General features: G+C 35.1%; 15 protein-coding genes across 21 annotated transcripts; 5 read left to right on the top strand and 10 right to left on the bottom strand.

The window, feature by feature from the left end:
- Positions 1–7,470: 7,470 nt before the first annotated feature.
- LOC133857395 (uncharacterized) lies at positions 7,471–8,494 on the bottom strand. Its single transcript, XM_062292654.1, has one exon. The coding sequence runs from the start codon at positions 8,197–8,199 to the stop codon at positions 7,762–7,764; it is 438 nt and encodes a 145-aa protein (XP_062148638.1). The 5' UTR covers positions 8,200–8,494; the 3' UTR covers positions 7,471–7,761.
- An 11,971-nt stretch (positions 8,495–20,465) lies between these two features.
- Positions 20,466–25,658, top strand: LOC133856566 (thioredoxin-like fold domain-containing protein MRL7, chloroplastic). 2 transcript variants are annotated; one of them, XM_062291620.1, is made up of 6 exons: positions 20,466–20,616; positions 22,027–22,864; positions 23,345–23,429; positions 23,942–24,053; positions 24,188–24,302; positions 25,482–25,658. In XM_062291620.1, exons 2-5 carry the CDS (start codon positions 22,032–22,034, stop codon positions 24,286–24,288), a joined length of 1,131 nt encoding a protein of 376 aa, XP_062147604.1. In that variant the 5' UTR covers positions 20,466–20,616; positions 22,027–22,031; the 3' UTR covers positions 24,289–24,302; positions 25,482–25,658. The 2 variants fall into 2 exon arrangements, with proteins under 2 accessions (XP_062147604.1, XP_062147603.1); XM_062291619.1 differs by lacking the exon at positions 25,482–25,658 and having other exon boundaries at positions 20,467–20,616; positions 24,188–24,461.
- Positions 25,659–26,948: 1,290 nt separating this feature from the next.
- LOC133857684 (succinate--CoA ligase [ADP-forming] subunit beta, mitochondrial) lies at positions 26,949–33,058 on the top strand. Its single transcript, XM_062292983.1, has 12 exons — positions 26,949–27,211; positions 27,702–27,812; positions 28,108–28,219; positions 29,372–29,436; positions 29,809–29,886; positions 30,039–30,113; positions 30,217–30,369; positions 30,480–30,614; positions 31,370–31,534; positions 31,950–32,072; positions 32,465–32,536; positions 32,664–33,058. The coding sequence occupies exons 1-12, from the start codon at positions 27,110–27,112 to the stop codon at positions 32,736–32,738; spliced, it is 1,266 nt and encodes a 421-aa protein (XP_062148967.1). The 5' UTR covers positions 26,949–27,109; the 3' UTR covers positions 32,739–33,058.
- Positions 33,059–35,694: 2,636 nt separating this feature from the next.
- On the bottom strand, positions 35,695–39,686 carry LOC133857717 (long-chain-alcohol oxidase FAO2-like). The gene is made up of 3 exons (XM_062293043.1): positions 39,355–39,686; positions 38,654–38,926; positions 35,695–37,534 (listed from the first exon to the last, which is right to left on the bottom strand). Exons 1-3 carry the CDS (start codon positions 39,574–39,576, stop codon positions 35,798–35,800), a joined length of 2,232 nt encoding a protein of 743 aa, XP_062149027.1. The 5' UTR covers positions 39,577–39,686; the 3' UTR covers positions 35,695–35,797.
- A 7,000-nt stretch (positions 39,687–46,686) lies between these two features.
- On the bottom strand, positions 46,687–50,986 carry LOC133856594 (long-chain-alcohol oxidase FAO2-like). The gene is made up of 3 exons (XM_062291654.1): positions 50,620–50,986; positions 50,194–50,466; positions 46,687–48,554 (listed from the first exon to the last, which is right to left on the bottom strand). The coding sequence occupies exons 1-3, from the start codon at positions 50,845–50,847 to the stop codon at positions 46,812–46,814; spliced, it is 2,244 nt and encodes a 747-aa protein (XP_062147638.1). The 5' UTR covers positions 50,848–50,986; the 3' UTR covers positions 46,687–46,811.
- Positions 50,987–54,612: 3,626 nt separating this feature from the next.
- On the bottom strand, positions 54,613–60,747 carry LOC133857974 (glutathione gamma-glutamylcysteinyltransferase 3-like). Of its 3 annotated transcripts, none has more exons than XM_062293371.1 (8): positions 60,468–60,747; positions 60,163–60,316; positions 59,415–59,653; positions 58,445–58,608; positions 57,177–57,228; positions 56,173–56,400; positions 55,496–55,999; positions 54,613–54,925 (listed from the first exon to the last, which is right to left on the bottom strand). In XM_062293371.1, exons 1-8 carry the CDS (start codon positions 60,549–60,551, stop codon positions 54,860–54,862), a joined length of 1,491 nt encoding a protein of 496 aa, XP_062149355.1. In that variant the 5' UTR covers positions 60,552–60,747; the 3' UTR covers positions 54,613–54,859. The 3 variants fall into 3 exon arrangements, with proteins under 3 accessions (XP_062149355.1, XP_062149356.1, XP_062149354.1); XM_062293372.1 differs by having other exon boundaries at positions 60,163–60,297; positions 60,468–60,746; XM_062293370.1 differs by having other exon boundaries at positions 60,163–60,319; positions 60,468–60,746.
- Positions 60,748–62,120: 1,373 nt separating this feature from the next.
- On the bottom strand, positions 62,121–68,767 carry LOC133856510 (glutathione gamma-glutamylcysteinyltransferase 1-like). Of its 4 annotated transcripts, none has more exons than XM_062291558.1 (8): positions 68,668–68,767; positions 65,764–65,920; positions 65,351–65,589; positions 64,884–65,047; positions 63,740–63,791; positions 63,397–63,624; positions 62,765–63,274; positions 62,121–62,461 (listed from the first exon to the last, which is right to left on the bottom strand). In XM_062291558.1, the coding sequence occupies exons 1-8, from the start codon at positions 68,758–68,760 to the stop codon at positions 62,375–62,377; spliced, it is 1,530 nt and encodes a 509-aa protein (XP_062147542.1). In that variant the 5' UTR covers positions 68,761–68,767; the 3' UTR covers positions 62,121–62,374. The 4 variants fall into 4 exon arrangements, with proteins under 4 accessions (XP_062147542.1, XP_062147543.1, XP_062147545.1 ...); XM_062291559.1 differs by lacking the exon at positions 68,668–68,767 and adding an exon at positions 66,592–66,747; XM_062291561.1 differs by lacking the exon at positions 68,668–68,767 and adding an exon at positions 66,103–66,126.
- Positions 68,768–76,667: 7,900 nt separating this feature from the next.
- LOC133857937 (piriformospora indica-insensitive protein 2) lies at positions 76,668–78,470 on the top strand. Its single transcript, XM_062293329.1, has one exon. It carries the CDS (start codon positions 76,897–76,899, stop codon positions 78,292–78,294), a length of 1,398 nt encoding a protein of 465 aa, XP_062149313.1. The 5' UTR covers positions 76,668–76,896; the 3' UTR covers positions 78,295–78,470.
- Positions 78,471–80,170: 1,700 nt separating this feature from the next.
- On the bottom strand, positions 80,171–82,088 carry LOC133856849 (CRIB domain-containing protein RIC7). Its single transcript, XM_062291888.1, has 4 exons — positions 82,028–82,088; positions 81,546–81,646; positions 81,281–81,383; positions 80,171–80,682 (listed from the first exon to the last, which is right to left on the bottom strand). Exons 1-4 carry the CDS (start codon positions 82,086–82,088, stop codon positions 80,171–80,173), a joined length of 777 nt encoding a protein of 258 aa, XP_062147872.1.
- Positions 82,089–90,290: 8,202 nt separating this feature from the next.
- LOC133858024 (rab GTPase-activating protein 22-like) lies at positions 90,291–101,114 on the bottom strand. Its single transcript, XM_062293436.1, has 12 exons — positions 100,967–101,114; positions 100,487–100,657; positions 99,964–100,059; positions 97,641–97,744; positions 97,050–97,303; positions 96,041–96,163; positions 95,865–95,953; positions 94,557–94,662; positions 93,518–93,615; positions 91,095–91,349; positions 90,917–91,000; positions 90,291–90,690 (listed from the first exon to the last, which is right to left on the bottom strand). The coding sequence occupies exons 2-12, from the start codon at positions 100,610–100,612 to the stop codon at positions 90,676–90,678; spliced, it is 1,350 nt and encodes a 449-aa protein (XP_062149420.1). The 5' UTR covers positions 100,613–100,657; positions 100,967–101,114; the 3' UTR covers positions 90,291–90,675.
- Positions 101,115–101,302: 188 nt separating this feature from the next.
- LOC133856898 (large ribosomal subunit protein eL14z) lies at positions 101,303–104,015 on the top strand. The gene is made up of 5 exons (XM_062291946.1): positions 101,303–101,448; positions 101,789–101,890; positions 102,749–102,878; positions 102,958–103,070; positions 103,786–104,015. Exons 1-5 carry the CDS (start codon positions 101,446–101,448, stop codon positions 103,840–103,842), a joined length of 405 nt encoding a protein of 134 aa, XP_062147930.1. The 5' UTR covers positions 101,303–101,445; the 3' UTR covers positions 103,843–104,015.
- A 462-nt stretch (positions 104,016–104,477) lies between these two features.
- On the bottom strand, positions 104,478–116,208 carry LOC133856897 (probable serine/threonine protein phosphatase 2A regulatory subunit B''epsilon). Its single transcript, XM_062291945.1, has 13 exons — positions 115,540–116,208; positions 112,545–112,787; positions 112,305–112,410; positions 111,988–112,087; positions 109,842–109,947; positions 109,644–109,734; positions 107,875–108,016; positions 107,291–107,438; positions 107,056–107,165; positions 106,694–106,850; positions 106,476–106,601; positions 106,218–106,368; positions 104,478–105,317 (listed from the first exon to the last, which is right to left on the bottom strand). The coding sequence occupies exons 1-12, from the start codon at positions 115,690–115,692 to the stop codon at positions 106,228–106,230; spliced, it is 1,623 nt and encodes a 540-aa protein (XP_062147929.1). The 5' UTR covers positions 115,693–116,208; the 3' UTR covers positions 104,478–105,317; positions 106,218–106,227.
- Positions 116,209–119,201: 2,993 nt separating this feature from the next.
- Positions 119,202–123,021, top strand: LOC133858162 (vacuolar protein sorting-associated protein 2 homolog 3). The gene is made up of 11 exons (XM_062293626.1): positions 119,202–119,385; positions 119,568–119,612; positions 120,464–120,498; positions 120,582–120,632; positions 120,783–120,887; positions 120,991–121,062; positions 121,299–121,370; positions 121,477–121,557; positions 121,948–121,983; positions 122,089–122,144; positions 122,615–123,021. The coding sequence occupies exons 1-11, from the start codon at positions 119,352–119,354 to the stop codon at positions 122,664–122,666; spliced, it is 639 nt and encodes a 212-aa protein (XP_062149610.1). The 5' UTR covers positions 119,202–119,351; the 3' UTR covers positions 122,667–123,021.
- Positions 123,022–123,648: 627 nt separating this feature from the next.
- LOC133857115 (casein kinase 1-like protein 6) lies at positions 123,649–133,729 on the bottom strand. Its single transcript, XM_062292246.1, has 14 exons — positions 133,021–133,729; positions 132,896–132,936; positions 131,834–131,903; positions 131,316–131,464; positions 131,128–131,223; positions 129,130–129,200; positions 127,000–127,061; positions 126,820–126,883; positions 126,604–126,688; positions 126,049–126,175; positions 125,788–125,861; positions 125,646–125,709; positions 125,116–125,243; positions 123,649–124,301 (listed from the first exon to the last, which is right to left on the bottom strand). Exons 1-14 carry the CDS (start codon positions 133,094–133,096, stop codon positions 124,059–124,061), a joined length of 1,350 nt encoding a protein of 449 aa, XP_062148230.1. The 5' UTR covers positions 133,097–133,729; the 3' UTR covers positions 123,649–124,058.
- A 4,492-nt stretch (positions 133,730–138,221) lies between these two features.
- Positions 138,222–140,553, bottom strand: LOC133857683 (protein SCARECROW-like). The gene is made up of 3 exons (XM_062292982.1): positions 139,941–140,553; positions 139,358–139,851; positions 138,222–138,964 (listed from the first exon to the last, which is right to left on the bottom strand). Exons 1-3 carry the CDS (start codon positions 140,476–140,478, stop codon positions 138,548–138,550), a joined length of 1,449 nt encoding a protein of 482 aa, XP_062148966.1. The 5' UTR covers positions 140,479–140,553; the 3' UTR covers positions 138,222–138,547.
- Between the last annotated feature and the right edge of the window lie 678 nt (positions 140,554–141,231).

The raw sequence follows: 141,231 nt of genomic DNA on the forward strand, positions 1-141,231 counted from the left end.
TCAAGCTAACGAGGTGCGGCCGACCCTAGGTGTGGTCGGGCACCCCCTAGGTGCGGCCGACCACCCCTTTCAAAATATATATATACACAATCAAACTAGCCCCTTTAGAGTTAAATTTCTAATTCCGTCTTTAAGTACCCTTATCAATGCTCGTTTTGTGTACCTATCACAAATGGACTACCATATATATGTGGAGGCTTGCTACACCGGGAACACTCATCTATCCCCTGTGAGACTTTTTTAATAAAAAATTATTTTTTTATTATAAATAGGTGATGGGAGACGGATGAGTATTCCCCATCAAGCATTTTCCATATATGTGTGTGTTACACTCTTACCCACTACATATGGGACCAACAACATAGCCGAGAATCTAGGAAAAGTACATTAATTAGAGTGTAGCTAGGGTAGTGCTCTTATAACAAGAAGAAAATATGGTGTCTATCTCTCACGTGCAAAGGCTACATTTAGGTCTACACATATGTGGCTGTGAATTTAGGGCCAAAGCGTTACACCGACGTCATATGGGGTTGACTTCTACTATGTCATATTTCGTGATTTTATTCAAAGGAAAAAAGATTGTTTTGTTTGAAGATAATGCTGAAAACGTAATTATATATTATGCTCCGTTTGTTTCGATGTAAAATGATTTTCATCTGGTTTCAGGGAAGTCATTTTTCTGAAAAATATTTTTCGGTGTTTGGCGCATACAAAAAATCACAAATATTTTTTATATTTTCATTCAATCATTTTAACCTATAAAAATTAATTTTTATTCAAAACATATAAATATTAATATAAAATAATATAAAAATCATCGATGACGAGATTCGGTCACTGACCGACAAGATTCTGATTATTTTTACCTGATTCCGGCTAATATAGCCAGAATTCGAGATAAAGGCCGGAATCCGGATAGATTCGTCAGAATCTGGGATAGCCGGATTCCGGCGAAAGTGGCCAGATTACGGCAGTTTCGCCGGATTCCGGCACAAACGGCCGGATTTGGCCAGAGAGGCCGGATCCCAGCAGGCTGGTTGGATCTGGCTAGATCCGTCCGGCCGGAACTGGCCTCTCTGGCCAAGGCCGTCGGGATCCGGCCAGATTGGTCGTCGGAATCTGGACTGACCGGATTCTGGCAAAGGTGGCCGGATTCTGTCGCCAGATTCCGGCGACATTAACTGGATGTTGTCGGATTCTGATACCGGCAATATTTCGATGGTGGTCGGCTGCTTGAACGCGAAGGTCGACTGTGTCGTTTAAAATAGATCGATCGCGTCTGACGTCTTTAGAAAATGATTTACGCTTTTACGCCGAAATCATTTTCCAGAAAATCATTTTACGCCGAAACAAACGAAGCATTATTTGCACTTATTTTACATGGCATGACGTAACATGTTTTAAGTAACTTTTTTTAAAAAATTAAGTGATTGATATAAAAAATTAGTTAAAACATGTTATGTTGTAAAATGTGTGTGATAAATGAATGTGAATAGTAGTATTACTCTCGCCGAAAACATTATCTTTGACAGCTCTGGTCTATCCATTTTCAATGTTATATTTTTTTGTTGTCGCTTCAAATCCTCTTGTAATTACAATAGACATCTTTCTTGATAGTTCATTCATTGAATTGCCTAAAAAATCGTCGTTCTGTTTCATATTTCTTTGAGATATGATCTTTTGCCACACCTAACTAGTTTAAGGCTTTCTTTTTTTTAAAAAAAAAAAAAAAAAAGTAAAAGCTATCACGTGAACAAATGTGGTTAGGATTTGTATATATATATATATATCATATTTCTATTTCTTCTGGATTGTATATTAAGAAAATATTGGGTTAATTGGGCAATTTATATGGCCCATTCCCAATTTTTAAGCTTTTTTGTGAACGGTAATATTTGTACTATAAGGGCATGTTCGGTACCTGAAATACTCCCTTGTAATGGAGTGATTATTCTTATATAATAACTATTCTTTTGTTTGGTTGCAAATCATTCATAAAAATAACTTTATATGAAGAACTATTTTTTTATGAAGAGGAATACATATTCCTCTAAAAAATTAGAAGATTAACAATTCCTAAAGGAATAATGTTTTCCAAACAAAAAAAAATATTTTTATTTTTATTTTTTTCAACCCAATTGTTATTTTTTAAATTAAAAAAAAAAAAAAAAAACCCTAGCTAAATGAATTATGTTGGAGTGGTCAGCCACCCATAACAAAAACTGAGGGTGGTGCGACAACCATCGATATCATTGGGGTGGCTATGACTACCCTTGGAGCGTCATCAAAGTGGACAAGATGGCACCAACCCACCGGGGGTGGTTGCACCACCCTCGGAGCACCTAAAGGGTCCACCACGAGGGGCTATAAGGGTGGCAATTTATTGTAATTTTAATAATTTTGATTCTTTTATAATGAGAATATATGTATTGTCACCAAACAAAAGAATAAGAATAATCATTAATTTCATTCTTATATTCCCAATAATGCTTATTCATAGGCCTATAAGAATGGTCATTTCATATACTAAACATGCTTTTAGATTTATTAAGGAGCGTCGCATCCTTCATTTTTCTTTTCTTTTTTTTTTCTTTTATTAATACATTTTTCAATTTTTTTTTAGGAAAATAAAAAATTGTAAATAATTTGCCAATTCAAAGGTAAAAAGGCAGGTGTTGGGGTCTTTTCAGAAGTTATTATTACCCTGAAAAGACAAATGGGGAATCATTGCACAAGAGCGACGTGGGGTTAGAATCTCAGGGTTTAATTTGTACCATTGATTTTAAAGGTGGTAAAAAAAAAAAGTACTGGGTTTTGTTTCAGCTGCAAAGTGCAAAACATTGAGGGAACAAAACCAAAGGTGGGGATTGGAGATTCTCTGCCATGTTTAAAAAAGAGGCGCAGGGGAAATTATAGGATCCTTGTTAGAGGGTTCCTACTTGAATTGGGACCTTTTCTATCATAGGTGTTTTGATTTCATCATGGAAATCTTTTGTTTTTTTCTTTTGGTTTTTTTTTTTTTTTAATATAGTTTTTATATTGAACTATTACGGTCCATATTCGGTTTCAGTCTCTTTACAGTAGTTGTGACTAGTTTCAAGTGAGGGTTCAGATAGGTTCGTCTTTATCTGTGTCACTTTTATTTCTGTAACCGTCTCGTGCGGTCCTTTGAGAGGACCGAATCATTTGTTTGACCTATTTTGTACTTGTTTTAATTAGTTTCGCAGTGTTTTAGTTTGTGTTGCATCTATTGTTGGAGAGCCCACTCCATTTTCCTTTTTATGATCACCTACTCATATTCGGATCAGGAGTGAGAAGGATCATCCCATGTAACAATTTCTTTATTCAATAATGATAAAAATAAAAAATTTGCTAAGTTATAGAGAAAATTTATGAGATTTTCAATTGTAAGGGATTCTAATCCCAATGGGTGTTAGAGATTAGGTTATTTTTGTTTAGATAGATATTATTAACAATTTTGCCGCTCAAATTATTATCAGCAAAATATGAGAGAGTTTTTATAGGGTTCAAATGTTCAAGCAAATATTGGACAACCCGCCCTTGAACAGGTAGGCTTTATAAGAGCTCATCATATTTGCTGTTTAAATTGCTAACAAACCGGTCAATAAATTGCTGAAAATTTGAATACTGTCTTTTTGTGTTTTTGTTTTGGAACTTTCGTTTTCTGTTTTTTCATTAATAAATAATTTAAAACACCAAAATAGTTTACCTTATGACACATTAAAACACTCTTCTTCCTCTTCTTTTTCAAAAAAAAAGAAAGAAAGAAAAAATTCACCTAACCCCCTAAACTTTCATAACTTTTGTAATCTCTTCAAAAGTTCAAAAAAACTCTCAATTTATTGTATTCAACTTTCAATTTTTACAATCTCACCCATCCGTTAAAATTTTATGTTAAATCATATCCGATGACATGAAAATTACCCAAATACCCTAAAAAAAATGAAATGGTCTTGTATTTTTTTTTTTTTTTTACAAAGTTTATGGTGGGTATAAAAGTTATTTTACTCTTTGACCGTTTGATTCAACTTTAAACTCTAACGAGAGGGGTAAGATTGCAAATTGAGAGTTTTTGAACTTGGAGTGAGAGATTGCAAATGTGATAAAAGTTTAAGAGGTAAAAAACCAAAAAAATAAAAAATAAAAAATCTAAAAAACATTAAAGGTCTGTTCCAAATCAATAAATCATGATAGTTAGGTGGAGGGCTTGATGGTTTGGTGGTAATGTGGCATTGTGGTCTTCAAAATCAATGCACAAGTTGATAGACAATTCAACGAGTGGCCCTCAAATGAACCTTTTTCTCTGCCAAAACTCCCATCTACATTGCATGAAAATCACATGCCCAAATCTGATGAATCTTCAATTCCGCAGAAGCTGCTGCCAGGACCAATTTCTTTAATTCCCAATCTATAGCTGTCATTCAAATAAACAAACACATAATAAAATTAGGATTTTAGGGTTAAAGTTAGAATCAAATATTTTTTAAGACTCAAGGTTGGAATACTGTTTCATTATCATATTTTAAGACTCAACTTATTTTATTTTATTTAGTAGATTATTATATGACTATATAATTTAGTGATGTGTCAGTGAAAATTATCAATTATTTTAGTACCTTGTAAAAAAATAAAATTGATGTCTAATTTTTACTGTAATGTCATCTTAATTGTATTACAGATTTACAGTCACATAACAGTCTACTAAATAGATTAAGGATGTATTTGGGATTGCGATTTTGCAGATAATAAGTGTGATTTTAAACTAAATTGCAGAACATAAATCGTTTGGGAACTGCGTATTTAAAAATTGCGATTTGAAAATGCAGAAAATCTATTTTTTTTTAAATCACAGATAAGATGATTTTTTTTTTTTTTAAATGCATAATTTTAAAGGTGAATTCGTGATTTTAAAGGCTAAACTGTGATTTTGTCAAACACTTAACTGCGTTTTTAAAAATTATTTTTTTCAAATCGCACATTTTAAAATCGTTATTTTGAATCACACTTTTTGAAATCGTAAATCTAAACGGACGTTAAATTTTTTTTTTCAATTCAATTGGTTAAACTAATGTCTATTCTTAAAGCATGTGATTCTCTTATGATTTGTTTCCATCAAATCCGGTGCACGTGAATCACATTAGCAAATTGTCCATGTCATTTTGGTACCACTAGGCTATTAGCCCCCAAAAAAAAAAAAATAAAAAAAAAAATAAAAAAATTCCAAAATGAAACGTCACCTTTAACCAAAGTCGGCCACATCGAAAAATCTGCAACTAAATTCATAAAATAAATTTATTATTCTTATCAGCACATGTGGCTTACTCGTGCTGAGATTTGCTGCTAAAAATGTTGAGACATGTTTTCACCTCATCCATGTTTTGGTGCATGTATATAAAATTCGGGATTTGATTCTTGTACAACACCAATACAACAATTGTACAATAATCCCTCACATGAGGGTGGGCCCCAGTATGTGAGACTCACCCTCATGTGAGGGATTATTGTACAGTTATTGTATTAGTGTTGTAAATCTAACATTTTTCATACAATTCAGCCTATTAAATTAATATCTGTTTTTTTAAAATTACATGCTCTTTAAAAATAAATTTTATGTTAATTTTATTAAAAAATCATTTGCGAATAATATATTAGAAGGGCAAAGTCAGTTTAATAGACTTAATTAAGTGGAGAGTGGGAGAATACACTGGTTGGATTTTTTTTAGGCGAGCCAAAAACTCCCTATTCTGCAGTAAATTACATTGCCCACAAAATTTGGACCTAGATTCTCTCCGGTTGATTTTTAACTGGAGAGGGTCCTGATGCACAAAATTTGGGTAAGGAAGGTTTGACCCTATTTGTTTGTTTGTTTTGTTTTTTTTTTTTTTTTTTAATGAGCGGGTAAAGAAGGTTTGATTGAAGTGGTATCAGGATAATAGGTTATTTTTCTCCGCGTTAAATATTTTTGGCCTTTTTCGGTGTTTAATGCGACCGAAAATGATAATCAAACCAAAAATACTTTTGATTTGACAAAAAAAAAAAATTATTTAGTTTCAAAAAGTGGTTTCTATTTTTAAATTTCATAAACCAATTTTTGAGTTTTAACTTTTCATTCTCAAACTGCCAAACCACAGTCAGACCTCATTGAAGGTTTTTGGAAGTCGTCAGCTGTTTTCATCGTCGTTCATTTTCCGTACAAGCCAAACGCAAAAGAAAATTGTTAGAAAAATCATTTTTTTTTTTTTCTGAAAGAAATATATATATATATATATATATATATATATATATATATATATATATATATATATATATATATATATGATTTCGTTGAAACAAACGGGGTATAAATTTTGGGTTACTTGTTCTAATGCTGTTTTAAAGCTCAATTAAAAGGAAACTATGTCCTATGTACACACAAGTATGAATGCATGTGTATTACATAGAGACAACATTCTTTTAGAGCTACTAAAAAAAAAAAAAAAAATCAGAGAGATATAGACTAAAAAGGACTGTCTATTCATATCTGAAAGACAAATGATATTTGTACACACACTTATATTAAGTGTGGGACCCATCCTACATGTATGAGTTCACACCCAATATGAATATGTGTATAATGTATATACACATAAGGAAAAAATCATACAACCCACATATAAGATAAAAATCACATGTTTTAAGGCATGTGCTTTAATATAAAAACATGTACTTCTCACATGTTTAAAAGACACAAGACACTTTTATGAAAATTTTTGTCCAAACACATTGTCTAGTTTTTTCTAGATTCGTGTCGACGTGTTCGACAATTTTCATGTACATGTGATATTCCTCATTTTACACACCAACTCCACGCTTCTCTCGCACGGACACTTCTCTCACTCTCTTTCGTTACGCAACGGGCAAATTGTCATTATTTTAGCAAACCACAATAATTGCTGTAGAAAAGGAATTAAATCTTCATGATAAGGAACTAATATTATTATTATTGTCTTTTTAATACTAAATCTGGACCATAAAAATAACTTTTACAATTCTTGCAATTTTCTAATAAAGTTTATGTATAATTGACAAATCAAACACTAACTAATTAAATTAATAAATCAAAAATTATTTAATTATTTATGAAATATTATCTCAATTTATAAAAAATTTATAGTAAAAATTGTAATATCTCGAATTAATGAAATTTTGAACCTCGACCAAGAATAGAGAGGGCAAAAACATATTTTGTGAATAAAATTGGGTATTAATTACTAATTAGTCTCGTATTAGTTCCGAGTTTTATAGATGTGATTGAACATATATATTAGATTAATAAACTCTATTAATGCATGCATGTCAAAATTATATTTATTTATTTTGAATAAACATCAGTTTAATAGATCGACTTATACAGAAATCGAGTAATTTTATCTAATAAACCGATTATATAGCAGATAACATGCATGGAAATTACACAAAATTTGTTCATGGAATCCGATATGCATGTCTTTCTAAGCATGCTTCTTAGTCTTAATATTCACACAGAAGGATCAGATTCGCATGAATGCATGCATGCCTCATGCATATTAAATACATGAATACAAACTATTTAAGTTAACAAAAAGTTAATGAAAAGAGGAAAAAAAAAAGGGGGGGGGGGGGGGGGGTGGTGAATTAAATTAAAAAAAAAAATAGAAGATTTTTCTCTCTTCTTTTTTTTGTTGTTGTAATTTGGAGGAACCAATAGAGTCGCTCCACGCATCACAACTGCAAGAAGCCAGCGAGCTGTGTGGGGTTCACAATGCCAGGTAGGTGGGCCCCATCCATTTTCAGCAAACTTGCTACTTCCACGTACCTTTGGTAATCCTCCAGCTGTCCAACGCTCGGCTCCGCTTCGCCGTTCCGGCTCGGCTTCGCTCTCTTCTTCGGCGGCGACACCGGAGGGACCTCGTTTTTGGCTGGATCCCACGGTTGACCGAACAACGTACCTCTGGTGAGGAACTCGTGGGCCAGGTACCCAGCCAGGAGCTGATTAGACGGGCTGATCGGCTCGGCTTGCGGCGCATCCGGCTTGGGCAGTTTCGTCGGCGGCGGCGGCGGCTTGAGGGCATCGAATTCCTCTCTGTCCTTGCGCTTGTTGTTTATGGCATTGGGCGTCAACACGCGACGGGGAGGAAGGCGCATCGTTTTGGTGTTCATGGTGCCGTTTTGGGTGCATCCCACGTCAGCAGCTAAGCACCAAACGCTACCACACAAACAAACTGGGCAAAATTTAATAGGTTGGAAAATAAGGGGTAAAAGTATAAAATTGCCCTAAATAAATCGGTAAAAAAATTTAAAATTTAAAATTCCCAAAAAAAAAAAAAAAAATTGAAAGGGAAAAGGAAGGTAAGGGATCGAATATGCTGCGCTCAGAATCTCGCAAGAGATTGAGAAGAAGGAGAGAGAGAGAGAGAGAAGTAGAGTAAGAGAGAGATGGGAGGAAATCGGAGGATGAACAAGAATGAGGGAATGGTTGGGTTGAGTGTATTTATAAGGGTTGGGTTAGTTAATTACCCCTGGAACATCTCTTTATTACAGGTATACCAAGGAGATCCGAAATGACAATTTTATCCTCCATTCTTATCTAGAAATTGGTCATGTCACTACTTTACCCTTTTTAGGATTGGCATGTCAAACAAGTTGTAAAAAAGGGGGACTGAGATTCCTGTTTTGCCACCGTCGATATGGTTGAGTAATTTTTTTTTTTTTTTTTTTTTTGTCTATGATTTTTAAAAAATGCACTTGATAAATATATGTTTTATTCAAAATATATGTGAAAATTATATATTTTTTAGACATAGATTGAATTTTTTTTTTAAAATAAAAAATAAAAATTTAACCCGGTTCGAATTAAAACTTTTTTATTCCGAATAAACTATAGTTGGATTGGCTGAAAAACTTTACTTTATTATTATTTATAGTGGAACTGAAATGCTTTACTTGTTAACACTTGGCTTGTCTCACAAACATTCATTCAAATTCAACCAACAACGACTTTGTAAAAGAAAAGAGGAGACCAAAGCAAGGCTAGAGTACGGTACGAAAGTATTTAATTAACTAGCTGAATTTATTATTTTTAAAAAAATTAAGTTTTTTTTTTTTTACTAACAGTCAATTTAAACTTAGTATAAGAGCAGAAATTTTCAATTAAATATTTCATGTGTTTATGACAATTTTTTACACAGCTTTTGAATCTGACACGAATCCAATACAAAATTAGCGGGTTATAATTAAAGGATCTGACACGTTTAATTAAATAAGTCGAGTTATAGTTGACCTATATAATCTTAACTAGTGCTTCGACACGATTTAGACCCACCTAGATTACCATAATTTTAATTAAATATCTCACGTTTTTATGATTAAATTCATATTTTTCTATAAATTTAAGCAGGATTGTTACACGAACCACTTGTGTTCATCAACTAGCCAGGGAAATGCCCAGCTCCTGCCCGTCCCTTTTCATTAAAATGAGACTTTTATAATAAAATCAACTTTTAATGTCACATCAGAAGTTACTTTTGATTATAAAAATTATTTTTTTATTAAAAAAGTCGGGCAGGAGCCGGGCAAAATGCTCTACCTATCATTTTCCCTTGCATTGTTAATAAACTTAATTCAAATGGATAATCAATGTGTAATCTAAGAATGAGGCAAAACTTGCTATGGTGATTCTAGAAATTTTGAAAATTCCCTTTTTAGCCTTGGCAAACAATGTCAGAGTTTAGACAATTTTATGTTGCCTCTTTTCCTCGCGTTTTATCTATAATGATTATGGCCCATCATTTTCTTTTGTTGATATAATTTAATTAAGATATTATTGAAAAATTATACCATTTCATTTGTTATTGGTAGGTCTGTTTATAATTTAATCTATGACATAATTTAATATATCGTATGTCAAAGAAAATGGTATAAGTTTTAAATAATATCTTCCTTAATTTATCCTCAAGCAAGATAAATGAAAAATATATATTAATTTTTTTAAAATAAAATAGATGATAAATAGTGCTAGACAAGAAATGGGGCAAATACAATGGAAGAATCCCCTCACTAGTAGAATCAAGATTAATTGAAATGCGGCTGTGGATAAGGTAAATGGGCATATCCGCATATAGACTATGATACTATATCAAGGGATTAAAAAAGTTGTACACTAGCCACACCGAGCACAACTAATTATATATTAGAGGAACCCGTTGAAGCAGAAACCTTATTTACCCATTATATATCCACTGAGGTAGCTCGACCACCCCTAATAACCTCTTTTTTTTTTTCTTTTTTTTTTTTTTGTTCATTTTCATTTATTTTTCATGATTTAATATTTTTGTTTTTTCAAATGTGGCATTATTAAATAATGTGGCGAAGTTTATTATTGCTAATTCAAAAACATTATGTATATGTGTTATAATTTTATTATTATTATTTTTTTTAAATGTGCTGCTTTTAGGGTTGTAAATGAACATCCGCTCGCGAATATGCTCAGCCAACTTGGGATCGGTTCATTTATTAAACGAACAAAGATCGAATAAATTTATAAGGTCATTTATTAAACGAATTAAACTCGTATAAGCTCGTATAACTTCATTTTTATTATTTTTATAGTATTATTTTAAACATTGTAATGAGAATATCTCAAGCATTTAAAAAAGACACAATTGATTTTTCTTTGTGATATAATAGATATAGTTTTAATTATTGTAATTGTGATTGTTAATATAAATATGTGTATGTGTGCGTATATAGGGTTTGCGTATGTATGTATATATGCGTATATACATTTTATAAGACAAATATATAAACTCGAGATTAGTTTTTTCAAGTTTCGGGTTAATTTATTTAATTAACTTAAATAACAACATTTTACCAATAATTAATTATTGGTATGAATTTGTGGAAAAAAAAAATTACAACATTTACTTTATATATGCAATGAATAAGTTAATTGAATAATTTGTGTACAAGCTCAAATTCGTTTGAAAAAGTAAATTAACAGAATTTCAACAAATTATCAATTAAATGCTTTTGGCCTACCATTTTTTTTTTTTGTTGTTTTTTTTTTTTTTTTTCCAAAGCAATACAAGGGAAAAGGATTGGTGAAATTTTGGTCTATTATTTGTCCCGTCTTGTGGCCGTTTATGAGTACTGTGTTACCGTTACACATCGATCTCTAAAGGTGTACGGAGTGTGGGGGATATAGGACCGAAACCTTGAGCTTTTAATATTTTGGCTATAATCATATTTAGTCACCAAGTTATTATCTCGTTTAAATTTAATATTTGAGTTTTTAATTTTAAAAATAAGATTTTTTAAGTTTGGTTCAGATTTTAAATAGGTCCCGTTGTCACTTTACCGTCAAAATTAACGATTTACCATTTGTCACACATGTCTCATTTGACAGAACATGATCCTCTCCATGTGAAATAGAGAGGATTCTTTCCATTTAGTTATAAATTAGGGGTATAGTTGTCTTTTCACATTTCCATAAAATGTGAAAAGACAACTATACCCTTAATTTATAATTAAATGGATCCTTTCCATTTCAAATGAAATTGAGAGGATCAAAATTCCTCATTTGACATGTCAGCGTCTATGTTAGAACTCAATGTTAATGCTATGTTATCAAATGCCAAGTCATCCATAAAAATAAAAACAAAAACAAAAACAAAAAAATAAAAACCCAATTCAAATAAATAAAAATCATATTCTTCGTCATTCCAATTTTCTGACTTTGTAGCGTCAGGCTCATCATGAGATCCTCGTGTCATAACCATGTGAGCGTTTGCAATATATATATATATATATATATATATGCGTGTGTGTGTGCGCGCGCGTGTGTGCTAGATCTAAATCTGTTCCAATTTGATTTGTAAAATTTTTGGTTGAAACGTTGTTCTTCATTTGAATGTTTTATGGATTTTTTTTTTTAAAATAAAATCAAATTTAGATGATATTAGGGAAATTATCATCCCCTAGGCAAATGGGCCTATACTCGAACCAGGGCCCAGTTGATATTGCTGGCCCAACTTGACCCGTTCAGTCACTAAGGCTTAACATAGTCTTATAACACATTGAAGGCTATATTTGAAACACATGGAATAAATAAATTATCCCATGAGGAATAGGCCTCGTTTGGTTTGCGGATTAGACCCATGGAAAGGAATAACTATTCCTACGGAATAGCTATTCTTTTGTTTGGTTGTATATTATTTAAGGGAATAGTTATTCCCACGGAATAGCTATTCCCTTACGAAGAGGAATAGGTATTCCACTAAAAAAGGAGTGGAATGCCTATTCCTTTCCTATAGGAATAAATTAAATTCGTCTTTTGCCCAAAAACTCCAACCTTCTCAACACCCAAGTCTCTTATCCCCCTCTCTCTCTCTGTTTCTCAACTCATGGTGTGTTTTGATACGAAATTTTGACAATAAAATATAATTCTGATTCTACTTTTTTCAGAAATAAATCATATTTTATTCAACTTTTTAAAAAACAAATTATATTTTATTCAACTTTTTATAAATAAATTATATTTTATTCAATTTTTTCTAAAAAGTCAAATTTCAAAATTCGCAAACAAAATAAGAATTTAATTATGATTTCAAAAATTCATCACTCAAGTGCACCATCAATATCTTTCTCCATCTCTGCAATTATATTCTCATCCCCCTCTCTCTGTTTCTCAATCCAACTTAATTTGTTGTGGGGTAGTCTTTTTTTTTTCTTTTTTTCTTTTTTTTTTCCCTCCTCCTATGATTTAGCCTACAAAATGCACTTAGACGTAGCAAAACGAGTACCTCTTAATATCGGGGGGACTCCAATTGCCTTGCGGAGGTTTGAGAAAAACTTTGTAAGCAAAGAACGAATGTTTGTTACTGAAAAACAAATAAAAAATAATAAAATAAAAAGGGCTTTGTTTTTTTTTTTTTTTTTATTATGTTTTTGATTTTTTTTTTTTTTTTTTTTTTTTTTTTTCTCTTATAAATCATTTTACTTTGTAAGCAAAGAATGAATGTTTGTTGCTGGAAAACAAATAAAAAAGAATAAAATAAAAGGGCTTTGCAGATGATCTATTTTTTTTATTTTTTTATGATGGTGATATGATGATTATGTGTGTGTGTGTGTGTGTTTTTTTTTTCTTTATAAATCATTTTGTAGCGTAATTGTATATGAAAAAAAAAAAAAAACAAAAAAGGTCATAGTATGATTGTTTATGTTTCTTAAATAAAGAAAAAAAAATGTCCTCAAGAATATAAATTATATTTGTATTATAAGGGTATTTTAGAAAATTTGATTATAATATGATTCCATTCACCAATGTATTGCACTGTACCAAACAAAAGAATACATATGCAATGTTCTATTCCACCGTTACAACCAAACAAAAGAATAGGAATAGTTATTCTATTCCACCTTCATCTATTCCCATGAATAGTTATTCCTTTTCCTAATGGAATAGACATTCCGCAAACCAAACGAGGCCAAGTGTTACATTCTCCCACTCAACCTCTATCTCATTCCATTAAGGGTCCCACTCAGCCATGACATGAAGATGGAACAATGCGGTTGAAAATTATGTGCTTATAAATAGGCTGCTACCCCAGGTACAAAATACACTTTGAATATATACTAAACTCTCGATTCTCAATACTCTCCAAAATGGCCCACTGACTTAAGCATCGGAGAGGGGACGTCGAGAGACCCCCCCTTCTGATGCATTGTTTGTTATTCCTTGTAGATTACGAAGAACACGGCGAATCAGAGATCTACACATTACCAGACTGAAAACTGTTCTAACAGATGACATTTTTTTTTTTTAAGTGAACGATCTTAATATTGACAGACTTGATGTGCTTTACGGAAACCCATTTGGATTTGTGCTTTGTCCGCCATGTTTTTTTGTTTTGGTTGTGAAGTTCACATATCTATTTTGTAGTGTGTGTTTTTGAGTTGGGTCTTCTTCTTCATTTATTTTTTTTTATAACGATTATTGGGCACTCGATGATGTGGCATTGACATTAACGATAGCCGATAGGTATCAAATTAGACACACATGACAGATGATAAATAATTAATTTTGACGGTAAAGAGATAGAAAAACCTATTTAAAATTTGGACAAAAAAAACATAAAGGACTTTATTCTTGAAATTATAAATCTAATGACTAAATATAAATCAGATAAAAACTTAAGGATTAAATATGATTTTTTTTCCTAATATTTTATCGTCAAAACTATGGAGATGGCGTTCTCTTTTCTTTTAATAATAGGATAATAAAATCTATTAATTGGAATCAAGCCCCATGTGTGGTAAATGTTTATTTTTTAATTTAGAGACATTGACGCAATTTTTAATTCGAAAGAATATTGCAAATTAAGTCTTACATTAAGAGAATATGTATAATTTTTTCAAAGAAAAAACTCGAGTCAAGGCAAGTCCCATATCGACTAAATGCAGTTGATAAAATGTGATGGTAAGCTCCATGCATCATCTTCTATTTAATAATTAATGCCATAACACTCTCATTTTACTCTTACCTCCGATACTTCCTCACTACCATGTCAGCGGTCTAAAAAATTTACTGATGTGGCAATATAAAAAAATTGCCCAACCTCTCTTATGAGTGGCCAACCATCCTCAACATGAGATTTGGTGATCGTGAGTTGTGACCACCAGATCGGGTGGTCGGGTGGTCTCGACCACTCTCACATGGTGGATGAAGGTGACACCAACCAAGAGATGGGAGACAAACTTTTGTGTAACGTAATTGTCACGTCAAGAAGTAAAGTAGAGTGTGGGTAACACTACAGTCTCTTATGAGATATTAACACATCATTTAAACACACATTAAACATTAGACATGAAAACACCATATTACTTTTTTAGTTTTCAGAAACTCTAGTTCTTATTGCAATTACATTGTTTTCTCCTCTTTGGATATTTTTTTATTTTATTAATTTATTCAATTCTCGTTTTTGGAATTATGTGCGAAAGATGAGGCCGATTTTGATGAAAGGCCATGAAAGGCCGTTGACATTCTTGAAATACAACTTGGACAGGGACCTCCTGTTCTCGTGTGGGAAGGACCACGACCCCACCGTCTAGTCTAGGGTCCTTTGAACAGGACCATCATAAGCGTTGGAGAAGATGCTATGGTTTGTATATGGGATTCTAAAACAGGAAAACTGCTTAAAGAGTCAGTCTAGCAGAGGTTTCTGGCGATTTGTCATCATTCTTTAATTTGTTTCAAATGATTGGGTGTTTTCATGTTCATTATACTTTTTTGGTTTTTGATAATTTGTTCTCTTATAATTGGTTTCTATAAAATGAATGATTTACAACCCATCATTACTGAAGGTATTCCCATATATAAAATGTTTGAATATTGACATTGTAGACTTGTAAGTCTTTGTTGTATTTGCATTATCTTTGTATGTTTGGTTCAAATGTAATTAAAATTTTTGCTTAAAATATATACAATACCTAGAAAAATTGAAAAACTTCCACTTCCTCGATCCATGAATTAAATAACGGAGGAAGTATAATATATATTTGGCTATTTAACCAGGATTAAGATTTTCTACAATTATTTGCTTGAATTTGAAAAAATTTGGATAGGTAATTATGAGAGACCACTTCTAAGACCTACTTGACCAATTAAAAGTTGGACTGTCCAACCATTTATTCGGTTAGATGAGTCTCGTAAATGATCTATTACAATCACCACGTGATTTATTTAAACAGCTGCAATTATGTTACATATGTATTATTATTATTATTATTATTATTATTTTATTTTATTTGTTGGTGGGACAAGCGTCCTTTAATATTATTACTTTCTCAACGGCTAAAGCACCATTGTTGGCTGAGCATGGTCTACGGCTTTGCAATGATTTAAATATTGAAAAAGTTAAAAATTACATTTTTATTTTGTTGTTATTGTATTTTGTTTAATTTTTTTTTTTTTTTTTTTTAACCACGATTGATTGATTAATACTGTCACATTAATATAATAAAAAAATATATATATAATTTTTAATATTATTCGTTTCCATTTGGTGCCTCCTCTAATAATAAAATTAGTGGACCAAATATCATTTTCAAGTCTAATAAGGCCCTACTTTTAGCTGCCTATATATCTCATCAATGGTTGCTGCATCATTATTGGTCAAATGATTTACTTGGAAGATTGTATGATTAAGCATGCCTACTTTTCTACGCATGTGTAGCGTGGCCACTAATATATATATATATATATATATAGAATGGACGTAGTTGACATGCCAATAACAATAATAAACAAATGTGGCTGAATTTTGAGTGCGTTTCGGATGCAATTTCGTAGGTTAAACACGCGTTTTTTTTAAATTCTTTTAAAAATAACTTGCGTGTTTGGGAAACCATTTTTTTATTATTATTTTTAAAAAGCTTGTTTGGTTTTGTTTTTAAATTTAAATTCTACTCAGGTTTTATCTAACTTGTTTTTAATCAAACTAAAAAAAAAGAAAAAGAAAAAGAAAACCCATACCAGTGGCCGAGCCACCCCTAGGTGTCTTATGGGGGTGATGGCCAGACCACCCTCAACCTCGGGTGTCTGGGGGTGGATTGGCCACCTTCGAACCACCCAAATTTTTGTTTTTGTTTTTTATAATTTAAATATAATTTTTTTACTTATTTTTTTCAAATATATTCAATTTAATTAATCTCCCCAAACATCTTTTTTTTTTTTTTTCCAATTTTTATTTTTATTTTTTATATATATTCTCAACATCATCCAAACATAATTTCAAAAATAATTTTTCTTGGTATTTATAATTTTGAATATGATAAAGAATAATATAATATAGATGTCTCTCAATGTGTTTAGGAAAAAAACATTAAGGATTTGAAGTAGTGTAAAAATTTAGCTTTTTGTATAGCAAACAAGGAAGTGTGTTTTAAGAAATACTAAATTTTAAAGATTAAACCGTGCTTTCGCGTAATAGTTATCATACTAAAGCTTGTGTATAGCAAAGTGCGTTTTAAAAAATGTACAATTTTAAAGACTGAATTATGTTTTATCGCAACAACTATCATACCAAATGTAATTGGAAAATGATGGATTTACAACACCACCATAATAATTACACAACATTCCCTCACATGGGGTGGGGCCCAGTGTGTAGGGCACACCCCATATGAGGGGGTATTGTGCAATTGTTGTACCGGTGAAGTGTAGAAATCAAACCTTTTTTTTTTTAACCATATATTTAACGGAAAATGATAAATTTACAACAACACCACAACAATTGCACAACACCCCCTTATATGGAGTGGACCCCACACATACTGGGCCCCACGCCTATGTGAGGGAGTGCTGTGGAATTGTTGTGGTGTTGTTGTGTAGGTATCAAGCCCATATTTAACACTAACTTATTATGGGAAATAATAAAAGTAAAGTCAATGGCTATCAACTTCTGAGCATGACTCATGACTGTATGAGAATAAAAAAACATTTCAGAGTTTCACTCTTCTAAGAATGATGTGGAATTCTATGAAAGTTCCTTCATGAAAATTCATGGCAATTGATGTGGAATTCAACTACCAAATCACATGTAATGTGCAATCGTTTTTCTTGTGTATTGGCATGTTCTACATGTCCTTCCATAATTTTGTAAGAATTTTTAAATGATTTTTATTTTTGGTTTTAAATAACATTGCTCAAATAATTTTTTTTTTTTTACATAGTATTAAAAAAATCATTATCTACGCAATTAAAAATTAAAAAAAATACATATGAGATCACATAAAATTAAAAAAATCATTATCTACACAATTATAAAATTTGTCAAATGACTTTTCTTTAATAGACCACATATAATATATACTTTTTTCCAAATGTGTACCCCCATCAAAACTTTTCTCAATTTTGACTATTTTCGAAACTGACCCAAACCCTAAAACTTTTTCTCAAAATTTTATCAAACTAAATAACTACATTATAAGATTTATGGACTAAACTCGACGTTTTTGGCAAATTAAACGTATCCGAAGAGTAGCAAATTATGCGGCCCATAACCTTGTTAAGGCAGTAATAAAATAAATCATAGATAGAATATGCCAATATGGATCGAAAATATTCTTGAAAATATTCGTGATATTATAATTTTAGAATATTCTATTCTGACTTTATAGAGATTTGGTCTATTGTTTTATTTTCTAGAGTTTATGCTCTAGGCTTTTCCCCATTGGGTGGAATATATATAAAATTTTGACCAAAAAAGTATAGGTTTCACTTATGGCCAATCCTGTGGGTCCTAAATGCCACTAACTGATAAGTTAATTACTGAGCATTAGAAAGTTGGTTACAGATAAATTAATTTAGAAGTAATTTTGCAGTATTATTCCCTCTTTATTTTTCAATTTCTTACTCGATATTCAATCAAAATTCCTTCAAATACTATATATATATATATTTATATTTTTTTTTTAAAAGACATTTTATCATTACCTTCATTAATGAGGAAGAGCAAGCCCTAATTGATCGGGGAATTCAAATGGGAGCTTCTTCCATCAAAACTTGTTTTTCTATGTGACACGAAGCTTTTTTGGCCGCTCTGCCATGCTTGCAAACTACCCATGATAACTTAGCATTAGTGATCAATTGACCATATCTACTCCAATTAATGCCATTCATTCTTAGCGACTACAATTTGGAGAGCACCACCTAAAAAACAACCTTATGCAGTCACATATTTCAGCTAAAAATCCCGGTTGCCAATGTTACCACTTACCACCGCCTCAACAACCACCAGATCGTAGGTTTCGAAGGCATTGTAGAACTCAATTCCTTTCTCTCATGGTCTTTATCAATTATGCTTATGCCTATTTTGTTATTCGGCTTATCCACGACAACATCCTAATTGACCTTCGCCATGATTCCAAGATCCTAATTGGGTATCCATTTATCCTTTTATTATAATTTTATCACCATCCCTAAATGCATTCACAGGTTTCCAAGTTCCAGAGAATTTTCTAAATATTTGTCTTGATTAAAAAAATTGATAAAATCTGCCATTAGTTGGCCATTACCCAAAATAAATCTTGTTTTGCCTAGTAAAATGAATACTTTCTCTAGCAAACGTTCCAAAGAAAATAGCATAATTTTTTATTTTTTTATTTTTTGTAGATGATATTAACAAGGAAGGGGATCTTTGCACATGAACAAGGGATATTTAATTAGAAAAAAAAAAAAGAAAAAAAAGAAAAGAAAAAGGGGAACAAAGTTATTGTGAACCACGCAAGAATATTCTAGCTGGCTTGCATAGAAAAAACCATGCCACCACATAGGAAAATTCAGCATGGCTTGGATCCTTTTTTGGCAAACATTATTGAAAATTGAAGATTTTTATTTTATTTTATTTTTTATTTTTTTTAAGTTTCATTACTACCGGTTATTATGAATTTGTGATATTTTTTTAGCAAAACATTATTATGCAGGGCTGTTTTTTAGAGGGTGTCATTTTATTTTTTATTTAAAAAAGAATTATAATGTGAGATACAAATGAAAATAGTTTTGAGTTTTTTTTTTTTTTTAATATTTATTTTGTAAAAAAATAAAACAAAAAGAAGAATGAAAAAGTGTTATTAAACAAAGTCAAATTTTAGAATAAGTAACACAAATTAAATTGTATTATTTTAGTTATTTATTATATTTAACATATTTAATTAACTATATCTCATTTAATGATAAATATTCAAATAAAAAAAATCTAAAATATTTAATTTAAAATAATAGTAACTCTACAAAATCATTAATTAATCAGGATCTCCTTAAATTTGTTGGGGTACCCTTGTAAAACAGGTTGGTGCGGGGATCATCTATTATGAGATATAAGGCTTCTTGCCCTGCACATGTCTTATTCAAGTTGCATTAAATTAGAACAACAAAATTCATGAAATGTCAATTCATTGTTAGATTGGATTTTTTTTTTTTTTTTTTTTTTTCTTTTTGTTATTAGGCTGTTCGAATTTCAAAATAATTCAGGCAATTTATTTTTATTTATTTTTTTATTTTTTTAAAAAAGAGTTAACGGACTCACATACACAAATAAGCCCCAATTCATAAACTTAGGAGGACAAACGGCCCTACAACCCATGTTTGAGGATCCTCATCCTCTGTCGTTAACATTGATAAGGATCCACGTCAATTATTTTTCAAAATTATTAGTAATTTAGATAAATAATATAAAAAATTTATATAACACTCATCTATTTAAATAAATTTTTGATTGTTTAGTCACGGCAGATGAATCGTTAATGAGATCTCTCAGAGTATCTGCCCAAGCAAATTGGGCAGATAATTGTTATAGATGTCAATTCCGTTAATATGACTGTTACTAAAATATCTGAAGAGGTATAAACGATGTCGTATTACCTGGTTACTTTATTATCCATTCCGAGCTGAGCCTGAACTCTGCAGCGAGCTAATCTCGTCTCCCTCGTAATCCCATTTCACTACGCCAAGTTTCCGTTGCGATTTTAAATAATTTAATGCATTTCCTGTAAAACCTAACCAGCCTTTGCAAACCACAGGTATTTAGTAAATTTGGGGTTCTTTTACTTTTCTCCTTCTTCTTCTTCTTTCTCAGCTGCCAGGCGAAATTGCATTTCATTTTGCACTTTTCGATTTTTTATTTATTTATTGTGAAAAATGCTTCTGGGTAGTATAAAAGAGAAAACTTGGCAAATCATTCTCACTCACAGTCTGTGTGAATGAGTGAGTGAGTGGCTGGCTTTGGGTAGTTCTAGTTGAGATTAAAGTTGTAATTTTTGATATTTTGATTATCTTCTCGTATATAAATTTGATAAAGGTCACCAAGACATAGGCAATATGGGTGAATTTTTGTTTTGTTTTTCTTCTTTGGTTACAATTGGTATGTTCTTCTTATTATTGCTTCTTGGTATGTATGAACTTCCATCTGGGTGCTTGGTGGCTGGCTTTGCCTAGTTCTAGTTGAGATTAAAGTTGCAAATTTTTGATATTTTGGTTATGTTTTGTGTATAAATTTGATAAAGGTTACCAAGATATTATTCAATATAGGTGACTTTTCTTTTTTTTCTTTGGTTAAAATTGGTATGTTCTTCTTATTATTGCTTCTTGTTCTTGATACGTATGAACGTTTTTTTTTTTGGATGAAATATGTATGAACTTCCATCTGGGTGCTTACTATCATACCATTGTGTTTTTTTTTTTTTTTTTTTTTTTGGGTCTTTGAGCATTTTGGAGGTTAGGACTCCTATGTGCACCCCACATTTTCTTGACCCTTCTGCTTTCCCTTCCATTAGAATTGAAGCGTTGGTAGTGCCATGATTTTCATAATGTTTGCAGATTGGCTCTATACTCCTCCAATAACCTTTTGTGGATACTAAATTCTCCAATTTAGAAATGGCCGAGGAAATAATTGTTACATCGAGTTATATACATCTGTTGGAAGTTGCCAGAGGTGCGGCTTTTGCTTTTAGTTGATGAATTTGGGTATTAGAAAACAGGAATATGCTCAGAAAATAAGTCAATAACTAAATAAATGGATCCGGAAAACTCTGAACTAAATAATATTTAGGAGTTTTAAGAATTCCAATCTGCAATTGCCTTAGAGAATTTTCATCAAAAAAAAAATAATTGCCTTAGAGAATCTAGAAGATCAGCTTGAAGATTATTTCTAAGTATTTGTCCGATTATTTAAACTTTTGATAAGAATCCAAAGAAGTGGGTAATTAGCAGGCGAAGGTGGAGACTTGAATGTATGTTTACTTTAGACTGATATTTGAACGTCCAGACCATTAAAAATGTAAGAAAGGTGGTCTCGTCCTTTACTTTCCAACTAATAACTAGCATTTTAAACATGGATACTTGAATCTTTTTCCATTCATAGCTTCTGGGTCTGTAATTCTCTTTCCTAACTTCAATTTGCCATTGCTGAATTCTGTCCAATTTTTCCTCAGTGGGGATGGAGAAAATGTTGTTCCTTCAAGTGTCTACCATGCCAAAATCCTTCTCTCCTTTGTGTGCAGCAAACATTGACCTTACTTTGCACCCTTCTACATCGTTTTGTTTTCGAAATCCTACTTCGAGGCCTTCTTCTTGTTCATGCTTCATCTTGTCCTCTCCTGTACAGAGCAGTCGCATCCTAAAACCGGTTCTGTGTGTTCCAAGGAAGTCTGATTCAATATCTGACCCTGAGCCCAACTCCAACCCTAAAGCAAAACCTAAGAAAAGAAGTCACCGCCTGAAATCTGAAGCTCCCCAAAACGATGATGATGAAAATTCTGGTAAGACTAGGATCTTCCCAACAACAATCCCAAGGAAGCCAAGGCGTGGTCGTAGGAGTGAAGCAGCTGCAGTTGAGGATTTTGTGCGCGACTCACTTGAACAGACATTTGCATCAATCAGAGAGCAGAATTCAGAAGTATTCGAGAATAAGGAAAATATACTGAAGGAAAGAGTTGATGACAACAAGATTGATGCTGACAGCAGTGAAGATGATGATGATGAAAACAAGAGTGAGGATGGTGTTGGTGGTAATGGAAGAGGAAAGAAGATGGTGGTTGAGGAGGAAAGCCCAAGTTGGCCACTTGATGCTGATGTGGGGTGGGGAATTAGAGCATCAGAGTATTTTGAGCAGCACCCGATCAAGAATGCTGCAGGGGAAGATGGTGTTGAGATTGACTGGGAAGGAGAGATCGATGATAACTGGGTGAAGGAGATCAATTGTCTGGAGTGGGAGAGCTTTGCTTTTCATCCAAGCCCACTTATTGTTTTTGTTTTTGAAAGATACAACAGGTAATTTTTGGTGAAGGTTTTTGCTAAATGCTTGAACTAGCAGTGTTATTAATCTTAATTTAGTAAAATTTTCATATTGCATACCTGTATTGTGCTATATGACTGTTTGCTCGTTTTGAATGCAGCATTAGTTATAGTTTAATGAGGGAGGGATTTGGATAAGGAAAAGGTTTTCTGGGTTTAGTGCATTATGTATATGCTTATAACATCTGTTCATCTATGTGGCAATTTTCTGTGGTTTTATCAAAAGACAGCTGGTGGAAAATGTTGATTTTATTTGATAAGCAACATGTTGATCAAGGAAGTAACACTTAAATAATGTAGAAGTGGGAAGGTCTGTATCACTGTTTATTTGGTAGAAAAGTACTGCATTTGTGTGTATGAGAATAATGAACGTCTAAGATTTAAACAAATGTAATACAAATTCCCTGTTTCAATCTAATTATTGTCATAGGTCACAATTTGTCTTTCTGTTCACAGGGCAACTGATAACTGGAAGGCTTTGAAAGAGCTAGAAAAGGCACTTAAGGTGTATTGGAGTGCTAAAGATCGGTTGCCTCCGCGGGTATATCAAACTTCTCATTTGCCCTTCTGAATTTTCTTAAAGTTCTACCTGTTTCATTTTCTATGATCTGCGGATAAGTGTTGCCATATATCTTGCTGACCCTTCATTTGGTTGCTGAGAAATGAAGGAATTCGGGAGACAAATGACTTTTTTGATCTGTGGATACCGTTGCATATCTCGCTGACCCTTCATTTGGTTGCTGAGAGATGAAGGAATTTGGGAGACAAATGACTTTTTGAGCACTAAATTTTCTAATGCTTCTCTTATAATATTGAGTCCACTGTCCACATATTTTTGAGCACTAAAGAGCAGAAGCATCTGAACTAATTTCAACTGAATAATTAATCCACATAGCGCTTCTTTAGGCCCTGAGTGCTGAAATTTCTAAATTCAGAATTTTTACTTGTATCCTTTCCTACATTTTCTGGTGACCAATCTGATTGAAATTTCTCAAAATGTTTTTTTCCATGTGTATTCGATGATCGGAATGCTCTGGAATTGCCTGATAACAGTCAGTAAAGATAGACACCAATATTGAGAGAGATTTGGCATATGCCCTTAAAGCTAGGGAGTGCCCGCAAATTTTGTTTTTACGGGGAAACAGGATCTTATACAGGGAGAAAGGTGAGCTTATGACTTCTGCTCTTTATAATGTTAAGAAGCACGATTTTGTTCAGATTCTTCTTCTGAATGGGTGTGTTGAAGCTCTGTTCAGGGCCTTCAGGCCATAATTCTATATATTATATGTGCCTTTGCAGAGTTTCGGACAGCAGATGAGTTGGTCCAAATGATTGCACATTTCTACTATAATGCAAAGATGCCTTCATGGATCGATGTTGCAGCTTTATCTCCACCTTAGTAATGTCATCATAGGTACTTACTACAAATATAAGGCTCCTTTGTTAATGGATTTTAGATGATTTTTATTTTTTTTATAAGTGTTCTGATGTGACATAAAATTTTGAGTTTGTTAATGTTTTTGTATTGAAAAGAGAAAACTAAAGGGAGAATGAAGAAATGTTATCAAGCAAAGCCTATGTTTCTCTTGCATTTTCATTGTTGTTCAACTTGTTCTTAACATCTGCCTTTACAACTTTATTCTTCCTTCTAATACTATCAAGCTATAGTTTAGATTTATGCCAAGCAGGGTTAAAATAGTTTTGAAAGCAGTTTTCTGTTTTCAAACTAGAAACACTTTTTTTCAACATCATTAACAAACAATTCAAAACACAATACTTTTCAAATATGAATCCTACCAAAAAAATATTTCTCACGACAAAACATTTTTTCAAATCAAAAAAAAAAAAAAAAAAAAAAAAAAAAACTTATTAAAATCATTATCAAACCTACTTAAATGTGAATGATGTTTTTGTGTCTTTATTCCAATCCATTAATTTTTATTTTTAGCAAAACAACTTACTTCTGTAAGGAATGTATCTTCCTGGTAATCAGTGGTATATGATGGACCTGTAAAGGATTTATAAAGATAAAGAGTATAATGAGATAATTCAAACCAGACAATTATAAACATAATATCCCACCAACCTTAATCAAATATTAATGATTCTCTTCCTTTTCATTTAAATTAAATGTACTGGTTACCATATGATACATACTTTACCCACTGTAACCAAAAATTCATGGACACACTTTCCCCTATGACACATACCCGATCCTATCTCAATGGGAAGTTGATGAGTTGATCTGCTTACACGTCTTCCTTTTACTGCTATGTTAAGAGTTACTCTATGTATTGCTTGACGTAAATCAGATGGTTGATTCGTTTCTATTTTTAAAATTCCTGTAATCACACAATCACCCTTTTTTTTAATATTAATTTTATTATTATTATTTTTTAAAAAGAGTGTTCTATTTAGGTTTTTTCAAAGTAAATAGATGTATTCTATAAAACATGTTTTTGGTCAAATCAAAACATCTCTAAAAACACTTTCTTTTTCTTTTAAGTCGCATCAAAAGGCTTTCCCATATCAAAAACAAAAAACACTAATACAAATGCAACATAGCCCCAAATTTTTCCTTTTCTATGAACAGGCTTGGGAACATTGGGGGTGTAAATCGCACTATATGGGCGGATAACATCATTATTCCGCATCTGCATCCGCATTATGTGGAGAGTGAATTGAAGGGTGAGTGGAATCATAACCACACAGGAGTGGACGATTTTTTTGTACTAACCTCCTGTCATATCCGCTTTGTATTTTTGGCTTCTATTTTTTTTTTTTTTTTGACTATGGACTTAATTTATAAGAGCCTTTTTTCTTTTTTAAGCTTTTTTAGATTGGTTTAATCCAATTTTTGAACTAAATATACTTGTTAATTGTAATATAAAAATCCAAATTGAATTGTAAACATTGGGCAATCAAGTATTTATCATCTGAGTTCTAATCTGAAAAAAATTCATTTATTTATAATCTTTGGACAATACAAATAAATAGAAAAAAACTACAAAATACAATTGAATTGAATTGAATTATATTACTGGGAAAAAAAAAATTAAAATGAATCGACTCCGATTGCTTTGAAATAGTGTCCATAGCTCAATAGTTGACATACAATGTCAATTTAATGTTTTAGTAATATTTCAAACTACCAAACATCATCATTTTGGGATTAAAATTCGAAACAATGTTATTTTATATGGCAAGAGTTATATATATATATATAGGTAGGCGGAGACGAATAATATCCCCCTCCCCCTATCCATATTTTCTGCCGCTTTCGCTATCTACTTGCATATGTGTAGATAGTGGATATAATGTAGGCTCGTCCGAGGTTAGGGATTGAAAATTCGCCATAACCCTTACAATTGGGTGGATGGCAGATGCATGGCGGTTTATAACCGCTCACCTGAACACCCTTATAATTTCCTCTAATATTTTTTTGAGCTAAAATTCTTAAGAAAGAGGAAAACGATTAATGATCCGTTTGTTTTGGCGTAAAATGTTTTCGGCATTTTTTGGTGTTTGGTTTTGGCGAAAATAATGGTCAATGAAAATTATTTTCTGTTTGACTGTAAAATCTTCTTTAATTTTTGAAAAACGATTTAGTAAATCTTTTTTTGGATTTAAATTCTTTATTCTTGCACACATGTTTTTGGAAATTCGACACCGCCGGGCACTGGAGTTTGTTGGTAACCCGACTCTACAGCAGAAACTTCACGAATTTTAGTATTGGATTGCTGGAATCCGGTGGACTAGATTATGGCAAACAAGATTCCGGCTAGTTTGGTTGGAATTCGACGACGATGGCCGGACGTCGCCGGTTGCCGAATTTCGTTTTACGCCATTAGTAATTTTTTCGTACAAGCCAAACTCTAAAAAATATTTTCAGGAAAATTATCGTCGAAAATATTTTACGTCGAAACAAACAGAAAACAAGATAAAAAAGAAAAAAGAAAAAAGAAAAAAGAAAAAAATAAAAGAAATAAAGGGGGCAAAGTTGACAAATAAGAAAAATTGTGGGTAAAAAATGAAACAAAATAGATTTTAATATCTAGGGTCCCGTTTCGCTCCCACTTTGACCGGATCACACTCCGCCTCCGGCAAGCACCTCTCTTTCCCTCTCTCTCGCTCTCTACTGGGTTTGAGAGCTTGCGGTCTAGGTTTTCGCGCCGACCTCTCTGAATCTCTCTGTGGCCGTTTTGCATAAGTCTTGGAAGAATGGTGAGAGGATTGCTCAGCAAGCTCGTCTCTAGTTCTCTCTCCGTCGCCGGAAAATGGCAGCAACAGCAGCTCCGCCGCCTCAACATTCACGAGTATCAGGTCCCCCTCTCTCTCTCTCTCACACACACACACACGCACGCACGCACATGTATATGTAATATGTGTATATATATATGTACTCATTGGAATAAGATTGATTTTTTATTTTCTTTTGCTGTTTGGTTCTTGATAAAATCATGGAAAATAAAATAAAAAAGAACTTGTGTTTTTATGGCTTATGTTGTTATGGTTTCATAAACAATTTTGAGAATTCATTTTACCGATCTAGGGCGTTTATTGGGGCCAAGTTGCCAACTGAGGGAAGGATTTTTCTCTCTCTATTTTTTTTTGTTTATGCGTTCCGGCGTTTTCTCGGCAACCAAACAGTGTGTATTTCTGTTTATATTTTCACGAAATATTTGTGCTTTTGGTGAAAAACATGTGGGTATTGTGCTGGTTCAGTCACGTGATTTTGCGGGATTGCGAATTGGTTCGGAAACGTTGATTGGACGTGGCGATTAACCCTTTTTTTTTCTCCGGTTGAAATCAGGGGGCCGAGTTGATGGGCAAGTACGGGATCAATGTTCCAAAAGGTGTGGCCGCTTCTTCTGTTGATGAAGTCAGGAAGGCGATTCATGATGTATTTCCCAATGAAAGCGAGGTAATTGTTTGTATTCAAGGCATTACCGTGTTCTTTTATTTCAAGAAGAGAATGACTTATTTTTGGTCGATGTGAAAACTGAGGAGATGAATGGAAAGTATCACTTTGCCTCCTACGTTTATATTATTTGTTTTAGAAGAGAAAAAATGAAGTTGTGCAATCTAGTTGTATTTGGCCCAAATCTTTGTGTTATTGGGATCTGAATGATAAACAGATGGAAGTTTAAAATTTTCTTTCCTGTCATTTTTGTACATCTTAGCAAGAGAGGAACGCTAACTTTGATTTTATGATACAGTTGGTGGTCAAAAGCCAAATTTTGGCAGGTGGGAGAGGCTTGGGAACCTTTAAAAGTGGTCTTAAGGGTGGAGTTCATATTGTTAAGGCTGATCAGGTTGAAGATATAGCTGGTACTGAAGATTGTTTCTTTTTTTCCTCAAGAGTGTGGTTTAATTTGTTTTTCTTTGTTTAGCTTGCATGTAATCTCTTTTATTGTCGATTTGTCCCTCTAGTAGGGATCTAGTACTGCATGCCTACATGGTAATATTCTAGTTCTGCTGCATGTCTATTCTTGGCCCTTGTCTATAACAAGATGGGGTTTATCTCTGTTATACATACCCAATACCATACCCCGCCTAATAAAATGTATCATTGACAAATTCAGTCTGAAATTATTGGGATTGGTTTGGTTTGGTTTCATTTTTCAAATATTGACAGATTCTTTATTATAAACATATATTTTTCCATGTCTGTGACAGTTGAGCAAACTCAAATGATCAAATCCCTACTAGCAAACCAGTCTGGCTTAATGTTATATGAAGTACATGTAAAATTTAATGAGCTATTTTAAGGATAAACTTTTTGCATAGAATGAACTCTAAAGGGCCAACATGGTTAGCCTATTCACTGTATTAAAGCCAATTGCTGGCTTATTTCATTTTCCGTGTAAAAAGAGAAGCAAGTTTGTATCTTTATGTAGGTATGCTTCCCTGTCTAAGACGATGTGGGATTGCATCCCCTCTTCTATGGGAACAATAACCCTCCGTTCATGCTGGAATGGTCGAATGTATTATTGGTTTGTTTCCTTGTGCTGGGTCAGTGAACTTTAATCTACCTGGAACAGTTAATATTTGTTTTCATACTACTTCAATTCTGGTCCCGTTCTAGGCCCCAACATATTAAGCCAAACCAACGTAGGATGCTTAAATTGGTTCTACTTTTGGATTGATCCATCTCAAGCTACTTTGGAGGACTATAAGTTTGCAATTGCTGCTTGTGGGTAAAGTTTATTTCAATATATGGGTATCTTATCTTCAAATGTGCACAACTGGGAACTTCAATACATCTTAAGTTTGTTCTATAAGAATGCCAATGGTCTTTTGCCAAATGGCAACTCCTCCTCCCCTAAGTAAGGGAATAGGGTAAGGTCACAAGTTCAATCTTGTTGGGTGTGCTGGCTGTATTTATGTGTTTTGTATGATTTGTAAGTTTTCATTTTGTTAAACTTAAGCCTTTTTATAGCATTCTCCCCTATTTTGATTTCACAATTTTATTGTATTCAGGGAAGATGCTTGGGCAGATACTTGTTACCAAACAAACTGGTCCCCAAGGCAAAGTTGTCAGCAAGGTCAGGCATTTTTAATTCAGTCTATTTGGGATTATAAATTCTTATAGCGCTGCCAGCTTCATTTTATGACTAGTTTTGTTTCTGTTCTTTTGTTGCCAATATTTTTGTGTTCAAGTTGAACTTGGGCATCAATATGTAACTTGATTTAGGCCAATGAGCTTTAGCTCAAATGGCACCTCCCCCTGCTATAGGAAGAGGGTGGAGGGTGAGATAGATTCAAGGCCTACTGGGGTGTGTGTATAACTTACCAATCGGAATATATGTTTGTCTTTGTATATTTCTTTTGTCTTGGTTCCCTTCATGGAAACTCTCAGTATGCTTTGCTATCTAGTGCTTATTTGAGGTACAGTTTCTTTATTTTTCCTTATACAGGTGTACTTGTGTGAAAAATTATCACTTGTCAATGAGATGTACTTTGCTATCACTCTGGATCGTAAAACTGCTGGGCCGGTATGCTCTCAAATTTAGCGTCTAATCTTTTTATTTGATGTGAACGATTAGTTTTATTTTCTTTGTCAACACGTTCAGACATTCTATCCTTATTTCTGGTTAGGCATAATAGTCCTAAATCCAATATGCTTTTGCATATCTTTTTTCCCCAGCTTATAATTGCCTGTAGAAAGGGAGGAACCAGCATTGAAGACCTTGCAGAGAAATTTCCTGATATGATTATAAAGGTTATTATCCTCTTATTTTATTTTTGATGGTTTATCATTGTTATTGAGGCAGTCTCTTCCTCCTCTGCTACATTGAACTGTAATAGACACGTTGTTTTGATAGGTGCCTATTGATGTTTTCAAAGGAATAACTGATGAAGATGCCACAAAGGTTGTTGATGGTTTGGCTCCCACAGTGGCTGATAGGAAAGATTCAATTGAGCAAGTGAAGAAATTGTATGAGCTTTTTTGCAAGTGTGACTGCACAATGTTGGAAGTGAGCATTTGCTTTTAAATTGCAAATTTTGCATGGTGGCATAATTATTCATTTTATTTTTTCCATCGGATATTGTAGTCTGAATGATGAACTTTGGTCCTTCTGGGCAGATCAATCCCATTGCAGAGACTTCTGATAAGCAGTTGGTAGCTGCTGATGCTAAGTTGAACTTTGATGACAATGCTGCCTATCGTCAGAAAGAGATATTTGCTCTCCGTGATCCTTCGCAGGAGGATCCTCGGGAGGTGTTTGTTTTTTCTTATAATACTTATTTATTTGAAATGATTTTTCTTAGGTTCCGTTTGTTTCGATGTAAAATATTTTCTGAAAAAAATGTTATCTGTATTTTCCGGTGTTTGGTGCGATCGAAAATGATAGTCAAACTGAAAATATCTTCGGTTTGACCAAAAAAGATGCTTTAGTTTCAGAATATGGTTTTCGTTTTTAAATTTTGTAAAGCATTTTATGAGTTTGAGTTTCTCCTTCTCATATTGCCGGACCTCTGCTGGAGGTTGCCGGAAGTCACCGGCCGTTTGCTGCCGTTGCTAATTTTCCGTTGAAGCCAAACGCTGAAAAATATTTTTCGACAGAAAACAATTTTTGTCAAAACAAACGGAAAATTAATTTTTTTGCTTGGTCATGTGAAAGCCAACCATTTGGGTTGATTGTGAGACAATAAAACACTGCAATTGAGGGCTTTTCTGAAAAATGATTTTGTTGAAAATATTTTTCGATGGAAAACATTTTTTGTCAAAACAAACGGAAAATTAATTTTTTTTGGTTGGTCATGTGAAAGCCAACCATTTGGGTTGATTGTGAGACGATAGAACACTGCAATTGTGGACTTTTGAGCACAGAGGACTGAATTTTATTTCTCATGGCATGTACAAATAGACATCCTGCTTGAAATACAGACATGCAAAACACCATGTCCATAAAATTAGACTAACCAGCAGCAATAAAATTTTTTACTTATGCATCTTTTGTTATCTTCTTATAGGTGGCTGCTGCTAAAGCAGATTTAAATTATATTGGCTTAGATGGAGAGATTGGTTGCATGGTGAATGGTGCAGGATTGGCAATGGCCACAATGGACATAATTAAATTGCACGGGGGAACTCCTGCCAATTTTCTAGATGTAGGTGGGAATGCTTCTGAAGGCCAGGTAATGACTTAACTTCTAGGATTGTTGTTTTTAAGAATTGGTTATTACTGCTTATATGTCATTAGCCGTTTTGTGCCCCTTGTTGTAATCAAGTATTTTATTTATTTATCAATTATATACTTTTGGCTTTTCAATAACATAAATACTTATAATGCTGAATTTTCTCTCAGTGTGCTCTCGCCTGCCATGTGTATTTGTGATGTTTTGTTCATTGGGATTTTCTTTTGACAAAACTGATATTTTATAAATGCTTTTATTTTTATTTTTTATTTTTATTTTTTTTTATTGTTTATTAGCCATTTTCTGAGTCTGATCTTGGACAATCTCTTAATTGTCATGAATTTGACTTGTTACTTGCCTTGAGAAAACAACTTTTTAGTTACCATTTTTTTAATTGTCAAATTATATGAAGCAGGTGGTTGAGGCATTCAAAATATTGACCTCTGATGACAAGGTGAAAGCAATTCTAGTGAACATATTTGGAGGAATAATGAAATGCGACATAATTGCTAGTGGAATTGTCAATGCTGCCAAGCAGGTTAGATCTGTGTCTGATTATCTCATGTTCATTTGAATCATTTGGAACATTTGCTAGTTTTTGGAACTGGTTATCTTCTCATATCCACTGTCCTGCAGCCCATCAAACTCTTTTTTTTTTGGTCTTTCACACATATTCCTCTTATATTTTTATGATGCCGTTATGAAATAAAATTTATAAAACTTTCAATGAAGAAATGGTATTACGTGGTAATTAAGAAGTATTTGATATTTCTAAACGCAAAAGTAAACAGAAAAAGTAAATGCCAAAAGGAACGAAGGCAGAATCTTCTTTTATTATAATTTGTTGATTTTCTTTTGCCTTTAGCTGAATTTGAATGAATTTATTGCCTTCAAGCTATTGCGCTGAATTTGAATGAATTTGTGTTGAAGGTATCACTGAAAGTACCAGTGGTTGTTCGGCTTGAAGGCACCAATGTTGACCAAGGAAAGAGAATTCTAAAGGTAAACATGAAACTTGATCTGATGTCAAATCTTTGGACAGAAATTCATAATGTCATTAGAATCATCTTTGATAAATTGGAATAAAAGTGTATGGTTATTTTCATCTTGATTACTGATCGGTCTGCAGGAAAGCGGTATGGCATTGATAACGGCCGAAGACCTTGATGATGCTGCCGAGAAAGCAGTTAAAGCATACAAGTGAGGGAATCCCTTGGTTCCTACATAATTTTATCTGTTTCAGCATGATTCTTTTTGCGGTGAATCTGATTTGCTGCTTGCGTTTTTCTGCGGGAATACATATAGACGTAGTTTCGGTAAAAAGGGAATCGATGCAAGATTCTGATTGAATCTAGAACAATTGTCAAAGCTTTCCCAATAAGGTTGGGTTTCCTCAAATTATTTTTATTATCCAGTTTAGTTTTATTTCCTGATCTCCTTCAACTTAAGCTGAGCAATGGTGCTCTGAAGTTATTTACACCTAGAAAAACACTCATGCCCATAAATGAATTGAGTTCTATAGTATGCGTGTGTGCCTTTGTTTTATGAAGAAAATGTCTGTTACAAAGGGGAGAGAAAAACCTCATTATTAGATGATTGCTAAGTAAGAATTATGATCTTTGATGCGAATTACAGTTCTATAATTGTATACAATATATATATATATATTAAACAATAGAAAAATGATTGTCTTTTTAGATAACCCATGGAGACCTTTAATAGCGAGATGTAAATATAAAATAAAATAAAGGGAACAATAGAAATTAATAATGGCATCGAGTCTCTTCCTCTTTCGAGTTTCGACGACCAAGGGCTTTGTTTGGTAAATTTTTATTTTTTATTTTATTTTTTAAATAGCACAAAAATCTGCATAGCTTGCGACATGGAGAAAGGTGGTAGCAAAGATCCATTCAATTAAGGCTTTAAGAAAACAAGTTCGTAGATCCGAGCTCCTCTTTTGATCATCGAAGTTTTGAGTGTTCCTTTCTTTTGAAATGTACCACAATAAAAATGAAAGAATTGCATTCCAAACAATAATGATATCATTTCGACTGACCCTCCTATTTCAACACACCCAAAGATCCACCACCCCATTTAGGCATAAACCACTCTATTCCAAACATTTGAAAAACCATAATCCACATTCCGGCCGACCCTCCTATTCTAACACACCAAAAGATCTACCTCCCCCATTTAGACATAACCCACTCTATCCCCAACCATTTGAAAAACCATAATCCATATCTCTCTAGTGATCACAACGAAAAAGAACATAATCCAATGTTTCCCACTCTTTTTATACATAAAACACTAATCTATCACTATGTTGTAACGTTTGTAAAGATTATCCAAAGTGAGAATTTTCCCGAGGGAAGCTGTCAAAGTAAAGAAAGCCAACCTCAAAGGCGCTTTAGTCTTCCAAATGTTTTTTCAAGGAAATGGGAGTCCATGTTAAAAAGAAGAACCTTGTAAAAAGATTTGACCTAAAAATATCTTTTTGAAGGCGCCCAATATAGTCATTCAATGCCCTCCCGGCCCACCTAGTGGAAATTGTGGAATACAAAACATTGAAGAAAGAGGAAATGAGATCCCGAGGTCCACCTCCTAATCATGCACCAACATGGTGAAGTTCATGTCAAAATGAATCGAATCATTGCTAAGACTCCTAAGGCCAGCCGCCATTGCATAATTTGCATCCTTATTCCTTGCTAGACGAAATAACTTCGGAAAAGAATCATTCCCAACTTCACACTGATAGAACTATAGAAAACATCCCACCCTCTCCTAATGTGTTTCCAAAGATACACTCCATAAGCTTAATTGACCCCCTTATTAAACCATCCTCACACCAAACTCCCATACTTTTTATTCATAATCTGACGCCAAAAAGCCTCTCTTTCCACAGCAAACCTTAATAACCACTTACCCAAAGGGCCTTGATAACTAACTTCTATATAGTGTTGTAACTACTATTAGAATTAGCAAATCCAGTGAAAGAACTTTGTATTTTTATCCCACTCTCTTAGCCATAGCACCCTCAATTTTTGCCTCTAACACACATCCTCCAAAAGAGTAGTCTTTTCCAACTCTGTTGTGCCCTGTATGGTAACCCCTTCCCCTTAAGTATGAGGGGATTTTTTTTTTTTTTTGAAGTGGTTATAAAAAGTGATTGATGTGATATAAAGTAGAAAGAATTTATATAAAAAAGTGGAAAAAAAATTTGTATTAGAGTGGGTTTTTTTTTTTTATTTAAATAATAATAAAAAATTGTTGATGTGATATAAAAAGTGAAAAAAATTAAAAATGTTTTGAAGTTGATGTTTTTTGAGAGAAGTGAAAAGAAGGAAAGGGGAAGGGGAAGGGGCTGCCAAACAGGGCCATTCCTCAATTTCTCTTCCCCAAATAGAGGCCTTTGCTCCTCAGCCATATCTAGGTCTTGTAGGTCATCAAAAAGAGCCATTTTCTCTATTCAACATTACCAAACTCTATTTCATTCCACTTCTTTAAGTCGGCTTTCAGAGCTTTTAACTTCTAAGCTAAAGACAAAGCTGGGGCACCCTTGAAAGCAGGGAACATGATCCTCTTCATTTGAAATGGAGAGGATTCTCTCCGTTTACTTATAAAGGAGGAATATAGTTGTCTTTTTACATTTTCATAGAATGTAAAAAGACAACTATACCCCTACTTTATAACAAAATGGAGAGAAATGGAGAGGATCCGAATAGAGAGGATCCAAATTCTGAAAGTAAGAGTTCAACCAGTGTCTCGCCTTTTAAACAAATCTATCACTTTTCAACCACATGTTTCCAACTTTAAAGTAACTTCTACCCCTCTGAAAATCACCGCAATCAAGAGGTATAGGAAAATGATTTAAAAGAAATCTGAGTAACTTGTTTTGGACAACGTCCAGAAGGTGAGCCTCCCAATACATAGAAAGGAGAAACCTGTCAATTCTAGACCATGAGGGGGAGTCCCGTTTGTTAGAACATAACACTAAAAACTGTTTTTACTTTTATGTTATATCAGAACACTTAAAAAAATAAAATAAAAAAAAATTAACAAATATTTGTCTCGTTGCTCTCTCCATCGTATTGGTTTTACTCCATGATAAAAAAGAAATTGAGGATGAAGGAATAAGATAATTTATGTAGGTTCTCTCATTAAACTGTCAATTATTGGTTTTCTCATTACACAAAATCTTTATTGCAGATCATACTGCTAGACTACATTCAAAATATAGAATGGAAGACATAAGTTATCCTCCTAAAACTTTTGCTTTTTCAAGGACTCTACAATCCTTTTGGAAATGCAATAGGCAGTGGACTGGATGGTAATCATGGGATTGACCCCAATTGCAGTAGGTAGAAGGCTTCCATCACATACAATTAACCCTTTTGCTTCCCAACTTTCACCATTCTCATCGACTGCACCTTCTTCCTCTGTGGCACCCATTCTACAAGTTCCCATCTGATGTGCAGAACAATATACGGTCCAATGTTCTCCCCCTGAACCTGCCCCTCCAACTGCTGTGACTGTGTCCAAGAACTCCTCCAAATCCTTCTCCTTGATTCCTTCACATTTAATTCTCTGGCCATCACTCCTATACGTACCCACTTCAACGGCTCCAGCGGCAACCAAAATCCTCAAAGCCTGCCTCATCCCAGCTTGAAGATTTTCTTTGTCAGTACGACTTAATCGATACTTAATCTTACCCTCTGCCTTCACCTCTCCTGAACCCTGATCTCTGACCAATGCAAAAAGGTTAACAGTTCTAGCATACTTCACCATCCTTTCCTTCATGTCGAGCCCTGAAACCCATGGCTGTAATCCGCTAAATGAGGCAGGTCCTAGGGCAGAAGCTTCTATAATAGCCCGGGCATCAGAATCTTCTGAAACCACCTTATGGAGCGAGGTAATGATGCCTCCCTCAAAATTTTTGCCTCTGAGATTCGATATATTTTCTGGAATGTATCCCCAAACCAGTTGAACAGGGTGGAGGTGGAGGTTCCTGCCAATGTTTGGATTCTTCAAGCCACTAGAGATCATTAGAGGAGGAGTCAAGAGAGACCCGCATGCACAAACTGTTATTCTAGCCTGAATTTGCAGCTTCTTCGTGATGGTCTTACTCAAAGTAGTAGCAATCACTCCCAGACATCTCTTTCTCATCCTTCCATTCTTTTCATTCTCTAGTATGAGTTTCTCAGCTTTGGTTCCTGTTAGGATCACTGCACCGCAGTTCACAGCATCGACCAGCCAAGTTGAATCAGTGCCTTTCTTATCTCCTGTTCTACAACCATAACTGCAAGAACCACAGTAATGATTTTCTGAGGAATTTGTTGCGACTGTCTCAACTTTAAAACCAAGATTCTCACACCCTTTTCGGAGTGCTTGATTCTGAAAGCTTTCTTCCATACACTTATCTGTGACACCAATCCTCTTACAAACGGCATCCATGGCAGATTGATAGCTAGAGCTCGCATAAAGTGGGATCTTATGATCAACAGACCACTCTCGGAGAACTGAATCTGGTGTTTTGATAGATGCAGACCAGTTTACAGAAGAGCCTCCACCCACTGTTGAGGCGGCGAAGATCATAGTTTTCGCATCAAGAGTTGACAAAAGTCCACCTGATTCATATAGCTCATTCAAGGAAGGCCCTTCCAAAGAAGAATAGTCTGCGGGCACAAAATAGTTTCCTTTCTCAAGGACGATTACTTTTTGGCCAGAGCTTGCAAGCACTGCAGCTGCAACCCCTCCACCACAACCAGAACCAACAACAACAACGTCACATTTGATCTTGTATACACTTTGCTCTGAATCTTCAGTGACTTCAAGGCCTTTTTGGGTGAGAGATTGGACAATTGTGGAGTCACTTTCATACATAGTTTCAATCACTCCCTTCTGGAGTGGCCTCTCCTCATGTGGTTTTGTCAATTTTTCCTTGGTGTCAACGTGGTACCCGATTGCTTCCCATCCTGGATTTTCTGAATTTTCATCAGTCTGCAATAAGCAGAAAAATGAAAAATAATAACTCAAAACTCTTAATGGGAAAAGTAAAAAGGAGAAACTTTTTATAGGCAGATGCAAGTTTATAGATTTCCTTTGCAGGATCCAAGATATACCAATATTCTTTAACACCTAAAGATGGCAAATTTAATCATACATAGATAAAAGAATGGATGATAAATCTCCTCTATGCCTCTAGATGATAAAGGGGAAAAGATGCAATAGCATTCCTACTTTCTGTAATATTCCAAATGTAACTAGGACTCAAATGTAATGTTCCTACTTTCTTGAGAAATTGGAGTTCAAATTGAACTTTCTCCTCAAACTCCTTAACCTGAATGTTTGAAAATAAAAAGGGAAAAGGAAAATAGAAAGAGATCAAAGTTGACACTGAGTCTTCCAATCTCTCAAAGTTAAAAATAGTAATTATTAAGATGTTCTAGATTTCTTAGAAAATTCTAAATCAAAGATCTTAAAATCCTAACCATTATATTTTAATAAAATAGTTTAGATTTTGCTACCTCAACAATTACTTTCTGGAGAGGATTTTTTTTTTTTTTTTGGTATCTTACTAAATTATATACTGAGGTGATAAAATCTAAATTATTTCATTAAAAATAAAAATTAGTTTTAAGAACAAATTTGGAGTTATCATCCAGATAATCGTAATCCTAATTTGGATTTCCATGTTAAGCAAACCTGACATGAAAAAGTAAACCGGCCATCGTAGTTGGATGCCGGCCGATCAGATTCCGGCCGAAATTGGCCAGAATCCAACCATGGTCAGAAGCCAACCGGATCTGGCCAAAATGGCCGGAATTCGGCCAAATATGACCGGATATGGAGGAGTCCGGCCGGAATCCGGCAAAAAATGCTCGCCGGAATCCGGCAACGGCGACCGGACGTTGTCAGATTCCGGATTTTTACCTTTCGTAATTTTTTTGTACGAACCAAATGCCGGAAAATATTTTCGAAAAAATTATTTTTTCTGAAAATAATTTCGTCGAAAATATTTTACGACGAAAATTATTTTACGTCGAAACAAACGGAGCATTAGTACCTAATTTAGAAATATAAGAAGGGTGAGATACCATAGTGGATTAAAAGCATTACCCTTGAGAAGAAGTTATAGAAGCAGAAGATTTTAGTAACCACAAACACCATCCTTAAGTGTACCAGACGCCTTGCTCTAGACCATTTCTTGAGAATTTCTTCCCTCTTTTCCAAAGAAATATCGGAGAACTTGAGAATAAATGGCCATTTCCTATCAAAGCACAGGGACCCACAAAGCAATAGTGTTCCCAGTCTGAATGAGAGCAACTTCAGAACTAAGCTCACTAGGAACACAGCCTGTGGCAGACACCTCTTCACAATGAGCTCTGCTACCTGTTTTCCATTCAAAGTGAAAAAAACATGTTATACATATTAATTACATGATGACAACTACCAAAATTAATTATAGAACAGTTTTTTTTTCCCTTTCCATTTCCTGAATTGCATAGAGAAAAAAAGAGAAGAAAAAGTGATAAACAGCTGCACCCCAACTGAGTTTACATAAACTCTGTTTCATGCTTCTATATACCATCCTCCCATTTAAGGAAAGGATATCCAATCAGATTTTTACACATTAGCTCTCTCCAAATCCTCCTGCTAAAGCTACAATAAAAGAAGAGATGATCTCTGCTTTCAACACAACCCCAGCAGCAAAAATGGCATAAGACATCTCCCCTGTGTTCTAGCCACCAGCCATAATATACTTAGAAGAATTTTAAATACCGAAAAAGAATTAGAAAGATAGGATATAGACAATTCACCTCATCGGGGATTGGAGGCTGAGACCCAGAAGCTTTGTAGAAGGAATGGAGGGACTGGTCAGCTGGGTTTTCCTTGCTGATGCTGTCCCATGGCAGGGGAGGGATAAGAGCCTCACATATGGCAGCCAATGATCGGATCTGAGCTAAAGAGAAACCATGGCTGTAACTGCTCTCTCTCCTCCTTCCTCTCAATAATGTGTGACTGCTCTTCCTTCCCTTCATCTCTTTCTCTCTCTCTCTCTCTCTCTGTAATGATATCTTTCTTCTTCTTCTTCTTATTTTTTTCTCTCGTGTTGATCTTCAGTGATATCGTTCTGTGCTTTATAGAGTTCTTGTAAATGGTGGGCTCGACTCTTTGGTCGTGGCTTTTGTGGTGTAGGGTAGTTGGAACAGTCAGGATAGAACAGATACGCTATGGCCTACGGGTCCAGAAAAGATTCAGAGAGAGGGAGAAAGAGACGTGAAAGCCTTGCTGCAGAATCTTAATTAGTCAACCCCTCTAAATTCTATGGGATATGGCTGTTAAATGAGTTATTTATTGAAACTCTAATTGTAACAAAAGGAATAAACCTATTATCTAGTTTTAGTTGAAGACTATTATCTAGTTTGTTAAAATCTATTTGTATTATATTTACATTTACCCTAATTCTCCTATAAATACGAGTCTATTATAGTTTAAACAAAACCAAAGAACATAGACCCAAACAAGTAATTATTTGTATCCTTATTTATATTCCGCTTTATATTTAGGGATAATTGCACTACTGGTCCCTGAGATTAGCCAGCAACTGGAACAAAGAATTACCGTAAATCCTTATCCCATGCGGAAACCCCATCCAATGTGAGATTGACTTATCACTTGGAAGTTGGAACACCAAATTAATATCATGTACACGAAAATACTGGTTAATTACTAAAATACCCTTATATATAACTAACCGGCTCTTCTCCGGTTGAGCTCAACCAGAGTGTTTCAGCCTACGGACTTCCCGCTTCTCCCGCTTGTCAATCCTGTAATTTCTTCATATCTTTCTTCTCCATTCTTTTTCCTCAACCAGTGTCTCTGCTCTCAGATCTGCAAGATTTTTTATTTTTTATTTTTTTTTTTAATTTTTCTCATTGTCTTCCCATTATATGACTTATACATTTTCTTTTCAATTTCTTTCTGAACCCAGAAAACAATTAACCACCCGCACCATTGCATTGTGTAGGCAGAGCAAAGCTAAATTTTCTTTTTCATTCTCAGTAACCAAACAGATGTAGAATGCTATCCACATACACAATGAAACGCAGACACGAAGAGTAAAAATTACAGAACAATAATGAAAAAAGAAAAAGAAAAAAATTGTTTTAATCTCACGAACCACGTACATGAAACTATGCGGATTTTCCAAACCAATTAAAAAGTAAACGTATAGAAAAGAAAATGAGAAAGAAATCTTACATTTCTGAGATGACAGAGGCGCTGATTGAGGAAAAATAATGGAGAAGAAGATCTAATGGAATTACACGATTGACAAGTGCAAGAAGCGGGCAGTCCGTCAGCTGATGAACGAGTAATGCTAGAAGTTACTCTTCTATTACTCCAAAAAATAATGTGACTTTTAAAATCATCACTTGATTTATGATAAATTACTATTGAATTTTAATTTTATAATAATTTTAAAAGTCACATCATTTTCAGAGGAAGATAACTCCGAATTGAATGGATTGGCTTTGTTTCAAGGATCCAGTCTTCCAAGCCAATGTGTGTTAATCTCTTGTTAGAGGCTATAAATTAGTGAATTTACACCTAAGCTTATGTTCCGTTTGTTTGTGTTTGTGTTTGTGTTTGCTTGTTTTTTTTTTTTTGTTTTGTTTTTGTATTTGTATTTTTCGGTGTTTAGTGTAACAAAAAATATTTGATTTGACCATAAAACTTATTTAACATTTCATTAATTCATTCTTTTATTTATATTTTGTTTAGATTTTATTTTCCGAATTCTTTATTCAACTATAAATTACGACAGAAAATAAATGAAATGAAATTTTTTTGAGTAGTCTACGTTCCGTTGCTACCACGGGCTTTACGCAATCGATTGGATCATATAAACATCCCTTCAACACAACATAGGTTATCGAAAGGATCTCGGAGACCCACCAAAGTACGAAAGTCAAGATCTTTCAGAAAATGAATTCATATTCGAAGAGTGCATAACCATACAGATAAGCTCACACAACCTTAATTTCGAAAAATGGTTTTCGTTTTTATTCGTAGACAATTTTTTGAGATTAAGCTTTTTACTCTCGGACAGTATAACTTTCATGGGACAACCGCCACCATTTTTTGTTACGTCGAAATGAATATCATTGACAGAAGGTATTCTCAATAAACGAATATATATCCAACAACAATTCTTTGATGAATAATATATAAAAACGTTTTTTATTTACGATATAATTATTACTACTTAATAATTTAAAAGCCTTGTATCCGTTATTTATTTATTTTTTTTTTCTCTAGAAATAAAAGTATTTCATATTGATATATCTAAAAATCATTTGTAAATACCACAAGTAACTGTCTCTAAGGGGTAGCTCAATTGGTTGTAGACCACGCCTCATGAAGCAGAGGTCACTTGTTTGAATCCCCCCCTCCCTCTCTCTTGTGTGGACATGTCAAAAATAAAAATCAAAATACCGCGAGCAACTTAAGATATCTTAGGAAAAATTGCGATTTGAAAACGTGGAAACACGAAATTTTTTTAAAGGCTAACATGCGATTTTAAAGGTCAAACTGCGATTTTGTCAAAAGCTTAATTGCGTTTTTAAAAATCACTTTGTCAGATTGCATATTTTAAAATCGCTATTTTTAAATCTCACTTTTTGAAATTGCAAACCGAAACGGATCCTAAGAAGGAGAAACCGAAGCATCAAATACTCGTATTCCCAAAAATAAAAAAAAGTTTCTTGCAAATATTCTTTACAAAATTTGTATAAACAACGAAAGTAATTCTCATTTGTAGAAAATTCGGCCACTTTTCTTAAAATTTTTTGTTTTCTGTCTTCAAAACAAAAACATAAACAAACAAGTTATTAAAATAATAAGTCTATGCAGATTTAGACTTACCCCAAATTCAACAATTTAGAAAAATTTAGTCCGCCAACAAAGTTGGACTACTTTTATTCAAGCAATAATTGTATACGGATCACGGGGAAACAGAGTGGCCAGCCATATCGGCGAAAGTAATGGGCGGGGCATTGCTTTTAGAAAGAGCTGCCGCGCGTGGAGCATGAATGATGCTCTCCTTCCCTAGTTGGGGCAAGTTGTTGCAGAGAGACGCCAGAAATATAGTGTGAATAGAAGAAGAAGGAGGAGGAAGAGTGCAGTCAACGCCTAGCCCCATTGGACTAACGCGTCTCCGATAGCCCAATGTTTGTAATCATGTGTTTAGTTCAAACTTCAAAGTAAGAAATCCATCAAAGTCATTGGCTGTGGACCTGTGGTGGGCGTGATAGTAGTCTTCCACTCCACTCGGTCACCTGTTATTGGAGCTAGGTCTAGAGCCGTCAATTTTTTATACGTAATTAAATGGTTAGGATTGAAGAATTTGACCGATTTAATTAATAGATTGAGTTAGAGTTGACCTATATAGTCTTCTACATATGTTTTAACATGACCCGAACTCGATACGTGACATAATGTCAGACAATTTTTGACATGGCCTGCGAACCCAATACTAAATTAAATGGTTAGGATTGAGGGATTTGTCATGTTGATTTGTTGGCTTTTCGTCTTTATCATTTTTTTCTGTAACTATGGATTGGGTGTGGGAAATATTTTATAGTAATTAAGACAAAATAATCAAAATCAAATACCATCAAAACCAAAGACTAAAGGTTTAATAGTATGAGAGGAATTTGTTTCCTCTTGTAGTCTAGTTGAACATTTTGGTGGAAAGTTTTTTTCATTGTCTAGAAGATAGACTATGCTCATCCCTCATTCATACGTTTGCTATAGTTGTGGCCTTCTGAGTGTGTTGACTATGAAATGAGTGCGTGACTTTGAAATATGGGGGATCAAGATAATTCCTCGCAATTTATATGATTCTATCAAATCGTGGGTGCGTTATATTGAATGATCACTTGGAACATGCAATTTGACTGAATTTAAAATTTTAAAAATATGGACCGACCTTTCCTTTAAATTGGGTTGGGGAATAACTTCCTCACATCCGATCTGTAAAAATGTATGTGCCCATTTGCATGTGAGATGTATATGTATTTTTAATAAATTTTCTTTCAACTTTGTCATTGCTGTTAAAATAACTGGAGAATTCTGAATAGAATACTATATTTTTGTGTGTCTTAAACTGTGTACAAGAGTGACCTATTTATAATTGAATAAATTGACCTATACAAGTAAACTTAAATCGAGTTATACAAGAAAACATAAATTGACCTAGACTAGGAAATATAAAACAGAGAATTAATGTACAAAATAAATCAAATACGATAAATCAAACATATATGGTAAATGCTAGAATATTTTCTAACATCTCCCTTCAAACTATTAAAAATGTATGTACATCTTACATGTAAGAGTAATGATACAAAAACACCAATTATACACTCTTTACACACCAGTTACTCACATGAGTGGGACCCATGTAGTGGTGGGCGCCACTCCATGTGAGTATTAATTGGTGTGTAAAGAGTGTAATTTGTGTTTTTTCTAACATATCCCGAAATAATATGCCGTCATTATGATCATAAGAATATATATTGTTGAAAATATCATGGAAATATTATGGGAATACTATGAGAATTCTATCACCGAAATTCTTTGAAGAAGATTGTTTGACAAAGATTTTCCCCAAGGGTTGGAGGAAACTTCCTCTAACCCAATAATTAAAAATGTTATGTGTTCATTTACATGTGGGGATATGTTAGAAAAACACCAATTACACACTTTTTCAATATGTATTCTTACCATCATAATGATGGCATATTATTTCAATCTCTTTATTTTTAAGTATTATTCTCTTTATTTTTTGTTTTTTTGAGAACATTTTTAGGTATTATTCTGATAATTGCATGATAGCAATCTTGTGATTTTGTAATAATTATTTTCTTAGAATAAGCAGCAGATGCCGTATGGAAATTTCAGTCAGTGAAAAACATAATACAACACCTGTTTTTATAAGTTGATGTAGAGATGTTGAGAGATGATGTGAAGTTGTAAACCCTATAAATGTTCCAAAATAAATCCATGAAGATGGGGGATTGTACTATTTACAAGGCCAGTAAATCTGATATTGTCACGGAGTACAAAGTTAAATATAGGCAGAGAACTCATGAACATCTCGTTAAATTTGAGGCCTCAACAGCTACTCTCCAATGTAGTTGCATGAAATTTAGCTTTGTAGGAATTCTATGTATTCATGCTTTGAAAGTTCTTGACAAAAAAAAACATGACGAGGCTTTCAAACCATTATGCATTTAAAAGATGGACAAAAGACGCAAATGTTGGTGTTATCAACGACTATCGTGACATTGATATTAATAATGCTACTTCCCAAGAGTTAATAGGAAAGCGTTACTCCCACTTAAGTCATAGTTTTCGTGAAATTTCCACATTTGCAGCAGAGAATGAGACGATGTATGAATGTGTCGATAAATGTGAAAAAAAATTATTCAAGTATTTGCAAGAAATGAGAAAAAGATGTTATTCTAGTGGCTTGGAGGGTCAACTAAAGGTCCAAGGTGAAGTTGATAATAGTTTTGAGTCCAATGAGAATGTAGCTTCCCAAGCCATACATGGGATTAAAAGAAAACTTACAGTTGGGTGTCCAAAAAGAAGGTTGAAAGGTGCACTAGAATGACAAAAGAGTTTTATATCTCAAACCAAAACAATACTTGCTTCTAGTTGTGTTAGTGACTTACAACAGCATGCTTGTTGTGCAAGACAAGTTCAATTGCTGGATAACTTGACACAGGTATAATTCTAGCAATTAACTATTTTTTTTCTTTCTAATTTCCTCTTGGTCAATTACTACTATTATATCAAATTAAAATGTAAATTTGCTTAAATATCATATTGGGAATCTTTCATTACTAGAAATGTGGTTGGAGAAGAATCAGAAGACTACCAAGTTGGGCTTAACTTCCAGGGGAACAGCCTCCAATAGGGTGAGCGGGGAGTACAGTTGGAATCTTTATCGGCACAATCTAATGGTCATCTTTGATGCATAATCAAGAGAGTGCACTTAGGATGATATTGATCTAAAAACGTATTAATTGAGCAATTACTTGCATGATACAAATAATGACTTTTATTATTATCATTATTGATTTAACTTAATATTATTAATATTGTTTACATCATTGACACATCATTTTCAGTTTGTAATAAATTTATGTCATTTTTATATGGAATTGCAATCATGTCATTTTAGGTGACTTGTCTTATTTGATGGAATGGCATGTATATTTTTCTAAATATTCTTTTCAATTTAGAAATGACAAATACTTTGTTGGCAATATTATGATATGATGGTGATGTGATCAATTCAGCCCATGTACGTGTTATTAGCTAACCACTTCCAGCAACAAAATGATAGAATCCATGCACCAAAAAGCAGCCACAAATTGTCAAAGGCAAGCAAAGGGAAAGGACACAAATGGTGATGTGATCAATTCAGCCAATATTCTTAAGCGTCGTCTCTTTTCAAAACCAAAAGTAGCAGCTCGGCAAAGGCATTCTTTAGCAGCACCACCAGACCACTAAACCAAGCAAACAGCAGAAACAATTCACTTTACTTAATTCACAAAGTCAAGAAAAACCTCGGAAAAAACAAACACAAGGCCAAACCTGTGTTAAATCTGAGCAAACGCAAAGGTTATGTAATCTGCATAGGATCATGGTCTGATTTTATTTATTCTTGACACTTAGTTTTAGACTTTCGTATGTATTCAGCTCATTGAGCTTAACAGTGTAACTCTCGATTAATAAATAAGAACAAAATCTCTGCCTTTGGTAAGAAACCAAGCAGAGTTCCTTTCATCTTTTCAGAAAACTCCTACCATGCAAGAGGAGTCAATTGTAGCAAAGTTAAAAGTTTTGGAGTTGGAGTAAATTCCTTCCACCAGAACTTTTAGATTTCTCTAACATTGATAATTGTTCTGATACAAAGAGACCATGAATTCCATGTTGGACAAGGATGAGTGTGTGGTGGGCTACACAATGGATAAAAATTTTCTTTTTTTGCAAAACCAAGAAAAAAAAAAAGAAAAAAAAGACTTGGACCGGAAGGGAAGCTAGGAAGAAGATAATTTATTGAGGTTCTCTCATTACACAATCAATTATTTGGTTTTCTCATTACAAGAATTTATTTTAGATTATTCTCTTACACTGTAGAAAAAACTACCAAATATATGCTGTAGTTTTTTTTTTGTTACAGTACCTAAGCCAAATTCTACTCGTAGAATTTTTGCTTTTTCAAGGACTCTGCAATCCTCTTGGAAATGCAGTAAGCAGTGGATTGGATGGTAATCATGGGATTGACCCCAATTGCAGTAGGTAGAAGGCTTCCATCACATACAAATAACCCTTTTGCTTCCCAACTTTCACCATTCTCATCGACTGCACCTTCTTCCTCTGTGGCACCCATTCTACAACTTCCCATCTGATGTGCAGAACAATATACGGTCCAATGTTCTCCCCTTGAAATTGCCCCTCCAACTGCTGTGACTGTGTCCAAGAACTCCTCCAAATCCTCCTCCTTGATTCCTTTACATTTAATTCTCTGGCCATCACCCCTATACGTACCCACTTCAACGGCTCCAGCGGCAACCAAAATCCTCAAACCCTGCCTCATCCCAGCTTGAAGATTTTCTTCGTCAGTACGACTTAATCGATACTTAATCTTACCCTCTGCCTTCACCTCTCCTGAACCCTGATCTCTTACCAATGCCAAAAGGGTAACAGTTCTGGCATACTTCACCATCCTTTCCTTCATGTCGAGCCCCGAAACCCATGGATGTAATCCGCTAAAAGAGGCAGGTCCAAGTGCAGAAGCTTCTATAATAGCCCGGACATCGGATTCTTCTGAAACCACCTTATGGAGCGAGGTAATGATGCCTCCCTCATACGTTTTGCCTTTGAGATTCGATGTATTTTCTGGAATGTATCCCCAAACCAGTTGAACAGGGTGGAGGTGGAGGTTTCTGCCAATGTTTGGATTCTCCAAGCCACTAGAGATCATTAGAGGGGGAGTCAAAATAGACCCGCATGCACAAATTGTTACTTTGGCCTCAATTTGCAAATTTTTTTTCAGAGTCTCACTCAATGTTGTTGCAATCACTCCCAGGCATCTCTTTCTCGTCCTTCCATTCTTTTCATTCACTAGTATGAGTTTCTCAGCTTTGCTTCCCGTTAGGATCACTGCACCACAGTTCACAGCATCGACCAGCCAAGTTGAATCAGTGCCTTTCTTGTCTCCTGCTCTACAACCATAACCGCAAGAACCACAATAATGATTTTCTGAGGAATTTGTTGCCACCTTCTCAACTTTCAAACCAAGCGTCTCGCACCCTTTTCGGAGTGCTTGATTCTGAAAGCTTTCTTCTGTACACTTATCTATGACACCAATCCTCTTACAAACGGCATCCATGGCAGATTGATAGCTAGAGCTTGCGTAAAGTGGGATCTTGTGATCCCCAGACCATTCTCGGATAACTGAATCTGGTGTTTTGATAGATGCAGACCAGTTTATGGCAGAGCCTCCACCCACTGTTGAGCCGGCCATGATCATAGTTTTCCCATCAAGAGTTGACATTAGTCCACCTGATTCATATAGCTCATTCAGGGAAGGCCCTTCTAAAGAAGAATAGTCTGCAGGCACAAAATAGTTTCCCTTCTCAAGGACGATTACTTTTTGGCCAGAGCTTGCAAGCACTGCAGCTGCAACCCCTCCACCACAACCAGAACCAACAACAACAACGTCACATTTGATCTTGTATACACTTTGCTCTGAATCTTCAGTGACTTCAAGGCCTTTTTGGGTGAGAGATTGGACAATTGTGGAGTCACTTTCATACATAGTTTCTATCACTCCCTTCTGGAGTGGCCTCTCCTCATGTGGTTTTGTCAATTTTTCCTTGGTGTCAACATGGTACCCGATTGCTTCCCAGGCTGGATTTTCTGAATTTTCATCAGTCTGCAATAAGCAGAAAAATTGAAGAAAAAAAAAAACCTCAAAAATCTTAATGGGAACAATAAAAATGAGAAGTTTTGTATTCATCTGTCTGCAACAAGTAGAAAGATGAAAAATAATAACTCAAAACTCTTAATGGAAAAAGTAAAAAGGAGAAACTTTTTATAGACAGATGCAAGTTTATAGATTTCCTTTGCAGGATCCAAGATATACCAATATTCTTTAACACCTAAAGATGGCAAATTTAATCAAACATGGATAAAAGATTAATGGATGATAAATCTCCTCTATGCCTCTAGATGATAAAGGGGAAAAGATGCAAGATCATTCTTGGGGTGCGTTTGGAATTGGGATTTCGTAAACAAAAAGTGCAATGTTAAACCAAATTGTAGAAAATGAATCGTTTAAGAATTGCGTTTTTAAAAAATTGTGATTTGAAAATGCAGAAAATTGCATTTTCAAATCGCAGGTAATGAGGTGTTTTTTTGAAAACGCAGAATTTTAAAAGGCTATACTTGCGATTTTAAAGACTAAACTGTGATTTTACCAGACGCTTAACTGTGTTTTTAAAAATCATTTTTTCAAGTCGCACATTTTAAAATCGCAGACCCAAACGGACCTTTCTCCTTAAACTCCTTAACCTAAATGCTTGAAAATAAAAAGGACAAGGAAAATAGAAAGAGACCAAGTCTTCCAATCTCTCGAAGTTAAAATAGTAGTTAAAAGATGTTTTTGATTTCTTAGAAAATTCTAAATCAAAGATCTTAAAATCCTAACCACTATATTTTAATAAAATAGTTACGATTTTGCTACCTCAACATTTACCTTTTGTAGAGGATTTTTTTTCTTCTTAGTATCTTAATAAATTATATACTAATTAAGGTGATAAAATCAAAATTATTTAATTAAAAATAATGTTTAGTTTTAAGTACTAATCTTGGAGTTATCATACAGTTTTAAGAACTAAGCAAACCCAATTGGTTTTGTTTGATCATAACACTTTTTCTTTATACCTTTTGTCTTCTGTTTACAAGACAAAAATATTAATCTAAATCACAAAATACTCATAAAACACTTTATGTTACATCATAACATTTTTTTCAAGTAAAAAACAAAAAAGTAGCTTCTTAAAGCATTTACAAAAAAAACTAATTTATGTTTTTTTTTTTTTTTTTTTTATCAAAAGCTTAATAAACATTTCACCAATTATAGATTGTCGGGTCAAATTTGTAAAAAAATTGTAGTAAAAGCTGCGGTACTCAAAGCATTTCCTTTTATGAAACTAATTTTGAAACCATAATGCAGAAGAAAAAGGAAATTGTACATATAGCAACTACTAAAAGCATGCATCAATAATGTCCTGCTAAAAAAAAGGTTTTTCCAAAAACAGTTTTCAGAAATTAGTCTTCCAAACGTTATATATACACAAAACATCCAAGATAAGATGTCAGCAGTTGTTTTCTATTTCTCTCTGCAAAAGGAAAAGACCAAAACCACTAAAACATCATGTAGCTAAGATAGCTAAACTTTCTTCTCACTCACCAGAAAATTCTTTGTGAGAACTGTTTCTTAGTACCCAACAAAAATAGACAATAATTTAGAAGTAGAAGGGTGAGATACCATAGTGGATTAAAAGCATTACCCTTGAGAAGAAGTTAAAGAAGCAGAACATTTTAATAGCCACAAACACTATCCTTAAGGGTACCAGATGCCTTTCTCTTGACCATTTCTTGAGAATTTCTTCTCTCTTTTCCAAAGAAATATTGGAGAAGTTAAGAATAAATGGCCATTTCCCATTAAAGCACAGATACCCACAAAGCAATAGTGTTCCCAGTCTGAATGAGAGCATCTGCAGAACTACTCTCACTAGGAACACAGCCTGTGGTATACACCTCTTCACAATGAGCTCTGCTACCTGTTTTCCATTCAAAGAGAAATTAAACATGTTATACATATTGCTTACATGATGACAACTACCAAAATTGTTTTTTTTTTTTTTGTTATGTTTTTTTCTTGTACATATTGATAGGATATATATATATATATATATATATAGACAAGAATTGACCTCATCAGGGATTGGAGGCTGAGACCCAGAAGCTTTGTAGAAGGAATGGAGGGACTGGTGATCAGCTGGGTTCTTCTCCCTGCCGATGCTGTCCCATGGCAGGGGAGGGATAAGAGCCTCACAGATGGCAGCCAGTGATTGGATCTGAGCTAAAGAGAAACCATGGCTGTAACTGCACTCTCTCCTCCCTCCTCTCAACAATGTGTGACTGCTCTTCCTTCCCTTCATCTCTCTCTCTCTCTCTCTCTCTCTCTGACTCTGTGTAATGATATCTTTCTTTGTTTTATAGAGTTATTGTAGATGGTGGGGAATCGACTCTTGGGGCATGGCTTTTGTGTGTAGGGAATAGTCAGAGTATAGAGCAGATAGTGGGGAAGAGAAAGATTTAGAGAGGGAGAAACAGACGGGACAGTTTTGCAGCATGATTTGAATAAGACTGCCTACATCATCTAATTGTATAACGGTTATCACTTATACAATAGTTTAATGACACTAATTACATGAGATATTTATTGAAACGTGAGTAAATCTAATTGTAATAATGAATAAATTAAAATTAGGTGAAACATGATTGAAACATTATGTGGTTTGGATTAGGTGAGATGCAATAAATTTTTGTAAGAAAAAGGAGAAACCTTTTTAATGTTGCAATAATGAGATAGTAACAACTCAACAGTCAACTGTCTACTTAAAAATAAGAGTAATGGTTCACATATATACAACTATTTGATAACTTCTTTATAACTTTTAACATGGGTTAGCAATTGGTTTAAGACAGATCAACCAGTAAAACAATAATTTTAACATCATCTAATTAATCATATGCTCACCCGTGTCAAAAAAGTTGTAAAATAGTTGTAAATCTAATAATAGTTATGAGAATTGAGAATAATGATTTCCTGCGATTGTTTGTCCGAATTGTATGCAATTCGGGCAACTCCTCAAAGATAGGGGTTAATCCCAATTATGAAATTATCTAGAAAATATAGAGAACCTTAATCCTATTATAAGTTTCCAAATATGTTATTGTATTCATACTCATTTATTTGTGTGTTTTCATGAAAATATGATATTTTTTTTTAGAGTAATGCTACTCTTCATGGTCATTTCACATCATTTGATGTAACATGTTTTAAGTGGTTTCTTATGTTATATACTTAAAACACATCACATTAATTGATGTGAAATGACTATGATAAATGGGTGTGAAGAGTACTATCATTACTTCTTTTCTTTTTTCTTATAATAGAGTTGCTTTACTCGAATTATTTGATGGAGTAATGTTACTCTTCACACCGATTTTATATTGATTGACATGATGCATGTGTTTAATTTAAGTTACTTTTTCTTTTGTATTCTTAAAGAAAAATGTTATTTTTTCAACTCTCACAACTTTTTTAAAATCAACCATCGAAGATTTTTTAACCCACATGTAGGATTGGAAAATAGATCTAATGATTGGTTTAAAAAAGGGTTGGATGAGAGTTGGACAGGAGTTGGAAAAATAGTAGGTCTCATTTTTAAATAACTGACATTAAAAAAATTAAAAAAAAAAAAAAATTACTATAAGGAGGAAAAAAAGGATTTTAGATATTATACATTATTAAGTAAAGAATTGTTGTTGGATTTTATGTTTTAGTATATACCAAAAACAATGCATAGGGGAATACTTGGGGAGAAATTATGAATATGATGATAAGAATTTGTGAGATATCTAGAAAAAGAGAAGAGAGGGATGGAGGGAGGGAGGGAGGGTTGGGTCATCATAATCATAAATGCTTGAGTTTTCTCAACCGTTTCAGAGGCCAAGTTTACATGGAACTCATCTGCTCGAACAGATGGTCAGACAGTCAAATATTTATTTGAGCATGTGAGTTTTATATAAACTCTTACACAATCAATCCGGAGATGAATTGGGTCATCATAAATGCTTGAATGATTCTTCTTCATCTCACTTAAACGTATCCCCATGAAGATTAATGAGATGGAGAATATCCAGATATAATAGGTCGGTTTTTCATAAATAATAGCTCTATATTTTCTAGGTAATTCATAACTATTATTTTTAATTATATCGCAGGTTTTATAATATCTCATTATCACAACTTTTAAAGATCCTTACTTTCTTTCAATTCACTATACCTCACCTAATTATATATTGAATTTGCAAAATTCAAACTATTTAATATTTCAATAATGAATATTTTAGTGCAGACTTCAAAAATAATTAGGCATATAATTTTTCTTCATTGTACTCTTGAGCTTCCATATAAGAAGACTCGGCTAATCTAGATTTATCCTCTCATTCCACAAGACCGGATTTTAGCAAATTTATCCTATTAGTTCTTTTGTTACAATAATACTCCTTTTTTATTCTAGTAATTATTTGAATATTGAATAGTCGTCAACGATATTAGTGGCGAAATTAATGGGATTCCTTTAGACTTTACGGAGACCTGTTATAAAATAAAGACACGATACACATACATCTTTTATATATCTCATGTACATCTCATTTTTTTTTTTTTTTTTTTTTTTTAAATTAATCATTTGATTTATAGGGCCCACATATAAGTCTTATAGATTCAATTGTTAATTTAAAAAAGAGATGTACAAAAATGTCAGATTCCTTGATTTTTCCATAAAAAAGTTCATTGAACCTTTTTATCAATCTTGCTGCGGATGCTAGAGGGCAGCATGAAGGTGCTCTTATAAGTTATAGCAGAGGCACCTTAGTAATGGTATCTTCAAAGGAAGACTTCTTAAATTTGTCAAACAGGATTGGGAGCCCCAGACATCTTCAATGGAGTGCTCTTGAAGGGAAGAACCAGAATAGTTAAGGGCTTTTGAGTAATTTACAAAACTTTAAAAACAATAAAAAAACAAAACGCAGTCCATTCTTAACGCTTCCACAATATTCGTGATTCTTCTTTTGCCAGGGAGTCAAACAAAATAATTAAAAAAATAAGTACAAAAAAAAAAAAAAAAAAAAAAAAATACAAAAGCCAGAGACAGAGAAATTGGAGGAAGAGGAATCATTAAGGGACCAAACTTCAGATATAACATTAGAGCAAGAGGAATCTCAGGTCCAAAATTCTTCGAAACAGAAAGGGACATGGAGAATGGAGGCAAAGGGAAACAATAAAAGCATTGTTGAGAGGCTATTCCTTTGTCTAAGCATTCTTTGATGTTAGAGAGCCTAATCTATTGTTCATCCAAGCGAATGGATTCTCGGAGAATCCCAAATCAATTAGTCCAAACTAGTTCAAAAAGAAACTAAAAAACTGATGTCGTGTTATGACTTGCATTTCTCAATCGTGAGCCTCATTGCTTTTTTAGCCACACATTTTGTCTCACCTTGTTTTACTTATTGGTGAAGTTTGCTTCTTGGTTAAGTTTTGAGATTTTACTTCACTCTGAAGTACTTTGACCGGCTCACTTATTTAAAAGACTTGACATTTTCGGTTATTTATGAAAGAAGAGCAAGAGATGTAGTATCTACGATAAAAGAAAAAAAAGCGAGATACCTGTGAGAGCGTCAAACATCAAACAGAATTACGCACGATGTGCGTTTGTGAGATTTCTTAATCCCAATCTTTCTCACGCTTGTGGTGTGGCGCAACATTTAGAGAATTTAGAGAAGACTCTTTTGTCATTATTTTGTATAATTCTCTTTTGAGTGAAAGTGAGATTTGGGTATATTAGGACTTTTCGGTTTGAGTAGTTTTTCTCTGTACTACTCTTTGTATTCTACCTTTTGTTAATGAATATTCTCCAGGTCGTCTTCGCAAGTGGATGTAGGCTTATTAAGCTGAACCATTTAAATCTTAGTGTTTTGTGTGATTGTGTTATTTTCTATTATGCTATTCTCTGCTTCTTTGGTGATCCCTAAAATTAGTTTTGTCATGCCACTAAAGACATCATCATCAGAGCATGAGAAAGGTTTAGGGGGGAGCAGAAGGGACACAAGGTCTAGAGGAAAGCCGAAGAGTCTTTGGGGCAGCAAGCCAATAATATTGATCTATTTTAGTTAATATTTCAAGAGTTGCAAACTCATAAAAATGTTTATCCACAAGCATACCAATTAATCTTGATATTGTGAAGCCTAGAAACTATAAAGGTTTTTAGTTCAACTGATATTTGTGCAGCCTTCAGCAACAATTTATCTTGAAAAAAAATTAAAGACAAAGGATCTATGTGAAGAAATGGCTGCCGTCTCATGATAAAGAAAACAAGAATATCATGAAGGGGTAGGAGCACCAAGATCTGTTATGAGGAAATGGAGCTGCCGTCTCAAATACAAAACCTGTAATGGTCATTAAGTTAGAAATAAGAATCAGTTTCTTCATGGTTGTGTATGCTATATTTTGGATTCAAGCACCAAAAATTATGGTCACCATGAAATTATATGACAGTCTAACTTCTGCAGTGACAGCTTTATCGACAATTCTACACATCTTGAAATCCGTGAATATCAAAAAAGTTCTACAAGATTTTTGGATTTGATTTAAGATGGTGCCTTAAACCAGTAACTTAACTAAACTAAAGAAATAGAGGAGGTCAATATTAGAATATTAATTAAATGACTTAAGTTTTTAGGACAATTGATGATTTAACATGATATTAAAACAAAAATCCTAAGTTCAAGTTGTCTACGTAATTCACTTCTTAGTTCAATTAAATATTCCACATGTTAAGCCTCACTTATTAAGGAGTTTAAGCTCACACTTGAGAGTATTGAAAAAGTGATAGAATATTAATTAAAATGATTAAATTCACAATTTCCTTTCAACTTAAACTTTTGGGATAAATTGTACTTTAACAGTCAAATTAAGTATAACTAGAAACAAAAAAGCATCAATGATGTAGATAGTACCTCATCTTTAAGTAGAGGGGAAAGATTGTCAGTTGACACAAGACTGTTAATTTCCGCCACTAGTTTCGCTTCTTTAATGCCAGCCCATGTAAGTTGCGGCAAGGCAAACAAAAGTACTGTTAAAACATCAGCTGTAGATGGAAGCATTCCAATACAACCACCTTGATCAAAAGCACACAAAGTACTGGGATCAGCTTGACATGAAGGGACGAACATATCAACTGCTTGTTCGGTGCCATCAGCAATTACAGTCCCAGATGCCATTATCACAGGCTTTTCATCACTGGCCTTCAAAAGCTTTATATTTGTTTTCCTACAGCATATTCCACTGGGTTTCCCGGTCAAAAGTTCTGCACCTTGGCAACAAAAACGTGCAGCAATTTCAGGTAACCCATTTTTATCACCCAAAGATGTGATGTCTTTACAAAATGAATTCTCCGAAGCCAACCATCTTGTGACGTGTCTGAATAGTTCAGTCTGTTGTATTTGTTTCAATATCTCTTCCTGAAATCCCAAAGCTTAAAAACTCAAAATCAGAAATTTATTTGTTGTTCATCTTTTTGAGTACAAGAAGTCTAAGAAACTGTAAAATTATTGTACATCCTCTAAAAGCTCAAAATTCACAGAAAATACTGAATTAGAAAGGAAAAAAGGAATTCAAAGAAGCTATAGAAGACCTTGATTGCGACCCTTCCTCTTTCCTCTTCACTTACGATTACACTCCCATTCTCTTGTCTTCGAACTTCTGCAACCCACCTAATAAATTCTCTCAAATCAGCAGGGGGTGATTTGAATATCATAGAGAGTACTTTTTGAACATCTTTGAGATCTTCTAACTTCAAGCGGAGGGGGACATCTTCTACTAAGTACTTTGCCAAACTTTTCCAACTATCATGTCTACAACTCTGCACAGAATCCAGAGTCACATGCAATGCTAGTTCAGATTTCAAGAGAATAAACAATGCATGTAAAACCATGAAAGATATAACGTCTGTATTTGAGAGACAAAGAATGCCCATATTTCTTTACCGAATAAAAATAATCAAGTCTTTTCTTTATTTTCCCACGTCTAATTAAAAATATTACATTTCTATTCCAGCTCAACTTTTGGCCCAAACTAAAATCAATAAGAAGAAAAAGGTATAATATTTTTTAAGAAAAAGGAAAAATAGATTAAAATTAATTTTCTAATGCATAGCTTATAATAAACAGTCAAAATAGTTTACAGTTAATTTTTCCTATCATTAGATCATCTTTTCCAAAATTCTGCAATGAGTATTGCATTTCACATAATCTGATTTTCCTTGTCATTGCATGATAACTCTTGTAAAAGGGTATGACCATAGCCGAGAGGTACATCTCTAGCCAAAGTCAAATGCTAAAAAAAAATAATAATAAAAAAAGAAAAAGAAAAAAAAGAAGCACTAACTTCAACACCAATTATAGGTAGTTGGGGCTACTTATCATGGGACTTCAACTTCTAGGGTTGATTGTCAAATTTGTAGTTTAGGGGGCACATTGCAAATGTTATGAAAGTTGCCACAACTTACGAAGTTTATCCAATTTTCGGTGCTAATCAAAGGTAATGCATAGGGGAGAGAAAAATATAGCACCAAAATTTCACATAAGCCAACATAATAACAAGGTTATAAGAAATAGAAAAGGCCAACAAAAACAGTACCATAGTATAAAGGATTGACGGTGCTCTGTGATGCTTTGAAACAATCATGTACCTGAAAAAGTATATTTTAGAATTACTTATCAAAAAAAAAAAAAGTATATTTTAGAATGTAAATAGAATACAAATAAAACAGCCAAAACCAACATCATAGAATCAAAATTACACGGAGGCAGAATTTAGGCAGAACAAACATAGAAGAAATACCATTCTACTTGAGCTTGCAAATAGTTATTAAACAAGATTGTAATTGTTTATTAAAGAAACACTGTGCAAACACAAACTTTCAACCAAATTTACAGCCAATGGTCTTAAAAGGGTTGAAAGAAAATGAAATAACCGATGTCTAAACATAAATTAGCAGATTAAATATGGCAGCAGTCCTTGATACTTCTATCCATACAAATATGAGACTACTTATCCATATACAAAGGCCAAACAAAGAGAACTTCATTTGCTAGACCTGCATTGCGTTTAAATATACTAAGCAAAAATCAGCACTAACGGCCATTGTACGTAACTGTAGAAAGTGAAGATAATCACATAATAGGAATATTTCACCAATGATTTTCTATTTTAACTAAACAATGCATACGATCAGCACAAGTAACTTATGATCTTCACCCAAAAAGAAAAAACACAAGTTTCACAAATAATAGATTTGAAAAGGTATACATTTGTATGAATCAAAGAAAGAAATATATAGAATGTCAATGTTATGACCCAGGAAAGCATTAGTCACATTTGTACTATATCCCAAAAGGACTAGTCGAGGTTACAATTGAAGCACTCTAGAGTTACTTATATAGCCCCAACCTCATCCAGTACACAACCAACATGGGACTTAACACATACATGCTTATAATATACTCATTCTATATGGGACTTAACTTTACATTTCAATGTATCATAATCTCCTACACCCAAATCTCCGACGTCCTTGTCAAGGCCTACGTTGCGCTGCAATGCCCCAATGCTACATGTCAATACTAGGTTGGCTTTGACACCATTTGTCATGACCTAGAAAAGAGCTAGTTCCATCTCATTATACTCCAAAAGACTAAAGTCACTTATATAGCTTAGTCTCACCTAGTACATAACTAATGAAGGATTTAGGATATACGCACCTTACATCCAACGTGAGGACTTAACTTTCACAATCCAAGATATCACAATCAATGCAACTGAGCAATATTTAAACAATCACAAATATAAACAGCTTAACTAATGGCTTATACTTTGACATGGAGGTTCATAATAGGAGAGCATACCCCCTACGATGTCCTGTTGCTTCATCAATAGTATCCATGGCCTCCCAAAGAAGTGTGATAGGAACCCAATGAGGAGGATATTTAAATCGAGCAACATCCAATATGAGAACCACATCTCTTTCAGCATGATAGCCCCCAATTGGTGAAAAGTGACCAGTTCCAGTCTGTTCCAGACAATAAAATGAAAATCAATCCCATCTCAAATTCTAAAAGGTAAGCATACAACAAGGATAAGAAATTTTGTATTTTCAAAGCACAAAAGACTATAAGCAATTCTATCATGAACCAGAATATAGTCACTATTATATGTCACACAGGAAAATTTAATACTCCACTAACAATTCCTAGACTAGCCCATTCTGTTCATAATGAGACTATTTCCTTCTTCTTTTTTTCCATGAACCAAAAATGCTTCAACAATTAAAAGAGTACAGGCAACAAAGCTAACTGCTACAATTGCTTTGGAAAGTTGTCACATACTTCTAAAATGCAAATGGTCAGTCTTGCCTATTAACAGTAAAGATGAAAACAGCATAAATATACACTAAAAAGATTTATCAAAGGCACAGTTCAGACGAATACATCAGACCCAATAGTGCAGGTGCAAGGGTCTTCGAGCCGAATTTGATGAAAATTAAAGTAAAAATTATATTGCCTTTTTTATGTATCTATAAGTGCATAATGGTTATGTACCTCAGAAATCATGTGTCTAACAAGGTTATCAGTATTGACAAATTTTGTAACATGTTCTATATCCATCAGCAAACAGTAAGGATACATCATATTTTAAGTACCATTAACACTTTACCTTTTGGCAAACACAGATAACAATGATTCATGGGCATAAATCATTTTTTGCCTTGGACATAGGATTTTTTTTCTTTTTCAAAAGTATCCCCAAGAATAAAGAACATAACATAAAAGAAGAAAAGTTAGTGATTAGACAGTAATATGGATAAGCTCACAAGACCTGCTTAAAGACTCCTCTATGGTACGACGTGATCACATGACAATCCTCTGAAGAAGAACATGAGATTATGTGCTTGCGGAAGTCATCAATGGTTCTTTCACTAGTTCGAAAAGCTTCAACTTTAGCTCCATTGCAGTGTGCCAAACATGCAACTTTGCCAAATGTGATGCCTTCAGCTTTTATCTTTGCCAAAGGCTCGCAACAGTCTAGCATCGAGTCATCAAACCATCTCCAAGGGCCTACATACAAAACTATAAGTTGTATGCAAAGGAGGCAAAATGGTTAAGATTTTAAAAACTCCATCATGGAGTTGCCTAGAAAATCTAGAGAATTCTAATCCCCAATTTTCATTCACTCCGCAGATCCAAATGATGGCTTAATGTAATAAAAGAGCGATAAAAGTACGACATATATCATACACATTACATCAATGGAAAATTTCAAGCTCCACAATCTGTTCCCTCAATTGCAATGACCCTCCCAAAAATCCACTCTTCAAGTAGTAATATCAGACAAATTGCTCAGCATACTTAATTTTGTACACTCTTAATGTAAATTCTTGACAATTTACTAACCGATTACCATCACCTATGACACATAATACATACAAACCACACATACCACTCATTTCTGTTTATACTACTGGATTCCATCAAACGTGAAACTAAACTTAAAAAAATAATTTATTATTTTTTTTTTAAAAAAAAAAAAACTAATTTTGCACTATTGCTTAAAAAAACTGACATACCTTTCCATTTTCTGCCGGGATCGATGGCGAGCGCGTTGAGGACCACAGCGAGGGTGGCGAGCCCGCAATACGCAGGCTCCGACTGCGTTTGGTAGTACGATATCAGCTTGAAAAAACCCTCCATTGTTCCACCTCCTAACGCCTCCGCAAACAGCTTCTACAGCAACATAACATTCACACACACTCAAACAAAATACATTCAACTTCAGAGACACACAGAGAGAGAGAGAGAGAGAGAGAGAGAGAGAGAGAGAGAGAGAGAGAGAGAGAGAGAGAGAGAGAGAGAGAGAGAGAGAATTACGTACCTTGCCTTCGGGGGAAGCGAATTCTATTGCCGGCGGAGAAGGGAGGGATCTGCGGTACAGACCCGGCAACGGCGTCGTCGACATTCTTCGTTTGAGGATGGAATTTGTTTGGCTGAGAATTGAATTCCTGGGAATCGGATTTTCTATTTACTTAACTTTTACATTGAGAATTTTTTATGCTGGGAAAGCTTGACCGTACTTTGATGCTGGACTGGTAGTGGAACGGTGGTCCGCTTGTGAGGGCGGGCATGGCTTGGACCTTTGACCTTTCTGCTTTCTATTTCCCTTTACCTTTCTTTTATTTCTTCTTTATTGTTGGGCTGAGTCAAAAGTGGATGGAATGCTTTAAATAAATGGAAAATTGCATCATTGTGATTTGTGAATGGCCGAAATGATAAATTGCTACATGTAAACATCAAGACGAATTTACGCTTTTTTTTGTTTGCCTAATTTATAAATTATTTTTTGAAGTTAAATTTTATTATAAAAATTTAAAATATTTCGTTAGGTGTTCCGTCACTGTCAATAAAATAGCGACATGTGTCTCGTAATAATAAAATATAAATATATAAAACTTTAAAAATTATTTTTAAAAAAAAAAAATTGAAAAAAAGGAAAGGAGTGACCTACGAGCCACTCCTAACCAATGGTACTGACGTGGCACCTAACGAAGTCTGTCAAACATTTTAACGAAATATGACTCTAGAGAATTATTTGTAAATTAAGCCAACCACATGAATTTATGAATTCATTTTGATATCACAGGAAGCGATTTGTCATTTAGGTCAACGACATTGACCAATTGTGCAATTTTCCCTTTAATAAAGATATGGTTAATTTTTATTTTTTTTAAAAAAAAAGGGATGGTCCATATGTTTATCAAAATACTTAAGTATTAGAATTGATAAAATTGCTTCTTCTACTTTCTGAGTTTATAGGAAGAAAAATGTTATACACCACAAACCACACTTTTATTTTCCTTTGTTAATGTGACATTGACCGAATCATATCAACAAAATGAATATAAGGATGTGGTATATAACATTAAACAAGAGTAGTCCTTTTGTTTATTTGCCATCAGGCTTACTTGCTATTTGTATAAATATTCAAAAAAAAAAAAAAAAAAAAAAGCCACATAAAACCTATCAAACATTGTCACATGTACATCTTTATCATATCAGAATATCCATTAAAAAACACGAAGGATAACAATGAGGAAAATCCTCTACTAAGGTAGTGGTGAAGTTCCCCATCAACCCACCCGCGGAGATGGCCAAAAAACTAATTGTAATGCGTTAATTTTTTTTTTTTTTTTAATTTTTTTTTTTTTCTATTGATAAGTTGAATAGTTCTTCAGTGGTGATGTGGAAAATTTGTATGCCATTGGATAAATCAAAACAATCTTAGCTCTTGCCACAATTGCAGGGATCCAGAGGTCCAAACAGTCGCCATTAGCATCCTTTTTTTTTTGGGGGGGGGGGGGGGGGGGGGGGAATCTCCAACAATTGCGACAAGCAATTGAGAGAGGTAGATAGACCCCATCAAGGGCCTCTTACAATTGCAGTCGGGTAGGCTACAATCCGATCAAGAGATCGTAGTCAATCCCAATCCACCTTGTATATAGTTGTAATAGCCAACGGATCAAAAATCCGATGATCTAAGAATCATTATCCTAATTTTGCATATAACATTCCTCAAAACAAATACAATTTCCTATCAATTCAGTTGGTATGAAGAACTATTGCCTCTTAACCGCCACATTTCAATGCCGGGAGATTCATGTTGCTTCTCAACAAATATCCTAGAAATGGGTTGTAAATAGCTAACACTCTACGTTCTTATAGTGGGTAAGACAGTGCTCGTTGGTTAGACCTATAATTACAGAGAAAAATGAGGAAAACCGGATGCTAAGAGAGGGGTGCACCAAGATCCACATCAACCTTGTTCTCTTGGCATCTCTTGAGAAGGTAGAGCTGGCGTCTTAAGTGCAAAACCTGCCGTACCAAAAGATGAGAAACCTTTGAAATTAGAGTACAATACAGGGTAAAATAAGCAGCAGAAAACTAATTAGGGCACTGCAACATGTTGAAAAATCAAGTAATCGTCTGTCTCTCAACAAAACGTTTGCAGTATTTCTAGGTGTTGATCTCATGCATAATTTCTTGACTTGTATATGGCAAGAAATCCAGATCAGCTCCAAGATGCAACAAGCATGAATAACACTTTGAAGTTTGAACAACCACAAATTCCACATAAAAGTGCCAAACCATCACAACAGAAGCGAGACTTTTAATTACCTCTTCTTGAAGCAAGGTGGGAAGATTTTCGGTCAAAACAAGGATGGAAATTTCCTGCAGAAGCTTCTCATTCTTTATACCAGACCATGTTTCTGGAGGCAATGCCAGTAAAAGTGCCGTCAGAACATCATTACTAGCTGGATGTATCCCACTGTAATTGCTTGAGGCAGAGCAACAGCAACCGAGTTTCGTACGGGATGAAGGAACCAGCACATCAACCCCATGCTCTCTCTTTCCATTTACTACTGTCCCAGAAACTACTGTAACAGGCTTGTCACCATTAGCTTTCAAGCATTTTATGCATGTTTCCTGACAGCAATACTTGTCTGAGGAGCCAGATCTCCCAGCCAAAATTTCTGCCCCTAGGCAACAAACTCTTGCAGCGATGTCAGGAAAATCATCCTGATGACTTAAAGGCAGCAAGTTCCGGCAGCATGAATTTGTTGAAGATAAAAATGCAGCTACATGTTTAAAGAGGCCAGTCTCCTGCACCTGTTTTAATACCTCTTCCTGCAATAACAAATCTTGTGTTTAACACCTCTTCAGAGGAAAGTAAATAAACTGCATAATTGATATCTGATCATCAAAGGAAAAAGAGAAATGTGTAAATGGACTTGGAACTTCTATAACACCTTGACAGCAACCCTGGCTTTCTCCTCTGGGCTCAAACTTTGATCACCATCCTCTCGTCTCCGAACCTCTGCAACCCACTTGATGAACTCCCCAAAATTTGATGGGAGTGATGTGAAAATAACAGAGAGAACTTTTTGAATATCTGTCGCATCCACTGACTTTAAGAGAAGAGAAACATCATGCATGAGGTATTTTGCAATACCGACCCAACTCTCATTTTTACAGCTCTGCAAAGAAGTTCCCGGATGATATATATGTTCATATATATAACAACTGACAATCAGGTGGATGAGTGAGACAAACTCATAAACAATTAAAACTCTATCCTGAAGTTTGTCATACCAGGGTATAAAGCAGTCCTGGCTCCCTGTGAGGCCTAGATATCAGCATGAACCTGATAAAAGTATAAAACTTCAGACCCCAATACATGATTGACATGGAATGCACCTTGAGAGTTAACAAAGTCAATGGAAAAGCAACAATGAAAGAAGATTACAGCATGCAAAAGCAACGATTAATTTGAGTACTAGTCAAGGCTTTTTTTATTGGATTCCTGGATCAATGAAATCAAAAGCAGATTTACAAACAAAGCAGCACTTGTGTTTGTTGAAGATGCATGGAAGAATTAGCTGAATCTCTATATGTAGGCTTTTAAGCTGGGGTTTCTGCTATCTGTGTCTGGATATTCTTGGTTTCTTCCCCTTGCCTTAAGATGAATTCCTTTCTCCTACTATAATCTCCTTTCATTCATTTTGATACAAAACTAAGGTAGAGCTCACCTTTGAAAATCGGCTTTCATGGGGAGGGTGTCTAACAACTTATATACACATAGCTAAGATTGCACTTAAGCCATATGGGACACTTAGGATCGTAACACATTTGTTATCCAAAAGAAATTGATAAAAGCTAAAAAAGAAAAGAAAAGAATAATCCAGGGAAAATAATGTCTAGTGACCGAGGGAGGCGGAAAGAGACAACACATCTAGTTGTATTGTGTTGCCTGAGAACTTCATATACTGAATCAATCAAACTCTTGACACTATTATTTTAACATCAAGAAGAAATAAGGAAATTACCAACTATCATAGAGAGCCCAGATATATATATATATATATATATATTCCTTCAAATTAAAGATAATATTAACATTTCAGTGCTTTAACAAAAATGGATTCATTTTTTATCCAGAATAAGGGCTCCCCAAGTCAGTGGCATATATCTATTGACAATGGTTTCACAAAACTTTTAATTGAGTAGTCAGCTGCTCCGCTATAAAACCGAAATGTCATCAGCTAATTGCAACCCTGACTAACCACTTTGATGATTATTGATCATGTATTGAACAGAGGTAAGAAAGTCCATCAATGCAGTTTCTCCAGGAAAAGAAATACTCAAGAAATTAATTTCTTGTAACATATATATCTGATATCATTGTGTTTAGGTGATATAATAAATTTGACTAAAGAAAACATACATGAAAGCCTACCCTCTCTGTTGTCCAGTTGTTTCATCAACATAACCCATTGCTTCCCAAAGGAGTGTGAGAGGAACCCAATGAGGAGGATATTTAAATCGTGCAACGTCCAATATAAGCGCCATGTCCCTTCCAGCATGATAACCGCCAATAGGTGAAAAATGACCAGTTCCTGTCTGCCAACAATTTTTATGGATATTTTCATCAATTGTTTTACATGTAAAATAGTGTCTCAAAATTGGTACTATTATTCAGCTACTTCAGATACTGAATCGTCAACAAAAAATCTCATAATTCTTGTTTATGATACCACAAATTTCAAAATGGTAAACAATATATCACAATGCTCATGCAAAATACAGGTCAACAATGCATGATCAAACTCACAATTTAAGAATTTGTTATTAACAAAAAAACAGGCACTCAGATATAGAGAGAATAAGATGATGAATAGAATCAAAAGAGGTTGCATTGCTCACCTGCTGGAGAGCTGATCTATCATATGATGAGATCACATGACAGTCATCAGAAATGGAACATTTCATGACATATTTACGGAATTCATCGATGGTGCTTTGATTTGCACGAAACGCTTCAACTTTTGCTCCAGCACAGTGCGCCAAACATACGAGCTTCCCAAATGAGATGCCTGTAGCTTTGACCTTTTCTAAAGGTTCACAGCAGTCTAGCATAGATTCATCGAACCATCTCCAAGGCCCTGTTAGATACAGTAACAAAAACGTACTAAACGGTGGTTATTAGCATCATATTAACTAAATATTAAGCATAAACATTCAGGCCCCTTAGAAACAAACTCCGTATAATAACTAACTGCTGGCCCAAACAATTGGAACGTTAAAATTCTATTAGATGTGAATAACTTGGATCTTACCCTTCCACTTTCTTCCAGGATCAATCGCAAGGGCATTCAATGCCATGGACAGGCTGGCCAGTCCACAATATGCAGGCTCTGATTGCGTCTGAAAATAAGAAATCAACCTATAAAAACCTTCCATTGTCCCACTCTGGATGGCCTCAATGAAAAGTTTCTGCAATCACAAAAAAAAAAAAAAAAAACAAAACACACACACGGGGTTAGTTGGCTGGTACAAACCAAAAAATGACTACTCTAAATATCTCAGAATACATACAGTTATATACTGACATTGTCACCAATAACAAAAATTGTTCATCTTCTGGCAAAACCCAAAATCTAAAACAAGAAAATTACCCATTAAAAAACACCCAGAAACTCAAACAGCCATAGATAGGATAAACCCACAATACAATCACTTCATACACTTACTTTACTTCTAAATACACATTGAGGGTCATCCAATAATCTCAAACTAGCACAATTCAAAAAATTAAAACTTCACCCAGAAAGCTATTAGAATATAAACTACAACAAAAGCAAATTGATACGATTATTATATTTATCCACACAACACCCACATCTATATTATTAAACTCAGAGAGAAAGTGGACCATCGTCCCCACATTGCTTTGTATATAAAAAAGAACGTTAATCTCTTTTCTTTTCTTTTCATTTTTAGCAATTAATTTAAGGCAGAAATCCGAAACGCACCACCACAACATCACACGCAAATAAACAGCGTAAACCCAGAAAACCCATTAGCTTGTTATCATCGAAATCATCAACATTTTGTTTAAAAAAAAGTGAATTTCAGGAACTGCAGAGGAGCGAATCGTAACTGACCTTGCCTTCATGGGAAGCGAAATCGAATGCTGGAGGAGAAGGGAGTACTCGTCGGTACAACCCCGCCATAGCCATTTAGTTGTTTCTTTTCTTCGATTACGCTATTTTCCTCTATATGTGATAGGGATTTGGAAAATCGAGCTTTTTACTGTAGAGCTAGAACGCCGTGAGAGCGTAAAGTAACGGTTTCTAAAGCGCGAAAGCTCCAGAGTCAACCGTCAACGTCGAGGAGGGGATGAAATTGTCATTTGGGAGAAAGGGAGGGTGCAACTTGGTAACATCATGGTCCGACGGAAATTCCTTTTATTCATTTTACGGTTAAAATTTAAAATTGATGTATTTAACGGCATAAATTATTTTATATTTTTTAAATTTTTTAAAAAACGTATAATTGTGCTAACATTAATTTCATATATACACGATTAGACGTGCAAATTTTAAATCTTGACTATAAAATTGATACTCTAAATAAATTCCCTTTTTGTGTCGGTTGAAAGAGAAAACAATTGACAATTACGGTAGCCGAGGCTAAGGCACCGACATCATTGAGCACGTTGTTAGAGAAACGGGACCTAAATTAATTTTATGGGACCCACTTATCCCAACAAATGGTAAGCTGTCAAATATCTATTCGGGCATATTAAATTTCATATGGACTCTCTCTCACAATCCGAGTAACAAAATTGTTCAGAAAAAATGCTTGCCGCTACTAAAACAAAATGAAATCTAAGCCGTAAATCCTATTCCAAGCCGAAGCATCAAGGATAAATATGGAAAAGGCAATCTCAATAATATTAATATGGTATCGTTATTACTACGAGAATCTTAATTTAGATATACTAATTTTAAGGAATTCTTTATATTTTTGGTTTGTCTAATATGTCAAATATATATTTTGTTAAACCGGATATATAAGTAGAAAAATCTAATATTTAACCTAGCGGGTACAAGATTTCTTAAGGAAGCAAAAATATAATTTAATTTCTTGAATTTAAATAAAATTAAAGAAAAGCAAACTAGAGTGTCTATAAGTAATATTAATGAATGTTAAGGCGTAGTTGGCCAATAAGTAAAACAATGTCATATGGACATGGAAAAAGTATTAGTTGCATATGGGGTTACATGCAGACGGATATTAATTGTTCGTGTTCGCTATTTGTTCATGCGAATACAGTTAGCAAAAATCACTATCCATGTATATATGTGGATAGCGGTTTTAGGGTATGCAAATGTGGTTAATATATAATATATTTTATAACTATATTTAAAAAATCCACCAAAACATATATGTTGTTTTGGTAGTTAATACCAAACTAACATAATTTTTTATTTGGTATATGTTATGTTTATATTAGTTTTGTTAGTTTGTGTTGCATTTTCGTGTAACACTTGAAAAACAAAAACAAAAATAATGCGAAATCAATATATTTTCAAAAGATAATGGCTTTAAAAAAGAAGAAGAAGAAGAATTAAAACAAGTATAAAATACTAAAAATCATCTTAAATTATTTTTAAAATCATTTAAAATAGGTCCTCAGATAGGCCCAAAAATTAAGCTTATTACTTAATATTCGGATAGTGAATAATAATCGTACTTATTAAACACGCGGATGCAGTTACTAAAAATATAATGCGGATATGTAAAAGTGATATATGCATATGCATGCACTATCACTTAAGAAAGATCGGTCACAGTTGAAATTTTTTAAAATTGCTTATAAAGTATAGTCTCACATTAAAAATAATAATAATTAAAAAAAAAAATTGTGAAACTTAATCTCCATGAGTCGATGAATATAAACTACATTGTTTCCGTGGCTTTGAGTGCTTTGTTAAGCCATATAGATATATGGTATACATGTTAGAAGCAGCAGGCAGATAAGTATAGCACAATTTGAAGAACACATGCAATTAAACACAAACGAATTGAAGAATGTATGCATATATGCACCTTCTTTTGTTGAACATAAATGTAAAACTAACCAAATTAACTAGCTCCTCGATGATTTTAGTGTTGGGCGAAATTGATATGAAAGATTAAGAAGGAAAAAAAGTGGAGTTTTAGCAACTAATTACCTTGCTTTCGGGGGAAGTAAAATCTATAGCAGGAGGAGAAGGAAGGGAACGTCTGTAAAACCCAGCCTCCTCATCATCATCAACTGCCATCATCTTTTCTCTTGTTTCATCCTTTTCCATTGATCATATATAAAAGCAGAGAGAAAGATCAGGGAAAAGAAAACAAGATTTTGTTAAAGATTTTGAGTTCAATTGCAAGCAACATATGTGTTTGGTTCATCACTAACAAGAAGAAGAAGAAGAAGAAAATTCTGTGTCTGTCACTCTCTAATCCGAATAATCAAAGCAAAGATGAGAGGAGGACCAAATTAAGTTGACGAGAGAGTGCACACCGAAAGAGACAGAAAAAACTACGTCGTCGTAGTTACTTTGACTAGGGTTTTTAAGGTTTGCTGATTAATTCGCGTGACCTAATGATCACAGTAATTAACGATCTCCTTTGAATTGAATAGAGCATGGCCGCTAAGCCCCCACGCAAATCAGCTGTTTCAAATAGGAAATATATATATATATATATATATATATATATATATATATATATATATATATATATATATATATATGGAATATCTTGCTAGATTACAGTCAACATATATATATATGGTGGGAATCCAATAGTCAATTTTGAAAATATAAGTGCAATACAGTAATCTGCAACGTCGACGGAATCATACAAAATAAATAATGTTCCGTTTGTTTTGGTGTAAAATAGTTTCTGTTGTAAAATAGTTTTGGGGAAGTCATTTTTCAGAAAAATATTTTCCGTCGAAATCATTTTTCGGTGTTTGGCGCGTACGGAAAATTACAAATATTTTTTATATTTAAATTTAATCATATTAATTAAAAAAATAAATTTTATTCACAAAATAAAAAATGTTAATATAAAAATATTTTTTTAATATTTGGCAAATACAAATTCTGGCAAAGTTGCTGGATTCCGGCAGAAAACTGCCGGATCTTGGCCAATTGACTGGAAACCGGCCGTCTTGGCCGGGATCTCGCCGTTCTGGGAGGATCCCGACCGGAGATTCGGCCGGATCTGGCCAGATGCCGGGAGTCCGGCCGTTCTGGCTAGATCCGGGTTGGGATCCGACCAGATTACCAGAGACCCGGCCGCTCCGGCTAGTCTGGCCGAAATCTGGCATGGTATCTCCGGAATTCGGCGATGTCTGCCGGATTTCACCTGATTCCGGCCTAATTTGTCAGATTCCAGCACCGACTGGAGTCGGAATCTGGCTTGTCGAAATCCGACAATATTCAACTGCTTGAATGTAAAGGTCGACTGCGTTGTTTAAAAAAGAGTTGACTGTATCTACCATCTACAGAAAATGATTTACGCTTTAAAAGCGTAAATCATTTTCTGAAATTTATTAAGCATTTTTGGTCAAACAGAAATCATTTTCCGATTAACCATTATTTTCGTCCCCTACCAAACACCGAAAAATACCGAAATCATTTGACGCCGAAACAAACAGAGTATAAATGTAAATAAATTACTTTTAAGAATGGGAATTAAGGATATATAATGGTGGGGGCCGGGGGGAGGCATGCAACCCAAGTCCCTATCTGCTTTCAAAGGGCCGAAAGAAAAGTCTTAATTAAGCCCAATAGCAACCCTACTTAGAAGGTCCACTAAGGTGATTTGGCTGATCTAACTTTATTTGCCTCTCTTTGAAGTTTGAAGGTCCATTAAATGTCATTGATACATTTAATAAATTGGTCTATAACCTACCCCATCAAGTCATTTGACAAAATTGAGGGGATGCAGTAGAGGTAACAATTCGGGTTCATGGCCGGGTTTGTATCATATCGGTTTTTGGGTATGGGTATACAATAATATGGATTTTTAATTATTCAAGTTGTAGGGGTTAATTACAGTATAAGCAGATTAACACAAATTTGACCCATTTATTAAAATGTCGAATCAGTTCAACTTAGTTTGATCCAAATCCAAATCTTTTAATTTTATAAATAATTACTATATAGGTTTAAAAGATTCGGGAAGGATGGCTATGCAAGTTGCAATAAAGGAGTATGCTATAATCACTTTTGGGCCTTGTTTTTTTTGTATGCAAGGCCTGAGGTGGGGTCCGATGCCCATGTGGGCCATGTCACCATTGATTGGCCAATTTGGCCCAAAAGCAACTTTTGGTGGGAAAGAAAGAATTTTGTGTGCGTCGGTGCATGAAAACATCCCCATCGCATTTTACGGCGGTTTGGTGGGGAGCACGATTAATGCGGGGGACGCCTACTTGTCTACTTCCATACTTCCATCTCTCACCCTTTACCACTTTTATTGGTGGCCCAGGTTCTTGACATCCATGTCAAGGCTCAGTAAGCCCGTATCTTTGGAAACATTGCCTCCGCGTACTTTTATTCATAAGTTTTAATGCTTTTTTATATTATGGGTTGCCCAGCCCTAATTAATGTAATTTTTTCTTAACGTATCTATATTAAAAAAAAAAAAAAATTTGATACAATATCATACGATTTTCTTGTTAAATCATATCAAAAATTTTAAAATACTCTTCATTTTTTTTAGAAAAAAAAAAAAATTGCTAGAATTTATGTACGTGTTGGTTAGAATTTAACGGAATTTGTAAAAATACCTATGCCTGAATCTTTGAAAAGTTTTATAATTTTTTTTTTCAAAAAAAAAAAATTAACACGGGTATTTTGAAAATTTTGATAAAATTTAATAAAAAATCTTAACGGATAACCTTTAATCGAGACTTTTTAAAAAATTGATACTCTAAATTAATAAGGCTCATGGCTGGTCAAAATAAAAAATAAGGCTCCTGGCCCGAAAACATTGCTGAAAATTTAATGATTTACACAGAGATTGTTAAAAATTTAATGATATATTATTTGTTTGAACCTTCGGTTGGACATTAATTTTATTCTTAATTATATATTTAGTGTTAAGTTTTACCTATTAAAAGATAGTTTTACCTGTTAACGGCTTCCTTCTTCTTCCACATGAACACCAAGTGGATGAAAGAAAAACAGCATAACTTTCAAACCCGCCACAGCCAAAGACTAGGACGTGAAAACATAGGGGAAACACGGAGCCAAGAAGCCAAAATGCAGTTTTGAATATTCTCCCTGGCGGATGTTCCGATGCCCAAACAACCCACAACACCATGACGAAAACGATTTCACTCAAGACCGTGAAAACATTCATCTTAGAACAAAAACGAACTACGAAAACAGAACACTATATCCCAATTCCAAAGCAGGACAAGACAAAATAGGTCCCTAAGAGAAGAAAAACCCTACTAATTTCTAAAAACACAAACAAGAAACACCATGGGAGAAGGGAAGCAAGGTGTGCTTCCCTCCTCAACAAACCAAAAACTTTTTCTCTTCGCCCACTCTCGGAAAAAAAAAATTGCTACGGAGTAACTCTCAAAATTTATATACATATAAAAAGGAGTAAATGCCCCAAAAAGAAATAAATTAATGGACTGAAATAACACAAGGCAAACCAGAGCATGCCACGTGGAATTATTAGGCTGCATTATTAAAAAAAAATATACTAACAAATTACGAATGGCATAGTATATTCATATAGAAACATGATATGTTAAGTTAGAGTTCGTTTGGGTTTGCAATTTTATAAAGAGCGATTTAAAATTACGATTTTAAAATGTGCGATTTGAAAAAATTGATTTTTAAAAACGCAGTTAAGCGTTTGGTAAAATCACAGTTTAGCATTTAAAATCGCAAATTAACCTTTAAAATTTTGCGTTTTCAACAAAGCACAATTTTACATGCGATTTGAAAAAGCAAATTTTCTGCGTTTTTAAATCGCAATTTTAAAAACGCAGTTCCCAAACGATTTATATTCTGCGATTTAGTTTAAAATCGCATTTATTGTCTATGAAATCGTAATCTCAAATGCCAAGAATACAAAACAAGGTATTTCTTAATTCTTTTTTTATAAGCAACGCCCATATTAATTGAGAAAAAAAATTTCTCATCTTATCGGTGTTGGAATTTCATTAATGCGAAGCCAAAAATAAATGAGTTTAGTCCAACAATGTGAATAATAATGAAATTGCTAAAGTGGTTCTTATAGTCGGAGATTGTGACAAATAATTCATTTAGGTCTCGTTTGGTTCGCGAAATGGGTATTTCATTAGAAAAAATAATTATTATTATTGAGAACGAGGAAGAATAGAATGGAATAATTATTTCAATTTCTTAATTTGGTGACAACGCATATACCACAATTGGAATTGACCCAAAATTACTAAAAAACCTACATAATTTCTTATTTTTCAAAAAAACTCAAATCTTAAAATAATAATAATAATAATAATAATAATAAATGTTGGACCTTAGATCTGTGGGTGACTGGTTGACTACAGATCTAATCGAAATTCTTGTTCTTGTTCTTTTATTATTATTATTATTATTTTTTAAAAAAAGTTTAGTTTGAAAAACTTAAAGAAAAATATGATTTTTTTTTTTTTTTTTTTTTTTTTTGAAAAGGTTGTCTATTCCCTCAGGAATTGCTATTCCTCTAAAAATGAGAAGAATAATTATTCAAAGGAATATGTCGCTACCAAATAAAAGAATGACTATTCCATTTGGAATAGTCATTCTATTCAAAAGTCTTATTTCGTGAACCTAACGAGACTTTAGGTTTAGAAGTGACAAATAACTCCACGTGACATGTACATGTTACAAAATAAACTCATTTTGTACAAATACTCTGTCATTATAAAATTACAAATTTGCCCTAAAAATATGTGTAAACAAATGAAAAAAAAAAAAAAACTTTGGGCTTGCATTGGATGGTTGACCACCTCGTGGTTATAAGTAGGGATGTAAAACCGGTTGGAGTTGCGATTATTTGGTTATAACCGCAATTGTAATTGAATTACCTGATTATTCCCATTTCAACGACCTCAATTAGTTTACCGATTGCTGTTGTCAAGGTGATTAATTTCTAAGCTCATAGGAAATAAAAAAATAAAATAAAAATCAACAACAAATTCTTTATGGACCCCCTATCGTACGTGACGGCCAGTAGTATGCACGAACGTACTCCTTCTTTCATAACTCACTGTAGGTCGCCTCTGCAAATTGTTTCTTCGACATCAGTGAATCAATGGAAAAGAAAAGTCCAAAGACAGAAACACGGGTCATAGGCCCATGGCATGAAACAGTCTTGGGCAGCCATGACCCGAAACAGTCTCCTGGGCCAGGCTGTATCCATGTATAATTTATTTATTTTAACGTGCAGCATGTGCTACATCAATTGTTAAACAAAGCTATAAGAAATTACGGTCTTTATAGAGATAGACAAGAGAGTAGAATGACATATGAAGAGTAGCATTACACGATAATTTAGGTGCCATATAAATTTCTTAAAATCTCAATTATTATTTTTAAATTAAATAAATAAAATTTAACTAATAACTCTTTCTGTTTGTTTTTATTATTAAATATTTATAATTTTAAATATTTTTTTTTATTATGAATAACTCGTGGCATTATATAATTGGATCTAACTTGATACACTAAAAGAATTCCTAAAGATTTTGGACGAACACGTATGAAGTAAATTTCCCTTCACCCACTTGGAGTAACATTTTCCCTCTCCCAAGTTACTTCCTCCCATTATTGAAACAAAATTTTCACTCTTCATAAATAGTTATTTCTTTTATATTTTAGACATTATTATTGTTTTTATTCATTTCAGAGACAATCAGACACTGACAGAAACTAAATTATGCAATTTTTTAGTTTTGTTTGTCTTGTCTTTTTTTTTTTTTATGTTAAATCCTCCAACGGGGTGGGGCCCGGCACGCTGAAAACAAAAGCAAGCGCTCGAGCCTCTGATTCGCCACGAATGGCCCGCCTGCCAACGGAATTCGCGTGCTGTGTCTTTTCCGGAAATGATCTTCCGTACCACAACCACGTGTCCCCACCACTCCACTATGATACCGACGCGTGTCGGTGTCCAGCATCTTATCGAACAGTTAGACGTTGCTTTCATAGGACACTGCCACGGGCAGTAAGTCGGCGGCTGCGGCGCGTCACTGTCGGCTCGCGGCTGCCTCTGTCCGCAGGTTTTTGTCGGCTGAGTCGGCTGCTTTCTTTTTCTGTTACCGAAGCCAGTCCCAAGCCTTTTGGGAGAGAATACTGAATATAGGGGGGAGGGATTAATGTTCGAACTGTTTGTAGGTGATGCTCGGATCGTGGCCGTTGGTGTTCGCATCCCGTGTGGTGGATGTGTTCGAGGTTTATTGGACTTCTGGTAATTGGTCCCGACACCGACACAAAATGTTTTACATGCGAAATGTGAGGCTGTACGGTCTTCTGTGATAAGTCCATAATACCCCCTTTTCTTTTCTTTTCTAAATTAAATTTTCTTTCCCTTTCCATTTGTAGGTTTTTTTTTTTTTCCATTGAGAGAGAGATTTTGAAAACGAATTTTGCAAAAGAAATTGGGTAAGATATATTCCGGGTTTAAAAAAATATTTTAATGTAATATAAAAGTGTATTCCGACAGAGTCTATAATTTTTTTTTTTTGATATGTCTACACAAGAGGGGGAGAAAAATTCGAACTAGTGACCTCCGTGTGGTTCTCAACCGATTGACAGGGTCTATATTTGAGAAAGCGTTTTCTATAGAGTATACCTAATATTTGGAAAAAAAGTAATGCTAGAACTATATTTTTATCATATATATATATATATATATATATATATATATATATATATATATATATATATATATATAATGCTGACATTACATCTTAATATTTTTTTTTGTTCTTTAACAACAATTGATTTCTCAAAAAAAAAAAAAATTGATTTAATGGTTGATTTGGACTGACACTTTAGTATTGTAAAATAATTGTGAAATAAAAATATAATTTATAACATTATTCTTCAAGAAATAGTAAAATCCAAATAGATTCCGAGTTTTTACTTAGCTTCTTTTTTGTTTTTATAAAAATAATTATTTAGCTTTTAAACACTTATTTTATCCAAATATGTTTACAACAAAATAATAATATAGTATGATAAGTATTTTGTACCTTGAATTTTTTATTTGTATATTTATTTTGAGAGAGAATTCAAAGTGAACACAGAAAAATACTAAATTAGAAACCATTCAAACGGTTTGCTTAAATTAGAAAAAATACGGAAGCTATTTTATCAGCCAAAAAATATATATATTATATATATATATATATAAAGAAGGAGAAGAAGAAGAAAGAAACTGGACAGACCACACTTCTGTACCCCATAAAAGGAAGAGGATATTATGATGGAAAGTAAGCTGCCTCCTGCCTAGGGCTAGGAGGCTACCATCAATTGGGACTCTACTCTCTAGCTTTTCCAACATCTATCTGACTATCTCTATACTTGGCCTCTAAGCCACATTAAAAGAAAATAAAAATATATTTATACACTTTTTACTTGATTTATTAATTTACTATATTTATTAAATTTAAGGATAAATTTTCTCTCTAAAAATTGGGTTGGAAGAATTATTAAATGCCATCTATCCAAAATATACACCATTCTCACATTGTATTTTTTAAAATGCATATAAAAAACACATATATCAATTAAAAAATACCTATGCAAATACTAGACTGATATTTTGTCCTAACTTTCGTTCAAAACCAATTATGCAATTCCTTTAGGACAGATTTTTTTTTTTTTTTTTTTTTTTCAAATTAGGGTAAAGTAATTTCTTCTAATACTGTCTATAAATTTGTCATTGGTACATGATTTTTTTATAAAACTATTTAAAAACATGCGGTTTCTCACATATTTTAAAAAATGCAAAACAATTTTATTGACTAAGTTTAAAAAAAAAAAAAAAAATTACTCGGATCCAATTTCTTTTATCCAGCGAGTCTTTTAGTGTCCTGCACACTGCACAGACCAGCACCGTCCAAAACACCGTCCAAAACAAGGCCACATTGGTAAATTCAACATAATCTGCAGCAGCAGCAGAGCATCAGAATCCCCGAAGCCAGCAAAAGCAAACCCGACACCAAAAATCCCTCTCCCCCTCAAAATCTCCATGACCCAACCACTCTCTCTCATGCTCAGATCCCCTCCTATTTCACTCTAATCAATTCTCTCTCTCTCTCTCTCTCTCTCTCTCTTTCTCTCTCTGTGAATCCCTTTATAGGCTTTATTATACCAACAGCGCGGCTCATTGCTCAAACCCCTCACCAACTCAAAATTGCAATGGCCCTGTTCCATTCATTTTCCGGTTTGGCCATCGTCTTCCTCCATACCCTCCTGTCCCTTCTTGTCATTTCACACCAGCAACCCCAGCTCGACCCGGCCGAGCGCGACGCCGTCTACAGGGTCCTCAACTCCGTCAACCCCACCGTCCCCTGGCGCTCACTCTTTCCCGACGACGACCTCTGCTCCTCAGCCCCACACGGCGTCGTTTGCGAATACTTCTCCGACGGTGACGGCGACGTTTTGTCGTCCGTCCATATCACCGAGCTCAGCTTCGGGTACGTCTCGGACTACGCTCCGAACCCGCCTTGCAGTTCGGACTCCACACTCGACCCCTTACTCTTCACCGCCTTCAAGTTCCTCCGCAAGCTCTTCTTTTACAAGTGCTTCACCGACGAAACGCGCCGCGTTTCGCTCCCCGCGGACTCCGTTTCGCCGGGCTTCTCGTCCACTCTCGAGGAGCTGGTCTTCATTGATAACCCGGCTCTGGTAGGGCCTCTCAGTGGCTTACTTCGTAATTATACGAGCCTGAGAAGGGTAGTTCTGACCGGAAACGGAGTTTACGGTGAAATCCCAGATGGGCTCGGCGACGATTCGGTCGTTCTCCAGGAACTCACGCTCTCGAGAAACCAACTCTCCGGTGGAGTCCTGGCGAACTTATCCAAGCTGAAGAGCCTGAGGGTTCTTGACCTGAGTCACAACCGCTTTGACGGATATCTCCCCGAAGCTTTGGGTAATCTCACGGAGCTATTGAAGCTGGACCTGAGCTACAACGGGCTTTCCGGTAAAATACCAGAGGGTTTAAAGAACCTACAGAGCCTGGAGTTCCTGGACTTGAGCTACAACCGTTTTGGCAACTACGGCCTGCCGTTGTTCCTAGCGGAGATGCCCAGGCTGAGAGAGGTGCATTTGAGTGGGAATCCGCTGGGAGGGGCAATACCGGAAATATGGGAAAATATGGGGGGTGTTTTGGGGATAGGATTGTCAAACACGGGACTGGTTGGGAATATTCCGGCTTCAATGGGGGTAAACTTGAGAAACCTGCGTTACTTGGGGCTTGACAACAACAGCCTTGAAGGGACTGTGCCAGTGGAGTTTGCGCTCTTGGGGACTGTGAGTGAAATCAATTTGGAGAACAACAATTTGAGCGGAAGACTCCCATTCTCCGCCAAATTCTCAGCCAAAATTGGCGGAAAGCTGAAGCTTGGTGGCAATCCAGAGCTGTGTGTGGCGGAGCAGTTGGGCTCCGGCAGCTTGGGGAAGTTGAAGGCGTGCACCAACAAACCTGTTATTCCCAATGCTGCCCTTTTCAGCGCGGGTTCTAATCCACTGCTGGTTGTCCCACATGTGCTCGTGTTTCTCGGATTTCTTGTTTGTCTTGGGTTGATTAATTCTTAGGTTTTAGAAGGTTGATTAAAGACAGAGATTAGGGGCTAATTAACAAAATGAACAGGTCAACACTGATTTTGGAGAAAGAAATTTTGGGTGTGTCATGCGGTTGATATGGGACAGGGAGAATTATGTAATTACGCTACTTTGAAGAGAATTGCATATAGTTTAATGCTTTAAATTTATCTTTTGGACCTAATTGACAATTGTGTGCTTATATACTTTTGATTATTATATCTAATGTTAATTATGTGTATTGGGATCGGCTTAATTTGCTAACCAAATTGTAGCCAATTTATGAAACTAATGAGAAAGGGTTTCGAATGGGCTGTTTGGACAAAGAGACTCCATCGAAACCCTTCTTCCTTAGCTTCCTCATTAGCTGCTCAAATCGATTGCAATTCATTTAGCTAAATTGCAATCATTCTCGTTGAATTTTGTAATGGGCTAACAAAATGGACCAATTAATACTGATTTTCGAATAAGAAATTTTGGATGTCGTGTCATGTCATGTGGTTAATGTGGGAGAGAAATAATTATGCAATTATGGTACTATGTGAAAGAGAATTGAATATAGTTTTACCTTTTGGGTTCAAATTGTGTGCTTATATACTTCTAGTTGTTATATTTAATGTGAATTAACGATATGTATTGGGATCGATTACAATTAGTTGAAAATTGAAGCCAATTTAGATGATTAACAAGAAATGGACTCAAATGGGTTTATCGGTCCGAACAAATCGATCGACCTCGTATTTTAAGATGTTCAGGCACATGAACTCCATCAAAATTATCTCTCATAAAATGCGGCCAATCACGGCCGACTTTTGTATGAGCCTTTATAATTTTTGTAGGGTTTTTATTTTTCATTATATTAGTAAGTGGAGAAAAGTTTATTTTTTTATTTTTTATTTTCTTTCTTGTGTTGGAGCTAAAAAAAGGTTGGTGTATCCAAATGTTAACTTAATCGGCTAGTAGTTTAATCAGCTGGAAACTGTGTTCAATAAAACAGAAATACTAGTTCGAATATCTTTTCCCTTCTGCACATGTAAAAAAAGAAAAAATGGTCGGTGATTAATTAATGGGCGTTGCAACTTTCAACCTCAAACACGGTTTTGTCTGATGTGTTATTAGAGGCAACATTGAAAAGAAATGATGAAGAAAGAGACAAACAAATCTCTCGTCTGTACAATAGGCTACCAAGCAATACCGCGCAAAAGGGCATCGGAATTGACGCGCATTGAGTTGCAATCAGTTCCTTTTGACATCCACCAATGTTGTTGGACAACGACACTAGCTAGTACTGACAAATTGACAGGCAATTATTGTTTTCTGTTTTATATCTTTTTTTTAATGTTAAAATATTAGTTTAAAATTTTAAAATAATTAATATTTTAATATATTATTAAAACAAAACTTATAAATTCAATCTTAAAGTTAATTAAAATATTTTTTTCAACTTAATCTATTAAATTGATATACGATTATGCCACATGCATTTTTAATAATGTGGGTGAGAATCTTAATCCTAATGATATGTATGTTAGCAGGCTTTAATTGTGTAATTAATTTGAAGGAAAATTTTGTCCAATTTTTATTCACATTTCGAGTTAGAGTTTTTCCATAATCATTTGCCCTCGATCTCTCCCTAGCTATTCCATGCATGGGCCAATACGCCTGTAGAAGAAGGTGATAATATATTTAGCAAAAATATTAATGAAACGCAAAAAAGAATTAGCTCCAACAATTTATGTGTGCCATGGATGGATCATACAAGGCTCCATGAAGATCGAAGAACAAAAAAAAAAAAAGAAACTCTCGGTTTGGTTTCAACTAATTAAGCATGATTTCTAGCTACTAATGTAAAATTAAGTACACCAAATCTTCAATATATTCCTCCCATATATCCCTTTCGTGAACCCCCTTCAAAAGGCTGTGGACTAAGAAGCTCATTGTTCCTTGATGTGGATACGGATCCTGCCCCGGGTCCTGGATCCGAGAATGGAGATTGATATGTCTCCTCAGTGGCTTGGGCTTTCAATCTTGCTGATCTTGTTGACCCGCCGCCGCCGCCGTTAGAGTACTCCTTTGACTTCTTCCTCCTTGTCTTCTTAGGGATGTCGGGAAGGCTGCGTGCAGGTGATGATGATGATGATTCCAAGGGTAGTACTGGTTGTTGCCTGCTCGATTTGGTTCCTTCAGATGAGTCCTTGAGGGAACTTTTAGTTGACCTCCTTGATTGTCTTGGTTTCTCTGGCTTTTCTGATCTGCTAGGGGAACCTGTTACAGCACCGGTCGACGACGACGACGACGATTGGCGTCTCGATGACCGAGGCAATTCCAGCAAGTCTCCGGCCGGAGAATTTGGAGTCCTTGCACTTCTCCGAGCTCCTGAATCTACATTCATTTGAATCAAAACGATAATGCAATTACTACTAATATCACCATGCATGCATGAATATACGTACGTAGGTGGGAAATTTAGATAGTTATGTCAAATGTTTTCATGCAACCAACATGGGGATGTGGTAACATGTTAATGCATGCTAGGAATGTGTAAATCTTTAGCAATTTTGTCATTTGAATCATTAGTAATTCAAGCAATAAATATGAGAGGTTTTATAAGACTTACCTGTTCGAGCAGATTTTGAACAACCCACAAGAGCTATCTCATATTTATTATCCGAATTGTTAGCAAATTTAATTTATGGAGATTCGGATTTGCAGAAACTGTTACTTAAGAATCAATTCAATGCACTCTTTGTTAATGTGTTTAACGGTGTGTTTTTATTTTTTGAAGGTGTTATATGACATAAAAGCAAAAACTATTTTTAAGTTTGAGAAATATTTTGTATTTTTAGCTGTTTATTATATTTATCTAAAGAATAAATCGAAAACAAAATCACAAACAAACACAGGCCATTTTAAAGCATGCAAAAAGCATCAACATGTCTTGGGCATATAAGAAAATAATATTGTTAAGTGTATATGGTACCTTCGGAGTGCCATTTGGCTTGATCTCCATTATCTTCTTTGACCTCTCCAGGGAGATTTATTGGCACCGACGAATATCCTGGCGGCGATTTAAACTCATTCATCTGCAGAAACTCAGAATATTGTGGCCTACATGAGGCTTGTGATCAAAGAATCAAACAAGGAAAGAGAAGAAGAAGAAGATGGGATCTAGCTATGTAATTCCTCCACGATTATATATAAGATTAAAATAAAATATATATAATTAATTAAAGAAGAAACTTTACCCAGCTTGGAGAATTTACAGATGGACCATCCCATCCTATATGGGCGACATGCTTCACATCCGTGGGATAACCAATCTGCATTTCAGGTTCTTTGTCATTGTCTGCAAATATGTGGCAATTCTTTCAGTATATATATATATCAACAAGAAAATGTTTTAAATCATCATTTTTTTTTTTTGTCTTCGATCTTTCAAAATTTTAAGTTGATAGAAAATGGTAGACTTAATCGCTTAAATTATGTACGTATATAATTTTAGCTAGCATGACTCCCTGAACATGTGAGAGTTTTAACTTGAAATTGGGTGAATGATGGAGATAAGGTTCGAATTCGGAACATTTGTACTGATACCATGTTAAATCACAATTATTTTTTAAAGGGTAAACTTAATTAATCATTTAAATTATATTCTAACAAAACATCCGTGGAGGAACAGCTAGCGTTAGACAATCAAAAGAGAAGAAATAGAAACATTCATGCTCACCAAATATTTGAGAAATGTATCTTAGGCCTTTTAGAAGGCCTTTCATCTTGGTATTGGACATTTTTGTCAGATAAATATGTTGTCTAGATCTATGGAGTATTTTCTAAGCTTGATCTCAGGTATGCTTGGTAGATTTGGAATCGAGAACTCGAGCTTTAAATCTGAGGAGGAAAATAAGAATTAAAAGAAAAAAGATTGATTAATATATAGTTAGAAACATGCATATAAATATATATTAATTTGGAGACAAAATTAATTAATTGTTTGATATATATATATATATATATATATATATATATATATATATATATATATATATATATATATATATATGATCACCTGCATGGGCATGCAAACGTTGAATTCAGGTTATGTTCCAGTTTCTTCTTTGGATATGAAAAGAGGGGAAGAAGTGGAAGAAGAAAGAGAAATATGGTTCAAGAAGAGTTTATGACAGTTAATTTTTTTGACAGATGGATGGATGTGTGAAGAAGAGGTTGGTGATGGCGATGATGTTCTGTTTTAAGCATAGATGACTCTGATGGCAATGCATTGTCTGTTGCTCTTACCCATTAATCAAAACCATAAGCTCATCGAGAATTCAGGTGTGAAGATGTGGAAAAGAATTCCTGATCAAAATTAATTGCCTAATTTTAGGTGGGTTTTAATGGGTCTTCTTTTCGGATGATGGAAGGCTGTTAGCTACCTTAATTAATTAATTGGTTGTTCATCATTGCTGGTTCCTCGGATATATAGATCAAATATTATGAAAACCAAAATCACTATATACGTACTGCACACCAACCCTAGCTAGCTCCTATTGTAAGCTATGAAACTAAGATTCGCAGCGGCGGAACCAGAAATTTTTATGCAAATTGATACGTACAAGTCATTTTTAGAGGTCTGCCTTATAAAAAATATATATATAAAAATATATTTTAAGTTTTTGTAAAATGATAAAGATTTTCAACAGATCGAATTTGAGGTAATTCTTTGTATTCGGCCTATTAAATTGATATATGTTCTTAAAACATGTAATTCTCACATTAGATTTTTTTAAAAATGCATATAAAAATTATCCCCAGCATTGTTATACGTTTGTGCATGTTACCCACACATGCATGATGCACCTTGCTGGGGTGGGTTTTTTTTTTTTTTTTTTGGGTGAGATTTGGGATTTATGATAAGTGTGTAAAGAGTTTGGCAAGAACAATATTATTCCAATGATTTTTTTTTTTTGAGTAGTATAACATTACAAAGGGTTATCAAGGGTTTGTTTCGTTTTGCAGTTTCAAAACGTGCGATTTAAATAATAGTAATTTCAAAATATATAAAAATCGCAGTTAAGCACTTAGTAAAATCATAGTTTAACATTTAAAATTTAAAATTTTTATTTTTCAAAAAGGCACTCCTTACTTGCGATTTGAAAACTTAATTTTTTAACGTTTTCAAGTCGTAATTTTTTAAAAATACAATCCCAATCGAAATACTTAATGCGATTTTGTTTACAAACACACTTTTGGCCTACGAAATGGTATAGCCAAACAAAATCTAAGTGGTATAACAATTAATATATGCATATAACTAAGGCTTTTAAATACAAGGGATGTTACACCTCATTCTCCATCCCATATCTTTACCAAAAATCTACCACTAGATTTGTGAGATCCACATGTGGGTCTCACAAATTTAACAGTATTAGATTCACCCTTTTACTTTACGGAGATGAGAAGGAGAATGAATTTTATCATTTTTCTTCAAAATATGTGAAGAAACAAATAAAAAAAAAATGATATAAATCCATCCACTACCCATCTCATTTTCAAACTTACTATTGAATTTGTGTGACCGACAATAGTTGCTGGACTTGAAACTTGGTTGTATGAAAATGGATAAAAGATGGTTAGAAGATATACGTCTAACAAGTCGTTTTTCCCTCTTAAAATATATTTGTTTTGGGACATGTTAGACATGTGGAGGTAAAATCATAGTCAACCATATATATATATATATATATATATATACCATGATGTTCCTTCTTTAAAGAAGTACATCCGGGGAGACCAAATGCTTGTTGAGTAACCAAATTTACGCCTTACATCTCTCCCAAGTCACAAGTCTACTATGGGGTTTTACCAAATTTACGCCTCACATTTCTCCAACTTCCGTGCTCTAAATGCATATGGTGATTTACCTAATTTACGCCTCACATCTCTCCAACTCCCCCATTAAGGATCAATGATTATGGTCTTTTTAATTCAAATTAATCATAATGTTTTCTTCAAATTAAATTGTTCTAAATTTACCACTTCCACTCCACATGACAAATGCTTGGAACACTACCGCTTTTACTATAATTAACCTCCTTACAAACTGGCGTGACAAATTATATTTTAGTGGTTGATATGATAAGTACTGTCACGTCAGTTTATAAACGTGGTAAGTGTCATGTATAATGTCACGTAGCATCCCTCATTTTAGTGAGTAACATGGTAGGTGTCACATTAGTTTGAGTGCACATTTTATAGAAATGGGTGCGTGTTGCATGAAAGTCCACATTTTAGTGGCCGATAGATGTGACAATTAAGTGTAATGTAGATTGTCACATCAATTTGTAAATGTGAAAAGTGTCGTATGGAATGGCACATATGGCAGCTCTTCTTTTAGTGGTCGATATAGTAAGTATCATGTAGACTGTCAAGTCAGTTTGTAAAAGACTTATAATAAAAACTGTACTTGTGACAAAATCTAAACTATTTAATTTAAAACTAGTGACTTGGATCTTAAGAACTCCAGCATATCCACCATAATTTTAGGGTTATGGTAGAAAATCTTCATTATTAACAATAATTAACAATAACTACCTCTGTTTCTCGGTTCCTTTTACAAGCAGTAGTTTCATGATCGAGGTGGGAAAAGCATATATACCCAAATCATCGTTCCCAAAGTTCTTTCTAGTCTCTTCAACAAAACCATGGCATCTTCAAGAATTCTCCTCTGCATGTTTTTGATGTTGATTATTGGTAATCTCCAGACTGACGCAACAGACCAAGTTTCGTCTGTGATTGATCTCACTGAAGCTGCCCCAGCTCCTGGATGGGGTAAGTACTAAGCTTAATTATCACTCTATAATTATATCTCACAGCCTGATACTTGACTCCATGTTTTTCTTCAAGTATGTTTTCATTTACTTCATCTTTCTTGTTTAGTTTAAAAAAAAAAAAAATAATAATAATTACGTCTTTTTGAATTAAAATCTTTCAAAATTCTTAGAATCAGAGAATGAACGGAAGAATCCCTTTCGGTTTTGCAATTTGTGCATAATTTGAGACGGAACCGGGGCATGAGAAAGGGGGCCCTTAGGCTTTCAAGTTTCGCCTTTGCTTATGATATTATGTCACATATATATTTTTTTTATATCCAAAAACAATTATTAGAATTTGAAAAAATCTACCTTAAAGAATAATTTGAAAAATTTAGAATATCTGGATCCATTTTTTTATTATTATTATCCCATCAAATGAATTGTTTTTTTGGGTAAATAATTGCCAAGAAAAAAGAAAAAAGAAAAAAAAAAAACTGGGAATAAACCTTAGTCTAAAAAGAATGGCAGAGTCTTGCCTCATGGGTATGCCAGATTTTTTTTTTGGGTTCTATTGGAGGCCCATTGATCATGTTTATATATATATATATAAGCATAATTTATGTCTTGAAATAAACTCATATTACTGTCCAAAAAACCTCCTCCTAAGGCTATTTAGAAAAGGAAAATGTTTCACTTACAAATTGGCGTAGTAATCTATGTGGCACTTTCACATTCAATCACAATCAAATTTAATTTTTAAGAGACCAAGGTGAAAAGTGTAATGTGAACTATCGAGTTAGTTTGTAAAGAACTTATAATAAAGACTATAATGCTTCTAGTAAAAAAACATCTGTGGCATAAACTTCTGCTACAAGCAAAAAATAAAACAAAAATCCTACGTCTATTAAATTGTTTTTTCATCATTATTTGAATATACAAAGCTGTTATAAAAGGAAAACACTTGGTATACTACAATTTCCTCCTAAACTAATGTTGCAGTCGATAATTGATAAAATAATTAAGTGTATAATTGACAAATCATGAACTGACACGTCAATTTGTAACATTTGTTTAAACACATGTTTTGAAATTCTTAAACAATGGTAAGATTCTTTTTGGATTTGTTTCATTTTCTTTTTTTTTTTCTTTTTTTTTTTGTGCAGGGTGTCCTGGCAAGTGCCAAAAATGTTGTTGGTGCACTGTAGTACTCACTAGACCAGTGTGTGCACGCTGCTGTGAGGAGACAGAGACAAGTGCGAAGACCACCACCTTCCAGCATCCTTGATGCTTGAAGGAAATAATATCTAAGAAGATTTAATCTGCAACCTGAGGTTAATATTTTTGGCTGCAAACTTAAACGGAAGAAATAATGAGTTGTCTTAGAAAATGTATGTGGGTCTTTGTGATTTGGGCAAACCTGCCAAAATTTTGACTATGTTTCAATAACATTGCATACAACACCTTACCATCTCATACAATATGCAATAATATGTATGAGCAATTGCAATCATCAGTGGTGTTGGTTCAGTGTTCTCAAGGAAATCTCCAAAGTGGTTGGGCATGTACTAGGGTGAAAGTTTGACTCTCGAAATGAGAATCATAAATCCTATTAGTATTAGCCACCTTAGGGTCTCATTAATGTCCTGATGGGATTGAGTCAGGTTATGACTCATTCGGACTTGAGGAAGCGCTTTCGGTTTCTACCATCTAGATCCCTCCTATGCGGCTTCCAGTGGGCAGATGCTACTAGGTCACGTCCAGCTAGAATCACTTTGTTTGGTCTCCCCTGCCTGCCTATTTAATTTTATATATATAAGAGAGAGATATGACAACATCATCCAAACCCTTGGCTTCCTTCAGCTGAAAGCAATCTTTCAATTCAAATTGAATTTGAGGTAATTCATTCTATTCAACCTATTAAATTGACATATGTTCTTAGAGCTCATTTAAAAATGTATCTGAGAATCACATGTTCTAAGAACAGATGTCAGTTTAAAGAAAACTGTCCTTTATAAAAATCGAAAAGAGGAAATTCCTAACAAAGTTACTAATACTATGGGGCTGGCCATCTTTCATTGTTTGTCCCTAGCATTGATATAGGTTTGTGTCACCCACTCATGCATGATGCACCCTGATTATGATTATGAAAAGAAATGCTATGATACCATAACAAATGTATGATTAGCAGATATGGAAAGCAAGAAAACAAATATGAAAGTGTATAGAGAGAGACGAGAAGGTTGAATAGATTGTTCTCTCTGTTGAATGTAAAACTGATACAAACTCTGTATATATACAGGGAAGAAATGAAAGGAATTGTATACAAATACAGTAACAGAAAGGATCAGCTCTTCTATAACAAATCCATGTAATTAACTAACTAAAATACCACCTTAGCCAACTTAACATGCCAGCTCATTCGCATATTAGCTCATTTGCTAACGGTGGGTCTTTCTCACTGTTGATTCTTACATAAAAAAGAAGAGCAAGGGAGTAAGAATACTTCTACAACAATGATGAGAGGCCGCCCATTTGGTAACGGAATGTGCCCGGGGATTAACTCTCCTAAAAATAAAAACTTTGATCGCAGACCAAGCAAAAAAAGAAGACAAAAAGAAAAAAGAAAAAAAAAGAACATCATCAAATAATAGAAGCTAAAGACCACTCTAATATGAGGTTGGCGTTGTTTATGACCATAATACTTTGAGAAATAATTGGTTTCATTCTCTTTTACATCTCTTGTCTATCTCCGTACAAGAAACGTGCAAATCTACTATTAAATTTGTGGGACCACATATGGATTCTACATATTTAATTGTAAATTTATAAAAGATACATGCAAGAGATGGACAAGAAAATGAAACCAAACACATCTCTAATACTTTTTTGACCGTGGATAAACAATGTTGAAGCTTCTTATTTACTACCTAACATCATTCCACTGATGTGAAACCTTTGAACAGAAGGAAATCTGTTTGAGGAAGATAAGGAATACAACCGACCTCTTTGGTCCCTAGGTCAGTAGGTCGAATATTGAATGGTTCCACTTTGTTTGGTCAGATATATTTATAGTAACTAAGAATCTCGTTGGTCACGAAGAACATTCCTAAAATGGAAAGAATTAGCTTGACTCGTAAGCCAGAAGGTGGGAATGTCAATAGTGGGGGACATCTGGCTTATCTTATTCTACTTTAGGCCGTTTCGGGCCTTCACATTTTCTGAGTCCAACGGTCATTGCCACATCAAAACAAGGAATGAAAATAGTCTCTCGATTTGACGAGACTTTGGAAAGAAACATCACAATTTTCAGTGAATGTGTTGAAAAGTCTTACAGGTTGAGGTGTGATTGTGATACCAAAGACTCGCCATTTTCATTCAGACTCAACCTCGAACACCTTACCCGCGCTATAAAAGCCGCTCTCCCCCATAACCATCGAAACTCAAACACCGCGGCCATCTCCATAGCCACTGCCACATCTTCATCATCTACTGCCACCGCTTGAAATACCCAATCCTTATGTCCAAGGTTTTCTTCCATTTTTCCTTCCTCCTAACACTAACAGGTTCCCAAAGAGTCTCTCTCTTTAACTTCTTCAACAAAACCATGGCATCTTCTTCGAGCATTCTCCTCCTCTGCATGCTTTTGATGTTGAACATTGGTAATACGCAGACGGAAGCAGCCAACGAAACGGTCAATCCCGCTGCCATTGCCCCAGCTCCTGAACGGTGTAAGCTAATTGATTGTTCCATGTTTTTCTTCAGCTTCAACCATTTTTTCTTAAATAGAAAACAAAATTACGTCTTTTTGAATCCAGAGAGTCCCTTGGGCCATGGCCCATGGCCCTTTCTCTTCAGACGGTACGGAACAGTGGGCCTCACAAGTAACGTAAAATTCTTTAAATCTTTATTTATTTATTTTTTTTTAAGGATAAAATTCTTTAAATCTAAAAACAATGGTTGGAATTAAAAAAAAAAAAAAAATCTTTCTTATTATAGAAAATTCTTAAATTTTAGAATATTACTCTCCTTTTTTACGGTGACTAATGATTTTTGTACATCATTATATTAGTGTACATCAAGTGTACCAAGATACATTGAGTGTGAGATCCATGCACGTGGGTACCATATATATAGAATCTACATGTATAAATCCTACACCTAAATACATCTCTTTGACGGTACGGAACAATGGGTATGCCATATTATTATTATTATTATTATTATTATTATTATTATTTATGATTTTAGATTGGCATTGGAACCTGTTTTGTTTTGTTTTTGTTCCATTGGAGGCCCAAAAATAAGAAGGTAATAGTCCATTACGCGGCATAGGAACATTCGGTCACAATCAAATTTAATTGTTTAGTTGTTGAATTGGCAAGTACAATACTTTAATGTAAACTATCAAGTAAATTTGTGAGAGACTTATAATAAAAGTTGTAGTACTTTTAGTAGAAAATGTTGGCGGCATAAATTCTTGCAAAGATCCTACATCTATTAAATTGTATTTTCATCAATATATGAAGATACAAGCTATTATAAAAAAAAAAGAAAATATTTGGGGTACTATAAGTTTTATTATAATTTCCTTACAAACTGACGTGATAATCTATAATTGATAAAATGATTGTGTATGATTAACTAATCAGCTACTTCCTACTAAATTGATAAGTCATATTTTTTTGTTTTTATTAATCATTTCACCACGTGTGAACTGGCATGTCAATTTGTTAAAAAAATAAAAATTATAATAAAAAGTATAGTAACCTAGCAGAACTCATTATAAAAACTTATGTAATGTTTCTTTATGGATCTGTTTGATTTTCCTTTTTTTGTTCAGTTTGTCCTTCTACAAAGAGGTGCAAAAATTGTTGCATGTGCACAATAGCAAAACCAGTACTATGTGTACATTGTTGTGACGAGACGGAGACTAGTCCGGGGACGGAGACCAGTCCGGGGTCAGAGACCAATCCGGGGTTGGAGATCAGTCCAGGGACGGAGGCCAATTCGGGGACGGAGACTAGTCCGGGGATAGAGAATTTTATTTATTTGATTATCTTTAATTTTCTTATTTTGTTTTAGATTGCTTTGTAATTTCTTGTTTCACTCGTCTATTAAATAAATGACATCTCTGTGAAGATTTTATGTGCAACCTGATTTGGCTTAATACTCTTTGGCTGTAAACTTAAATGGAAGAAATAATATTTGTCTTAGAAAATGCATCTGGGCCTTTAAGATTTGGGTAAATTTGCCCAAATTTTGATTTATGTTTCAATAGCTTTGCATACAATATCATATCATCTTGGGCAGAAAAGAAGAGTTTATGGCTCTCAAGTAAAACTGCTAAAACCATGATGCTGCAGAAGTATATCATATCAACATCTTGAGCACAAAGCCTACCACCAAATACTAACTTTGAATTTCCAAACTTGGCATCAACATGAGAGAGTTACTATGGCCGAACGAAACTCTACAAAAAAAAAATCAAGTTAAATCCTCTGCAAAGTGAACCCTCTGCCAATGCCGCTGAGGTAGGGAGTTGATTGATGATCACTAACTTTATTTATGACTTGTTGGTCTGCATGAACATACAGCAGTGAGGTTATTTCGATTTTCATATTTATGAGTAATAATATATAAACAAGATTTGAATTGCTGAGCCCGATTATTCATCAATAGAAAGGAGTGTCTTATCATATGTTCTTCAAAGAGACCTTTTGAAAAAACCCTACACATGACACAGAGAAAGATCCGACAGACTACATATATGTTTAAAATAGGAGAGGGCAAAAGGATGAAGCTACCTTGCTCAAATACTTTTTGTGAATCTTTAATGCGTCCTTACATGCTTTTTTAGCATCCAGATTTCCAGTTATGTCACCCAAGATCTAGGGAGAAAGTTCCACAATAAGATAAATGTCACATATATGCAATAATATGAATGAACAATTGCATACAAGAGAGAGAGAGAGAGAGAGAGACCCTGACAACATCGTCCAAACCCTTAGCTTTCTTTCGAAGTCGCTTCTTCTTGGTCTCAAGAATACTTGCAACAAGAAAAACAGCAAGTGCACTGTGTTGGTCTCTCCGTCCAGTCGTTACGATCTTCCTCTCGAATTTTCCATATTGCTTCAGCAGTTTGTGATTTATTTTGGGTGCAAAACCACCATCCACAGCATCTCTTGGCCCTTCATATGATGTGAAGATGTTTGGGTTGTATTCCATGGCCCATATCAGCTGAAACCAATCTATATTACTGCCTTAAAATAAGTGTATCAATAGAGAATCCAAAATAGAGGCTCCAATATACTTGTTGAGAATAAGGTTATATATTATATCACACCAAATACTATACATGAAAGGCCTATATATATAGGCTAGTAATAGACACTACACTAATAACCCATGTGGGACTATGTAGAATATAATCTATCCCCCCCACAAACTCAAGGTGTAAGCTTGAATTTGGAAAAGAAAGGAAATTGATCTCGTGAGATTGCCAAAGGCGGTGTGACCTGAAGAGACTATGGCAAGTGGGCCATGAAGAGCTTGGGACTTTGAAAATGGGCCTGTTTGGAATTGTTGGACTAAATTGGTAGGCCCATATTTATGGCTGACTTGGCTGGCCTATTCGGCTGAGCAAGGTTGAAGGATTGGCCATGTTTGGCCTAATTTGGCTGGCTTGGACAGCTGGCCCAAGGAACCGGGTCTAACCCAATGGATGGGGTTGACGAGCTAGCCTATTTGGCTGAGCTTTAGGACCAATTCGATAATGGGCCGGGCTGGCATGTCTGGCTGAGCTCAGGTTGATAGTTGGGCCAGCTGGCTTGATTAGCTGAGCTAGCTAAAACTTGGGTTGGCTGAGCCGGGATTGAGATTGGGTCGGCTGACTTGTTCGGCAAAGCCGGAATGAATGCGGTGGGCCGGTTGTATGGGCTGATCTGGCCCGAAACCCGTGGACCGGTTGAATGGATCCATCTGGCCCGAAACCCATGACTGGGATGCAGAGAGAATGGACCCGGAAGACATGGAACCAGTTCGGGCCACTATGAATCGGACTGAAACTGAGAGAACTGGTTAGAACCAGGTTGAACATGGGCTGCTTTGGCCTAATACCCACTGAACCGGTTCTTAGATGGTCTAAAACGGAATGAAACTGCCACGAACCGGGTTGTCCCGCGCTGGAAAAGGCCTGAACCAGGGTGAAAATAGCTTGAACCGGTTTGAACTGCACTGAAAAGAGCCTGAACCGGTTAGAACCAGACTGAAAAGGGCCTGAATCAAGATGAACCGGTCTGAAACCAAGGTGATCTGGGCTGAAACTGGTCTGAAAAGAAGCTGAAACTTGTTGAACCAGTTTTGAACAGGCCAATACTGCCTGAATTCGAGGAGCCGGGTCTAACTTGTTGGTCCGAATTGATGGACTGGCCCGAACCAGTTTGAAGCCTAAGGAACCGGATTTGAAGATTGGGCCTGATTAGGCTTGGACCCGATTGACCAGGTCAATGGATTGGATCGATGGATCCGGTGTAGCACTTGGCAGGCGTGTAAGAAAAATGCGCGCGTTGGATGAGATAAAGGCACGTGGGCGTGTGAATATGACGCGCATAAGCGCATGTAGCGTGTAAGATGCGCGCTGAGGAACAACCGGTGTGTGGAGTGATTCCCCGACATGTGGAAGCACGTAGAAGTTCCGGCAAGGACTCTAGTGGTGCGTGGAGGCGCATGCTGTTGTGGAACAGGCTGAAAGTGCAAAGATCCACTTATTTGAGGCTAAAACACCACTTTTGGTGGTTATTTTGCCGAAAAGAGTCATGGTGGCGTGTGGCGGTGCGTGTGGTGGCTGGTGGTGACGGTTATTCCACAAATCGATAGATCTGTACCTTAGAACCTGATTCTGGTTTTAGATTTCCAGAATTTGGTCCGATGAAGGCTGGGAAGAGATTGACAGTGCAAGTGGAGGCATGTGATGGCGTGAGGACAACCGGAATAGGAAAATTGTCAGAAGAGAACGCCAGGAAACATCAACGATGTTTATTGAATGTTAGAAGAAAGAGGTATTGGATTGCCGGAAATTTTGACGACGCCAGAGAAGATGCTGGAAAAAGGCCAGAGAGGATTCCGGGGTGATTCAAAACCTATGCTTTGATACCATGTTGAGAATAAGGTTATTTATTGAATCACACCAAATACTATACATGAGGGGCCTATATATAGAGGCTAGTAATAGAGACACTACACTAATAACCCATATGGGACAATGTAGAATATAATCTAACAATACTGATTACAGTGAATTCATGTAACCTTGAGTTCCATCAAGGCTCTGTGAAACAGTGGCTTTCGTTAAGTAAAAAGAGCACATTTCTTGAAAGGTTTAACTGAATACAGAAGTTCCACCTTACCTCCCAAAGATACAATGTGTCCACAAAGGAAAATTCTCTCCTGAAAAGTACCATCAGCATGCGAAATGCAAACAAATATTCCCCACCATCTAGATCCTCTGCCAAATAGAAGAAATGGGGTTTTAGCTGACGGATAAGGGTCTCTTCAGGTACAAATGCATACCAAAAATCATACTCCATTTTTATGCAGGTGTACGTACAGAGGGGGAGGCTATATGGACTGCCTTTATTTGTTTTTATCATGCATATTTTTGAAGTTGTTTTTTATGCCTTCACTCCTCAGCACTGGTTTTAGACAATGCACAGATGCTTTCAGGTCTTCTTCAACCCTTGTTAGTGAGTCAACTATTTTGTTTAACCATTACAAAACCTGAAAAAGGACTAGCCTTCTTTGTCTGATACTGCAACTAACATAAACCGGGTCGATCTGTGACTACAGTACACAACACTGGCCCAGTCATTTTTTCCATAAACAACCCAAAAGTATTTTTGAAATCAGAACAAGCTGCATCAAATGCATGGAAACATGTGAAACCTAATCAACTTTTGAGCAAGTTAAGAGAGGCAAGACCCCCTCACATTGTAAGACAGTAGTTTGGGGCTAAAGAGAAGCGCTCGATGAAAACATAATGACTAACACTCTTCTATAACTTAATTTTAGAAGATAAGTTGTTGAAACTGGTAACAACAATGATATTTTAATGAACATATGTAGGATTTTCCAAACAACATAGAATCAAATCAATTCTCTGAGTTTCACTCATTCTAGCAAGTAGTTCACAAAATTCCACTAAGAAGGAATCATACTGAGTATCACAACTTCAAATTTCCCACCCATTTTTTTCAGTTAGAAATTTTCTTTTCTTTTCTTTTTCTTATCTCCAACTGATTCTTTCAGCTAGTTTTTTCAAATTAAGTAAATTTTCAGGGAGAGGAGTGACAAGCAACTAGGTCTATGGTGCAAAGGAGTATATATTAAATAGATATTAAAAACCAATGTAAATATAAAAACTAAGAGAAAAATAATAGGAATAGATACCAAGGTGTTGATGAAGCTTTGGATCAATGACTTTGATTATCTGTGAGAGTGTACTCAGCTGAGCTTGCACTCCTATGGAACTTGCACTGCATCTAAAGTTTTCTCTCTGATATCAAAACAAAAGCAGGAGTTGTAGGTTATACCTTAAAAGATACATATCACAAGCATAATCCATGTAACAGATCATTTAGGGCAAAAAATTTAAGTTAATCTTCAAAGAAAATCAACAGCATCATCGTGTAGAAATCATGTTTATTTTAAACTAGGAACAAAACAAGTGCATTATTGTGCATACTCTTCTCTAAGCACTAGTCCCATTAGCTAGATGACGCTGTCACATGAAAAAGAATCAAGTAGCTGTTTTCCAAGTAAGTTTTGGCTATTCAAGGTTTTCAACATGTAGGTTACCCACAAATATGTATACAAAGCTTCCAACATGTTGTTCTCATGCTCGAAATCCGATACATGCAAAGCTTGCACGTTTTTAAGGTCATTCAGTAAGAGTCTAGGGATAAAATAAGTCTACACCGTGAACCCTTCCCTTTACCATTAAAACATCTAAACTCAAAGTTTTCCTTAGCATAGTGCACTAAGTAAGCATAGACAGGCCGTTCTCCAAATCTATACTACATCACCAGAACCTCCAAATTGTTGCATCTCCCCCAAGATATGACAGAAGAATTTGTCAGGGACCTGATGAAGGGAACGAAAAAAGTTCTCCTTTACTTTTTCTTGTCTCTTCATTCTTCTAATTCCTTTAATTCTCTGCACACTGTTGTAGTCTTTGTAATCAGACCAGTATCAGCCCCTGCTATCTTGAGCTCTCCCTCACAATTACCTAATTTCATAAACTGAGGTCCTATTCACCCCAAACTCTGTTGAAGCAGCCCAAATCCTTGATATATCAGCTGCAAAAATATCCTCCAACAAATGTCTCTATTACCAAACCCCTGTAACTTTTCAGCCTGCAAACTTTAGCCTTTTCAAAGCACAACAATCTAAAACTTTAAATACTTGCACCACCATCATAAACCCTAAAATCAAGTTTCCCCTCACCTTTGCCCACCAAATAAGAATACTTAGCCAGCTTTTCAAATCTGTCCTATGATACCAGAATCTCCAAATTTTTGGATCGTCCCCTAGATATCCCGATGGATATATATTTCTGAAACATGTGATTCTAGAAGTGGAGTTGATAACATGGCGATGATAAACAAACAAGGGTGAGATATATACATTGATACTAAAAAGATATTACGAATTACTTATCACAACTATTTTTGAATAACAAGAATAAACACTGCATACCAGCCTTCGCATTGCATGCTCGAAACACCAGAAGGCATCTGCCTCGTTTTCAAGAAGAATTACCATTGGTGAGCAAATATCACTCATTCCTGCTCAAGAAAGGATCCTATTATAACTATTTCAACTAAATAACTGTTCAGCTTGACAGTGAAATGGTGAAGTTGTTAGTATTCCACCTTGAATATAACCAATATCATTGTCCACCCAAGCATAAACAGCAAGAACATCCCAAAGTTTTGCCTGATTAGTTTCACTCTCATAAAAGACAAGCACTCGATCTGTTCGAACAACGTCCAGGCCTACAAACCCAATTGCACCACTAGAGTTAGAAACCGTTGACAGTTAGTAAGGGATAAATTAGCAACCATAAGAACCGAATAATGCAACCATATGTAACGGTTATACATCTGGGTTAGCATTTTAGCTATATGTAGAGTCTACAGGCACCAGCATTATGCATACCCAGGCATAACTCATTTTGTCATTAAATTTCCGTGTTGGACACTCATGCATGAATCAAGTTCTCTTTTCACAGAAGGGTCAATAATTTATTATGTACATAAGCGAGGGGAGAACTCCATATCATCCAATTGGACTACTTGCTTCCACATTGTGAGTGAAAGGACACTTACTAGCCGCTTCAATGGAGTTCAAGCAGAAAAAAGATAAAGAGAAAACTTCACTTAACCACCCTCTCACCTGAACTGCTGTGGCTTTTGCAATGTCCCCTCCCAAAGCTCAAAAGTTTGCAATGTGGGTGTCCGATGTGTCATCCCCTTTCAATCACCCCTCTATTGTTGTCAGGGTTTTTCGTTAATTCAAACAGCTAACAAGTGAAATGTCCCTTATACCCATGTGAAATTTATGAAAATCCAAATATAACCTTAATTAAAAAACTTTAAAAAAAATTCCAAAAAAAAGTTTTAAAAAATGAAATGTTTGCTATATGGATTTTTTTTTTTTTCACTTTTTTTTTTTTAAAAAAAAATATTTTATAAACACATGTATTTTGGTAATTTCTTCTTCTTCCATTAAGATTTAACCAAAAATCTTGATGGAGGGGGGTGATTGAAAGGGGATGATACAACGGACACCCACATTACAAACTTTTAACTTTTGGAGAGCCATGGCAGTTTTGGGGGGTGGGGTTAGTGGTGGATGAATCTATGCAATGCATATATATACCAATTTGAAGCAAGGTACGTTTCCACTGAATCACTTCACTGTCTGAGACAGCATTATTCACATGCCCATCACAATCCAAAGAAGAATCTAGGTGTGTAGACATAACTCCATTTTTATCCTGCAAATCACCGTTTGTCGAAGACTCTTCTTTTGTTTGGCCACCATCACTTATGATAGGTGCTGTAATAATCTTTCCACTACCAATAGCTGGAACCATCTTTTGACATTCAGCTTTCCATGTCCCATACTGCTCCCTAAAATGATAGGTGTGATGTATTAAGTCAGCACGTCAATAAAGAGAAAGGGAAAAGGCAACAATGATGTTCCCATCGACAGCATGGCAAAACACACAAAAGGAAAAAAAAATAAAAAATAAAAAAATAAAAATTTAACACAACTTGATGACATACTTCATGACCATGTTTGATCCCAGAATATACTGTTCCAATAATTATCCAAAACCTGGAGCCAGGACCAATTCATGGCTCCAGCAGTATGAGAGAAATGAGATTAATAACCCTTATATGATCAAAGATACAGAAGAGGAGCAGAAATAATATTCTTCATTGTTTAATTTGATTCACTATTTACCTACGCCGTTCCCTGAGCTGACTCCGTTCTTCGAATGTGCTGTTAGGATCAAAGCAACCTAACAAGAACTCCCAGACTACCGCTTTGATTGAAGGATGAACACCCTAGCATAAAATAATTAAAAAAAAAAAAATTTAGAAAGAGTTAGTATTCTCCACAAATATGGATATGGTTATAACTTCTCAACATGAAAAGAGTACTAAATATTCGGTCAACACTGCAAAATCACACATTATCAACAGTTACCATTAGATTACTCATTTATTCATGTTATAGCCGTTTGGAAAATGGCCAATGAAATTGCAGCAGAGGAAGTGAAATATTAGCCACAAAGTAGCAAAAAAAAAAAAACCCAAGGACATGAGAGAGACCAAGAAATCAATCGACCATGTCCATAAAATTACCAAAAGTAATGAGGAAAACCTTTAATTGGTATTGATAATGAGCTTAAATGCCCAAATCCAGTGCAAACCATATGAATCGGAAGTGTTGTTCTCCTGGGGTTGATGAAGAGGAAGGGTATGAAGAGCATAAGAATTGTGGTATCTCTATGAATGCCCTTTTTATGTGTGGTAACATTAACCCACCTGAGATTCACAAATGTTTTCTCAAATTCTACCTCAAAATAAAAGTATTTTCTTTTTACATTTTCACTTTTGGCTCCCATTTTCCAAGAGATTGTTTTCAATTTCATTGCTACACACATTTCACCAAGTTCTTTGTTTTCCATGAAAATGAAAATGAAAGATAGAGAATTTCTCTGGAAAAGAAACGCTACCCTAGATCCCCACTACCTGTTGTCAGTTATATAAATCATATTTGTCATTCAGCTCATCTAAAGCCATATGTTCTTTATAATCATAGTTATGAAGTCAAGCTCACCTCCTTGACCTTTTCACCTTCCTTCTGTTCTTGTAGCGCCATCAACTAAAAATCAAACAAATTTTCCTTACTAGTGGTCCAATGGATGTATTTTCCTTTATTGCATTTATAAACAAATACTCCTATATGGTTTTTCCTAATATTGTACTGAAATAGTGAAACCATAAGGTTTTCTCAACAAAGTTATTGGCAGTAGTGATTCACTCCTTGCCAAGAATATATTTTGGGTAGGTATAACAGACAACACTCATTCTAGCACAAGCTATCTGCAACCCAGATGAGACCAATTTGCACCATGTACCATGCAAGACTGTTAAAACTCCATTTATATTAAAAAGATTATCAGGGAGGCAAGAGAAAAAGGAGAACTAGAAATTCCCCCTAAAAAGAAAGGAATTAAAGCTAGAGAAGAAAGGTGGAGCAATAAAGTAGCTGACAACAATATACAACACCCTTGAGACATAAGAATCCCATAACATCCTCCACAGGAACCCAACTACAAAAAAGAACCAGTTTCTTCTGAATTTGCTTGTCCGTGACCACATAAAGTTAGATGCATTTAACTACTCCTTTCAAGATCAAAGAATTCCCACAAGACTCCTCTCCCACATTCTAATGCATTCAATAACACTAGGATAAGACCAACTTATTACTTATCAAAAATAACACTAGGATAATAATCACATTCAACATGGATTAACATTCCCAATTTTTTCTCCTCAACCAACAGAAGAAGCCTAATACCACAAAAAATACTCTGTATATTTAATGAATAAGAGGGCCTAATTCAACCCCATTAACTTATACACACAAAAAAAAAAAAAAAAAAAAAAAAAAAAAAAAAAAAAAGAAGAAAAAAAAAAAAAAGAAGAAGAAGAAGAAAAGAAAAGAGAAGAAGCTTTGTTTCTGCATCTAACAAAACTGAAAACATTTAAATAACCATCTTAGCACCTTAGCAAGCTTTACAAAAACTTTAATAAAAAATAAATAAATGATTAATTAATTAGAAATTGGTTGAGTGTGAAACGCAATGTTAGATGCATTGATGCTCTATTCATACATCATTATTTTAAGCTTAATTTGTCAGAGCCAGGTTACATTATAGCCAGATTGTAATAGAACTTAAATTTTCTATCAAGTGGTAATATATTAGTACATATAATAAGCAAAAACACTAGGAGGTGCTACAAGAGCACAATGCAACATATAGACGCATCAGATTTTATTTTTATTTTATTTTCCAGCTAAACAAAACAAATAGACAAGATATACTTTATATTTTGTAGATTCATTGCATGTAGTAAGACAAAATAGTTCTGATAAGTAATAAAGGTTTTATTAAAAAAGCGTAAGGTACCCCTAAGTACACAGGAAGTATACACAAGAACTACCAGAGCAGTCTACTAGTAAGACAAAATAGTTATCAATAAAAGAAGTTTACCCCTCGTTGAATCCTTCTAAGCACTTTCTCTATATCCAAATGCCCATCTTGAGAGAATGCGGCATGCCATCTTCTTGCGCTAAGGGTTTTCCCAGCCTGTCAAATAGATAGTTTTAAACATAAAACATAAGCTATTTGAAAAATGATAGAGTTTTCCTCCAAATTGGGTTGAAGAACTTCCTCTAACCCAGTTTATAAAAAAGATGTGTCTTTTTTCATGTGAGAAACACATGTTTTTTATAATTGAAATGACAAATTTGGAAGAAATTTTATTAAAAAAAGCATGTGAGTCCAACTTTTCAACCAAAAATCAAACCATCATCATACTTGTAGAACTTTTAAAATGCAAAAGTACTAGTAATAAAAGAGAAGGCCAAAACTAGAGCTTTTAACAAACCCATGTAAAAAAAGAATTACAAAAGGGATAGCTCAAAGATTCTTCTACACATAGAGACAATGAATTCTCACAATGTAAAAGGAATGAAATCAGTAAGTGGCCAAAAGGAAGCGGAAGAGAAGATACCCTCAACTTAAAACGGGTCTTTGGGACGTCAGCGTGGCATTCTGATGTAATTGGATAGAACACATCCAACTCACTAGTCCCAGCTTTCTTCCTAAGAATCCCTCCCAATCCCTCACAACCAAGCATCTAAATTGTTTTATGAATTTGCTGGCTACTCAGTTTAATTTTCCCCTGCCAATCAAATAAAACCAAACTCAAAATACCACCAAAAACATCAAGCATGCTGTCAATGGCATCTCTTACAATGAATCATCAAAAAAATTCGTATCTTCAGATTTTGATATCAAATATATGCCATTGATAACAGTTAAACTTATACATCCAATTAACATTTTAATTATGGTATTTAAAAATCAAATATCTTTCGAAGTCAACGAAAACCCACCAGCATTTTGAATCCAAAATCATATCACAGTAGTCAGTAGACCAAAGCCAAGAGAAATCAAAATTGAGATATCACTGAAGCTGGTTTTTCTGTACCTTCACTCAGACTCTGAAAGATTGGAATAGATTTTGCAGATGTTACAAACGTCGTTCCATGAACTTGAAGGTTCTTCGACAAGAAATCTGAGCGCGAGAGAGAGAGAGAGAGAGAGAAAAGGACCGCAAGGGACGCTAAGAATAATGTGGCAAGAGTGCAACACAGGAATCCCACATTCCCACCGGTGTCGTATTGGGCTGACGTGGTAGGATCCAGTTAGCCCAGCCACGTCAGCTCTTATTTCTCTTAGAATTAGAAAAAACACAAAAAAAACGGGGACATGAATGCAAAACCTTAAACCAGTTCCATCCAATGAAGTCCGGACACGTTGCCAACTCCACATAGGTTTGAGCACACCACATCAACACCCAACATCAAAAACCCCTATTTCATTGTCCTCGCAAGCCCTAGCTCTTCCTCCTGCCTCCCACTCCGTCCAACACTCCTCCACCGAAGTCCTTCGGACCCCAGAATCAAAATGGTATGCCCTCATAACCCTCTGTTTGTTTTCCAAGAAAACCCAGGAAAAATGTCAGAAACTTGAACAATAACTTTAATATTTTTCATGCAATTTTGTTCTTAAACAATTATCCTTTTTTTTTTTTTGGTTTGAAACAAGTACAGCATAAAGCCCTTCACTTTTCATAAAGCCCTTAACTGCTCTTTTAGCTGATTCTTTTTCAAAATGTTGTTTATAGTTTTGCTTAACTTGTTGGATATATGTGGCGCCCTATTCAATGTATTATGGTTTTTGATATTTCCTTAAAAGTGAATGCTTTTTTTTTTTTGTTCTTTTGGGGTATTTGGGTGTGAATTTGTAGGTGTTCAAGAGGTACGTGGAGATTGGACGAGTGGCCCTTGTGAACTACGGGAAAGAGTATGGAAGACTCGTTGTGATTGTGGATGTTATCGACCAAAATAGGGTATGTATTGTTGCAGATTTATGATTTCATTTACTTTATTATTCTTTGGGGGAAAGTTGAGGGAATAGGAATTTGAATTTGAATTTGAGGGTATGTATTGTTGCAAGATTCTAAGAGCATGTTTGATGTTCACTGGAATTTTTTTGTTAACAAATCCATCGTTGTTGATGAGGCATTGCTGGAATTGATTGGATCGACTGGAATTCTAAGATTGCTACCCCGACACCCCCCCCCCCCCCCCCCTCTTCCCTCTTATATTAGATGTTCAAACATGCCCCTTGGTCTATCTGATGCATTATTAGGCTTCTTTGATTCATAGCACCTTACTTCTTGCAATTATGCATAATACATGCATAGGCAGGTGTAATCATTTCGTACAGCTTTCAGGTGATTGAGCATGGGACAGATGTTTGGTCTACTCACTTCTTGCTCTCTCCTCTATGTGTTTTTGTTTTTGGGGGGTGGGAAAGTCGGTTGTGTCTACCTGCTTCTATAAGTACATCTCTTTAGGTGGGGATGTCTGAACCTCAAAAAATGTGTAGTGCATGCTAATTTGTCATTTGGCTGGGTGCTTTCATTTGTGCATCAAAGCCATGTCTCTCTTTTCGAGGAAGCCCGGAAGATTGGTAGTAGATTTTGTTTTCTATGTGCTTGGTTTTGGTGTAATTTTTTCATCACAATAGATGATAATTGTTAAAATTTTGCTTTGTCATTCAACCCTTTCTTCTCGTAGAACCTTTTGGCGTTCGATCACCTATCCTGTTGTTATAATGTAATTGAGAAACCTTGGTCATTAGAAGTACACACTACCACCAAAGTTGTACAATTTAGCATTCTTAGCATCTTTTTATGCTACAGGCTCTTGTTGATTACCCTGATATGGTAAGGACCCAACTGAACTTAAAGAGGCTTTCCCTCACCGACATTAAGATCGACATCAAGAGGGTTCCAAAGAAGAAGACTTTGATTGAGGCCATAGAGGCTGCTGGTGAGTGTTAATTAAGATGTCATTTTTTTTTTGCCCATTTTGCTTGTTTCTGAAATTGAACTCTTATACTTGATGACAGATGTGAAGAACAAATGGGAGAACAGTTCCTGGGGAAGGAAGTTGATTGTGCAGAAGAGAAGGGCTGCACTTAGTGATTTTGATAGGTTCAAGCTGATGCTGGCCAAAATCAAGGTTTGCAATTGTTCAAATATTTGGCCTTGCTCTATTCCTTGTTTCACGATTGTGTGGCCTTGAGAAATAGAGAATGTTATTATTGCACCTTTTATAGTTTTGGATTCAGTTTGGGTCGGTATTAAGCAAATACACCACACCACATTTGAGATCAGAGGTGGAACTAGAATCTTAGGGAGGGGGGAACTAAAAAGCCAACTTTTTTGAAAGGTAAAAATTTGATTTTGAGAGGGTTATAGAAGTGTTTTATATATATATAAAATTGGGGAACACGTTGAGGAGCCCTTCCAAGCCTCAACGTAGTTTCGCCCCAGTTTGACATTGTTCATCAAGCATCATGTGCCTAATAAGAGTTTGGAGGCAAAATAGGATCCATACCCATGATTTTTTGATGGAGTACACCTATGTCAAATTTACAAGCTCAGAAAAAGTTGATGTGGTGCTAAACCTAATAATCAGGTTGATAAGGTGGCCCTTTAATTAGAGAGTTAATAAAGAAGGTTTGTTCATCAGGAGCTATATAATTTTCACATGCTATGTTTGTTTTCCTTGGTAACTTAATTTTCCTTACGACTCTGAAACATTGTAAGACTCCGGTAGACGGTTGCTTCCATCTCTCATTCTTGATGGATAATGAGCTCCCGCCTCCCAATATCATTTTTCATGAGCTTACTCGGCCATTATGATTTTTAAAACTATTATTGTGTATGTGCAGAGGAGCGGAATTATCAGGCAGGAGCTTGCAAAACTCAAAAAGGAGAGTGCAGCCTAAGATGGTTCATCTTATACAGATTCTATCTTGATTACCGTTTTGTTACCCATGTTATTTAGAATTAACAACTTGGTTTGTTTTCATAGATGTTTTAATTCATTTTTGGAACCGCTCACCTGGTGCTTATGTTTCGGCATTATTTTGAAAACATCGAGTAGAAACCATTCATGAAATTTTTGGACCTCCTTTTCTTGTCCTTGATCTTTGCCACGGTGTTTTGAGATTTACACGGAAGATTTGAAGCGATCAAAGGCTTTTTCTTTCTTTCTTTTTTTCCAGACTCGTCGGAGAAAATTCTTCAAACCAAATCCTATTAAACTCTCTTTATTAGAGTACGAGATTCTCACACACATTTTTAATAGAGCATATGAAACCTCATTTGGAAATTTATTAATTTCTGAACTCTTAAATCATTTGAGTCTAACAATTGGGTACTACTTGTTGGACGATTATGCAAATTCTAAATATTTTCATTTGGTCAAGAAAAAACTGCTCCAACTGCATAATGTTTGAACCAAGGATAAATCCTCACATGATCTGAAACAGCACAATCCAAAAGCTACTGTCACCAGGATTTCAGAATTTCAAGGAATGGCCATTGCTCAGGACAACCTTCTCGGCAAATGACAAAAAAATTTTACTTCAATCTAACCATGTCTCCATGCATGCATAATCAATTGAGGTTGCACTTACATTCTACTAAATAATCCCCCAAAACAGCTCAAACATTTCTCCAGTTTCATCTTCGGGTTTCAGAGGAGAGCAAGAAAGGAAAGAAAACAGCAATTCCAACCAATTTTGATTGTTCCTCTGAAACCTTGTGAGCATTGACAATGGACATGGTATCACAAAGGATGATAAACACAATAGACTTGACTAAGGCTTTGTCGGGTTGCAACATAGGAAGAAATTAACAGGGAAAATCTTTTCAACAATTTCCAACCAAAAACCGTTCTATGCTATTGCACTTTCTACAATTTCTTCTGTTAAAAATTCTATTTTTCAACAAAAATCCAATAAACATATAAACAAGGTATAGAAGCTAGGGAGCAGTGTGAAGGGGGAAGAGGGACCAATATAGAGCATCCGAGCAACACGTTGAACCACTAGAAGCTTCAAGCAGCCATCTATGCCCAAGAAGAGTTAAGGCAAGATAGAAAGCAACCAGCAATGGAGCTAACTCCTTGGAAACAAAATGAGTTCTTCAATAACAATAGCATGATCTCTTGTTGCCCGTGTGATGACTAACCATTTCATTCCAAAGAAGCAAATCGATTTAGTACTCTGCAGCTGACTATCATTTCATGAAGGCAAACAATATGTGCCAGCTTGACAAGGTGTGTCCCAAAACTAAATGCCCACTCTTGAGGTTTATCACTGATAAAGTTCGCAGCCGCTCGTAAGTTTCATTCAAGGAGTATCTCCACAATGTTTCTTCAGTCCATGGCGAAAAACTCAAGGAAGCATATAGGCGGCTGTAGAGACAGAAAGGGCTTTAAGTACAATGAAGTATATATGGCAGCAAAGCATAATTTTGTTTATGGAAGAACTTGTATCTAAGTACTAGCAATTTCTATGAGCACTGTTTGCTTTGCCACCAAAACAAGGTAAGTAAATTCTATAAGCACTATCATATCTGGCACAACTGGCATTAGGTGATTCAGTTACTAACATTTAGGCTCTATCTGGATCTCCAAAACAATGGGGAAGTCATGCTGCTTAAGAATGAATCTAAAAGATTCAATCAGGTGGTTAGTGATGAGCAGAAGCCAAACAAATCATCAAAATAAATGGTCAAATATCATCCAACCATGACCTTCTATTTGGATCTCCAAAACAATGGGAGAGTCACGATACTTAAGAAATCAAGTCCCATGCTTCAGTTCTTTTATAATCTCCTTTCACTTTAATCATCCTCTTCAAGCTTCAAACAGGCGGTTAATGATTAAACCTATGACAATATATACACAGCTGACAGTACATGTTCATCATCTCTCTTTTTGGGCTTAAATTTATTTTTTTTTTTTGGAGGGGGCAAATTGCAAAAATATTCATCGAAGTAAATGGTCCCATATCATCCAACCATAATTTCTATTTGTTTCAATGAAACCATATAGTAATGAAACCTCCCAGTGGACCAGTGCCATGTGTCCAATTGTGGAAGAAACTTAGGTGTAAGGCTCAGATGTAAAACTTTTCCTGTTATATTGTTATGCAAACAAGGATACAAAAAAGCTTGTCAAATTCAAAACTCATTGCAATTTCAAGAGGCGAATTCAATTCAACTAAATAAAAACAAGGCCCTAAAGTTAATTGGAACCATAGCACTGCACAGTTTTGCAAACTTTATCTTGAGGGAACTAGCTGAAACTGACCTCATTGCACTCAAAAAGGAGCTTCAAGTGACTCATCCCAAACTTCTGCACTTCCATTAGAGACATCTTCACCATCTTCTTCCATTGAAAGCCTAATATACTCCCTATGTGCAAAGCGGTCCCAATCTGTCAAAGTTGGGTCTTCACGTTCCTGCTCAAACAACGAATGGCAGTGAGGCTGTTGTCATTCCAGAGAGATAAACTAGTGCCCCCATGAAATCAAGCAATGTCCAAGAAAACCAGTCAAGTAAAATTTACCTGACGGATGAGAAATGGATCACGACTTTCAAAGGCCATGAACTTATTAAGATTGAAAAGAATATTGAAAACATTTCCTGAAAGTTTGCATCCTTTCAAATCACGTAGTGTAATATAATCTTCCCTCTGCAAGCAAAATGTGTCTCTAACAGTGAAGTCATATCTGAAAAGTAAAAATGAGAAAATGATCCTAGATTCAGTGAGAAGTAATATTTGACCTCAGGTGCAATCATGTCAACAATTTGACACAAAATATCCTCAAATGGCACAGGTTCTAGGGCCATGCATTCCATACGATGAAGCTGCTCCTCATAAAAATATTGCATTTCATTGTGGGTAATAACTCCATTACCATCCAAATCAATGCATTTGAACCTGTAAAATATAACTATATAAGATAAATGTGAAACAGGAAATAGTCTTTTTAGAAATAAAAATTTCTAGAGTAGTGCATCAATGCATCAGGGCTTGTTCCAAGGCAAAATGCAAAGCTCAAGGGAATCACATAGCCGTAACCCAGAGAGGCTAATACTACTTGGCAAAAAGAGGGAAGAAAACCAATAAAAAAGGCAAAACATACCAATACTCTAGACTGGGCTCAGATGACTTATCTTCCTCTGACAGCATGAAGTAAACAAAATCTTCATAACCCATCTTCCCTTCAATCTTACTGGTAAACTTCCTTGGAATCTAAGATGGATTTCAAGCATAAGCACAACCAAGGTGGAAACCTTTTTAGGGAAAATGTCTGTCATACTCCGCAGTATAACTTAGTTTCATTTAAAACTCTGCAACAAAGCATTATAATACAATACCTGTGAAAATATTCTATCAACGATCCTGTAGGTAAGGGCATGGTTACCATATTTGATGAGGTTCTCTTTGTCTATCAAGAAGTCATGGTCTGAATCAAGCTCCCAAAACTTGCAGTATACAACGTAAAAATGTTCATAAGAGAAGAACCTGAAATCAAGTAGGAAAACACAGACAACATAAGTCACATTCATTATGACTTTTCATTAGAAATGAAGGATGCAAGCCTTTTTTCCAAATTCAGATTGTGCCGTCTAAGAATAAAGCCAAATGTGACTTTTCATTTTTTAATTCTTTTGAAGTATTTTTAGCTACACAAGAGTTACTAATATATTATATTCTGAATTGAGGTTTCACATCAACTATCAAGTAAACCAGTCGAATTATTTGGAAACTTCTGTAGTCAAGTTCACATATGTCAATCTAATATAATTTCTATTATATGAAAATAAAGGCTTAGGCCCTGCAATGACAGAAAACATAATGAAGCAACTTTCTCAGGTTATACCTGGTCAGGACTAATGTTAGAACTGTTTTGTCACCATGACATAATAATTTATGTAAAGAAATCCCCTGGTACACAAACCTCATGACTTTATTAATGTCGTCTTCCTCCTCTGCATGTTGCATGGCAGCAACCAGATTTCCTCGTTTCAGCTCTCTAAGAGTAAGACGGCCATTTCCTGATCTGTTGATGTAGTAGAATATTCTGTATATGACAGTTTCAGCTGGGCCATTAAGACAGAAGTTTATATAGGATAATATCAGTGATGGACAATTGCATGCTTAATTGCTTTGTGAACAAAAATTAAAACTATCAATTTCATCTAAAAGAAATTAACAAAAGTAAAAATGAAAAAGTAAAAATGAACATGTCCTGCAATACCCAAAATGTTGCCAGAGTACAACTAAATGAAAAGAGAGATAAAAAAAATGCAGATATCAATCAACTTTCATCTAGTACTTCACACATTCACATTCTTTGTGTGTGTGTGTGTGTGTGTGTGTGTGTGTGTGTGAGAGAGAGAGAGAGAGAGAGAGGGAGGGAGGGAGGGAGGAAGCTTTGTGTGTCCATCAAAGCGCGCGGACTTGCATGAAGCTTTGTGTGTGTCTAACGCACACAGCACGGTAGAAGCATCGGTGTATGACGCGTGATACTACTAGCTCTTTGGTCAGTGGGCGAGGGAGGAAGTTAGAACACATAAGAAGAGAAGGAATCCTGGAAGTCTCAGACCAAAAAATTATGCATCACAGATTAACACAAGTCAAACAATTTTCTATCAGCTCCAACTCCAAGATTTTTAGATTCCAAAGTCCCAGTCCCAACCCATTACCTGGTATTCACATTAATACGAGGAAAACGATTCTTTCTTCACATTTGCTGAGATTATCTGAGGCAAAAATGCAGCCTCAAGCCTTAAGTCAAGCATTGAAGCCTATTCTTAACAAATCAATCGCTTATTCAGTGTGTGGAGTATCGGATTAAAAAACCAAATGAAACACATGGATATAAGACATTTTTATACAATTCTAGTAATTGCAACATTAAAAACCTACAACCTATTTTTTGTCCAAAACTTATCAAATCAGTTCAAAAATTCCAAGGACAAGGGATCCCCTTCAACCTATTTATTTGCGGAATCTCATAAAAACACATAAAAACGACCTTCTCCTAAAAAATCATAAAAAAATTATTGAAAAATGAATACAAAAGCTTAACTGAGATATCTAACAAACCATAATGTTCCATCATGTAATTACTGAACTGGCTATCCAAAGCATGTATTTCTGCTGCATGGAATTGAGCATGCACACTTCCAATCACACACAAAGATCAAGAGAGACAAGATTGATTTTGTAAGTGGAAATCTATTGGAGAGATGGGGTCAGCACTGGTGCTTGAACAACATTTACAAGGGAAGGAACATTGAGCTTGAACTCAATTTCTCCTTTAAATAGGTAAAAGTATCATCTCCGAAATTAACTTGGCATCATGCAACCTACCCATGCCTCTCCTAATAAGCATCTAGAAATGCTCCATTGAAATATAAATATATTTATTTTTTAGGCTAGGACAAAAAACAAAAGATCCAGCTACTTGGTCCAGGTGTCTCTCTAGAGCCACGCATACCACCCAATGTGAACCCATTTCCGAACTTGTCCAGTTGACACAATCTATTACTTCTTGAAATTGAACCAATTTTGACTAATCTGAACAGCCAGTACAGTATTGATTTATAAAAGTGTTAAACCAAAAGTTGGACCTGCTAAATGAAAAAATCAAAGATATGGACAGGAAAATTCAGAGTATCAATGTTGCACCAACTAGCAGTAAATAAATAATTGCAAACATACCATATCTTTCTTGAAATTCAGGTGTGCTGTGTAAGAATTCCAACCCAGGATGGGTTGTCAAAAGCTCTAGAAGAACAGGTCTGAAGTCTATCTGTGCACGAGTCCCGTAAATGAAAAATAAATTGAAGAAGAGAATAACAAAGTGAAAGTTGGCATGCAAGAACAGATTGGCACAGAGGAATAGTTGGAAAAACAAACCTGAGTAAGGTATTTGCATTCCGGGTGCCTTAGAATTTCGAATATTTTAGTTTCTGTATCCATTGTCAGGATATTGCCATCAATCCAATACTTAATAAATGCATCCCTACGAACAAGCAAAATAATTAACCATACATGTATCAAGTAATTATTTAAAGACGCAAATGCACTAAGCAAAAATGACTTGGGATGCTTCAATAGATCAATATTTATGCAACCAAATAATATAAATCCTCTCTATAATAAGCATATATGTTCAGTCAATATGATAAACCTACCTGACTTCACAACCAAGCAGTACTTTCTATCTTTCTTGGCCAGGAAAATTGCTATAGAACTAAGAACGAAACATATCATAACAGGAAGTTGTAGTTTTTCTTTATCTTTATCTTTTGTGAAAATAAGTCAGCAGATTAGCTGGTGTAGAACTCTATATTCAACAAAGGACATGTTTTGCAAATGAATCATAAAGTAATATTATCGCCACTGACATAGGACTGATTTCAAAACCTACCAATATACTACAAATATTTGGTGAGGTAGGATTTGAAGAAACTGCGATGATAGAGTTCAGGATTGTAGGAGGAAGTATATTGAATATAAAGAGAATATAGCATGCATTGGAGGAAAGAAATTGAGAACCTGTAAATGAAATAATAGCAGCATTTCATTGAATAGCAGCAAAAAGTAGGGTATTAAGGTTGGTTTGGGTTATGGGTAACTAAAGGTTGGATGTATATGGGCTTTAAGGTTTCTAAAAGCAAACAGAATAGGGGATTTGATTTAGTGTTCAAAGGCTGGGACAAAGAGCTGCTCAGGGACTGTGAACAGTACCCATAAATGGTAATGGTACACAGAAGAACAAGAGAAGAAGAAGAGGGGGAGAGGAAAGGAAGGAAATTAGACAATCATGCTTTCAAACACTAAATTACTCGAGCATTCCATTAATCAAAAAACGGTTACTGCAAATTGAGTAAAACCGAGAATATGTATAGACTTAGGACAATTTAATATGAATAGATTTCTACTTTGGAAACTATTTTAGAAACCAATTAAGGCCATGCAGAAATCCCAACAACTCAATTAGACTCACCTATTAACAAGATCACCAAAGAAGATACTAACAAAATAAGATCCGTAACTAACATGATGGCCAACCTCCAAAAGTTACAGGAATTACCAAAATTCCCTAGACTCTATTAACTGAACAAAATGCAACTCCCAATGTAAAGTGCAATACTAGCCTAATCAATTGCTACTTATAAAAAATAAATAAATAAACTACTGGAAAAATTAGTTCCCATACCAAAAGTCTTTTCATATGGTGTGGGAGTATATAAATTTACCCTTAGGCTACCAAAGAAGATATTTCCAACCAATCACTCACTAAACCATCACCTTGCGATCAGTAAGAAATCACTTACATTGCAGAAGTATCAGTTCAATATGCAATCAGCTAATCATTTTTTGTTATTCCTATTATATAGAACCAGTGGGTTGTACTGTTACTGGAAAAAACAGATTCTGTAAGATGTATCATATGTATCCTATTACACTACATCCAATCTAAACAGTTAGTCCTTAATTGATAGAATGATTGCAGTTAATATCTAGAAGACATTATGAATGTTTTGTGCAACTAATTACTACCACTCCATAAATTCAAATAACTTGCACACACAATTAAGTTATAGGCTAATAGCATTATTTATTGATTATCTGCACTTTCTTTTTGGTGGCTAGTTTGAAGATTTTAATATTATCACAACTTTAATTCTCACCACAGAGGGTCTAAAGCGACACAGCTAGATAAAATGCCTCAAGGTACATAATAAAAGTATTAACAGCTACCATAGATAAAATAGGAGCTGTATGTCATTTGTACAACTATTGAAGTGGGTGGGGGGGGGGGGGGGGGGGGGGGGGGGGGGAATGAAACTTTATTTATGATTTCTATTGCTAGTATATGATTGCAAATAGAAAGAAAAAATCAAATTGTATCTCACCAGTGAGAAAGAACAATGGACATAATTGCCAAACAACAGAACATTAGAACATGTTCTGGAGGGAGATGTTCTTGATCTACATTTCAAGATCTCATGCGTTTTAGATCTAATTATTTGCAGGAAAACATGTAAGTTCAGACCTGTTAACTATCCCAGTGCATTCCATGTCTATCTTTCGGAAAAGCGCAGAGGAGAAAAATGATGGCAGCTTGCATATTTCCTTCGTAACCAACTTAAACTCTGAATAACCAAAGAAGAAAAAGAAACTCGTGTTAAACAATTTTTTCTCTCCCATGCCGCCCCCCCCCCCCCCCCCCCCCCCCACCCCACCCCACAAAACCCTTTTCTCCCCTTCCCCCTCCACCTCCTATGGAAGGTGAATAACAATGTGATGAAAGTGGTAACAATCTTACTTAAAACATAAAAGAGAGAATTCTCAATAAAATAGATATCTCACCGTGTATTTGCAATCCATCCATATGACTGTTAAAAAGGTTATTAGTTCTAGAAAGACATTGTTCCTTTAGTTCCGTCGGTGGTGGACGGCCATTTTGGAAGTAAAACTGCAATCACAATGATACAAACATCATTACTAAGATTAAAATCTTTTTCATCTAATACATTACAAGACCACTTCATATTTACAAGTAAACCTCATGTCTGACAACATCTTAGATAAGTCAGAAGTGAGCAGAACCTGAGGTATGATTTCTCGCATTGGTTCACTAACTAATTTAAGAGGAGAGCTCAGAGAAGAAGGACTAGTTCTCTGCTTTGATATGCGTGGAGAACCAGATGAACTTCTCGGAGAAAGTGGAGGTGCACTGCCAGCAGGAAACATGGAAGGCAACGAAGTACTCCCAGCAGCATTCACATTAAAAGAGTTCCCAAGGGCATTAAAGGTAGCACCTGTCTTTGCGTCATCAATAAGAGATTTCACCTGCATTCATATAAAAGCAGCAATAAACACTATAAGATAAGATACCTTCCATATACTGGTGAAAAATGAAACAGAATAAGGTAGAAAATAAATAAACTAACGGAAATACTACTAGCCACTCGATAAATGACAGAGTCTATATGGTAAATTAACAAACCAGAGAACAACTTCTAGTTTATCAGTACCTCAAAGGATCATTAAACCGTTCTTCTTGATTTTTTATCAAGGCTACCCACTAATTGTGTCTAACAATTTTAAGATGTAACCCTTTTTATATTTGAAGCTTTCACCAAACATTTGGTGAAATAGTGTTTCGTAATAACTAATAAGAGCTATGATGCAATAACGAATACCACATTTTGACAAGGTCATGCCTGTGACACTACTTCGACGATTCATACAAGGGCTTTGCTTAAACATATTTAGAAATGATAAATTTTAATTTTAAAAATTAAAATAACCTGGAATGAATAAGAAAATACTTTTGGTTAATTTCATAGATTAACAAGTCATGTAACTGTGATCTCCTTCAACGATATGGACAAGACTGCCAAAGTGCTCTAGCTCAAATAGCAGTTCCTTAACCCATAAGAACGAGGTGGAGGGTGAGTCCGAGGGTTCAAAACCCACTAGGTGCATGTATAACTTATCCAATATTAATTATATGGACCAGAGCACATTCATTTTCAGCCAGCCATGTTCATGAACTTGCGGGAAGCCTCTTAACTTGAAGGAGTTGGATTAACTGATTACTATGGATAACCTTAAGAAAAGGCATGTTGGATAACTTCAGGAAGAGGCATGTTATTTTGGTGGATAGATGTTGCATGTGCAAGCGAAAGGAGGAATCGGTGGATCACCTTCTTCTTCACTGTGATGTGGCTTACGCTATGCGGAGTGCTCTCTTTACTCGTTTTGATTTGTCTTGGGTTATGCCTATGAGAGTCTTTGACTTGTTTGCTTGTTGGTAGACGTCTGGAAGGCTGAGGAGTGCTGCGATTTGGAAGATGGTGCCAACATGTCTTCTTTGGTGTGTTTGGAAGAAAAGAAAAAATAGGTGTTTCGAAGCTTTGGAGAAGCTCTTAAGAGGATATTTTAGTTTCGTTTTTTCGTACTTTGTATCTTTGAACAGTGGCTTTTGTGTCCCATTTGTCACTTAGTTTTGGCGATTTTCTTATTCATTTTTCGCTTTTTTGTTAGGTGTTTTCTCTAGTATACTTCCAGTGTACTTAGGAGTGCCTTACGCTTTTAATAAGACCAGTTGATTACTTATAAAATAATAATTATAATAAAATAACTAATTACTATACGCAACTCAATGAATATCTTTTACTAGAATATCAGTATGACATTATTATGTCTACTTCTTCTTCTTTTTTTCTTTTTTTCTTTTTTTTTTTGTAAATTCTAGGATGAAGAACACTAAAAGAGCCTAATTAACCGCTCTAAGCTAGCAAGAAAACTATTTAAATTCAAAATTACCCAACAAATTTTGTGTATCCAAGTGCATATATGCCCAACTTATTGAGGAAATAATTAGATCAATTTGCACCATATAATTGATATTAGATCTCTCATACCGTGAGACTATTCTTGAAACAGATGCAAGATATTGCAAAAAAGAAAGGGGATGGACAACAACACTTACATAAGATGGGTCAAAAACTCGAATCACGCATACATATGACATAAGAAATTTCCAGCTTTGGCCTCATCAATATAGTGAATCTTACACTACATTACCACAATGACATAATGAATGCAAAGGTACCCAACTAAGGTATTTGCGCCCATATTCCCAAGATTAAGACACACCTATTATGCAGAGTCTATTGAATTTTTACCAAAAGGACCTTTAAGGTCCCAGTAGGGAAACTTTCAATTCCCTAGGAATAAGGAATATTTACTTAATTTCATTTTTCTCAAATCTCTTAATTCAAGGAACTATTAGTTGGTATTCTAACAACAACGCTACCACCTCACATGTCTATCGGTCATTGAAGTAACTAATAGTAGATTGGTATTGTGATAAAAACTAAATATCCATTCGAATCCAAAAATTAATAAGTTGTTCGCATCCATAAATTTTTAACCAGCACAAAGCTTCTATATAGTTCGTTAATGAGCATGTGCACAAGCCCGCTAGAGTGATGAACCAGTACTACCCAAACATTCACTGCCTGATTTCTGTCTATATATTCATCCCTGTTTACTTTCCGATTTTAAACAAATTCATACCATGATCAGTTGCAAGTGAAATATAGAAAAAGCTAGAAACCCAAGGCAATACTATTTACAATTGAAGGGGCATTGCCTTTTTCTAAAATTGTGCTCAGATTCATATCTTTCATAAACAGGAATCAAAGTATATTACTCCAAAACTTCTCCAAAATCCCCCCTTGATAACCACATCTTACCATTATTTTAATCAAATTCTTTCCCGTAATATTCTCTATTTACTCTCAATTTTCTAATCCATCAATATTTTCACCAAGTTCGTTGTTCATTCCTTTCTCTTAAATGATATCACCATTTTCACATTACTACTAAAATCATATTAATAACCAGTCAATCGAAAATGACACATCAGCTAATCCTCCATCACAATATCAACCAAAAACAATTCGCAACTCCGAACACAATGTGCAGAAACAGACATTCTAAAGAAAGTCACAGAGAGACACAAACCAATGCAAGCTCAAACAATTACCAAAGTTAACAATCACAGAGACGTATTAAGAATAAATAATACCAGTCTGCAAGTTTCTGAAAGTGAAAGCCACTGGGAGAACAAGTCCTCAGCAATCTGAGGGCTCGCTTTGAACGCCACCGGAGACACCTCAGGAAGCTGCAACAGTTCAGGGTCCAAAGACGTAACATCCTCTACCACCACATCAATATCCATCGTAACAGAGAGAAATCTCTTTATCAAATGCACCACACTCAATCCACAACCACCTCAAAACCCCTTAATTCTTCAAATTCTTCAACTGCAACAGTATAAACAATAATTCCTAGTTCAATTTCGAACCAAAATGGATCAAATCCGCGCTTCAAAAACCCTAGGTTTGTATTGTATATAAATCAAAGGGATTTTGCTTCCATTCCTTCACGAAAACACGCCGAAAATTCTCACAACACTTAGAATTCTCTGTTATCAGTAGTAAAACGCCACCTTTCAAGCCCCAATTCGAGACCAGTGCCTCCCTTTGAAAACACTTCTTTATCTGCTTCTTGCTTCGGATGCTTCGCGAGAAACACTTTTCGACAAGCGTTTTCGAAACCCTAGCCCTCCTAAGCAATGAATGTAGTGTAGAGAAAGTACTTTCTTGAAAGCACTTCCAGAAAAGCAGCTTTCTTGTTTTTGTGCTGCGAAAACGAAACTTCGTGCCGCGTGAAATTGTTTATTCTGAATACAAAGCTTGGCAATCGTACGAATTGTAGTGTGGGTGATGATTGGGGTTTGCGAACCGTAGAGGTCTTCGGTGGGGGAACCGTAGGAATTGCAGGAATTATGATAATACTTTTTGACTGAAATTGGCCTCAACTTTGACTGGCTGGTCAAATGGTAATTGAGATATTTTATCTTTCTACACTAACGCAGTTATGGTTGCTGTTATTGCTATTATTAGATTATAACGTTGTCATAGTTTACCACTTTTATTACCCGATCCATATTTATCATTTGAGTATTTAGTATCATGATGGTAAATATTGATATAGCAAAATCACAGGGTGATACGGCCACCTCGAGGGGATGGTATCGAGTAATTTTACGTGTACATTAAATATTCATCAAAAAATAATGATGATTTTAAAAGCCGCTTTATTTTTTGACGGATATTTGATAAACACTTCATGTACATGTAGAATTACTCGGTGGTATTGGACTACTAGCAGCTGCAGTTGCGAGCAATGTCATAAGAGGACTAAGTTTTGTTGTCTTTGAATGGCCACCGCAATGGTTGTTGTTAGGTCCGAATGAACAGTGTAGGTCATTGAAATTGTAGGGTGTGAATCAACTGTCCGTTAGTCGGCCAAATTTCAGTGTGAATGGCAATTCATGTTCGCGTATCGATGAATGCGTATAAGACTATACAAGTTAATTATAATCAATCAACCTTAATTAAACGAGTCAGACCCCTCAATCTTAATCCGTTAATTTCGTCTTACGTTCATGTGGAGTTCGCGAGTCATGTAAAAAATTATCAAAAATGTCTAGTTCAGGTCGTGTCAAGATATATGTATAAAACTATATAGGTCAATCATAACCCAACACATTTTATTAAATGGGTTAAAGCTCTAAATTCTAATCCACTAATTTTGTATTAAATTCATATCAAGTTTACAAGTATAAAAAATTAACAACCTTAAGTTTCGATGGTCATGCAACTATCCGACCTGGTCAAAATAATTTCTAGAGAGTGGAGCGACCATCCACTCGAAAGATAAAACAAAAGTACAGAAATTTTGAAAAAATTGTATGATAAAATACAAGATGGCTCAAAACACTCCACATCATCTATAACTAATCTAATGCCTTATAAAAGTAGGACTTGTGACAGCACGATGTAAAGGTGATCAACTAGTGGGGAAAGATGTGGCTATGGAGAATATTAAGAAGGAACATTGGGGATTGTGGGATTTAGCATGGAAATGATTATGCCGTCAGGGAAGGTTTGGATGGTTAAGTCAATAGAGAATTCACATAAACAAAGTATAATAGAGTTTTTTTGAAAAAATTGATTCTTATCTTATTTGTGAATGGTCTCCCTCCTTTATCTTAGACTCTAGGCTTCTGATTGTGGAGACTGGTAAGCTTTTTAGCCTTCCTAATAAGTAGACATTAAGGTGTTAATTGGGCTCAAAACCTTGGGTGCAAGCTTATTTAGAGTATCACCAAAACGTATGAAGATAAAGAGGTGAGGATTGTTAAAGCTGGTGTTGTGAGACATAATGTTAGGATATTTTATGATCAAGGAGCATGATTAGTTGGAGATTTGTCAATAGTGTTAGTGAAAGACATATCCTATTATTAAGCTGGTAATGGTGAAAGGCAATTTTCTCTAAGATACTAAAATGATTGTGGTTGTAGGATAATTTTCTCTAATACGAACACGACACAAAGTTATAGGATTAGGGTTTAGGCTCAACGAGCTGGCGGGTTGACTCGTTTACCGATATATTTATAAACGAGTTAGCGGGTTAATCTGTTTACAATTCGTTTAGTTTTCGGATTATCCGTCAGCCCGTTTATTTATTTTTTTTTTACAAAAAAACCCTACAAAAACGACGAAGAAAGATAAAAGATAAAACTGTAAGGTGCAGAGAATGAAATGAGACAAAGAAGTTGGAGAATTACTCTGTGAAAGGGGCGAAAAATGGGGAAATAGTTTAACTTCAAGTGATTCACAAGTAGAGATTTCAAGGTTGCTATGAAAGTGGGTCTTTTTCTTTTCCTTATGGGTTTTCGAGTGAAAACAGAAGTCAAGCTATGCCTCCGGCTCCTCCAATGCCTTCCGAGTCACCATCGCTTATTCTGGGAAAAATGGATGTCTGCAAGAAATTGCATGTGAGTTTGCTCGCGTGCTTCCCGTGAGGGGTTTTTTTTTTTTTTTTTTTTTTTCAGCAATACATTTATACAAGGAAAGTGAAATTCCCGTGAGGTCACTAATGTTTGTTAATTTTTTTTTTTTTTTTTGGGGGGGTCAGAATCTAAAATAAGAACCCTTTTAAGTTTTTTTTTTTAAAAAAAACAAAATCTTCTTCTTCTTCTTTTCTTTTTCTTTTTCTTTTTCTTTTTCATTTTTTTTAAAAAAAATAAAATAATAAAGGGGGAAAAAAAATCTTTAAAAAAGGTCGGGTCAACATGACCCGTTAACTTATTTGTATCGGGTAACCCAACGGGTCAACCATATCGTGTTCGGGTTTCAGTCCGATTAATAATCGTATCGAGTTCGAGTTAACTTAATCAGATTGGCGGGTCAAGCGGGTTAATCCGAACCCGACACAACTACCCTACGAAGTGTTCGTTAATAGGATATGACAAATGTCGGATTATAACTTACTCGCAAGCTACGGCCAGACATGATGTTGTATCGAGTTTCACCCGTGTTGGCGGTTATAAGAAGACTAGGCGCGGTTATTTTCTATCTGACTAATTGGGTTCCTTACATAATTGTTGGGCTTTTACATAGCATTTTTTAACATTTTTATTTTCTTTTGACCACTTTCTTTTATTGCAAAACTATAAAATAAAATTCTCTTAAAAATAAAATCTAAAAACTAGGTAGAAGATTTTTTTTTTTTTAAAAAAAGAAAAGGTTCACCTCTGTAATTTGACCTCCCAATCTGTAATCGTAATTTCAAGTCGAAAGCCTGAAACTTACTGCGATATCCAAAAAAAAAAAGAAAAAAAGAAAAAAAAAAAAAAGAGAGGCAAAAACCGCTGAATTACTGGGCGCTTTCTCCCCACCTTCCAGGCACCTCTCTAAACTCTCCATCTTTTTCGCACGCTCCAAAATCTTTCCACTGTGCGTAGGATCGTCCAATCAGACAGACGCCATGAACATCTTCTCCAAGAAATCCAATCCCAAAGGTTCGTTTCCTAGCTCTAAGCTCTGCCTATTGTACGCGGTTTTAAGTTACGGTTCACTAGGCCTTGAAATTTGATTATGATGAAGACTGAATTTTGGGGGTTTTTTTCTTTTTTGTAAAGTGAATTGAATTATGGGTTTGCTTATTTGGTTCTGATTTTGAGTTGTGTTACGCTAATCGCAGAGGCTCTAAGGGAGAGTAAGAGAGAAATGTCAAATGCTACTAGAGGTATTGTTTCCATTTTCACTTGATACCATTCAAATTACGGAACAAAAAAGAAAAGAAAAGGAATTTCCTGAATGAGTAATCATCATCAGTCATTCTGATTCAGGTGTTTTGTGTATTTGTGAATTGTCATAGGAACTAAATTTTGCCTTTTTGAGCTGATTGAGCGAGGTCTTGGGTTATAGATCTGGCATTGTGCTTTTCTGGGTAGAGTGGAATTGATGTGTAGCTTTAGAAGATTGATGGGTGCTTTGAATTAATAAGTGTGATTTTGAGTTTCCATTTGATTGTTTTGTACAAAATTCCATGTGATTTGAGTTACATAAAACACACCGTGTTTACCTTCTTTGGGATTCTTCTTTAGCAGATTGTGTTGTTGTTGTTGTTGTTATTTTTTTATTTTTTGGTGGGGGTGGAGATCATTTGGTGCAACACTTACGACTAGTGCCTATAATTTGATTAATGTGTTTATTTGGGTTACCATATACAATGAAATTGTTTCTTTACTGGTTTAGAAGTATCATCTGCTATTTGGGTCATTCTTTTACCTGTACTCAAGTAATATTTTGTTTTACAATGGATATTCGGATGTCTAAGATATTGTGGATGGAGATGATAACCTTATCATTAATCAACTTATAAGCCATCGGACATGGTAGAAGAAGGCTACATGGCTTTCTTTGTGGAGTTTTTCATTTTGCTGCTGTCTATTTCTTTAAGCTCCTTTTGTCAAAAGGTCAAAATCACCTTTTGTTCTCCTCTCTAAATATCATTCTTTAACCAGTCTGTTGCCAAATATTGAGGCTGTGGCAATTTTTCAATCCTTACATCAATGTTTCTGCACCTTGATTCAGGCATAGAGAGGGAAATTGGAGCGTTGCAAATAGAAGTATGTGAAGAGCTTCCAAACTATCCTCATCTCCTCTTTCTAAGGTTTGGTGTTATCTCTGATGTAATTTATAATTGTGTCAGGAAAAGAAGCTTGTTGCCGAGATAAAGAGGACAGCTAAAACTGGAAATGAGGTGTGTTCTGTTTTTTTTGACTTAACAACGATATTCTTGTTGGTCCTAGGCTACTTTAGTTTGTGGCATCGAATTTTATCTATAGTTCACGTGTCCTTTGGACCTTTGAGATTTATCATTTGCGTGTCCTTTTGTCTGCATGTTCTGCAGGCAGCAACTAAAACCCTAGCTCGTCAGCTAGTCAGGCTTAGGCAACAAATAACCAACTTACAAGGCAGTCGAGCTCAAATGAGAGGCATAGCAACTCATACACAGGTGGAGCCCCCCCCCTAAATCTCTGTGCGTATGTGGTTATTTTTGCTTTTTCTTTTTTTTCATATGTGCATTGTGCTCTAGCAACATTTTTTCCCATCTGCAGGCAATGCATGCACAGTCTTCAGTTGCCGTTGGCCTGAAAGGTGCCACTAAGGCAATGACAGCCATGACTAAGGTTAGATGGTAACATTTTAGTAACACATATGTAGTCATATAATTTTTACATAATCTATTACAAGATTCAAGATTGGACCCTTTCAGAGGGGCTTCTCCATGGCTTGTAATAAGTTGGTGTGTAAAGTCTTTTTTCACTTGATCTTTGTCTGGTCACCATCTAAAATGAAACCTAAAGTTCTTCAATTCATTGTTTTGATAGGAGATATATTCTTAACTATTGTATTTCTTTTGCAGCAAATGGCTCCTGCAAAGCAAGCAATGGTGATGCGGGAATTTCAGAAACAGTCTGCCCAGATGGATATGACTGTACGATTGTCCCTCTACTTTTGAAACCATACTAATGTGGAAATAATTTCATATTTGCTTATTATTGGTTGCAGATTGTGGAACTAATGATCTTGGGTGTTTGCAGACTGAAATGATGTCAGACGCCATAGATGATGCCTTGGATGATGATGAGGCTGAAGAGGAGAGCGATGAGCTGACAAATCAGGTAGGCTCCTATAATTACCTTTATCCATTATACCTGGTAAAAAATTGTATTTATTTGTTGCCTTTTTTGTAAGATTATTTCCATGGACTTGTGAAGGATTTCCCGTAAACATATCTGAAACAACGTATCTACCAAATTTTGATTGTGATTTCGTGATTGCATACTATGGATTTCACATCAAAGTAACCTGATAATTGTGAACTATTCATTATCAACTTCTGGACTTTCTGGTGGTGAAACTTGAAAGGTTGAGAAGGGATGATGTCTGATCCCCCAAGTTTATACAAGTCTTGATGGGCACAGTATTAGGTTTATTTTCTCTATTGATCAGACTGTTGGAATTGAGAATAAGAAACTAATGGCAGTATTTCCTATTTTTATTTTTGGCAGGTGCTAGATGAAATTGGTGTTGATGTTGCCTCACAGGTTGGTATCAGTAGTTATAAATTTCTGGACTTTGCTGCCAATTGGTATTAAATTTTTGTACCTAATCTGATTTGGGTGATTGGTTTATGCCTGAACTCTTGGCAGTTGTCAGCAGCTCCAAAAGGAAGAATCGCCCAGAAAAATGCTGCAGGTGTCGGCAGGTATATAACAATGCTTGGCTTGCGATTCTGTGAACTATGACATGAGATTCTTGAGTTGATGTTTTGTGTTGGCCTAACTATAAGAAGAGTTTTATGTAACTCCATAAGACAAGTTAATGGCGGGAATAAACCAAGACTAATGATTAATTAGTCGACGCTCTAATTCATAATTGGTGAAATAATTAAGCAAAAAATTTGACTCAATCAATATAATTAGTTAGTCGCTGACTTGTGAACCATTCACTCTTAATCATTTCACAAATTATAGACTGTCACGTCAATTTGTAAGGGGGTTGTAGCATTTTCCAACAAAATTGTTGTCTCTATTAGCTTTATGCCCTATTCATTGCATGTCTCAATTTTAGACTTTTCCCCCCACTGAAATTCACAACGTAAAACTAGTTGTTCGTTCATTTTCTCTACCGTTATCCCTGTTTTTTTTTAACCATGGAATTTTCGTCCCATTGCAGTTCGGGAACTGATGAGCTTGAGAAGCGGTTGGCAGCTCTCAGAAACCCATGAGCCGAAGACTGGAAGCCGAAGTATTATCTTTTTTATCCACAAGGTCATACAGTAGATATTTATGTTTCTCCCAAGATGCTGCTACTCATTTCAGCATGTATTCCGATTCCTTTTTGAGATCATTTTCATTGGCTTGATCTTGTGTATTGTGGCAATGCGACAGCAAATTTAGTATTAGTGTACACACTTTGTACACAACTCCAATGTATTCTTTTTTTTAAAAAAAACAATGGCTAATTAATTGCCACTGCTATCTCAATATGGTAGAATAGTAGGGAGATAGAAGTATGATTTTTAGCATTCCTCATTAGAGAGAGCTTTTCATTCATTTTAATACCACCATTTCTTTTCCATCCTTGACCAGACGATTAAGTCAACTAAACTTATTTTAGTTTAGAGCGACTTGGCACTATCCTATTGCGTGAAGCTAAGCTATGAAATTTGACTCATTTGGAGTAACAACATTCGTCCAAACCCTACAATTTGTTATAAAGAAACAAAAAAGATGACAAATTTGGTTTGGTCAAAACTAATGTATAATCGGCTTAACAAGATAAGCAAAGCAAATTTATTATAAGCACAACATAAATACACAAAAGTATATTTGAAAAAGATAAATGTTTGATTGTACACTTCCATCACACTCCTATCCCATCCTTATCTATATGGACCAATAGTGTCGTTAAAAAAATCAGGGTCCCACTACACTCTCTACTATCACCCACATTATTGATCCACGTAGACAAGGGTAGAATGGAAGTGTACAACCAAACATTTCACTATGCATCACAGGCAAGAAGGGCTTACATCCAAACAACATTAAAATATAAATTTCGTAATTTTTTGTCATGAACCTTTTGGCAAGATACATATGTTTGGTTAAGTTTTACAGCCTGACTCTTGGAAGAATGCTGGGGGTTCATCCAGATAAGAAGGCAATCAACCTAAGAAGGTTAAGCTTGTGATACTAAAGCCAACAGAATGAGAGAAATTCAATTGTTTGCTAAAATCACAAAGGGGTTGAGAGCCGTGCGGCCGTGCCGATGAATTTAAAGCACTAGTCAATACTTTCTTGTCAGGGTTTACAGCACCAAAAAATGTTGATCTCAAACGTGAAGAACATATATATAAATAAATAGTTTATTACAGCTACTCATGTCTCATAAAAATGAAGTTTCCACTGCGTAATTTTTCCAAGAAGCGCCTTAAAACACGTTACAATGGCCGGAAAATCTTTGGCAGGTGAAAAAGCGAAGTGGGAGGTCCAGGAATTTTGACACAAGAGAAGTGATGTAACCTGTTATAGTGGTGATAGGTGATCTCCCATGTACAAGAGTGAACTTCTTCTAAAATTTTTCCAAGTAGAAGATGTATAGCATAACAGATATTCAGTTATTTCCTGATTGAGAGGAGCTCAAAGCTGCGAAGAGGATCGTCACGGGTGCCTCTAGCTGGAGTGCGAGAATAGGTTGGTTGAATTCTTTGCGTGGTAGACGGGCGGCCACTGCTCGAGACTAGACGGCCTACACGAGCATCGCTATATTCACCAGAAGAACCTGGCTTGCCGCTTGGGATGACGGCTTTTCTTGAAGAGCTGCCATATCGAGAACTGCGTCCTCTGTCTGAATCAAAGTGCTGAAAAAATAATCCATAAAAACCCCCCACGTAAGATTATTTGGAATACAAACAAGAACATTTGCTGAATCACTAGTGCTATGAGTTGAGTTGAATACAAAAAAAAAAAAAAAAAGATTGAAATGGAAATTAAAAATAGAAGAACAAAGATAATACTACTGTGTATGACACACTTGAATATATGGGGGAAAAAATGGAGAATAGGTGGCAGTCATTTTCATGAATTTTCATCTTTGGTTCTTGATTTCTAAGCAACTAAAATGGAGAATCTCATGTTTTAATTCAACATTCAAATGAAGCACTTTAAGCCTCGTCTTTATCAAATTGTATAACCGGAAAAATGAAGTAACAAGAAAAACAAAAAACTTCAAAATTTTCTTGCGGTGAGGTTAAACAATGATATTTTTATTTTTTATGAATAATAATTTATTAGAAGAAGCGGCAAAGCTCTTGTATGCAAAAAGTATAGAAACGAAGCAACGATCCTGTTAGTTTCAAAAATCTAAAAAGTTAATAAGATTAACAAGTTTAGAGAAAGAGGTTAAACGATGATTTATCCAAGGAAAAATAAAATAGCCATGGCCTTAACTCCAGGCGGGGCAAAACTCTGTAAAAACTAGTGGTAAATATTCAAAGAGCAATGAAATATAAGATTTTATGTGAGAAAGGTATGAGCATTCAGATCACCATGAGACTAGATTTTCAGACACAAAAAAGTGACAGTCCAAAAGAAGGCGGATTTCAAAAGGAGAAAAAAAGAACAAGAAAAAGAACATATATCTAAATAATTTCTGTTGAAGATGTAGAAATTTACCACATCCTTGGGCGAAGCTAAATCCTCATAAGTCTTATGTCTGGAATGATGTGGACTTGCGCTTGAGATATTTCTTCTCGAAAATGCTTCAACTGCACCTGAGAATCTTTCTCGGATCTCTTTCCCAACTGGATAAAAAAAATTCACATATAGGGATTAAATGTTGACGGATATGTGGGAAATGAAGCAAAAAAGTGCTATTTACCACTACAACTATAAATTAAGTTTCAATCCAAGCAGAGAGAGAGAGAGAGAACAAGAGGGAGAGATTATATTTTTAAATCTAAAAAGTTCACATCATAAAATGACAAAATAAATCATAATTTTAATTAAAAGATGGCTATCCCAAAAACCATTACTCCAGGTCCAGCACTCATAGTATTGAATCCGTATAGACTAAACTGAACAGCCAATTGTCCAACGCAAACATTAAACTTTTAGAACTTATATATGGAGAATCATTAGTTAGAATGTCGGTATTCAGACTGGGCGACTAATTTTCAAATGTAGTTCTGTTCAAGAGAGCAGACCTGAGATCCTCTCCGGTCTTTCTGCAGATGGTCCTGCGCTCAGACCTGCTTTCCCACAGAATTGCTACAAACAGAGACAACATAAGTAAGTAATGCTCTTGAAGGGAGAGAGGCTTCAAACCTAGAATTCACAACTACTGACCCGTCCTCTAGAGCTGCCACCAATCTGAGGGTACTTCAATATAGTCCAGTCAAATACATAGTCAAATTGATAACCTGCATGGGCATCAATGTCAAGATCCATAAACAATTATAACATCTACTTGAATAAAACTTATATTAACACTCAAAAGATAACATCTAACTAGACTATTGGCAAAACAATATGAAAAAACAAAAAGTGTGAGAATCCATCATGATATATAAAAACACATATTTGTGGCCTGCAGTCATAAACGCATACCTTCACGAATAAATAAGTCTCGGAAAAGCCTCTTTAAATATGAATAATCTGGTTTGTCCTCAAACCGCAATGATCGGCAGTAGTGAAAGTAGGATACAAACTCAGATGGATATGACTTGCAAAGCACCTGAAAAAGAATGTGTAATCAACTTATCAGCATAACAATATGATGATTAACTCTCTCAAACCCCCCCCCCCCCACCCCCAAAAAAAAAAAAAAAAAAACTGGCCACTGAATTATGGACAGCCCAAGCTTGGGTAAAGAAAAAGTTGTCTGGGATCAGCCAAAAGACTTTCACTAGATCTCCATACAAACATATTAAGGTCACAAATATAGGGCTGAGCTATCAAGCCTGGCTCCACCCCCTTGACCTCTATGGCATACCAATATCTGCCCCAAAGATAGTGCAAGCCAATAGCCACCACTAGGTCAAGGCATGACACTTTTGATCTAACTGGCATGCTAAATGAAGTTAACTCTTCACAGGGCCTCATGCTAGATAAATCAAAGACGAAGTGCTTCATAAATAAGCAGGAGATGGCAAGTTCCAATACCTCTATGGGAGTTGACATCTTCTTTTCACTGATCTTATCATATTTTTGCTTCTTCGTGCCAGCTTTTAATCCCTGCCAGGGAAGGCTGATGCAAGACAGTGGTATGTAATGAATTAATAAAGCAAGAATAAGGCAAAATGCTGCACCAGACATTTAACGACAGGTAGAAGGGAAAACTTTAAATGAAATAAAAATTGCAGCTAGTATATATTCAACCTTCCTCTTAGAAAATACATAAGCACATAACCAAGAGATTCCAAATCATCCCTTCTGCTTTGTTCTGCCAGTAAGACAGCACAATTAGAATGAAAGTCAGGATAATTATAATCCAAATCTAAGATAACACATCTCCTGTTATTAGTTGGGAACACGAAAATGGCATATAACATCACTAACCAATTCCAAGGTGAGTATTAACACTTGCATAGCGAGCTGTGCCCGTGAGGTTCTTGTTTTCCCTGAAAAAACGAAGAAAATAAGGGGCTTAGAAACTTTGAAAGGGTGTTGGTTAACAAAGAGATAACATATAAGATGGCAAACAAAGATGTAGTTGTAAGCAAACCAGAAAAAGGATAATAATGGTTGACAAGCTACCACAAACATCAAATTTCTGATTTAGGGTCAAAAACCTTAAAACAGAATAGGAAATTAAAAAAAAAAAAAAAAAAAAAGGAACTGTGGAATTGAGAATCTGAAGCAGACCATCCAGCGTAAAAATGATCTACCAATTTGAACCTTAGATTTGAAGCTAGAGCCAAACCAACCAAATAGAAAAGTGGCATCAAGGAAGCAGTCACACATGACAACAGATATAAACAATAAATAAATAATACCATATAATCCTTCTTTTACCTCACCTTTAAAGTTTATTGGTCAGTTAGAGTGAAATGGGGGATAGGTCAGTCTTTTTTACTTCAAGGTTTCTTTCAGAAATAAGACTCAGCAGAAATATACCACCTAAAAAATGAACCTAAGTTGACTTTAATCAGTTGTAAAAAATTAAACATTCCAAAGGTCCTCCTTTCTTTTTTGTTTTTAAATCAGTACTTGCCAAGTGGGGCCATATCATGGCCAGAACTAACTTAAATTCATCCACATTATTCTGCCGACCTAGTTCTATTAAGACAGTTCTCTATTCCTAAAAACACTAATCTGTCCCAGGAAAGTTTAAGAAGTTGTATCATTGCTACATAGATCATAAATCAAAATTCAAAACCCAAGGTGCTACCTAAAACTTCCAACAAGGTCAAAACCATCTGCAAAATTTTAACTTTGTGCAAAACTAAATCAAGCTGAAATTTTAATGCCCGTGGATAGGATTTTAATATCCCAAACTCATTCACCCTGTGATGCGGGACAACAAGAAATTGAGAAGAGAAGTTGAAGAGAGAGAGGAGAAGCAGAGAAGAGAAGCTAAGAGAGGATAGAGAAAGAAGAGAAAGAATTCGGGGGAGAGAGAGAGAGAAGAAGAAGAAGCTGGGGAAGAGAAGAGAGAGAAGAGATTTTATTCCATTCAAGTCTGCCTACATTTTTTTTTTTGATAAGTAAGAAAACTTTATTAAAAAACGTAAGGCACCTCTAAGTACACAGGAAGTATACAAAGGAACAACCCAACTAACCCACAAACGAGAACCCAAAAAAACCCACAAGCCCACAATCAAGAACCCAAAAAAAAAAAACCACAAGAACCCGATCACCCACAACACACAAAATTCACAACAAAACCCAAACCCAAATACAGATGAAGCCCCATAAACAACCAAACAAAACCAACACAAACCCAAGAAGAAAACCAAAGCTACACCCAGTGGGATGCCACTGAACTGCTGACAAAAGCTCCACCCCAACAAACAGCGGCGTCACCGAGAAGACGAACCAACCACAACCGTCGAACCAACAAGCACCCGTATAAATAGACTAACGACTAAACCCTAGAAGAACACCCATTTATTGACTTACCTAACATAATCTAGGCAATGCATTTCTTGTCATTTATTGAATTACTTAAATTAATCTAGGGCAACACCCATTTATTGAATTACAAAAACACCCTTGACTCTTAAAAATTAAAGATCAATATTGATCTTGGACCATCATTGACTTTTCTTTAGAGTTCAGCTACTTGATCGATCCACTTCTATTATGCCGATCTTAATTACTACTGTTGGAATTATGGTTCTTATTTTATAGTGACAATTATATATCTCATGATCAAGAATATTTGAGTCTACTCTTTTCTATCTATAAAATTATAATTATTCATTAAACAAAAAAAAGAAGAATATTTGAGTCAAACGAGCATTAAAGTTCTTTCTTATCATGCCTAATAAAGTCTCCACTACTCTTTTTTTTTTCTTCCTAAAAGTGGACAAATCATTAGGTCCGGCCTCCCTTGTTGAGGCAAACCTAGGCAAAAAGTGACACTTTCTTATATTGTTTATAGACATATGAGCATTTAGAGTACCACACGACACAGTAGTTAGATATCTTTAATCTTACATTTGGTGCAAGCATAGAAATATTTACCTGTATGGTATGTGCTTATGAGTCTGAAGATCTCTATACTTCTTTGCCAGGCCATAATCAATTATGTAAACCTGTGATAAGAAAATCCAGCAAGAGATAACAACAATTAGACAGTAGAACAAAGACAGGGATGTTTCTCAATGTAATATTGATATTTCCTCTGCAAATGGCATCTAGTACCAAACAAGAGATTCTTATCAGTTCAAGCACTTCAAGAAACTAATATGACAGTTCTGTTCTATGCACGGAAACCAGCGAGCATGATGATAAATACTGGAGAACAATAAAGAATTGGATTTTACCAGAGTCCCAAACAATTAAGGAGGAACCTAACAAATCAACACCTAATCCTCTAATTCCAGATAAAAGATCTATTTTTCTTTCAACCCAAACTCTTTTCTTTTGATAGGAGACTTACAATTAAGATCTACGCCATAACTCAGCCACTATTTATCCATACTTACCATGAAACACATATTTAACTCATTCCTAAGCATCATTACAAACATCTTACAAGAATACTATTCTGTACATCTTTTTTTTTCTTTTTTTTTTCTTCTTGTATAAGTAAATCATTCTCAATAGAAAACACAAAATCGCGCAACCTAAGTACACATGAAGTATACAAGAGAGACCCCCAATTTGGGAGAGGAAAAATAACACAAATCCAAAAATTCTGAAAAATTAGAAAAGCAAAAACTGTTGTAAGCCGTCACCCAAACACAAAGAAATTTGAACATAATGGCTTTTAAATGTAACACCGTTCTCTCACAATCTTCAAATTTTAGAGCATTCTGCTATTTTCAAATGCACCACATTAAGCACAAATGAGCCAACCTCCAGGCTTTTGATCTACAACGGCTTCCCAACTGACTTCTCCAACACGCCAACAACTCCACCGCCCTCTGAGGCATAACCCACTCAAGCCAAAAAGACTGAAGATCAAAACCCAAAAATCTCTAGTCACTTCTCAGTTGAAAAGAAGATGATCTATGATCTCCCCGCTCTTCTTGCACATGCAACACTAATCCATCACTATGACGTAGGTTGTCCAAAATTAAAATCTTTCCTAACATTGCGGTCCACAAAAAAAAACAACACTCTCAAAGTTACCTTACTTCTCCAAATGCTTTTCCAAGGAAAAGTCGATCCCGTAGGGGGCAAAGTGCATTACAAAAGGATCTAACCTTGAACGTCTGTCTTTTGAAAGGGATCCAACCAATTCTATCATCGCCACCTCATCTCAACTTGAGAGAGTACAAGAGGTTAAAGAACAAAGAGACCAACTCCACCTCCAATCATGCATTGTTCTGGAAAAAGTGATATACCATTGAAGAGTATCGTTAATAAATTGCATATATTCTGCCACCGAAGCCTTCTTACAGAAAGCAGTGCTAAACAACTCTGGAAAAGCTGCCTCAATCGTTCATTACCTCAAATCTAATGAATCTAGAGAAAACATCCCACCCCCTCCTAATGTTTTCCCACACCCCAACTCTAAAAGCACCACCCTCCCCACATGCTACCATATTTAGCTTCTACCACCAACCTTCACAAGGCCTCCCTCTCCATGGCAAAACGTCATAACCATTTCCCCTAGAGAGCTCAATTAAACTGAATTAGATTTCTAACCCCCAAACCACCAACGAAAATCAAAATACATATCTTGGGACAACTGACAACCTTCATGGGTTTTTTCCTAGACAACACTAGATGGTATTTAGAGTAAGGTATCTTATTGTTTGATCTATGATATATTCTGCACTAGCCTTTTTTCTAAACCATGTGGTTAATGGCTCCACAGACTGATAAAAAAAAATCAGACAGCCCTAAAAGCTCTAAATCTTTCCATTTCTAATGCTAAGCAGGGAAACTTTTGGGTCCAGAAAAATAGCTGGTACAATCCTACCTGATTTGCTAACACTTGGATCTGATGAACATTAATATGTACTGTAATTTGCACACATGACATAAAACAGCCAAACAAGAAAAAGATACCTGATTTGCTTTACGCCCTAGGCCCATTAAGAAGTTGTCAGGTTTTATATCACGGTGAAGAAAACCCCTTGAATGCATGTATTCAACTCTGTTAATCTGCAAATGATAATGAGAAACAATGGTAAAGAAACATTATCTTGTCCATTCACGGTATATTTCTTTAATAAAAAATAGTCAAGGGTGCTTACCAATTGATCTGCGAGCATCAAAACTGACTTCAATGTAAACCTCCTATTGCAATAGTTAAACAAATCTTCCAAACTTGGTCCAAGAAGGTCAATAACCATGACATTATAGTCACACTCGACTCCAAACCACTTGAGGTGGGGAATTCCAGCTTCATCAAGATAAAAAAGTGTGAATTGCCGATGAGAACAAAAATTGTCCCACAAAATTTCCTAGAGGATATTGAAGGCAAAAGCATTTACTGAACCCTAAATTGGGGTTACATTGGGGTTACAGAATATCACAGCTATAGCACATCAGCCATTAAATAGGAGGGGCCAGAGTTCTCAAGTTCCAGCAAGCCTATGTATATGTCCAGAGGTAAGGAGTTGTCAATAATCACACAAAGTTAGTTTTTCAAATTGGTCACTTGATGGTGCAAAATTATTCTACGAGGGGGTGAAGAAAAGAACCCGGGGGGGGGGGGGGGGGGGGGGGAAGGCACAAAGAGAGAGAGAGAGAGAGAGAGAGAGAGACTTACTTCCCCCTTGAAGAAGCATGTACAATTTTGACTCATAGTGAAGCTGAGGATGCTTGGTCTTCACAGGTTCCTGAAATTAGGAACAGCCGATCAGCGCATAAGAAAATCATAAGAATAACATGTAAGCTCTCTCAGAAAAATAAAAATAATGATAGATAATTATATCATATGTCGTTGTGTGGAAAAAAATAATAATAATATGCATCAGGGGGAAGAAAAAAAAAAAGTCTTTTTTGAATGTACAAAAGAAAATAAAAATAAGAAAATCCAAAAAAGAGAATAGCTCCATGATAAAAAAAAACTGCCATGAATTACACACATACAAGTAGTGGCTAAACTAGAGGAAGAAGCCAGAGCCTATGCACTACCAAAGAATGGACTTGATAGAATCAATTTGCCTCCAGCATTTGCCATTAATGACATGACTGGGAGTGAAGGACATAGCATTTCACATGAGTTTTGAATGGTAACTCGCACGGAGCTCATCCAAGAGGTCATGACCTATAGAGCCACTCCCACATAATTTCATCATGACTTAAAAGTTATTTTTTCCCTCTTCTGCTCTGTTATGTATTTACTCTTGTGCTAAGGATGTCTAGTTACATATCAAGAAAGAATGACTTCTCTAATGGCCATCTAATAAATTTAGTTTCCTAACTCAGATGTTATAACGAAAATTGTCAAAAATATGATGCAAGTCACAATCAACATTCGCCCAACTGTCAACTAGAGATAAAAATGAAGCAAATATATTGCCAATGAGGAATCAAGGAAGCAAAACGAAATCAGGACCCACTGATAGTCTGATACACAAAATAAAAAAGAAAAACTTTAACACGCAAAAAAGCAAACCATTGAACATTATCAATTATTGACGATCATTATCACAATATCACACCCCTTAAAAAAAAACACCATGAATCTGGTCTTTCCTAGTAAACAAAGAAAAAAAAAGGACATAAAAATTAATATCATGTACAAGAGCCAGAGGAAACTGAAAAGATAAACAACCCAAAACAAGTATCATGAACAAATAATCCCAGCAAAGAACACATCACATACCAGCTTAACAGCCACCTCTTCCCCAGTTTGTACATTAACACCTACCACCAAAAGAAAAACGCAAAATCACAATACTGAAAACAAAATGACAACAACAAAAACACAAAGAATTTAATGGGCAATACCTAAATAGAGCTCCCCAAATGAACCACTGCCAATCTTCCTCCCCAGCTTAAACTTCCCAGCAATCACATGCTCCATTATGAAATTCTCTTCAATACACGTCCACCCAGAAGCTCAAAACTGCTAATTCCACTCAGATTTGTGCCCAATCCAACATTTATTTAAGCATAGTCCAATATCCACCGAACAATACCCAGAATCTCAACAGACTTACTGAATTAACACGCCCCAGATTAAAAAATCCTAGCTTTCTTCGATTACCCAGAGAAGAAAACCAAAAATTATCACAATCTAAGCATCAAATCACCACCAAATAGAAGGGGAAAAAAAAAATCGAACCCCAGAAGACAAAAATGAAAAATAAACAAAAAATTTAGAAAATTCCTACATATAACCCAAAACAATGAGATGGGATTTTTATTTCACAACAAATCCCACCTTCTCAAACTACATTTTTCGTCACCAAAACCCCATAATCTATAATCTCAAACCCTGATTTCGAGAAAAATCTACTAACTGCATTGACCAGAAAAACAACGAAAATGGGATTGAATTATGAAATTCAACAAAGGCTTCAACTTTTATTGCTGTAGAAACTAATGATGTGTACGGCTACGATTGTCGGGATCAAAGGGGAAAGAAAGACAAAGGTGTTTTAAGAAAACGAAAATATGGAGACGAGCGGAAAAAAGTGATGTGATGAGGAGAGAGACAGAGAGAGAAAAAGCAGTATTTGTGTCCTATTTATTTTTTGTCCGTTTTTTCTTTCTGTGTTCGGTGTTTTTATTTTTATTTTTTTTGTTTTTTTTTTAATGTTGTAATAATATATTAATTAATTTAATTTTAACAAATACGAGGGGTAAAGCGATACCTGCTCTCGCCCTGCCGCCTAACTCGTTTGGGCTGTCATTGTCAAGGCCAGTTGGTTTAGTTCTAAAACGTGCGTGCGTCTCTCTGTCTCTTTCTCGAACAAGTTTCAACTTCAAAATAATTGCTGGATTTTTATTTTTATTTTTTTTTTTAATATTGGTGAAAATAATTGCTGGTATTTGATTATGCCAGGACCAGGAATGTTTTAGACTATATGATTTAGTGAAAGTAAACAGAATATAGAAGAAAAAAAAAAAAAACCAATACGAGTAGACAAGCCTACAATGATGTTTTATATGTTTTACATGGTTCGGTCACGTGTCTACATCTATACGAGTGAATGACTAAAAGATCAATAAACGGCAGTTGTTGTTGGTAGGAGTGATAATTCGGATTCGTGTTGTATCGAGTCATAAGATATATGACTGTCTATGTTAATTCTAACACCATTCATTTAATTAAACGAGTCAAGCTCCTTAACCTTTACATGACCCATTTAAATAAACGGGCATGACATGAGTACACGACTCGCATAGCCTGTTTAATAAACAAATTATATTGGGTTGACTTGAATATGACTCATTTCAACCCGTTTCAACCTGTTTGATATAAATGGGTTAAATTGGCCAAAATTTTTGGTATGATCTTATTAGCACAATTTCATGTCTTATAAGAATGAATTCTATCAATTATATATATTCACAACTAGATTCATGCCAATCAATGTAATAATTGATATCCAATTATCTACAATCATAATTAATAAAATTAATCAAACCTCTTAGCTCAACATAAAATCAAAAAACTATTACAATAAAATAAAGAAAATAATATTATGTTATAACAAATAACATGATAAAGCCTCGTCACTAAGCATCAATATTACTTATTAATAGAATAATAAGTAGATAGAGTTTAAATGTAATTTAAATTTATACGGGTTATCCATGTCAAATGCAAGTTAAACATGTTGATTCAAGATTAACTTGTTTATTGATTGTGTCTAATCAGGTTGACTAATTTGACTCGAATCTCCTGTTACACTAAATATTAATTCACAAACTTTATATCGAGTTTATGGATTGTGTCAAAAATTATTAACTCTAATTATCGGTGACAATGGAGTACCAAGGGTAGGCCGTAGAATGGTCGCGGTGTAAAATGTGGAAAGATTGTGATGATGAAAACATTGCGAGAAGGGAGAGTGAATGGAGAAAAGAGACACGGTCCTACAAAATGTCATACTTAGGAAAATACAAGTCATGTTTCATCTTTTTAAGCTTTCTTTTTATTATTGATCATGAAAAAAAAAAAAATTTGACTAGGAATCTTTCAATTTCACCAACACATAAATTTATTTTTAATAAAAAAAAAAAACTATGTGTATGACCGTATCAACTTTCACTTCATTAATCTAATTATTTTAGTTAAGAGTAATTACAAAGGCCTTTCCTTCCTTTATAGAAGAAGTCAAATTCAATGATTCTATCTCATTCAATTTTTATTTTTATTGTTTTTATTCTTCATTGATAAGCTAAATGCTCATCCGGTAAAACATTTCGAACAATATATCCCTCAAATTTACAATATTTACCGTTAGAAAATTAATTTAAATGATTAAGTCTACAATTTCTTATAAATTCAAGTTTTTAGAATAAATGGTCGATGATTCAGTATAGTATTAGAACTCTTTTTTATAAACTTAAACTTTAAGATAAGTGCCAATGATTTAATAACTCCGTTAATTATCTCAACAAAAAAGAGAATTTATATTAGACTTTTCATCGTCACTAGTTGATGAATTGAAGTATCCAATTCCAGTCAAATTCGAAGGCCTATTTGGAAATGAAAGGAAACTCTTAGAAAAAGGGAAAATCAGGAGAAATCTTATCTCTTGCCCTAGATGACAATAATGATGATGACGTGTATTTTTTTTCTTTTTTGGGCAGGACAAACTTTCTCCAGTTTTCACATATGTCTTCCTTTCTAATTACTTCCATACATTATTTTATTGAGTTAAATACATTTTAGCCTCTTAAACTACCACTCTTTCTTTGAATGGCCTCATAAACTACTAATGCTTAGATTCTAGCCCCCTAAACTACCACTTTCTGATTTTTTGGCCACATCCGCTCATTTATGCCGTCAATTCTTAACAGAAACTCGAAAATACCCCTCGTACACTTTGAAATTCCCACGGTTAAGAGATGTGTATTTTCGAGTTTTTAGCCAATTTCTGTTAGAATTAACGGCATAAATAGACGGATGAGGCCAAAAAATCAGAAAATGAAAGTTTGGAGGGCCAAATCTAAGCATTGGTAGTTTGAAGGGCCGTCCGAAGAAAGAGTGGTAGTTTGGAGGGCTAAAATGTAGTTAACCCTATTTTCTTTTAATGTTTCCACAAATAGGCCATCCAGAAAATACGAATTGCCCAAATTGGCAAAGATTGTATTTGCAATATTGCTGTTTTTCATACATGGAATGATGGATGCCAATTCCTACTATTTGTCTGTTAATAATAATAGTAATAATTATCATTATTCGTTTGCATTTATTATATATGACTACACAACGGGGCCTTCTTAGATTCATCGAGATTCATGTGCCCCTTTCGTACAAACTCTACTCATGATTGACTGAGAGAATCCTAAGCTCAAGATTGCTCTTTCTGATAGGTCGTCCTATCGTAATTGGAATTCATGTCTTTGAAAATAATTCTTTTTTAGATTTTTCTTTTTTAAAAAACTGAGAAGGAGGGATTATTTTTACCGTCGAACCAAATAGATAAGCGAAAGGAGGAAGACTCGGAAGAGATGATATATAATGCTTTTAGAAAAAGATTCGGAAGCGTCCATTCTGTCATATTATGAGCGCAGAAGCTTTCCCGACCGAGAAGGCAAACATAAATTTATTATATATTTCTTTTTTTAAAATATGCTATAAGTCAATAGGTGTGAGGTGATTTTGGATTTGTTGGTTCCGACTTTGTAACAATCAGGAGTGGATGCAGCATTTGAGATTTGTGGGGGGTTAAATTGAAGAAAAAAAAATTAGGGGGCAAAACAAAAAAAATTACAAAAAATTAGGAGTAAAATAATTATTTTTTGTTTTTTTAGGAAAACCTTGGGCCGTGAGGTGGTTCCGCCCTCGGTAACAATTATACCAAATTTTTATGATAATATTGGCCAAAATTTTCACTTTTTTTGTTTTCTTTTTCTTTTTGCAGTGCAGCCATGACTAGATCCAAATTCCACTTTTGATGCTTTCTTGTAGTTTCTTCTAAATTTTATATGGGCACCATCCATCTGTTTATTAATTACCTAGTCAATCTGCTTTATTAATTACCTAGCTAGTCAATCCATTGCTGTTGTATTGATGGTTGTGGGCTTAACTACTAGCACAATTACTTCAATATTGTCAAAATCCAATTCCTTTCAATATTTTATTTGATTTGAATACTCTGCTGTTTGTATAAATCCTTCGTACAAGTCTCTATTGAGGGACGGTATCAGGGCGAAGAGTCATTCCCTTTTTTTATTTTGAAATTTTTCCTTTAACTTTGTCTAAAAAGTAATGTGCTATACAGAATTATTAATGATTTGACTGAACCAACTAAAAAGTCATGAGCTTATCCCAAGCCCTGCCTTTTTTTTTTTCTTTTTTTTAATTATTATTATTATATTTTTTTTAAAAAAAAATTAGAACACTCTTCCTAAAAGCACAAACCAAGATTGAGTAGTTTTCTTCTTCTTCATCTATCTATGCACCAGGGCCTCCCTAGATTCGTTGGGATTCATTTGCAGCCAATAATACAGTAAGTACACATAATTCAGTATGAGCACACTAAGCTCAATTATAGAGTTCCATTCATTGGGTTCTATCTGGGGCCACAAATAACTCTTCGAATATGTAGATGTGAATATATAGCTCTTTTAGAGTATGTGGATTCAGTTATTAACCGCATTCGCATACCTTTTATATATAATATATATTTTTTATATTAATTATATTTAATAAATTTATCAATACAACGTCGTTTTGGTGTTTAATACCAAAATGACGTCATTTTAGATTAGGTATAAGTTATATTTACAATGGTTTGGTTGACTATGTTGTATTCTCATGTAACACTTGGGCGAAAATGCAAAAGTAATGTGAAATCAATATATTCTATAAAGATGAGGGCTTAAAAAAAATTAAAACAAGTCCAAAACACTAAAAATCGGCCTAAATTACTTTCAAATTGCCTAAATTACTCTGTTGACGTGATAGTATGAATCAACTCTTGAAAAAAAAGTAAAACTAAAAACTATATTTTTATCTCACTCTGCTGATGTGATTATGCCAATCAACCCTTGAATCAGTCCTTATTAAAAATAAAATAAAAGTTGATTGACACTGCTACGTCAATAGAGTAAGATAAATGCGTAGTTTTTAGCGTTACTCAAACAACGGCTTGGGAAACACATATTGTATTGGACAAATGGTTATAGAAACTACAAAAGGGAACCTTAATAACCTTGTCAAAGCTAGGCATCTATGTATTCCATACCCATAAATTTACTCTTGACAATTCCTTAGTCTGACTACGTTCTACGTACCAAAATAAAAGAAAAAAAATTAAGAACCAAAGACAAACAAAAACATATTCATTAGCAGCTACGTAGGAGCATTAGAAGAAGTCCATGCAGAAGCAGTATACAAACTGGTATCCTTCCATCCAAGCCTGAGAGTTCCATCTCCCTGGACAAGGCTATATCCATAAGCAGGAGGGAACATGTTCAATATCAGCTGTGCTTGAGCCATAGAATTCGCACTCATCGGCACCTGAACAAAGCAATTCTTCGCAAGCTCAATCCTCCAATGCCTATACTTGTCCTCCCCGCTTCGCGCCGGCCCTCCTATTGCCAATATGTTGTTGATTTCCCTGTGGAGAAGGCAATGCTCCACGCGGTGCCGACTAGGGTCGTCGACAGGCTGATTGGCTCCAAGGGAATCGAAGAGCGTCGAGTAGTAGTGCAGTGACCCGACAAAACGGTCTAGAAAAGACCCGCTGTGGGAGATATCTTGCTCTACCTATACGTTAGGATATTAATTAAATGATTAAATTCATAATTTTTTATTTAACAAGGTATCAGAGTAGAGTTCATGAGTTCGAACCCTATCTCCGTCATTCACCTCTCATTTCAATTAAATATTTTCACGTGTTCGACCTCACCTATTAAGAGAGAGTACTTTGAGCCCACACGTAAGGAGTATTGTTAGAATATACATTAAAGAGTAATGATATTTAATTAGTAGACTGTTATACGACTATCATATAATTGAGATGAAGTAGTAATAAAATTTATTTTAGTTGTATTTCAGTCGTATAGCAATCTACTAAATAGTATTTCTCTAAATTAAATGACTAAATTCATTACTTCTTATCAGTTTAAGCTTTAGAGAAGAGTGGTAATTTAACGCTACCAGTGTGATGATCGTTGGTGACAGCTCTTTTAGCAGTCGCATTGTTTTCCAATCCGGCCCGGTGGCATCGTACAAGGAATGTTGCAGCCAATGCACGGCTAGAGTTTCTCCATGCCGGACTTGCACAGTTAATGCATCGATTTCTGCAAACTTCCTTGCAATTGGGTGGAATTCAAATGACATTCCGAGCCGCTTAGCGAAATTGGCAAGTTGCTTTCCCGTCTCCACCAGAATCTCCATAGACACGCCCATGCCCGTCATCCTGACATGCGGAGGGCCCTCCATGCGGGTGGCGAGGATGTGAAACAAGGCCGGCCATTGCAGGCCTTGCATGATGTCAAGGTCAACAATGTGAACTCTGTCACGCCGGTGGAAAGCCTCAAGGATGGCTTGGTTGGATGTGAAGTGTGCAAACTTGATGAAGGGGGATATGTTGTTGAACACTTGGAAAGCGCCATGAATGCTTTTGTAGGCAACCAAAGGAGAACAAATACCTGTGATAATATAAACTAAACGATTAAATTCATCGACCTCTTTCTATGATCAATTTAAATTTTTAAGATAAACGGTAATTTAATAGTACCGAGCCAGGAGTTGATAACTCTACTAGACATGGCCTTAGCGAAATAAGCCACGGCGCGCTCGGCGCAAGAAAGGCCGTAAGGTGAGCCCATCTGTGTTAGCTCAAGCAGCATTCTATGCGCCTCTCCAAGATTGTCGACCGAGACAGCAACGGCACACTCCAGAAGCAGAGTTATGAGGGTTAAGCCATGCTCATCTACCCTGCTCAACCCACTGCTCCTTCCATGGTCAGAATTAACGTTAACTCGAGGCTCATTATTACTACTCGATTGAAGCTGATCGTTGCCGGCGGCAACGGTGTCAAAGTAGTTTCTTCTAATGGCTTTTCTTGGTCTGAGGTCGCCTGAGAGTGATGGCAAGATATCGGCAGAGGCAGCAGTTTCCGGCAGGTCATCGACAAGTTGTTTTGTGATTTGCTCCACCAACTCAGAGAGCTCGAAGGGTGGAGTTGGAGAGGCAGCAGTGGTGTAGTCCCATGGCTCATGGGGTTGGATCGTGTCCAAAGCTCCATGATTAACAACTTCAAAGCCTGCTTTCATTGGGGAAAGGAAGTGGAAGAAATTAAGAAAGGGAAAAGATGGTGGTGAGGGGGGGGTGTCTGGGAGAGGTGGAGGCCATTTTTAAAGGAGAAAGTTTGGATGATGAGCAAAGAGATGACAGAAGAAAAGTTTTCCTGTGACAAAACAGATTAATAGCAATAGTTTAATGACAGATCGAGGATGGCCGGCATAGCCAAGACATACAGAAAAAGATAAACTGCTAAGAGACAAAAAAAACCCACGTCGATTTGGTAGTGATTTTCTAATTATTAACTTTGAGATTTGTTTAAGGAGCATATTAGTCATGAAGGGCTTGAAGTTTCTAGAGGCGTGTATATATATATAGCTAAAATGAAGGCTTTTGAAAGCTGAAAAATGAATGTCATTATCTGTGCACAACAACGATGAATAATAAAAAATCGAAAAGAGAGAAAGCACGAGAAAAACAAGACATAGATTTACGTGGTTCGACAATATGCTTACGTTCACAGGAGTGCGGCTATATTCATTAATTGAGTTAGGGTTACAACATAACATATTTAAAACAAAACCCTAATGTACAGATAGATATGAAAAACCCAATAAAAGATTGTAAATTTAACCATTTAATTAATACTTTAACATTTACGTTAGAAAAAAAAAAATCATATGAGTGAATCATCCCTTGAATCTTGATTGAGGATGACTTCTAGCCACATGATTAAGATGACTGGATTGATGCCATTTGTATGTCCAATAGTGAATGGGGAGGCC

Source organism: Alnus glutinosa, chromosome 14 (genome assembly GCF_958979055.1).
Source record: "Alnus glutinosa chromosome 14, dhAlnGlut1.1, whole genome shotgun sequence".
Taxonomy (NCBI): domain Eukaryota; kingdom Viridiplantae; phylum Streptophyta; class Magnoliopsida; order Fagales; family Betulaceae; genus Alnus; species Alnus glutinosa.

Excerpts from the sequence above, each read along its gene's own strand:
- LOC133856897 (XM_062291945.1), bottom strand. The coding sequence starts at position 115,692 with ATGGATATTGATGTGGTGGTAGAGGATGTTACGTCTTTGGACCCTGAA. Across the intron at positions 109,948-111,987 it reads TGCACTGGGATAGTTAACAG|GGATGCATTTATTAAGTATT; the intron begins GTCTGAACTTAC and ends GCTTGTTCGTAG. Across the intron at positions 107,439-107,874 it reads GACATTAATAAAGTCATGAG|GTTCTTCTCTTATGAACATT; the intron begins GTTTGTGTACCA and ends ACTTGATTTCAG.
- LOC133856566 (XM_062291620.1), top strand. The coding sequence starts at position 22,032 with ATGGAGAAAATGTTGTTCCTTCAAGTGTCTACCATGCCAAAATCCTTC. Across the intron at positions 22,865-23,344 it reads GTTTTTGAAAGATACAACAG|GGCAACTGATAACTGGAAGG; the intron begins GTAATTTTTGGT and ends TTCTGTTCACAG. Across the intron at positions 23,430-23,941 it reads AAGATCGGTTGCCTCCGCGG|TCAGTAAAGATAGACACCAA; the intron begins GTATATCAAACT and ends GCCTGATAACAG.
- LOC133856510 (XM_062291558.1), bottom strand. The coding sequence starts at position 68,760 with ATGATGGCAGTTGATGATGATGAGGAGGCTGGGTTTTACAGACGTTCC. Across the intron at positions 65,921-68,667 it reads TTACTTCCCCCGAAAGCAAG|AAACTTTTCATTGAGGCCAT; the intron begins GTAATTAGTTGC and ends TTGTGATTGCAG. Across the intron at positions 65,048-65,350 it reads ATAGATCAGCTCTCCAGCAG|ACAGGAACTGGTCATTTTTC; the intron begins GTGAGCAATGCA and ends AATTGTTGGCAG.
- LOC133856898 (XM_062291946.1), top strand. Across the intron at positions 101,891-102,748 it reads ATGTTATCGACCAAAATAGG|GCTCTTGTTGATTACCCTGA; the intron begins GTATGTATTGTT and ends TTTATGCTACAG. Across the intron at positions 102,879-102,957 it reads TGAGGCCATAGAGGCTGCTG|ATGTGAAGAACAAATGGGAG; the intron begins GTGAGTGTTAAT and ends ACTTGATGACAG.
- LOC133857717 (XM_062293043.1), bottom strand. The coding sequence starts at position 39,576 with ATGAAGGGAAGGAAGAGCAGTCACACATTATTGAGAGGAAGGAGGAGA. Across the intron at positions 38,927-39,354 it reads AGCCTCCAATCCCCGATGAG|GTAGCAGAGCTCATTGTGAA; the intron begins GTGAATTGTCTA and ends AATGGAAAACAG. Across the intron at positions 37,535-38,653 it reads TCTATAACTTCTTCTCAAGG|ACTGATGAAAATTCAGAAAA; the intron begins GTAATGCTTTTA and ends TGCTTATTGCAG.
- LOC133857683 (XM_062292982.1), bottom strand. The coding sequence starts at position 140,478 with ATGAAAGCAGGCTTTGAAGTTGTTAATCATGGAGCTTTGGACACGATC. Across the intron at positions 139,852-139,940 it reads AGTTATCAACTCCTGGCTCG|GTATTTGTTCTCCTTTGGTT; the intron begins GTACTATTAAAT and ends ATATTATCACAG. Across the intron at positions 138,965-139,357 it reads CACCAACGATCATCACACTG|GTAGAGCAAGATATCTCCCA; the intron begins GTAGCGTTAAAT and ends CCTAACGTATAG.
- LOC133858162 (XM_062293626.1), top strand. The coding sequence starts at position 119,352 with ATGAACATCTTCTCCAAGAAATCCAATCCCAAAG. Across the intron at positions 119,613-120,463 it reads AATGTCAAATGCTACTAGAG|GCATAGAGAGGGAAATTGGA; the intron begins GTATTGTTTCCA and ends ACCTTGATTCAG. Across the intron at positions 120,888-120,990 it reads GCATAGCAACTCATACACAG|GCAATGCATGCACAGTCTTC; the intron begins GTGGAGCCCCCC and ends TCCCATCTGCAG.
- LOC133858024 (XM_062293436.1), bottom strand. The coding sequence starts at position 100,612 with ATGCTTGGTTGTGAGGGATTGGGAGGGATTCTTAGGAAGAAAGCTGGG. Across the intron at positions 95,954-96,040 it reads TGATATTGGTTATATTCAAG|GAATGAGTGATATTTGCTCA; the intron begins GTGGAATACTAA and ends TTTCTTGAGCAG. Across the intron at positions 91,350-93,517 it reads ACACATTGTATCTTTGGGAG|CTGATATGGGCCATGGAATA; the intron begins GTAAGGTGGAAC and ends GATTGGTTTCAG.
- LOC133856594 (XM_062291654.1), bottom strand. The coding sequence starts at position 50,847 with ATGAAGGGAAGGAAGAGCAGTCACACATTGTTGAGAGGAGGGAGGAGA. Across the intron at positions 50,467-50,619 it reads AGCCTCCAATCCCTGATGAG|GTAGCAGAGCTCATTGTGAA; the intron begins GTCAATTCTTGT and ends AATGGAAAACAG. Across the intron at positions 48,555-50,193 it reads TCTTTAACTTCTTCTCAAGG|ACTGATGAAAATTCAGAAAA; the intron begins GTAATGCTTTTA and ends TGCTTATTGCAG.
- LOC133857395 (XM_062292654.1), bottom strand. The coding sequence starts at position 8,199 with ATGAACACCAAAACGATGCGCCTTCCTCCCCGTCGCGTGTTGACGCCC.
- LOC133857684 (XM_062292983.1), top strand. The coding sequence starts at position 27,110 with ATGGTGAGAGGATTGCTCAGCAAGCTCGTCTCTAGTTCTCTCTCCGTC. Across the intron at positions 30,615-31,369 it reads CGCAGGAGGATCCTCGGGAG|GTGGCTGCTGCTAAAGCAGA; the intron begins GTGTTTGTTTTT and ends ATCTTCTTATAG. Across the intron at positions 32,073-32,464 it reads TTGTCAATGCTGCCAAGCAG|GTATCACTGAAAGTACCAGT; the intron begins GTTAGATCTGTG and ends TTTGTGTTGAAG.
- LOC133857937 (XM_062293329.1), top strand. The coding sequence starts at position 76,897 with ATGGCCCTGTTCCATTCATTTTCCGGTTTGGCCATCGTCTTCCTCCAT.
- LOC133857115 (XM_062292246.1), bottom strand. The coding sequence starts at position 133,096 with ATGGAGCATGTGATTGCTGGGAAGTTTAAGCTGGGGAGGAAGATTGGC. Across the intron at positions 126,689-126,819 it reads ATGTATTTTCTAAGAGGAAG|CCTTCCCTGGCAGGGATTAA; the intron begins GTTGAATATATA and ends GTCTTGCATCAG. Across the intron at positions 124,302-125,115 it reads TAGCTTCGCCCAAGGATGTG|CACTTTGATTCAGACAGAGG; the intron begins GTAAATTTCTAC and ends TTATTTTTTCAG.
- LOC133857974 (XM_062293370.1), bottom strand. The coding sequence starts at position 60,551 with ATGTCGACGACGCCGTTGCCGGGTCTGTACCGCAGATCCCTCCCTTCT. Across the intron at positions 60,320-60,467 it reads TCGCTTCCCCCGAAGGCAAG|AAGCTGTTTGCGGAGGCGTT; the intron begins GTACGTAATTCT and ends ATGTTGCTGTAG. Across the intron at positions 56,000-56,172 it reads GAGGAAGGGTCGCAATCAAG|GAAGAGATATTGAAACAAAT; the intron begins GTCTTCTATAGC and ends TTGGGATTTCAG.
- LOC133856849 (XM_062291888.1), bottom strand. The coding sequence starts at position 82,088 with ATGTCCAATACCAAGATGAAAGGCCTTCTAAAAGGCCTAAGATACATT. Across the intron at positions 81,647-82,027 it reads ATACATTTCTCAAATATTTG|ACAATGACAAAGAACCTGAA; the intron begins GTGAGCATGAAT and ends ACATATTTGCAG. Across the intron at positions 80,683-81,280 it reads AGCCAAATGGCACTCCGAAG|ATTCAGGAGCTCGGAGAAGT; the intron begins GTACCATATACA and ends AAATGAATGTAG.